Source organism: Brachyistius frenatus, unplaced genomic scaffold, assembly GCF_029030835.1.
Source record: "Brachyistius frenatus isolate BFR_SWC_R1_liver_20210118 unplaced genomic scaffold, ASM2903083v1 Contig_2, whole genome shotgun sequence".
In the NCBI taxonomy this organism is placed as follows: Eukaryota; Metazoa; Chordata; class Actinopteri; family Embiotocidae; genus Brachyistius; species Brachyistius frenatus.
Genome location: NW_027210601.1, coordinates 2,467,501 through 2,598,273, shown reverse-complemented (window position 1 = coordinate 2,598,273; position 130,773 = coordinate 2,467,501). Strand labels below are relative to the sequence as shown.

General features: G+C 40.8%; 3 protein-coding genes across 13 annotated transcripts; 1 reads left to right on the top strand and 2 right to left on the bottom strand.

Moving 5' to 3' along the window:
- The first annotated feature begins 30,364 nt into the window (after positions 1-30,364).
- On the top strand, positions 30,365-38,499 carry LOC138617677 (homocysteine-responsive endoplasmic reticulum-resident ubiquitin-like domain member 2 protein). 2 transcript variants are annotated; one of them, XM_069692861.1, is made up of 9 exons: positions 30,365-30,458; positions 30,968-31,198; positions 32,773-32,850; positions 33,975-34,088; positions 34,260-34,384; positions 35,106-35,219; positions 35,324-35,611; positions 36,586-36,700; positions 37,227-38,499. In XM_069692861.1, exons 2-9 carry the CDS (start codon positions 31,052-31,054, stop codon positions 37,476-37,478), a joined length of 1,233 nt encoding a protein of 410 aa, XP_069548962.1. In that variant the 5' UTR covers positions 30,365-30,458; positions 30,968-31,051; the 3' UTR covers positions 37,479-38,499. The 2 variants fall into 2 exon arrangements, with proteins under 2 accessions (XP_069548962.1, XP_069548971.1); XM_069692870.1 differs by having other exon boundaries at positions 30,366-30,458; positions 37,311-38,499.
- Positions 37,561-81,633, bottom strand: LOC138617615 (sodium bicarbonate cotransporter 3-like). Of its 9 annotated transcripts, none has more exons than XM_069692784.1 (26): positions 81,490-81,633; positions 68,149-68,230; positions 67,082-67,231; positions 65,000-65,138; positions 64,091-64,251; positions 63,724-63,912; positions 62,290-62,664; positions 58,393-58,508; positions 57,405-57,562; positions 56,765-56,852; positions 56,303-56,449; positions 55,836-55,942; positions 54,316-54,490; positions 53,316-53,449; positions 52,953-53,198; positions 50,745-50,850; positions 50,307-50,468; positions 49,749-49,862; positions 49,444-49,605; positions 47,955-48,206; positions 47,608-47,676; positions 47,199-47,372; positions 46,774-46,911; positions 45,959-46,059; positions 45,437-45,485; positions 37,563-37,649 (listed from the first exon to the last, which is right to left on the bottom strand). In XM_069692784.1, the coding sequence occupies exons 1-26, from the start codon at positions 81,529-81,531 to the stop codon at positions 37,563-37,565; spliced, it is 3,723 nt and encodes a 1,240-aa protein (XP_069548885.1). In that variant the 5' UTR covers positions 81,532-81,633. The 9 variants fall into 9 exon arrangements, with proteins under 9 accessions (XP_069548921.1, XP_069548885.1, XP_069548877.1 ...); XM_069692776.1 differs by lacking the exon at positions 37,563-37,649 and adding an exon at positions 43,091-43,265 and having other exon boundaries at positions 45,426-45,485; XM_069692761.1 differs by lacking the exons at positions 37,563-37,649; positions 45,437-45,485 and adding exons at positions 43,091-43,265; positions 44,797-44,913.
- A 7,710-nt stretch (positions 81,634-89,343) lies between these two features.
- On the bottom strand, positions 89,344-93,813 carry eomesa (eomesodermin homolog a). 2 transcript variants are annotated; one of them, XM_069692849.1, is made up of 7 exons: positions 92,889-93,812; positions 92,322-92,476; positions 91,387-91,508; positions 90,977-91,135; positions 90,745-90,806; positions 89,875-90,593; positions 89,348-89,747 (listed from the first exon to the last, which is right to left on the bottom strand). In XM_069692849.1, the coding sequence occupies exons 1-7, from the start codon at positions 93,596-93,598 to the stop codon at positions 89,734-89,736; spliced, it is 1,941 nt and encodes a 646-aa protein (XP_069548950.1). In that variant the 5' UTR covers positions 93,599-93,812; the 3' UTR covers positions 89,348-89,733. The 2 variants fall into 2 exon arrangements, with proteins under 2 accessions (XP_069548942.1, XP_069548950.1); XM_069692841.1 differs by having other exon boundaries at positions 89,344-90,593; positions 92,889-93,813.
- Between the last annotated feature and the right edge of the window lie 36,960 nt (positions 93,814-130,773).

Here is a 130,773-nt window from a genome sequence, read left to right as displayed (position 1 = left end):
TCTCGGCGCAGCTGGCCACGCTCTGCTTGAAATGGGAATAAATGTTTGATTGTTGATATTTTGGCATCAGGCACGTGTATGAGGAGCAGGTTTCAAATGTTCATATTATTGATTCTGACATAAACTCACTCAAATAATCGTTAGTTCATTGAGTTTAGGAGGAGTCTTGACAATATGTGCTGACTGAGCCCAGGTCAGTAATTGGCCCCTGTCTGTGTGTTCTTATAATTACCTCCATTGAATATACAGAGCATATGCTGTCTTTCAATTGTGGCACAAGACATAAGGTGCTTTTTGTGCTGTTGTCAAAGCTGTTTTACAATATACAGCAATCACATTGCAGCACTTAACATGAATCATTTCAGAGACATTGCTGTTCTACAGTATGTACACTTCAGAGTACATCTGAATCCTTTGTGTTGCGCTTGACAGGTACTCTTATTCCTTTTTATATATGAATTGGTTTTATGGACAAAAAATGAAGTCTATCTCAGGAAAACAGTGTCCAGCTGAGCGATTATGAAGTGGATCAATCAATATCTTCTGCTTTCTAATGGCACTGAGTACAACCATTTTCACCACGTGGAGCTGATAGCTGTGGAATATACTGTAATTGTTTTCTCTTTTATGAACAGCAGTTACTTAAATGCTGTATGTGAACTTGGATAAATTTCACTATTTCACCTTTCAATATTTCCCCAAGCATTTTTTTTTAATAATGCCATAATATTTCAGAGTCCTTCAAAAAAAAAATTATATGCCAAAACTAATGTGCAATTTTCTGTGAATCATACAGTAATATTGTAGCATTACAAAAGAGGTTTGTTTGCAACAGGAATTGCGTCAAACGTTCATCCTCCATTAAATTGAACCTTCTAAAGTGGCGAAGCATAGATGATTATTGCCTCCTTATCATTGCTCTTATTCACTCTGAATCCATTTAGTAGAGGAAGTGACACATCCAATGACCTTAACACTCCCCCAAAGATTCCTTCGTACACTCAGCTAGTTTGCGGATAAACCAGCATTCATTTTGTTTGTGTTCCTCCTTTCAAACCAGCACCAGCCTTTATGTCTCTGACACTCACAGCATTAGTTTACACAATTACCCCTGCAAGGGTTTTAACCATTTGGTTTTATTGCTTTAACAATAAAGGCTTTGTGTAGTTGGCACTGCTGTCGTTACTTTGTGAGAAACTAAAGTTTTTCTGAGAGGAAAGCTGTAAAACAGAAATGCTTGGTGCTCACACCTTGTAAACAAAAAGGTCTCCATCCAAATATAGAGCAATTTTTAAATGCATATCCAGAAAATCTGCAAAAGTGAATGCAATTAGTTAGTGGATCATCAGTAAACGGTGGACCACAAGCTTTAACAACGCTGTAAAGTAGAAATGAAAATGAGTTTTAAGTTCATCACACCACAGAAGTATGGGTTGTTAACTACCCATCCAAATGTGAATGAAAAAAAAAAACACAGACAAGTTTGTTAAATTAGGCTTTGAAATCGTGAGAAAATCGGCAGTCTTCTCTGCTCTGAGACTGGGGGGGGCGTGTCCTGAAGGAGCTGAAGCTCCGCCCACTCGCTGGAAGGTGTTCAGTGTTCTGTAGGACAGTCCTGTGGCTGCAGTTCTTTTCCCCACTAAGCGGTCCGTCTGACATCCAACCTCTCGGGTGACTTTATGCATGATGTCCCACTGGTACTCTGTCTCTCTGGTGGATGGAGCAGCCTGCTTTGTGAAAACAGAATCAAATTAGAATTTATTTGTCCAATGAGTGAAACATACAGATACATATAAATCCAGCTTGTCCCCCTGAGCTGTAACACAGGAGTCAAACTGGACACCAGAGACGGCAGACAGTGAGCTCTCCAACTACTTCGAATGCACCTGCATTACAATAGTGGAGATAATAAGAGCGGAGGAGTTGATTTAGTTCTGTAACGACTGTAACATGCACAACGCTGCATTACATCACATGTCAATTCATTACATCACATCACTTCAAACTTTGAACCTGCTCAGGTCAAGCCGAAAGTCTTTCTCTTCCACTGATGTCCCGCCACCCCCACCTGCTCTCTGCAGCCTCCTGTAGCAGCTAGCTGATGTACAATAATATCTGACTACAGCAGGAGTAGAATTTAAATCGAGTGGGATGACCTCTACGCAAATGATCTCCAGGCTTTTATAGCGTTTCACCGTGTGAGAGGAGGAGCCACGCAGAAGGTTATATAAACCGTCTGTGCACTAGCTCGGTGACGTACTGAGGCTACCTTTTAGCCACGCCTAAAAAAAAACCCTGAGCTGAAGACAGATGAGAAACTGTTTAACAGTCTAACTCCATATTTCAGTGTGACAAAGCTTTCAAACTTTGCACATGCTTTCAGCAACTCATTTCACACGTCTATAATGTATTGAGAAGCAAATCTTGGAATTTGCTTTACAGCATCTTTAATGAACATTTATGTCTTGTTTCCATTGCACTTTACAATTTTCGAGTTTGCTTGCAGTCACATCCATCCAGCGAGGGTTTGAGTTAACCCAAATCTAATCAGCCCTAAACAGAAAAGAACAGCCATTTATGCAGCTGTTTTTAATATGTATATCTTCCCACAGGATGTGCCAAATTCTTTTGCATTCCGCTTTCTTGTTTCACTATACAGAATACAACATGCAGACAGAGGAGACGGAGACCTTAGTGATGGAAATCTTGTTAATCACGTTAAAGAATGAGCCACAAGAGATTTGCAAGAAATTGTGGAATAGAAGTAATTATAAACATTGCTGTTTTTAGACTATGTAGGAGGAGTAATTCAACCAGTAAACACTTGGCTTGGCACTGTGTGTGCTTACGTACACAATGATGCAAATGCATATATACAGTACGGTTAAAACTGAATGTAACTCAGTCATGTGCTACATGGAGCACACACACACACACACACACACACACACACACACACACACACACACACACACACACACACACACACACACACACACACACACACACACAGACTATTTGATTATGTGCGTTAACACTTGCTTGCAAAGACAGACAGGCATGCCAGGAGACATCTACGCACAGATATAAACACATTTTTCAACCTACGCCAGCATGAACTCCCTGTCGTGCCGTAGGGTTCACGTTCCCAATGTGTGACGTATTCCCTGACGGTTTCACTGGAGGCTACCAACAGAGAAGCTCTACCATGTTCAAGGGTCAGTGTGAATCACTACCTTCCTCAGCGGTTTGTCATTATTGGCTTTGGTTTTCAAAGGTGTTAGAAAAAGCAGATAATTGCTTTTTATCTCTGCAATCATGAGGGTTTTCAGTTACATCCATTTCACCTGCTCACAGCGATTTGCTGAATTTCCTTTTTTTAATTTTTTTTTTTATTCTAGACTGGGTCTCTTGTCTCGATCCAGCTTTTGTTAAGTTGATGGCATCATGGTTACAATCACAGAGAACTAATTAAGTGAAAAATATAAATACACTCTGTATTTAAAGAATGTGTGAGAAGACATAATTCACTCAGTTGATGCTTTCATGCAAACACTTTGTTTCACCCTACACTACATAATCACACTACCCAATTGCATACTTCGTAAGTGTGATTTCGGAGGTTTCCGCTTGTGTTAATTTTTTTTATCGTTCTCACTTCTACAGTACGCACACTAACCTTTAGCAGCACAGTTTTCCAATGACGTACATTGGTATTTTTAGATGCAGTAATACTGTTAAAGTGTACTGTAATGTTTAAAACAATTTTTTTTTTGAATGACAGAAACCTAAGTTAAATTTAAATTAATTTAATTTTAACAACACAAGAAAAAAACAGGATTACCCAAACATGTCTGACTTCTTTCTAATTGCAGAAGTTTGAAAGTATCCTATAGTAAAAACTGAAAAAATATAAAAGTTCTCTTGTACAAAGATGAAATTAAAATATTATGTTTACTGAATGCTAAATATAAACAACAAAACCATCTGATTATTCTTTCGAATTACCTTTATTTGTCATTTTTATCTACTTTCATAAATGCCTTTCACCTATAAAAAAAAAATCACAGATCATATAAACACATAATAAAAATTCATTGTTAGAATTAAGAGTCCATTAAGTGCATTTCAGAACAGCTGTATTTGTGAGTCAGTGGATGGATGAAGGGTTGACAGATTGTGTTTACTGTGAGTTTAGGAGTCTAACCGCCTTGGGGGGGAGGGGGAGAGCTGTTATTACTGTTTTTACTTTATCACCGGATTGTACTACATGTGTGACGTGTGAAGCCATAAACTGAGAATTGGATAAATCTTGTTGTGTCACTGTGGTTTAATACCAGGAATTTAGATAGTGGCATTGACTCTGAATTGTCTCCAAAGTCTCTTATTTGTTTAATTCAAACAAAAAACAAAGTTTGATTCAAACAAAGGTGATGCAATGTGGTTTTGTCTTTAGTATTGTCTTTATGTGAAGCTAAGATTTTAATTTTACCATGAAATAGGCATATCTCTCAAAATGTTGAACTACTCTTTGAACTACTTACTCCAGTTTAATTTATGATGAGAAATTGAAGGAATCACAGAAAAGGAGTGTTGCATTTGCATGAAGTAATCACTTTAACATCAATATTCCTCTTACCACCGAAATGTTTATGATTCCCCTCCAACCACAACATTCACCTTTAAAGCCATTGATGGCTGCACCTAACCTTGACCAGTGACTTCAGAAACTTGTGTTGTCCTCAACAACAAGGCAACAAAAGGAATAAATCCCAAACTTTTTTGGTCTAAAGAATGCAATAAAGTGCTTTCAAAATAAAACAAAACATGTTTTTGCTTGAAATAAATGCTGAGGGCAGTGACAAGGTCAAAGCCTAGATGATAAATATCAAAATTCAGTAGTCACATCAATAAAATGTTCCACGTGAGTTGTCTAGCTGAATTATTGTTATTAAGAAAAAAAATATTTGACTACAACAACAGCAACACTCCACAGGCAATAAAAAGGCAAACATAATAAATATGCACTATGTGTCCAACTTCCACATTCACTTCATTATTGTTATGACTTGAAGTCTTGCTCGGCTCCACTTGTACTTCAATGAATTTAATAATGTTGTGTTTGACATTTTTGAAAATCTTTTATCTATTTATTTTATTTACAAAAGTGCTGCATTTTGGTTATAACTTTTCAAGATCTTTCAAAAGCAACTGCTTTGCTAACTTAGGTTTAAACATGAAACAAAAGAAATGTCTTTCCATGTTAAAAATGTTTTCTGTTATGTCATGAATTGCCAGGGATTAAGTACATAGAGATTAAAGATGTGCTTTAATGAATGTGCTTTTTTTATTTTTTATTTTAAGAGAAACTTAGTTGTGAACATGTATGAACATGGTAACAGTAAACTATGTTGTATTGATGGGAGATACTGTAGCAGTTACACTGAACCAAATTACAGCCACAAGAGCACATTATGGCAGATCGTACCCAGATTGTCGCCAAAAAAAAAAAAAAAAAAAAAATTGGGGCCATTTTTATTGGATCAAGGAAAAGTTGAAATGGTGGAAATATGTGGTTTTCCAAGGCAATAAGAAACAGACAAATAAAGCCGAGAGAGAGATCAGTCAGGTAGATCATGTCATGTTCTTACTATATATTTATATCCCTCCCCCCCGGCCCTGCTTCCTTCTCATTAAATCTTAAACCACTCAGAATTTATAATGACCTCTGTCTGTGAGGCAATCATCTTCATCAACCTATGGATTCCTCCACTGAGTTCATCAGCACTGTAGTGCTTCTTTACAGCTCAGGACATAACTACAACCTTAAACTGATGATTTCATTCCTTCTACAACCTTTAAGTGCTGGGCACATGTCAAATAAATTTATTGAATTTCTCTTTAAGCCTGATTGAAATTACGCTAGCTGGTGGGGTGCATTTGCAGCCAAACAGTTCAGGCGCATACTATATAACGGCAACATCCACAGTTCAATTTCACCTTGATCTGGGATGTGTTGTATGTCAAGATGAAATTTTGACTTGTTGGTGACACAAGATGCAGAATGACCAGTGTCATTAGGATTCGTTTTCTGAGGCAGTTACTTGGTTGAGTTGCAAATTCTGATGTATTTACAATTACAAAATGTGACAAAGTACAAAAGGATTCAATTTAGCATGTACATTAAACAATGTGAAAAAGCATCCAATTACACATCTGACAAAGTTTCCACTCCACTGAAAATATTTAAAATAGCAGCAAGCGAAGCACAGTAACATTCCTCCAATTAGTAGGCACAATGAAACAAGCAAAAAAAAAAAGAAAAGAAATATATATATATATATATTATATATATATTATTATTATTATTATTATTATTATTGTCCAGGTAAGTGCCATTAGGCCATTGCAAAAAAATATATATATATATTTATATAATATTAATTATTATTATTATTATTTTTTTGCAATGGCCTAATGGCACTTACCTGGACAATTGTCATCACTAGCTGCTTATCTCGATGCACTAAATCTTAATTTTCACACAACTGTTGTGGTTTGAAATGTGCACTAAATGACTAACTCTCTAGCACGGCCATATTATACGAAATTGAGAACTTTTCCATGACAACCAATATCCTGTTAAATGTTAAATTGCAGAGGAAGCAGAGGAAATTGGTGTCATTGACCATTGTGAAGAAAAGTGGTTATTTTCTGTCATGTCATGATGTAATCTGTAATGAAGACTGTACGGAGCCATTACAGCTCTCATTTATGGTGATGCATAGGTTGTGGTGTTCACTGTTTAAGCATGTTTTCAAAAGAGAGATCAGGCTGGTTTTAATTTTTAAATATTTACTTATTCACTGTGGATATAGATATGACCATAATGTTTCCATCACTACATCATTTACTGATATCTTTTTAAACTTTTATCTGAGCATGAAGTTGAAAAAGATTAATAGTAGTAATTATTCAGCAAATTAGTCTGTTTGATGAAAATGCACCTTTTAAAAAACATCAATTTTAATGGGCAATTATGAAACTGCTTCTCCCGCCAACCCTGCACCCAACATGTTAAAAGCACTTCTGTAATTACTAAAGTCATAAATGGCTTTTTTCTAAAAGCCATTTTCTGTCTTTTATTAATGTAGGCTTTCAACTGCAATGAAAGGCTTGTTTTAATTTGATGCCCATGACATTTATTACACTTCAAACATTAGGCAGATAGGTTGAACTTGTACAGTGGGAATTCCATTAACCTGTAATAATTAACTACTAAAATGTTCAACTGGATGTCAGATAAGTATTGTACCTCCATTCAAATGAGCCCTAATTAATAACTGACAGCAACATCGATAAAGGTATTGTGTGGTGGATATTGGCCTCTATGATAATCCACATGGCAGATCTTTATGTAAACACAATAACATAGTAACCAGCTGTCTGTTAGAGAGGTCCATTCTCAGGCAGACTAATTAGTTCAGAATCACAAAGAAGCGTGGTCCCAATACACTGTACAATTACATTGCATGCATAGACCAGAAAATACAAATAAAATAATAGTTAAAGTGAGACAGCGTCATTAAAACATAGAGAAAATACAGCTGATTTTTTTGCGTGCACTGGCTGCTGTGTGGGCACCTTCATGCTGAGACAGTTAGGGCACTAACAAATTCAATGCAGCCTGGAGAAAGCCCAGAATCTGGATGGGACTGATTTGATTGTGGATATGACGGTGGAGCTGTCCAAGGTGCTGATCTTGAGGTTGTCTGCTGCTGGGGAGCTCTGCAGGATGCTCCTTCTCTTGCCAACACTAATGGGATGTTTTCTTGTGGATGGAAGCTCCTGCTGGTGACTTACCTTGTTACAAAATGTATCTAACATTAAAGTTTTAATGTTGTTGACTTATTTCAATTTCACAATTTTATCCGCTGCCCAAAAATTCTAACGTATATCCTGCTCCCCAAAGAAATGCTAACGCAAAAAAAAATTACAATGTAGTATAGTTGGTTGAAGATAAAATAGTAAATGATGATACATATTCTTGATCCAAAAAAATATCATAAAATCTGGCCAAATTTGCTTATAACCTTTCCTGTATGAAGTTTTTTATTTTTTTTATTTTTTATTTTTACATATTTTGAGTGTTTTCTTCCTTTATTTCTCTAGAAAGCTCCAAATAATACAGCTATGGCTTGAATTGCAGGGTATGTCTCTTTCTACTGGTTTTTTTGTGTTTTTTTTACAGGGTTTCTGTGTAATTGTGTCTATTTCACTGGAAGTGAGAGCAAACAGGGAAAGTGATGACTGTCAGTGACAGATATAAGTCCACTAAACACAAATAAAAATCTAATAATCGCGTTGATGTCAATGTTTAGGTTTGGAAGGCTTCCGTTGATTCAGTCAGCAAGGTTGTTGTAAAATGAACCAAAATAGTATCTCTCTTTAGCTGTGCACTTTTTGTTGTGATAACGACTGGCTTCAGGTTGCAACTCTAACGTTGAGTAGTCGGAAGGACAATTTAAAAGCGGCAAGCTGAGTGGAGAGTTTGACTCAAAATTAGCTTGGCGATCTCCTCAAAACAAGCTGTCATGTTGTATTCTTGGGGTAACCACTTTTTATGAAGTGTTGGCATTTATTAACAGCCAATTGCAATTACAATCTGCTGTCAAGCTTTGTCAAATGAATAACTGAAATTTATTGGAGTGTGACTAAATCTTTTGTCTCAGATGCAATAATATAGAGGCATATGTTGGCATTAAGGTGTCTTAGTATTTTCTGGGTTTTTTTTCATTCAGCAGAGAAAAGAGATATTAACAGTGCACAAACCAGCAGTATCATTTCAGACTGGCTTGATTTACCAGTGTGCCCCATTTAAACCTGTCTTGCTGATTTTACTTGTTGTTTGATACTGATTGATCAAGGTTGATATTCTTGACTTTGGAAACATCAGTCGAGAAAACAATCACAGAGCCCCAGTGGTTTTATTTTCAGCCACTCAAGTTGTTATTTTAAACTATGTGAATGCAAACTCTTCCAAATTGTTAAGGTTTCTCAAAAGCTTCAACTCCGAGTAAAGGTTTGGATTGAACAAGCTTTGCTTTGTGATTTTATTTTTATTTTAAATGAAGGAAACTATTTGTGCAAAACAAACATTTCATTTATTTTACAAACCCTGAAAGATTTAGTTCCTTTGTACTTCTTATCAATAAAAGAAACAGACATTAAGAAGAAATGGACTGACAGTTTTGTGAATTTATTCTATGGCACCTAAATGAGCATGGACATGAAAGCTTTGTAAATTAGAACTTTTTTGATAATAGTAGGCTACCTATTGATAATATCTGAGCACTAAACAGCCATCATAGCCAAAGAACTAATGGTTCTATTGGTTGTAGCTCATCCAAACTGTTAGTCTCCACTTCATCGCTATTGGTTGGCCTCCTCCTCCCCCAGGTGAGACCATTTAAACTGATCCAAGGAATTTAAACTGAATAAGGAACAGGTGCCCACTAACGATACGCGTGACACGGTTCTCTCAACTGAGCGTTAGGATAATTTTCTATCGGCTTGGTTTCGATGAACAGTTAAATAAAAATCCTTCACGAATTTTTATGTTGCGTTTTGTGTATATTTTATCGCGGCGTGACCTGCCTGTGAGAATAGGAGATCACACTAAGAAGTTAGTAGCCTATTAGCAGCAGTGTTAGCAGTAGTTCAGCCCAGGCAGGTCTAAATCTCAGGCAACGTCACTGAACCGGTCTCAGTTGTTCACAAACATCGGATCGCTTCTCTGGAAGTGACGAAAGAGAAGGTAAGCAATCAAAAACTTATTCTTGCATTTGAATGTTTTGCTGTTTAAACAGTTTAAACAAACTGTTGTTGTAGTTTGTGCAGCAGTGATTTGTCTGCTAACGTTACATTTCATTTAGCTGACGCTTTTATCCAAAGCGACCTACAATAAGTGCATTTCAACCATATTTATACAAATAAACTAAGATAATGAACATGTCACACATTCGACCTGATATACATAATTCATTATCATGTCACAGTGAGCATGCTAATAGTGCTAAGTGGCTATTAAAGTGTCAAATTTTCCCCATTAATTTTATTAATAAAATATGAGCAATGAATACATTTGTATTGCAGTAAAGTGTAATAGACTTCTGAGAAGATGCTTAAACAAAAAGGATCAAATAAAATGGTGAAAACCACAATGTCTCTGTGAGGCATATAATATGAATGGATTCAGTTTCAAATGATTGAAACATTGAATGTGCACAATGGGTTGAAATTGCTCAGGGCCATGCTGTCTGCACAAAGTGGCAGGTCAATTCCTGCAGCTCTTTTTTTTTTTTTTTTTTTTTTAAAGATTTTGTAACCCGTAGAGATTGCTTACAATTCTCCGAACAAGCTGCCTTGATCTGCCTTCACCTGTCTGTTTGTGTGACCTACAGGAAGCGGCTGATGCTGTGCTGTTTAACAACTCCTGTGACTGTGCAGCTCGTTTGAACCTCTAATGGCCACTTCCGCTGCAGAAAGCCTTCGCATGATAATCTGCACGTCTCACACATTTCACCCCAGAGAGTTCCTCTGACATCTTTGCCTGAAAATCTATTAATCCAGCATTTATAACTTTAAAGATTTTAAGGCTATAACACAAAGAGGTAACAAAAGATCTCAGTTGGGCTTTTGTGTTTGCCCTGAGTTACTGGTGTTCAGTGATGCACAGCAGAAATCAATGAGCTTCTAGATAGCTTTTATTTCCTATGAAGCTCAAGGCTTTTGCTTTTCAGCTCCTGCATGACACAAAAGAACAGTTAAGAACCGGAAATACAGAATGAAAAACCATCTTTTAGATGACAAATTCAATATAGGGAAAAGTTCTGCTAATGTACAAACTTGTCCTGTAAATGTTTTATTTAATAAACAGGAAGTACATTTACCTGCAGAAAACAATACTGAATCAAAAAGAATGTTTCCCCTTAATGTTCATTTTGACTGAGATTTCTGCCCCAAGTTTCAGCTTCATACCTCAGTTTTCTTTGCTTTTGATCTCGTCATTACTTTTTTCTTCTAAGAATTCCTTTTGATAGTAAACTCCCTTTACTCACTGAAGTGTCACATGCTGACTTAGTGACAGATAAGCTAAGTAATACATCAAAATTCTTTGTTTGTTTGTGAACTGAGCAGTGAAACAGCAGCATTAAGACAGCAGTGTACTGTCTACTTTCCTTTCTCCTATTAGGTAGGTAGGTAGGTAGGTAGGTAGGTATATACTTTATTAATCCCCGAGGGGAAATTTTTTCGCCACAACAGCATACATACAGGAGCAATAATAGAAATAATAGAATAAAATAATAATAGAATAGAATAATATAATAGAAAAGCAATAAAATAAAAAATATAAATATAAAATATAAAATGCACAGTAGATACAGTATATATACAGTACATTAAATATCTATATATATTATATACAACAAACCAATAAACACAGTCAACATATATATATATATACATACGGTACAGTATATATCTATATATATAATATACATATAATATACAAGCAAGAAACCAAGAAACACAGTCAACAGTGTTATTGTACTGTGATGGATTTTGCCAGAGGTGAGTTATTGTAAAGTCTTATAGCAGTGGGCAGGAATGATCTCCTGTATCTGTCCTTGTGACAGCGGAGCTGGAGGAATCTTTTAGAGAAAGTGCTCCGCTGTCCCTGCAGCAGGTGGTTGAGAGGGTGGACAGGATTATCCAAGATGGACAATAGTTTGATCAGCGTCCTCCTCTCCACCACCTTTTCCAGACTATCTAGTTTGTAGCCAATGATGGAGCCGGCCTTCTTAACCAGCTTGTTGAGTTTGTTGGTGTCACCGGCTCCAATGCTGCTCCCCCAGCAGACCCCAGCGAAGTACAAAGCACTGGCCACAGTATTACACAGTATTACGTAATTATTATTACATATTAAACATATTACATATTAAACATAATAAACATATTATTACATAATAATTTAATAAAATGAAACTCTGTTTTTCACACTATTTATGAATTCTACAGTAGTCATTCAAGATATTTACATTCTGTAACGACCTCTGTATATTTTAGTCAGCCTTGTAGCGAAGCTTGCAACATATCTGTCATTCCATAACAGGTTCATGAACATGAAAGTAACATGAGTTCAAAGTCTTACATTCATGATCTCTCATGCGTGGACAACAGATTAATTAAAGCATTAACTAAGGTGACTACATCGTTGTAAGCAGCTGCTTAAGGAGAGTTTGCTGTGTGTTTGCCATGGGTGTCACCAAATCAACTGAAATCTTAAGGATTGCTGAGGGTGCTTTAGATACATAATATAGATCATTGTGTAAATTATACAGTTGAACTCGCTCCATGTTTTCAGTGGAAAAAGTATGATCAGTGTGTAAAAATGCTTATTGCACGTACAACGTACTTTACCATCAAGGGTTTGAGTACTGGCTCGCCGACAGGAAATCCTTTGACAAAGTGACCAAAGGCTGTGATGTCCCGAAAAGCCTTCTTACAATTACACTGGTTGAAAAGAATGTATTTTTTTTCTCCGGGTCTCTTCTAAGCACCCGACACTTCATTCTAATTGCCTTGGTAATCTGGTACTTCCAAGTTAGTGATTGCTGTAGGTGTTCATTTTCTGCAGTCGCTGGCTCCCATAAAATGTCATTGACGTCATTGGAGTAAAAAAAAAAAAAAACTAGCCTCAACAGTTTCCACTAGAGCCTTTTCATTTCTATTCAGACACAAATTAACCGGACACACATGCACTCACAAACATATACAGCACACGGAGAGAAAGTGAGTGGGCTGATTGCAGTGACTTAACACAAAAACAATATGAATGACTTCACTTCAAAAGCCTGAGAAAAAACGGACGTCAGAACACTGATGGTGAAAAAAAGAGAGATTGGAAGACGAAGACAGTGAAACGAAGTGAGAGAGAAAGATTTAATAAATTATCAGATTCAAGCATGGGTCTCCAACATTACAACATATGTACACTGAGAGGTAATCAACACAATTTGTAATATAATATAAATAAAACTGCATTTGTGAATCTTCTGGAACTTTGCATCGACATATTTTTATGCCACCCCGGTCTCCAAACGTGATTTGGTTTGATTTCAGTTGTGCCACCTCCCTGAATTGAGTGAGAGCACTCAGAGTCTGTATAGAAAATGTAGTAATGGCATTCAGTCCGTCCAGATTAATAAGGTGTCATTCTCACAAAAAGGACACCTTTTAATATCTTGATGTCTGCACCTCTGCACAGTAAATGTCTGACTGAAAGTTTACTCAAATAATACAATTTATTTGAATACTTGTTTTCTGTGTTGCCATTTCCTCTGAAACTACCTGAAGTATGAAACAAAACTAAGCACCTGGCTTTGCAATAAACTTTGATCAAGCTTTAGTGACTTTTGAAGATCTGAGAAAACAGCCAAAGAAAAATGGGATTTATTACATTGCGTGTGTGCGTGCGTGCGAGCGAATGATAGAAAAAGTCTCCGGAGGGCAAGGATGTGTAGGTGGGTCGAGGTTGTGTAATAACCAGCTTCAGGCGACCGATGGACTTTTAGTTTTCAGTTAATGGCTTGGTACCTTTGCACACGACAACCACTGACATGGGAGTCAGGGAACTTTATTTTCTCTGATAAATCCCTGTCAACACCTCAGAGTTTAAAGCAGGTGTTCCAGCATTCAGTTTCAGTTTTAGCTTAACTCTGCAAAAACCGAGATTCTTGTTATTGGTCCAGAAAGCTCGCAAGCAGAGATCAAGTCTTGCCATCACCACCAACATCAAGCCTGTGCTAAAAGACTTGTGTGTAGTTTTTGACTCGTGAGAATTTTTAAGGATCGGATGATAATGTTTGATCGTTTGAAAGATATTTTTAAGTTTGTCAACTTTAATGTTGCAGAAGTTGCTGTACATGCCTGGACTGCTGCTATGGTCTTTTAGTTGGTGTCAGAAATCAGAAATCAATGAATAGGCTCAGGCTTGCTCATATTTAACCTCTTTTAGCATCACTACACTGGCTACTTATTAGCTTTAGGATTGATTTTAGGATTTCATTGTTTACTTTCAAAGTTCAGTGTTTAGGATTTAGGGGGATTTGTTAGTAGAAATGCAATTATGATATTCCTAACTATGTTTTCATTGGTGTGTAATCCCCCTGAAATAAAGACTCGGCCATAAATCTACAACCTCACCGCTGGAGGCCACTAAATCCTACACACTGCTCTATATGACCAGGTGCAGGATATATGTAAGAGTTGAGCTCCCCAACCAACTGGTGAGCAGAATGAGGTCTTCGGACAGGAACCTGCTTCCTTTTCCTGTGTCTATAAGAATCTATAAAATAGTAGTTTCAGATTTTGTTAGACTTTGTTATTTAGCAAATCTAATTTAAGGATTTGATATTTTATGGAGAAGTAGACAGATAAATAGATCAGAAGTTTTTATAAAAAAAAAAAAACATTTATTTTGCAGGTCAATTGCTATTTTTGCTTTGCAAATCAGGCCATGTTATGTTGTAGGAGACCACGTCATTGAAATGCTAGAATAGTGAATTTTAAGAGGCTGCTTTGAATTAATCTATCAGATTGCACAACCTAAACATGCCCCTCATAAACTCATCACAACATAAAAGACACTGTATATTTAATCAAGAATGATTTTCTCTCCATTAATTGCAACTGTTGTTGGGTTCACAAATCCCCTTCTCCTTTATTACAGGTTGTTGATACCATTAGATTTTCAAATATGAATGTCTTTTCCAATAAAATGTTCAAGCCTCAGTCTGTGTTCACATTGAGATGCAGCAAGTATTTGACTTAGTCATACGAACCTGGTGACTGCACCTAATAGAGGTCGAGACGTTTCTGCAGAGAGATTAGTCTCAAACATGAATGACGCACATCCACCTTAAAAAAAAAAAGAAGAAACTTAGTCTTGTTGAGGCAAAAAGTCAGGTGAACAGCAAGAATGTGAAGTCAATGCTGCACTGGTTTAGTCGAGCTCTCTTCACTTCTGATCCATGCAGGAAAACAGAATCATGGTCTGCATGCAAAATTATCCAAGTCTGAAATGTTTTTAAGTTTCTCATGCAGCACATTTATATTCATGTATTCTGTGCATCCATGTGTTGTGTAGCAAGTTGAAAAATCTCTGCGTAAAAACCAACAAAAATCGATGCTCGTTTTTGTTCTCGGAATGACACAAATCCCCCGTCTGCTTTTGTCCAGGTCAGGGAAAAACACCGCCTGAAAGAGAGGCTTTGCGTCACTCAGTGAGCACCAACAACTCTGACATTTTAAATGGCTGCACACGCCTCTGCAGATTACGTCCTCTCATCAGCACATGCATGTGCATGCAAACACACTCTGAATGAGGCACATGTACGCTCCGTGTGACACAGTAATTCACTGCCGGAAGTTGACAGCAAATTCAGAGTAATGTTTCCCAACCAGTAAGTAATTGCTCTTTTCTTTTTCTTTTATCAATATCCCTCGTCAAGGTGCAGGGAGTTCCTCTGTGCCGGAACTTTACCACAAAATGTGTTGTCACGGTAACTGAGCCTGACATATGGAAGATCCCTGAGCCTGTGGTAGCCGTGTTGCTGTGGTGATGTCTCTTCTCGTAATAAATGAAATGAATTTGACAAGAAGCGTGTGAAAGCAGCAGGGCATGCAAACAAAAATCTATGAGCATAAAATAATCTGTACAATACAAATGCACACACATGTCCCTGAAAACAGGTTTATGATAGTTTTATGCAATGAATGTAGGTCATAATAATACAAAACTTTTAATTAATTTGATAATTACACTGTATTGCAAACGCTATGCACATGTTTAAAAACGTCCCAAAAACATTTTGCAGGATAATTTTCTATGACTGGCAAGATCAACAGAAGTTCATGCATCAGCAGGCTAAACTTCTCTATGGATGTGGTCTAACAAGAGAAGTAGTTAATAGGACAGATGCGCCCCTTTAACTGAAAGGTCAAGATAAGCAGTAGGGAAAGCGATCTACACGGAAGATACATGGGTTTAAGAGACTCAGACAAAGAGTGCTGAGGGTCTCTGCGGTGTTGTAATTACAGTGGCTTGCACTGGCCATCGGTGTCTGGTGGAGCCTCAGTTTCCGGCGGCAGCTCGGTTCAGAATACTAATTCTGCAATTAGTGTAACCCAGCAACAGGAAGTTGGCTGCCCTTGAGGGGAGACGAGAGAATGGAGCTGAATACATCGCTCTGATGCTGACAGGCTCTAGTGGCTGCTGTCAGGTGGCTCAAGCTCTCTGCTCAGACCTGAGAGGAAGTCTGGCACAGCAGTGCCCTGCAGATGGCCCCACTAACTGACATGGTCGCAAGGAGGGAGAGGGTTTAGGCCATGTCAAGGTCAAGTGCTGCAGGATTATTACAGGTTATCCTTGTGACAATAGATAAAGAAGCCACTTCCGAGTGTTCCCACTTCTGTTGAAATGCTGTCCAAAAAAGGTTCTGACCCTGTCTTTGAATTCAGAATAGGTAATCTGACAAAAAGAAAAGTGGCAAAACCATGTTGAGTAGTCTTCAAGTATTGCTGTAACTAGGAGTGTCCCTGAATTAGACTTTATTGCAACGGACTAAAGATCACCTTTCACAGACCTGCAAATAATATTTGCCTTTCTGTTAACCACAATCGTACCCAAAAAGTCACATGAAACATTATTTAGAGCTTCAGTGATGTGACACATTTCATAGCTAAGCAGAATATGTGGATGGTATTTAGTTACAGGAAGGGATTTAAATCAAATCCTTCAAATGTAACTGGATTATTCAAAAGTGGCAGTGGCTTGTTATATACATACATATAATGCATATATTTTTAGGGAGGTCCTTATTAAATTGCTCTGCCATATACATACAGCATATATCCATTCCGGTAGTCCACAAAATTCTCAACACCAGCGTCACTGGTGACGTCTGAGGTGTGGCTTTAGTAATAGATCAAAGCCCATTGACTTGCCCTGACTGACTCAAATCCCCTGTTTCAAATACAGTGACCACACCACTGCGTCATCCAAAATATAGAGTGTCAGAGCCACAATCCAGGATGAAATATGGAGCATCCATGAATACATGAGGAAGATGACCTAAAGGGATGAACCACTGCAGGAGTATCTCAGGCAACAGAGGGCTGACTGTGAGACAGAGGAAGAGAAAATATCACGGCAGACCAACCCCCTCCATGGCATGTATCATCAGCAGACAGAGAAGTGATGGACATCAAAATATCCTACCAGTTGCTGGAAAAGGCCTGTCTGATGGACAGTACAAAGGCTTTGATTATGGCATCACAAGAATAGGTCCTGAGAACCAGGTTTATAGAGGCAGTATTGTACCTCAGCAGACAGGCTCCAAGGGGAAGCCTGTGGAAAAAGACAGTTTAGCACATGGGTAGTAGTCTTGAAGTGCCAGTGGGAAACACTACAGAAAGTGAATAGGAACAGCACAGCCAAGCTCCTGCTAGACTTCAAGTGACTGATCACGGTAAAATCAAGAAAAGAAAGCATGAGAAGATCGAGAAGTATTGGGGGCTGAGGGACCAGCTGTGGAACAGATGTGGATGGTGAAGTCCAAAATGGTCCCACTGGTAATAGGAGACTGTTACACCCAAACTGAGGAAGTGGCTCCTGCAGATTCCAGGTCTGACATCTCTGTTCAGAGGAGTATAGTCCTATAAACAGCAGAGAAAACTCCCTGATGTCTGGTAGAGGAGCTGAGCTTCAGGAAAAAGACTCACATCCCACTCACACACCCCCAAAGGACCAATCAGTGTGAGACATCTTTTGTTTTGTGCACTATCATGCTGGCAGTAGCCATTAGAAGATGGAACTGTCACACAGGCTGTAGCATCTAAAATGATAATTAGTTGGTATAAAGGAGCCCAAGTTGTGCCAAGAAAATATTCTCCACATCATTACACCAGCAGCAGCAGCAGCCTAGACTGTTGATACAAGGAATAGTTTAATGTTGTTGAAGCAAAATTCTGAACCTATCATCTCCAGCCTGTGCAGGAATTAAGACTCATCAGACCGGGCTACATTTAAAAAAAATTTTTAGCATTCAGTGAGACTGTTACCTCAGATTTAGTTCAGGGCTGACAGGAGTGGAACCCGACGTCATCCGCTGCTGTTGTGTCCCACCCGCCTCAAGTTGGAGCAGTCTGCTTTCCACATTTTTAAAAAGGCATTACCATCCAGGGAGCTGCCTCTCATTGGATGATATTTGTTTTTTGCGTCCTTCTGAGTAAACTACAGACTGTAGCATGTAAAAATCCCTGGAGTTCAGGAGATCAACTCATCAAGAGATCAGCTACTTAAACAAGCATGTCTAGCACCATCAATCATTTCCCAATTCTGGTTCTTGATTTGTCATTAACTCAAGCTGACCTATATCTGCATGATTTTATGAATTGCTCTGCTGCCGCGTGACTGGCTGATTAGATATTTGCATGAATGACATTCTGCACACTAATAAACTGTTTGGTAAGTGTAAAGTATAAACACACAGATAACCTTCCTCCTTTAGTCTCCTATGTACTGCCTGACCCTAAAAAAATTAATTAGAAAGTCCTTCTTTGTTCGCGAGCCATTGAGCACGTTCCTTATTTACACTACATGGAGGATTTTGTCCAAATGTGGATAATTTTGCCTTTTAATAAAAAAAATTATAAAGAAATTTACAGGAGGAGGTGAACAACATATTATAATATGCCATTACTTTTTATATATATATTGTTTTTTTGATTGACAGTTTTTGTTTTCGCTTGAATCCCTGACAACCAACTAGTCTGATAATCAGACTGAATTGCCTTTCTATCTATTTGTATTGCTAAAACACAGAGGTCTGCAACCAGACAACCTCCAAAGGGCTAATCTCCAGGTGTGTCGGTTAAGTAGCATGTTGGCCAAGTTAACTTTCAGATATAGACAAAGTCATGCAGTGTTCTTATATGGCATAAAGGACCATTAGGAATAACTATCCAGAAAAGTTATCGGATGGATGCCCGCTAATTGAACTTAATGGTACCACTTGTGACTCTGCAAAAAGAGTGCATCAATTCAACCTGCTTGTCCCTTCTCGAACACCTCAAGTAGAGTTTGACTACACGTGCCCTGCATTTTGATGAACCCGTAGCTATGGAAACTCAATCTCGAGAGCTAACTTGTTCAATACAACACACTTTGAGCGCCACACAGCACTTTCACTTAAGTGCAGTTTTCCGTTTGACTCGCTTATTGCAGAGGCTTTGCACCCATTATTCCAAAGTTGATTGACAATGAAATGATAGACACAGTCTTTTTTTTTTTTTGTATTCTAAATGAGTAGTTAAGTCCATTGATAAGGCTGACATGTATGAGTCTGTGCCTCCATTCATGTTTTGTTTTTTGGGTTGTGAAAAGGAGGAGCAGTAAGAAAAAGAGGGAGGTTTACTAGTTGTCATGCCTCACACTACCAACGCACTTATTGCTTAATTTAAGTTTTATTTTTGCATTTCAGTGGGATGACAGTAAACATATTTATCAGCATTTTATTATTTACTAAATATAACTTGAGGAGGAGGATAACATGAATAGGATGTGTTTTGACACAGAATATAGTTATGTAAGAACTGCAGTTCATGACAACCTTGGATAATCATGACATCTTTTTAAAAGGTATATTCTATCACCTATCACCTCACATGTAAGGTGTAAATGCATCTTGCATTAAGATTTAAATTGAAGAGGGAAAATAGGTTGCGGGAAATGTGATTGGTGCAATGAAGGTAGAGCTCCAGAATTTCATTAAGATGTCTGGCCATGATCTGCAATCCTTTGCCTTCTATATGACCTTTTTTATGTTTATACACTTTATTGTTGTCCACCTGAGAATCTGTTGATATGTGTTTCCTGCTGAGGACTAATGGGGGCTGGAAAGAAAAAGCTATTTTACACTGACCATGCAAGCCGTCATGATTACAGTCAGGGAGCCTGATTTACCCAGATTGCACTCCAAGATGGACCCAAGTTTTAATTTTTTTTCCTTTATTTGAGGAAGTTGTGTTCAGAAAGGTTTGCAATGTGAATAAATGATCAGAATTTGTCACTCCTAAAAAATAACCTGTAAAACTACTTTGCAAATGCTTTATGTGCAAGATGAAGCCTAAACTCAAACATGCTGAAAAGTAAATGTCCTCATTGACCCGTGCTTTGATAAACTATGTAGGCAGTGTAGACTGATGGCATTGTCAAATTGACTGAAAAGTCAAGTTTCAAGTTAAATACATTATCATTTTTAAGAAAATTAAGTACTATAATTAAATTTGTCAAATATGGAGTCCTGCTGATGGTTTTATTCTAAAGGTGGGTGGTAAAACAAAATCTGGCAGACAAGTAGAACAGAACATGTATTGCATTGTAGTGGGCTGAGCTGTCAATGTTATTGTCTTTAAAAGTATGCCAAGCCATCATTGAGAAATCTAATAAAATCCAACATAAATAGTTTGTTGGAGGTCAGTAAAACTTTATTTTCATAGCACAGTAACAAACTGTTACATGGTTACAGAAAGTAAAAGATGTTGAACAATTGAATACATATTCAAATAAAAGACAAGCTAAATTTGTGATAGAAGTTCAGGCTCAGTCTTTTGTACTAATCTTAAACAAGAGATATCACGAGACAAAGGCCTGGATGAATTGTTTGAGTTGTTGAAAAAATAAGAAGGGCTTTAAAAAATTATTTTGGTTTATTTGCTTTATTTCGGTCTGACCTCTCTTTGCTTCAGGATATACATTTTTTTTTTTTTTTTTTTTTTTTTTGCAATATCGGCTACTGCTTCAAGTAGGACACCAACTGTACATTATGTTTTTTTTTTTTTTTAAAGAAAACATCCTGTGACGCAAAAGTTCTTTTTTTAAATTGCTGACTTCCAAAATACCTATTTCCAGCTGTAGCTGCCTCCATTTTAGATCAGTGTCCTAAAAATACATGACTTGAAAATGAGTCACTTATTGCACACCACCAGTATTTATCTTGGGAGTGGATTCAAGGAACTAATTTTAGTTGGTGCAACTAATAATTTGCGTATAATGCTTGGGCCAAGTTGTTCTTGCCTGCACTGTGCACATCCAGCATCTGCTGAGTACACTATTCCTGGATTGAATGGGACTATTATAAGCTCACCAGCAATAATTCTAACACAAAACAACAGGTGCCACATGCTTTAATGATGGACCCATTGTGGAGACATTGCACAGGGTCATCCTGCCTATGATGCAACCTAACGACCCACCACAAGATAATTCAAGAGGCAAATACCACCGCTGTGAATGAAACTTCACTGGCAATTTACCCTTTCATCTTCTTCAGTCATCACGTCCATTTTCAGGACTTGTGGGAGGGATTTCTTTAGCGAAATAGCATGCAATTGAAACTGCCAAATTTGCGCATCTTTCCGGGCAGGAAACACTTACAAACAGAGGATGGCCTGAGTCAATCTTAAGATGCTGCTTTTGTCCTCTCTCAGTTCATGCTTGCGTAAAAAGAAACCGTCTGGATGCTGCTGTGAGCACAAACAGAAAATACCTGACTTGCGTGAACTTAGTATAGGTGAGTCATTAGCACTTGAAATCACACAACAGTTTGAAGCCAGAACAAAAGTCATGAACTTTTAATATCAAGTATTTATTGCATATAGATAGTTTTGCCTAAAGGTTGCCAAACTACAATTTTGAATCTGCTCTTCTTTTCTTCTCTGTTCCTCCCCCCCTGTCTGTCAGGAAATCTGTTTATGGAGCTCCTGCAGACAGGAAACCTGTTACCATGGGGACTGCTGCTTTCAGACTGGCTAGATGTGTGAGCGTAACACAGTCATGCAGCTGAGAAAGAAAAGTTTTCAGTTTGAGATACTTGGCTGTTGATGCATGATGAACAGACAAATCTTCATATTTCACGACAAAAAAATCATCGCAAATTACAATTTAATATAAACTCTGGGACTAATTCTAGGTCTTTTTCATATTTTCAAATTACATTTTAATATGTATTTATGTTCCTTCATATCTGTTTTTATGTGAAACACTGCATGTAATTTTCTTGCTTTAAAGCACTTTAAGATGTATTTCATTTATGAAAGGTGCTATACAAAGTACAAGTTTATTATTATTAATTACAAGGGATCTGCAGAGTGGGTCAAAGCTCAAGGTTTAGTTGCTGTTGCATCATTATTTTATAATAATATTTTAGTCTTCTATGCAAGATTAAACAATGAGTCTTTTCTTTGGAAATGAGAGACGGTGCATTCAATCTTTGAGCCCATGATGTCAAGATAAGGTTTGTGCATACATGTATATTTGAAAGCAATGCTTGCACATTGTATGGATATTGTGGACACAACTTGGCACTGCTTTTCTATCTTTCAAAGGGTAGAAGAATTGTTTGCTGCCAGTCATAGTCACATTTCATACTTCTTTTCATGCACCGGTTGTAATGTTGCATGTTTCAAATGTTGTAAACATGTAGGGAGTATTTATTTGTTGTGATCATATTAGGTGCTGGAAATATGACAATGCTGTTCATGACAGGTTGATTAGATGGTTTGGTTTTAGTATATAAATGAATGCACACTGCCACCCAGTGTAAGCAACAGGTTTGTGGAAAGGTGTCAGAGGACTGACTGACAGGTAGCTGCGTTCAAAGTTATAATCAAGATTTTATGGTTATTGTGAAGTCAAAAAAGCTCTTCTTTCCTGCAGTCTATATATTTGAAATGTCTGACATCATAAGAATGTATAAATCAGGCTGCATATTATACAATTTTCAGCATTTTGTAATTGTGTTAATTAGATTCAGGTATATTTACACTCCTCTAAATACACAGCACATATAGAGTAAAATTACAGCGTATACTGTATATGTCAGGAACATGCAAAGACACAGTGAGTCATTCAGGATATGGTGATAATAGCCGCAAATAGTGAAAGCGAGCTACTTGTTAGTAAAGGCATAATTAAGGGTTAACAATCCTGACATGGATTTTTAATGTAGTCAAAACCGCAGTTAAACCTCCTCCCCCTGCATCCCCCTGCAGCCTGTGACTTTTTTCACATCAGTGAGTCACTAATTGAAGGTGTGTTGATGAGAAACACAAAGGGGGTGCAAGGGCTTCAGAATCTATTCAGTTCAATAAAACTGACAGCATTGAAAAAAACAAAACACAACAGATACAATGTTTTATTCATTCAATTTTAGTTTAAAATCCCGAGCATACAAGGTCACTTCTAGATACTAAATGCTTTACGCTTTACCACAGTAGAAAAGCAGGAATCTCATCCTTCAAAATAAACCCCACATAGTCACGTTAAATAAAACTTACCGACATCACACATTCAATTTACATTCAAGCTTTGATAATAACCTTCACAGATTTTATTAGAAAGTACTTGGATCACAGTAAGCAAGAGTAAACCTTTATGTACTGCTGTTTCCATATTGACGATAGAGGGGAGCTGCACACAGGAAGTCCTGAAGAGGCAGACATTGACATCAGCCGAACTCGAATGAACGTGACGCACAAGTGACTGACCCTGAGTGTGTCATCCGTGACACTGTCAATGTAGATTTCTGCATGTCTGCTGCCAAACGATGACTGAGATGTTTGATGTTTGCTCACACTGCAGGTAGAAAATGTAACCAAAGCTTCTGCGTAAGCAAACCTTACTTGTTTAATATTTTATGGAATGGTGTAACTGCACTGACATTATAGATAGAATAGTCAGAGTGGAGAAAGTGGAACGGCTGTGAAGCAAGTGGGACGTGGACATAGTTATTTTATTTTATTTTTTTTATCAGGTATACTATAATTAATTATAACATAGAATATAGAAATATATTTCTCATGTTCTTAATTATTCTAAATTATGTAAAATCTTCATTATCAGATGAATTAATGCAAACCAGGATCTTTCCTTACACACAAACAAGCTGTTTCTGTAACTAAGCCAAACCAAACTGCTTTGTCACGTAATAAAACAGATTTATTTTGCAGCAGTGATATCGAATGGTTTTGAAAAGCACAAATAAATAATGTCATCCGTCCTCAGGGTCAACGCATCAGAACATGTTTCCATGTGTGTTTCTGGAGTGCACGGAAAAATTATGCATTTTGTCATTTAATTTGGAGGACTTATTTTTTGGCCTTGCAAGTAACCAAATTCAAAGACTGTGTGTCCCAACAAAGATGTTTTAGCTTGAAGGCGGGTGGTACTACTACTGTACACAAAGTTGGGTGAGGTTATTGTTATTGTGTGCTAATAACAATAAAGTAAATGTCATGTGTCTCCCAAGCAGGTGCAACAATGCTGATGGGAGAGTCAGAGAGATGTTAAACACAGTCCTGAGAAGAGGTTTGATCAGATAAAAGTACTGTATTAAAATCACCAATGAGGGCTCAGCATGTTTGCGTAAGGACTGAAATCTATTCTATAGAATATCCAGCAAGTGTTTGTTTTTTTGTAAACTCACTTGAGGTTACTAAAACCCCCAAATTTCCCCTTCTTTATCCTCAGCAAACATTCGTCCCAGCGTTGTCTGTCCAGTGAAATATCTAATATATTCTGGCTTTTCTGAAACCATTAGGTAGAACCTTCTGGCTCATACAAGTTCAGGTTATAGAAAAGTCAAGGTTGTGGTCGGTTGATTTATTAAAAAAGTCTGACATGGTCACCATAGTTCTGGCCCTCAGTAAAGTCAACATTAATACACATTTTGTTGTGCAGATATTAAACAGGTCATACTGTAGTGATGCAACAGATTAATCATATGTATGGATGGATAAAGTGAAATTTGCCATTGGCCTTTCCACACAAGTGAGTCACTAATCTAGGCAGTCACTGTGAACAGAGGGAGCACAGCAGCCTCTGAATATGTTTACTTCAATAGAAAAGGAACAAACTCACTTCATTGTTGAGTGAATTGCTTTTGATTTGTTTTCACTATGGATGTGTCAACGGGCTAATTTCACCAACGCAATAACAACACAATAGTGATTTACTGTAAACTTCATCAGAATTTAGGACGATCCAAATGTTTCTCAATTTTTAATTTTAATTTAACTTTTCATTGAACATCAGGAATAAATTATCCCAGATCAATGTTATCTGTAGACATTGTCATGCCTCCTCATTATCATCAGGAGGCATTTAGACTTACTGTATAAGAATGGAAGAAAGATGATCTTCCTTGCAAAATTCCTTCAGTTACAAGATGTTTGAGGGTTTTCTTGTATAGTTTGTGCTCCCGGTTTCAAATCACCTCACAACATTTCAACAGGATTTAAGTCTGTGCTCTGACTAGGCCATTACATAAGCCTTCGTTTCCTCTTTTTGAGCTTGTCTCTGCTCAGTTTATCTCTGCTTATTGTGCTGTTGAAATGTCCATTTCCAGTTCAGCTCCAACTTTTAGACCGATGGCGTCACGTTATCTTCAAGCACTCTTTTATATGATGCAGAATTCATCGCTCAGTAACTACGTTCTTCCCACTGAGGCAGGGATTTGGCAGCACCATTACCATGTAAGGTTCTTCTACTTAAAAAGCTGCCTTTCGTCTGCACCAAACATACTTACTCTGGCCAAAAAACTTTGATTTGTCTGTATGGACCTGGGGCCTCATTTCTAAAACATTGCATATGATGTGAAATTAAATGTGCGAGAGGCTTTGTTATACTTATCAAGTTGTCTGTCACATTTAATTTCTACAATCCTCACCACCTGGCGCCTGTGTCGCCAATTTTCGTGCGTACGTGGGTCACAGTTGGGTCACGGTTTGCTTACAGGTGCGCACTATTTACCGTCAAGTTTAGTTTTTATAAATCCCAAACTTTGCACGGGGAGGGGTGTACACCTTTTCCAGGCACTGTTTGGTGCGTACGCAACAGTTATATGAGACCCCAGATCTTACTCCAAAAGATCACCTTTCCCTCTGTTCATTGGAGAACGGTAGTTTTGCTCTGTTATTTGTAGACAACAAAGGCTCTTGCCACGGCTCCTATGCACGTGGGTTTGTTTAATAGTGGACGCATGTACTTTATGACCAAAAGCTGCAGATTTACCTGCAAATACTGTGATGAAATTTTGGGTCCTTGGAGACCTCTTTTTGCTCTGTGTCTGCTCTTGCTGAATTTGCTGTGACCGCTTTTCCTGGACAAACTGTCAATCTAATAGTCACCCGCAACAGTTTTCTGAAGACCTTAAAGAGCTCTTTTGATCTTGGTATGATGACACCACACACTTCCATTGCAAAGAGAACATTAGATTCCAGATGTCATAAGTTTATTTGACAAATTCCACCTGTTACTCCCTAAAGAGGTTCCAATGATTGCCACCTATCTGGAGCCCCAGATTCCAGTGTTGTGGATTTAAGGTGTATTGAATGTAGACGTGTACTTCATTTTTCCATGTGAGCAATTTCTTTTCTTATTTTTCTTTTTTTTATTACAAATTACCTTGAGGCACTGTTTCAGGAAGGATCAAAAGTTGGCTTTTGATATCTGAAAAACCAACGATTTGTGTGTGTGTGAGGGCGGTATTCATTAAAGCCGGATGGGGATGACCTCTTCGGGACAGGTATGATGGTGGTGGCTTTGAAGCACGTGGGGACAGCAGTGACTGTGAGAAACAATATTTTGATCTCACTGTATGTCTTACATATGGTGGATTGACATTAAAGTTGAAAGTTGAATTTCCTCAGGATGTTCTGCATCTGCATCTTTAATTTGTTTTTCTGTGGTGTGTGTATAACACAGCGTAAATTAACTGTTAATTATCATTCATTAATAAATTAATGAATTATATAACCTACTTACAGGACAAAAAATGATGTTCTATTCTTTTGAACTTATTTTTCTAATAGTTTTTTGCATTTCCTCTCTGTAGAAGGAGCCCCCTCTAATAAGAGTGACATGATAAATGGGGTTACTTTCATAAAGTGGTATCCTTCAGCACCAGAATAGCCTACAGGAAGCTCTCTGAGGTCTCTAAAAGCAGGTTGACATTTTCCTCAGCGAAAACTAAAAGAAAAAATTAGTTTTCTTATCAACTCAAGAAAATATAAAGTCCTTACTCTTTTTGACATATGTCAAGAAATAACAATACGTAATCACTGTTATCGGACACCAAAAGGAAGAATTGGTTGCTGTGAATGAATATAATTCTGATCTAATATACATACTTACATACGTAACCATATTACATTTTCATCTAAAATATATGATTACAACTGTATAATAATTATACTGAGATTCATTCCCTTTCAAACTCCATCATCCATCCCTGGTCCCGACAGGTTGTGGCTGTATCTGTTGTTAAAACACAATCTGATGCCATTTTTGGAAGGTTGCAGAGCGCCACACGTTCCATGAAGTACTACTATAACTAAAATGGATGTAGCACATGTGCCTCATTTCTCTTGAGTCAAATTTAGAAGCGTTGTAGTTAAGACTTTTTTGAATATCAGTGTTCACTGAGGCTGTTATTTACTTTATAATTCACATTTTAAGAAGGCTGATGTAAAGATGTCAATTTCACTTGGGCATGGTGATGGGGAGAGGGGTATCTAAAAATTCACCCAAGTGTTTGCTATCCAGTGATCCAAGGTTGTTTGTTTTGGAAAAGATAAATAGATAGGCTCCATTTATCCAGAGTTATTTTGTTTCTAGTAAACACAATGTTCTTTCACTGGGCTTCCTCATGCAAACACACAAACAAATCCTTGAATACTTGGATGACCCTCAACATGGTTCAGTTCAGATTTTATTCAAATTCAATAAGGGTTGTGTTGCTGCTGCCTATTCAACAGCCAGAGTAGAAATACACTGGGAACAGTAGCAGCGACAGAGACATAATCAATGATGGGGGAAAAAATCAATATCTTTAAATAAGAGACCCCACCCCCCAAAAAAAGCTCCCGATGCACACCAGTGTATCAAATGATGCATGTTATCTGAGGAGAAATTTAAAAATAATTTTTTTTTTTTTTTGAATGAGATGGAAAATGGCATCAGAATTGAGGTTAATGCCGACCTAATTTCAACCCCTTCCACTTCCGAAATCAAGTCGGAAGTGTCCCATATGTTACAACATCACCCAATGCCAAATGGAGGCAGAGTGTGAAAAACAGTCTTTGTGAAGCGGGGTAATAAATGGATACACACACGGGGAGAAGGAAATGGGGGAAAAAAAGTTGGATATCTCTAATGTAGAGCTATTAAAGGAGCCATGCATCCATTTGCTGTACTGCACCACTGCATCAGTCAAAGGTGCTAACACAGAGACAAACATGATGGACATCACACGGAAAGTGCTTCACCCTCCTGATGGGAGAGGTTTTGATTGCAGGAAGTCCTTGGTTGTATAACTCAGAAAGAGTGAACAAGCATCCTTTCAACAGGAAATGATTCATATAGATATTTATTTCTAAAACTAATTCTACATAACAAGCCTTAAGAGCATTCATAAAAAAAAAAAGAGAAAAACACATTTGAAAAGGCGATTTATTTATTTTATTTATTTATTATAAGTGCTTGTTCAAGAAATCCATGCATCATCTTTACCTGCTTCAGGGTCCTCTATGGCTGGAGCCAATCACAGCGCATGCTGGGTAAGAGGTGGTGTACATCCTGGAGAGGCCAGTCTATTACAGGACTGACACACCTATTGGCAATTTTCAAATTTACCTGCATGTAATTGCCTGTTCAAGGAAACTTGAGCGAGTGGGGGAAATCTGGGTCAAGAAGGGGGCATATACTCAAAGGCCACTCTTTGAAGTCTTGTACTATGATAACAATGATGAGCTGCAGCGCACACAAACACTTGCATGAAAAGGACGTTAAAACGGGATGAACAATGTCCTGTCCTCATCTACACAGAAGAGAATAACATGACACGTCTGTGTCAGCGGTGTGCGAGGTCTCTTGAATTGTACAGTATGAGTCAGTCGGAAGTAGGCTGACCCATTCCCAGAGCACATTCATTCAGTTTTTAATTGAAGGTCAAAATCAGACAAGTTAGGTACAATTTTCTTCTTCACCTTTTTAGTTATGGAGTCATATTTGTCCATACACTCTCTGCATGCATACCTACTTTTGATGAAAGCATGTCACATCTACATGCACGACTCCGTGCATTCAGGATTTTAATGCTTTTCCACAAGATTAAATACTGTATTGATGTCTGCATCACCTGTTCAGTTAATGTTATTTTTACTACACAATAAAACAATAATGACCTGAATCAAACATTTTTGCTCTGGTTTGCATCTGCAGAAAGAAATTATGTTATACTGGTTTTATCAAGGTTAAATATCATCTCATTGTAGTTCTGTTTCCATAGTTTACAGACCAGTTTGATGTTAAGTTATAAACATCTAAATGTTTTCCCATTGTTTAATTTATTGTCTTAAATTAACAAGGATATATAGCCTTTATATATGTGTTAAGCCACATTCTTCAGCAGTCCTGGCCTTAATTCTTCATCTGTATTTTTTGGAGACAACCTATTTAAAAAAAAAAAAAAAAAAAAAAAAAGAAGAATGCAGAATAATCTTTTTGTCCACGAATGAATCAATCCCAGAATGAATGAATGAATGAATGAATGAATGAATGAATGAATGAATGAGCGGTAAGGTTGTTACACTATGCTACCAGAAGATGGCAGTCATACTAAATCCTCTCAACTGCAACAGAGTCTGGTCCCATCACGGAACATTATGCACCCCAAGCCTGATAAAATGATCAGTGAGTGGACTAGTTTAAGCTTTCTCCTGTTTCCCACATATCTTGTTCTTGGTTTATTGTGATCGTCGTGCAAATGATCAAACATGAGAAGCAGGTCACATCCCATTCACACATCTGAATAGGATATCTTTAGAAAATGACATACACAGTTTGCCAGGTAATTTGTTACAGACAGTTGATTCAATGCAGCATAAATGCAACACATATTTTAAAGAGGTGTTGATCCAAATCTATTGTCAATTTTGAAGCTTCAAATAATGGGGGGGGGGGTATGTTATGTTCAGAACTACTTTGTATTATCCAAATCTAAATTACTTACGTGTGATTTTTTTCCCCCTGCATTTATTAAAAATAATTACTCAATAACTTATTTTGTATAATAGGTTATGGCCACACTTTAAAAAAAAAAAAAAAATTAATAAATATCTACGGTGTAATAGACGCCTTTGACCGGTAGATGGCGGTAGTAAACTTCAATGTTTAAATGTCGACACCCTCCGGAGATCCAACGAAGAAGAACAACACTGGTTCAGCCTTGAGTTACAAGTAGGTAACATATCGGTGACTGGGAGTAAACAAGGTAGGTAAACCGGGTTTATCAACATCTCCGCTTTAGACGAACATGGTTACACAGCCAAGACTGGTTTGTATCGGACAGGCGAGGCGACAACTTCCGTTGCTTGTCCTGGCACACGGCGGAGACAGACAAATCTGCCGAAGCTAACGTTAGCTTAGCCAGTTGTTAAATATCCTCGGCTCGGATTTCGCTCTCGCGTTTTTTTTTTAGTAAATATAATTTCATCCCATTCGTCACGACAGCACCGAGGATGCGAGAGCTCGTTACGCCGGCTGTCATTAAACGGCCGTCGGGTCAAACGCGTCGGAGCGCGCTCCGCGTAACAAACGAGTAACGGTTCATTCTTTATTCAAATAACGTCGTGACGTCACGGCCAGCGGTATTTCTCCCGCCGTGCTTATTTTCGCAGCACAAATTCCGCGTCCGCAATGATACGAATATAATATATAACGTTGTTATTGGGTTCACGCTAACCTCCTGTTCTTATTTGGCTGGCGTGTCCAACGTTGCAGGAGAAGCTGCGCCTCCAATGGTGCCGGGAAGCCTCGTCCGGATTTCCTTTTTCTTTTCCCATTGAAGACAAATGGTTTTGAGCCATGGATCGAGCTGTTGCGGAAGGTCCTGTCACCCTCGTCATCAGGGCTCCCAACCAGAAGTACCATGACCAGACAATCAACTGTCACCAGAACTGGACCGTGGAGAAACTCAAAGCCCACCTGTCTGACGTCTACCCCAGTAAACCGGTGAGTGCCTCACTTCCGATCTCCTCCCAGCTGTCCAGATGAGAACTGCAATTGTCAGCACCTTTTTTTTTTTTAGATCATTTCCAGGCGATTCCAGTCACCTATTCATTCTTGTTGAATCAAAAAGGAGGAGATACGGCTTTGACAGCGTACGGTGGCGTGGCCACAAAGGTACTGATGAAATAAAACGTGCAACGACCGTGAAATATAAAATAAAACGCGTAAAATATACAAAACAAATATAGCCGACATGGCCGGCCCGGGTCACCAAAGTGTCCCCTGATCGTATCTTTGCTGCTTGTGGCGTTTATATTCAGGTATAAGTGGCGTAAGATCATATCAGTTATTGCTGGCTGCTGTAAAATGTCTGATTTACAGTTCCACTCGGAACCAGTCAGAAAAAAAAAAAAAGGCATTTTGTTGGTATTTTAGACGAGTGTGTGGGAGACTTCGGCGGTAAGGGGGGGGCCCCGTTCCTGCCCCCAAGAAAATGTTATGTTTTTCATCAAAACATATGTAATTTCACGTCATTTTTTTTTCAACATTACTCTATCCACATCTGTGTATAGTTTTTCTTAAAATTGGGAAAGCTAAAGCAGATGATAAATAAACCACACCAAAAAAGAGCTTAAAGACAAAACGTGCTGAAGTTCACTTGGGAACAACTGCAACATGAGATTTGGCTTTGGTGGTCCCCAAAACAGATTGGGTACCGCGCCGAATCCTCGTAATGCTGAGAAAAACCCTGTTTTAGACTTTAACTGTTCAATTTACAGCCAATATTTTCCAGCTGAATGTGTTTTGCTGTTTCATTTCTGCTAAGCTTCCCGCTGCGATTCCACGCTACTGTCGAATAATGGCGGACCAACATCGACCACAACCGTGACCGAATTTCTGAAGTGAAAGAAGTTTCCAGAGTCGCTTTATCCGAGTCTTGAAGTCTGTAGTTTAGACGTCACAATGAAGGGAAGGCGTTTGCATTCCTGTTGTATTGTGACCCTAATCTTCCCTCCGCTGCTTCTGATGCAATCATTGTAAACTCACAGGAGCAAACTGCTCCCTCGTGAAGCCGTACAGCGATCTCACTCCGGGCTAAAGTACTTTCCTTCGTGCAACTCGGTGGACGTTAGCCGTGACATATTTAACAAGGAGACGGCTTGAACCCAGACGATGTTCTCATTTCCGAGTTGGTCGGGTTTTTAAAAAAAAAAAAAGGACATTTTAATTCGTGAATGGCTGTGCAGCGAGTTTCGGCTTTATGAAGACACACTCTGACCTTGTTGTACTGGCAGCTAAATCCACTGTTAAGACCTACTTATCCTGATTGAGGTTGCTATGATCTCATCCTCATTACTTACTCACACGATGTGTGCATCTGCCTTTTGATGCTGTGATCATCTTCATTTCAGAGTTTGCCGTTTGTTGAATGTATGGTTTTATTTGTGTAATATCAAGTATTGCCATTTTTTACCAGTTTAAGAACAGCAAACACAATTAAGCGACCTACATTCTTGCCATCGCTCCTAATATAAAGTTTCCCTGACCTCATTATCATTATCTTTCTGTATTTTTAGAGCTCCAAAGACCAGAGGTTGGTGTATTCCGGAAAGCTGCTTTTGGACCACTTTACCTTAAAAGATGTGCTCAGGAAGGTAGGTTATTGTACACCTTGGCGTCGTATTCATGAGAACTATTCTAGTTTAATGCATTCACAGCCAACAAGCAGCACTTCAGCTGCCTGAGTCACTGCTTTAACTAACCGGGAGAAGACCCTCTGCTGTTCCAGCACACGTATCGTCCTGTAAACGAGGCACGGGCCACATAGAAGGTTTATAATTGAATGGTCTGCAGTACTGTTGGAGTGTAATGTTTAGCTGTCCAGGTGTTACGCTCGTGAGGTAAATAATAATACTGAGTGCATACTTTGTTGATCATGATAAAGTTTCTCCTCGTGTACTTATTATTGCATTTTTGGTCTTGTGTTTTAAGGTTGGTCTATTTTTCTTAACAAGCTTCATTATGATTCGCTTTTTTTTTGTTGTTCATTTGGACTTCACACAAGATGGTCATCCAAACAGTACATACACGTCAGCAGGCTGTTGTCAGGGCAGCAGACTTCAGCTTCATGTGCACTTTAATATAGTAGTAGCAGTAGTGTGACCAGTGGTGTCACAGCTTTAGAAAAGACCTGAGAGAAAAAAACAATGAGATTATTGCTGCCACATTTAGGTATTATAAAAAAAAATTAAAAAAAAATTCATTGAGTTTTTTAAAATGAGAATAAATTCAGGTGTAGAATTATAGCCACTAAATAACGAGTGGACAAAGACAAGATGGCACAATATCCAAAACATCAGCATACAGTTGTAATGCAGCTGTAAGGACAGCGCTTGTCCCTTATTATTATTTTTTTGTTCTTTTAAATGTTTAGATTTTTTTTTTAAAATTTTGTTTTATTCCCCAATCCTCCTTCTCGTCGACACCCGAGGGCCGCAGCGATAGTCACTATCAAAATAATGTTTTGTTTGTTTTTTTAAATGTCAGGAAGTGTGTGGTATTTTATTGAGAAAATCAATTGTGGATGTTGTATATATTTATCAGTGTAACATTTCCCAATATTTTTGCACATGTGATGAATTTAACTCTCATCTTTACCATGAGTTATCAAAGCGAATGTCCACAATATAGATTTAGAAGTGCTGCGTATTGGCGAAGAACGTCCAGGGGAACATGCAGTACTCTGTATGATAATGAGCCTTATTGGCTGCTTCTACAGCAGGATGAGTACCATATGCTCCATCTGGTGTGTGCCTCTCGAACTCCTCCCAGCTCCCCGAAGCCCCCCCGACGCAGCAGTAACAAGCCTCAGGAGAGCACCGCCAGTCCCGCGGTAGGTCGCCCGCGTACTCCTCACACCTTTCCGCTCATTTCATCACCGCCACATTTCCTTTCATCATTTGTAATCGTCACCTCCCTGAGGATTTAAAACCCTCGCTTGCCTTTCTTTCAAGATGGACATTAGGCTATTATCAATATTCAGGGTTTCATTTTCTGCTCCCAGGCCCCTCAGACCTCCGACAGTCCCGGTCAAGATGGCCAGCCAGCGACAGGGGAGAGCAGTGATGGACTCAGGCAGCGAGCTGGACCCTTCCCTCACCACCAGATGTATCCACAATTTATGCACAGGTAGGCTTTTAGTCTGGGGACACTTTAATAACTTCTGCAGTGCAGAGGTAAGGGGTATTTTAGGAAGCTGACTCACTACAGCAGCTGAAAGTTCCTGGAACATAAAAAATAAATAGGACATCAGGGGCTAGTTTTAATTTCCTAGTCCACTTTAACAAGTTAACACAGCATCCCTGGTGCTCCCAGTGGTGATAAGTTAAGGCTTTAATGGCAAATTAAGTTTTAAAATCAATCAGTGATGCAGCCTGTGAGAGAATACACAACACCTTTCCTTCTACATATGTCATAACTTAAAAAAAAAAAAAAAAACCGCTTCCTCTTGCGCACCTGCTGCCAAAAATCACCCGGGCACTGCCGCCCTCTCCTAGGAAAGTCTTGTCAAGTGTAAATGAAGCTGTCAGGAAGATTAACTTTAAAGACACCGGTGTCTGGATGAGAAACCAAGAAGCTACTCGTTGTCTAAACAGAGCTGCAGAAACACACGGCTGCTGTTGGGTTCAAGTTTAGGTCATTTAATAGTGCAAAGCTAGATTTTCTACACAGCTTGGCATCTTTACAAAGACGTGAAGTCTCACTTAAATTGCGATTAATATGGAGTTATTATTGCAACTGTCTCTCGATAAGAAAATGATCTTAAGTGACGTGATGCTATAGACATTAATAGCGGGGGGGGGGTGTGTGCAAATGTCCCTGTTTTGGTCATGCGGTGTCTCTCTTCCAGCTGGAATCAGTACTCCCCACAGTCCACGCCTCCGACACAGATGCCTGCTTATTACAACCCCATGACACTAATGTGGTGGCAGCAGCTGTACGCCAGGCAGTACTACATGCATTAGTAAGTCCATTTATGTTTGGGTCCCTCCATTTCTGTGGAATGCGTTAAGAGCGCTGTTCAAGCAGGAAACCGTGTTACCGAACTCCGTGTCTCTCCACCTCCAGTCAGTTGCTGGCCGCCTCCTCGCAGCACCTCCGGCCCGGCCAGCCCTCGACTCAGTCCAACCAATCCAATCCCCTGAGCCAACGGCCGCAGGTGGGCCGCCATGGCAACCCGGAGGTCCAGATGAACGCCCAGGGAGGGGAGATCCTGAACGAGGAGGAGCTCAACCGGGATTGGCTGGACTGGGTGTACACATTTTCACGCGCCGCCATCTTACTCAGTATAGTCTACTTCTACTCCTCCTTCAGCCGCTTTGTCATGGTGATGATGGCCATGCTGGTGCTTTACCTGTGAGTGATCCTTCTATACCTCTTTCAAACCAATGACCGGGGTTAGATTAGGGTTATTTGCAAAAATGTTCAATCCTTCTTCTGTCCATTACACGCCTGTGGTAATCCCTGCGCATGACAGCTCTGATTGGACCCGGTCCTCAACCCGGGAAATATGCATAACAATTAACCGTAGACTGTAAAAAAAAAAAAAAAACAATGGCCGTAGGCTCCTTGACGTCCCCTAAAGGAAAAATCACTACAAAGACCAAAACTGTTTTTTTTTGTTTTCGGCTGTAAAACTGGGCATTTTAACGAGACCGTCTACGGCTGCAGACTCGCCTTTGGAACCAGCCTCTGGTGGCCATTTAAGGAACTACAGCTTTTGGCAACATCCATGTTGGTTTGATTTTTTAATTTTTTTGTAGCCCCCGGGGTTGCTGCTTGCAACTTAACTGGCAGGCTGGAAATAGGCAGACAACACAGCATCCCTCTTCTGTCTCACCTCTTGAGGTGGACTACACAGTTTCACCCTTTCAAACACAAAATCATAGTGGACATAACCAGGCTGCCATGAACGGATCATCAGAGTTGCACTGCTGCATATACAGCTGGTTATTTGTCTAATAGTTGTCCACGTCCAGTGTGATTGAAAGGTTCTTCCAAGACTACATAGCTGCATCAAAACGGTCTTTATAATGTCTTTCTGTAATATATATATATTTTTTTTTGTATTCAAATATTTATATTCCTGTTGCGCAACGTGCATCGCTCTGCCGAAATAGTGTTAAGAGTCTCCTTGATTTTCTAATAACATCTCTATCTTTGGGAAAGTTTGGAAGACGCGAGGTGCCTTTTTATCGTCCTTTTCGCACATTAGAACCTGAACAGCTCGCGTATTACTCAAAAGAATAATAGATGATGAATGGACGATAAATATAATTGCCAGGACACAAAACGGCTCGTCACATCTGTTGCGTTGTTTCTTCCCGCAGGCACCAGGCCGGCTGGTTCCCCTTCAATCTGGAAAACGACCTGCAGCTTCCTGGAGACAGAGCCAACCAGGATGATCCGGAGGGAGAGCTACAAAACCAAGACCTACTAGAAATGGTAACTGTCTCTCCTCCCTCATCCATCACAGCTTTTACTCAGAACAGTAGCCGGGGCTGATGGGGTTTTTATGAGTGACATTGATTTTTCTGAGTTACCGCTCTCCAGATATGTATACGACATATACAACCTGTATTAAATAGCCACAGGGCTGCAGAGGGAAAGTGAATGGACAGCTTTGTTGATTATTGATTAATCCTTTAAAACTATTTAAAAGTGAAGGTCATTTAAAAACAGACCAAATTTTTAGCTGTCAATGTCAGCTATGGTAAATTATGATAGCTTTTTTTTTTTTTTTTTTTTTTTAAATCACTGTTTTCAGGCATTTTTATAATCTATTTCACCAATTACTTGATCAAATGAACCTATTCCTCAAATGATTTAATCAGTAATCAAAATAATTGCTCTTTACAACTCTAGTGGCAAATTGAAAACACCCACAGTGACATTTTGGCTGAAAAGAGTAACTCTTCGTCAGGCAACAAAATGCTTTCCTTTTTAAGGTACTTTGCCTTTCTGTGAACAGAATGAATTGGTCCCACACCGAAGACAACTTCATCAAGGAGTTGCTGCCGAGGTTAACGCAGTGCATGTTGACTTTCCGGTACAGGAAGACGTGATCGACGACAGCTCGGACGACGACGGGGAAAGTGGAGAGGAAGGAGCGGAGGACCCGAACAGCGCCCCCCACACGGGCTTCTTCTCGTCCACGTGGGCGTTCATCATAACCTTTTTCATGTCGCTCATCCCGGAGGGGCCGCCGAACGCTGCGAACTGAACACTGCCGAGCACCGCCAGCCGCCGCGGCTCTCCGCCGGAGCATGTTCTTTCTTAAAGAGGAGGATGAATATCCCCAACCTGCTTAGGGAAACTGATTCTGTTGCAGTGCAGTTGTTAAGAGTTTCCCAGTCGTTGACTCCACATATGAAAACACACATGATCCATTTAACTTGGAGAGAGAGAGAGAGAGAGAGAGAGAAAAAAAAAAAAAGGTCATTTCATGTGGATTTAAAAAACAAAAAGTATTTATTAATTTTTTTTTTTTAATTTTTGTCTCAACAAAAACAAAAAAATGTCAAGCAACGCCGACATTAGTTTAACTGATGTACAAGGATTGCTAGTAAAGCCTTGTAAACGTAGACAGCAGGCAGATTTATAATGAAAACTTGAGTACAGCACTAATCATGTTTGACAACCTGAGTCAGTTTGTTTTCTTTGTAAGACGCTGCGATATTTGTCAAAATAGTTCTGCTTGAATTGCCCTGATTTTTTTTTTTTTGTAATGGTCGTTACATTAAAATAAGACATTTAAAAAAAAAAAAAAAAAAAAAGGGCCACTGTAATTCAAGCGCTGAATTTCAGTGAATACGTGTGAATCACGTAGCACTTGTATACTACATGAGTAACTTAAACGTGTCACGTGTACTGTGTTGTACTGGAGTGATGCCGGCTACTGACTGAGGGGAGATTTTAGTTAGTTGTTTTTTGGTTTTTTTTTTAAACTAAAGTGAACTCGTGTAACACTAATTCTTTTAGACAGTCTGAAAGAGCATAACGAGACCGGCGAACTGACCGTTCGTCATTCGCGGAATATCGGTCGAGGCTGGAATTGAATTTGTGGCGTTGAGTCGACAATTTTAATTAATTTTTTTTTCAATTTGTATTTCCTACAGTTAAATGAAGCACTGCCATAATGCAGAGTTCATGTAGGACAAAACAATACACCTGCTGCTGTTACATGTAACATGTTGTGTACCGAGGACAATATTCATGTTTATTAAAAACAACATTCATTGTAATGGAGTCACGTGGTTTAAGATCGGTCTTGAACACAACCAACAGTGCTGACTGATTTGTTCTTTTATGACCCTTTCACAGTGAGCAGGCCTTCCGTTTACAGTAATCTGCTTCGAGATTAGAGTACGTGCTGCTCAAAACTTGTGAGAAATCAAGAGAAGTCGGAATTAATTCAACTTGTCAAGTTAAATTCCAGAACCAACTGCCGACATAACTTTTAATGGGAAATTTTGGTCCTAAAATTTTTTTTTCTCGGAAGCTCTCCAAACTGGAACCTTTTCCCTGACGTAGTGTTATTGTGTAAGACGTGAAAGCGGAGTCACATTTGTGCAGGAACAAGTATATATAAAAAGCTAAATCATTCCACTTGCCCATAACTCCCTTAAGGTACACTGTCAAAAAACAACAACAACCCCACAAGGCCTTCACACATTAATGAATAGAAAGCTCTCGGTCTTCAACCGGGGAAAAAAAACAAAACCTTAAGAGGTTCAAACCCCGCACTGTGACGTTTTATGCTATGACATTGAAAAAAAAGAAATCAAATTCTACTTCCTGTACCATTTATTTAGTGGCTGCAGTGTTATGGCATGACAATCAAAACGCACATGGAGCATGTTCATTATGGATCACGCGTCACCGCTGATCACGCTGACGCGCTTTAACGTCCCGTCAGATTCGGTTTGATGCTGAAAAAGGTCACGCGTGTTCTGAGCCAACCAAAGCAGCAAAAGATTGATCCGCTAAGTTTGTAAAGGTGTATTTTTTAACAGGGTTCCCCAAAACTAAAAGGTCATTGAGGTAAATGTCAATCAAACAAAGTCTCCACACAAAGTCCTCAGCGCAGGTTTAATTAGTCAGATAAGTGGCAACGCTTGCGTGTGAACGACAGGTGTTGTTTCCTCTAAGGAACTTCAAAATGTAACCAGTGTCCAGTTTAAAAGATGACGCAGATAAAGCCACATGTTCCAGCCACCTGCCTGCAGTGTAGCTGCAGTGGTGTCTGACATAGATCTCTGCTGCCACCTTTTGTCTTTACCATGAAGAACTCCTCTGGCTCTTTCTAAACCACATTATGGCTATCGTAACGTTTCCGTCTTGTTTTTTTTTTCCCCCCTCCTGAGGACCCAGTCGGTGTGTCTTTACAGTAGACCTTTTGCACATTTAAACTGGTCAGAGCACAAGCAGCACTGGGAAATAAATTTCATTCATGATGACGCTTATTCCAACAGGTGTCCCAGTAAGATATGGCAGTGACCATTATGCTCAATATTAGCACCCCGGAGCCCATTCGCTTAGAAATGGAGGTGCAGTTGATTTTGATATTATCAATTGCATCCGACAAAATGTCAGCTATGAAAAAGATATGTTGCTTATTTTTTTTGAGGCCAGTAATAATATAAATTTTGAGTTAAAAAAAAAAGTTCCAATGACTCACTGATACTTTTTTTCTGAACATGAACATATTTGATAAGGACACACTTAAATTTGTTAAGAACTGTGAACAAATATGTCAGTTTGAGCCCTGCATTACTCCCTCCACCCACCAGAGGTCCCCAAGTCTCTCTCTCTCCTGCAGCCACTTCGCAATCAGTCCAGTCAGTATATAATATTCTCACTACCAGCTGCTGGATCGGAGGGCTTTCTTTCTGTAAGGCTTAAGCATTACATTCCTTTCTGTTTTTTAATTTTTTTTTAAAATTTTAATTTATTTGATTTTAGGGAAGCTTATACTCCTGTTTGAACTTTGTGTTTTCCTACAAATCACTGTAAGTGAAGTTCTTTGTTTACTTCGGTCTGCCCTGGCGTTATGCGGTTCGTTAGGGCCTTCTTCCCCGTTGCTGAACTGTAACAACCAATATTTACCGAGAATGATATTTCACGTGACCTCTAAACATCTATTTGGTAATTTTGTATGCATTCTTATTACTTATAGGCTGATATACAGTATGTGTGTGGCTCAGATATCAGTCTCGCCCTGGTTTTAACTGTATAGTCTACTTTACAGCAGCAAAGATACAATATAACTTCTATAGCTCCTTTTTGTTGCTGATATTGTTTATTCAAATTCATGTATATATATATATATTTTCACAACAGTCTCAGTTAATATATATATTTGTATATGTATATATATGTGTGTATATATATATATATGTATGTGTGTGTATATATGTATATATATGTGTGTATATATATGTATATATATATATATATATGTATATATACATATATATATACATACGTATATATGTATATACATATATATACTGTATATATATATATATATACATATATATATACATACATATATGTATATATATACATATATATATATATATATATATATATATATATATATATATATATACACATATATATACACACATATATATATACAATATTATTTTGAAATTGTAAGTACTTGGTTGTATGATTTCACCGCGATGATCCCACTGATGACTCGCATTAATGTCATTATCAATTGACCGTATTGCGTCTTAAAATAACCACGTACATTTTTTTTTTTTTGGGGGGGGGGATAAATTAATATAGATGTCATTTTTATTGTTGATGCCGACAGCACGATACTTTGACATACACTGATCATTCAGAAGAGAAACGGTACCTTCAATATCGATTACAGAGCTTTGTTTTTTTAACGTCGTGAGCCAATACTAGAGCTGTGACGGTGGAACACAACACGGTTACATCTGTAAATGGAAGAGAAATGAAACTGCATCGTTTGGAGTCGGTGGCTCAGACTTTCACACAGACGCGGAGGAACACCACAGACAGACAGACAGACAGACAGACAGGCAGACAGACAGGAGCCTCCGCGAGAAGAAGAGCCGCGTACTGATTCGCTCTTGTAAAAGAACGACGGTATGTCTTTTGGGCATTCGTGTGCCCCCCCCCATCCCGTCGCGTGTACCTGTACAGCTGAACACGTTCAAATGATCAGTACAAGACGTGCACATAAAAGAGCTTCAACAAGGCACATAAGCTATTGTCCGTACAGTCACTGTAGCTACACACAGACAGCGCCGATGAGAGAGAGAGAGAGAGAGAACACAAATAAAAAATAAAAAGACACCAAAATCATTTCACAACTTCTTCTTTGCCTGAATTACGGGCTGAGTTCAGGAAGTCCATCCGTCGCACGGTACGGAATACTTATTGCTAAAAACAGGACTGCACTTAGCAAAAATAAGAACAAATTCCTAGGATGTAATAGTGCTCACGTGTATAGTAGAAATACTTTGCATAAAATGATTTGCAACGCTAAACGAATGATCTTTATACCACGCACACGCCGTTATTAACAATAATACAGACAGTATAAAAAAAAAAAAAAAACAGGTGCATCTAACTGCTCAAATATTCACTTTCTCATGTTGCACCTTTTCCTATATTTGATGATTTACAGCATTTATTAAAATAGTTGTGACGTCGGCGATGAAAGGAATACAGTGGGCAGTTAATTATCACCGCCTTGTGACAAAAATATCAAGTGACCACCGTCAGAAATCCTTCAAGATTCCTGAGTTATTTTATTTGACTTTTGAACGACGGCTCTATAATACATGGGAAGAGAAGTAACCTTTTTTTTTTTTAAATTTTTTTTTTATTAACACACTATAATCCTTTTTAGATAAGAAACTATACTCGCAAAGTGCTTACTGTACAGTACAGACTTCATATGGCCTCTGAAGTAGTTTTTTTTTTTCTATAATGTTACAAATGAAAAGACAGAACAGTTGACGTACATATATTTCTATTAGATCACATACACTATGAACAGGGAGGTTTACAGTGAAAACAACGGACCAATTTTTGAGCAGCAGTATCAACACTGATTGTCCCCCCCGGCAACAGGAGATGATGAGCAAAAGATGTGTGGCAGTGGTGCGGTGTAGAAGTACTATCCGAATGTACCTGTGTTTTGGTTCGTGTCACTTACCGTGTCAAGACTAAAATATAAAATATAACCGTCTGACACCGACGGTACCTGAATGGTTTTAATTGTGTGAGTTTTGGAGCTGGTGTAGTTAAGTGAAAGCTCTTTTATTTGACCTTAAATACATTGGGAAAAAAAAAAAACAAAAACAAAAAAACAATGCCGGACAACTTGTGGTGTTTTGAGCTGAGAACCAAAAAAAAAAAAAAACCAAAAAAAAGTACAGTACTGTAACCAGGTAAAATAACAGTAAAACTGATATTAAAAACATACAATGGTTTGAAGTAAAATACACACAGTCAAAAGATCCCCACCAGTGAGGCCCCTTCCTTCGGCATCTGTGGTTTGAACGGGTGATAATAAAGAAATTGCTAGATCGAGAAGATTCCTAAACAGCGAGCGTCGGAGGGCAGTTAACAGCGGAATTCCTCGGAGATGTTTCCTCTGCAGTACATCTCGGCAACCGGTTGTACACGTGTGCTGCACACGTAGGGCTTCGCCACATGAGTGAAGGAGGACTCGCAGGACTTTGGGTGGGAGCTCGTCTGCTGCCCTGGAAAAAGAAAAAAAAAAAAAAAAAGAAAAGAGAGCTCTGCAGACAGGTTACGCTGCTCCAGTTCAGTGTTCCCCTCCCCCCTCCCCACACTGAGATGGAGCCCGTCGGCGGGGTACAGCGCCGTGAGGGAAGAAGGTAGCGGGAGGTGAAAGTAGGGCCCCTCCCTTCATCACAGGAAGGTCTCGGCACCGGAGCATCCTCCAGGTGTGTCCAGGCCGACGTCAACTCTAACGCAGGCCACCTTTTCCTGGCTGTTCGGAGACGAAGGGAAAACGGACGAGATCAGCGCTTGTGCGGATTGACGGAGGTGATGGAGGGTGGAGGAGCAACTGTAAAAGTGTGAATTTATTTTGAATTTATTTTTTTTTTCTCGTCACGTAGAGGAGCGATCGTGCTCAATTCCCCACGCTAATAATATTTGACCACCCACAGTGCACCTTGGTGATGACAGCTCATGTGAGGAAAGTGTGTTAAAATATGCATGTCAATTTTGACAACATGCAGTCCTGTGCAAAGGGTTTAGACAGCAACATTGAAGTTGAGGATGCGTATCAATTAACTTCCTGCAAGTGGAGTTAAAAGAACGAACTAAATCCAATCAGTATTTGGTGCTTTGTCCTGTAAAGCTGCATATCATTGTTCGTGGCTCTTGGCGGGCAGGTTGCGCCGAACATCTCGGAGAACTTGACACAATTGTTCTTTGGATTTAGGGGGGGGGGGGTCTCCTACCTGTCGCTCGTGAGCTACCTAGGTAGCTCGCCACCTGTTTCTGAGTAGCTCACCGAAGGTTTGAACGATATGTACATAAGTTTGATAACACAAGAGTCACTTGGTGAATGTGATGAAATTGATATCCAATCAAAATTCACGGACATCCCGGCCCTATCAATTTGGTATTATTGGAGCTCAGCTATGTAAATAAATGTTACTAAACACGAGTAGCTCGTGGAAACTTTTATTTTGTCAAAGTAGCCCTCAGAGGAAAAAAAAAAATGTTTTACATCAGGAGACCCCTGATGTAGACCTTCTGAATTTCTTCTGTCCGTTCTGATACAAGTTATTTTTTATTGTTACCGAAAATTTGTCTGGAGGACTTTGACAGTATGTGTGGAGTCGATGTCACAAGCTGCGGATTGACTGCAGGACCAATCAGATGCCTCCCTGATTGTATTACGTGTTGGATGAGAATCTAAGACGCAATAAGACTGTACAATAACTCACCTCTGGCAAAATCCATCACATAACAATAACACTGTTGACTGTGTTTCTTGGTTGTTTGTATATAATATATATAGATATATACTGTACTGTATATACTGTGCATTTTATATTTTTTTACTGCTATTTTACTGCTTTTCTATTGTTCTATTATTATCTTATTGCTTCTGTAGCGGAAAAAAATGTCCCCTCGGGGATTAATAACGTAACTACCTAACCTAACCTAAACCTCTAAAGTACATAAAACTTTTGCACAGTGCTGTATGTTTACAATTTCAATGGTGTCAGACTAGTACGAGTAATTCCATTTTGTAATAAACATATCCCTGTAAACAGCCAAAGGAATCCTTATCTTTGCTCGTACATATTCACCGATTACCTGACACCCACGACTGCGTCCTACATGTAACAATTACATTTCAACGCTCTAAATATTTGATTGACGAGTCATAAAAACATTCTAGAGTTAACAGCAGTCTCTAACACATGATCATATAATGACAGTAAGGTAATGCAGTTGGGTGAAGGGGGGGTCTGCGAAACTCCAGGAGATGGCATAGCTACCTTTCACTACGCTTCACAGGTTGGACACAAAACTGTGCACTTGAGTTCACCGCTTTCCACACTGCGGTTTTGGCCATTTCATCAGAGATATTTACAACCGAGGGGTCACAATCAGAACTACATGCCAAAATGCAAAACACACACACACACACGCACACACACACACACACACACACACATAAAAACACAAAGAGAAGACAAGCATGTGGACGTCAAATCAGCAGGACAGGTTCAGGGCAAGACAGTTCAAAACAAAGCAGACACGTACATGCACATGAACTGGAGATTAAAACAAAAGGCTGACCAGACAGGCCACAAACAGAACGCTCCAGGTTAACGTGTAATAAGAAATGATGGCATTTTAGCGCAAAAAGGTATTTGTTCGGAGTTGATTGTGCACACAGTATTAGTGGGACAAATGTTGTTGTTTTTTTAAATTTTTATCAAAGACCATCTCCCCTCAAAATACATCAACACACGGTGTTGTTGATGTGCAAAGTGTTTTAAAGCCAGTGTTTCTGGGTTTTTTTTGTTTGTTTTTTCTATCTGCCATGCAACTAACTGTCCCAGCATCAGTGAGCAGAGTTAATATGCAGCCATGTGGGTCAGATGTTTTGCATCAGACGCACAGCTGTGCTACCTCTTCTTCCATTGGGGGGTTGTGGGCCACTAGTCCTATTCTGTATGATCTGTTCAAGATGGACATAATAACACACAGCTGACTACCAGCGTCACAATGACCATTTCAAGTTGTACATGACAACATCAGAAAATCGGTTTACAGCTGTAGTTTATTATTTACTATGAACTACAGCTGCAGCACATTTTGTCTTCAGGTTTCTGGACTGGCTATCTGGAGCAAATTGGCCGTAGAGGCGTTGATTAAGGCAGAAGGAAAGTCTTTTAGGAACTCTTTACATTCATTTGGATCCATTAAAGCATTTTAGGCCATCATAAAAATGTATTTAGCCTCCAGACCAGAAGATAATAGAATATAATCACAGTAGATTTGGATTTTTGGTGAGATATACCAAAACAGAAGAGAATTTAAAGAGAATACACTTTGTTTCACTGAGCATTTGCACACAAAAAAAGAAAAAAAACATAGTTTTTTTTATCCCAGAATTTGACATCAAAGCTCTTTATGTTGAGCAGCACTCACCTCCCTGAGAGTTCTTTTACTGGGATGTTGAGCTGGTTTGAGCTTTCAAAGCTGACCTTTAGTCCCATATTCTTCTCTTTCTGCAGTCTGGACTCTTCCTCCTGAATGAAAATAATATTAAATGCATAGATCACAAACCAGTTATTACTGCAGTGACGCACATCCTCCAGCACTTATGTCTTTTTAATATTTGGCTTTTATTTGGCTGGGTTTTAGAACATTATGCTGGTTTATGGCTTGTAACTGGTTCTTGGTCTCCTGTGGCCTTGTTTCTTTACATCTGATGTATTTGATTCGAAGACTTCCACTTATTCTTGTCATGGTAATATTTGCATGTCCATTAAACAGTCTGTGCATAGCATCCGGACCGCAATCTTTTATGGGGGTGCTGAAGGTTCGGCCTTTTCTATGTCTGTTGTTTACAATTAAATAGCAATATGATTGACATCCGCTGTTAAGGCAACCATTTGTATTGTTGCATAACTACTCTAATGTCAATTTTGAGTGTCAGAATCAGATTTACATGATTTGTGAAGCTGTCTTTGTTTTTTTGTGAGTCAGAGTCAAATGAAGAATGTTGATGAATTTTGTAATAGTAAAGTTTAAGTGCATGCAAGGGAGATAAATTAAGATAAAAGTGGTGTTGTTTTTATTATGTTTTTGAACACTTAGCAAAAAATGGTTTGCTTGGTTGTGTATTGAAGCAGTTAAAGAATAGAAAAACTAAACTTCTTTCTATTTGAATTACAATATAACTCGTGACTTTCCCCATCAAAAGATAATAAAAAAAAAAAAAAACATGAAATGAGTTTTACCAGCTTTTCACGTGCTTTCTTTTTCTTGTCGTCCTCTTTCTTCTTTTTGCTTTCCGGTATCAGGTCATCCAGCCAGCTCAGCTCCCTCTTGGTAAAGAAAAAGTCGAGAAGCTTTCGGATAAAGACCAGCGCCAGAACCTGGAGACACAGGAAATCTATGAATATATATTCCTTGCCCAACACAAAATACAAACAACAGAATAAAACATGATAAAATCACATCTGTTGCACTGAGAAATTCCCTAAAGTTATATTTTAGCAGATAACATAAATGTAAATTATTAATGATATTAGAAATTTTATGAAATGCTATTACAGCACTTCATTGTGGTGTGCCAATTGAGTGAGTGCAGCTCTATCTATTTCTACTCCTCTAATGTCTCATGTAGAGGTAGTGAAGTGCTCAAATGAGCGACAGTAATTACCATCATGGGAAATACGACAGCTGCTGCAGAAGCTTTGATCACCCAGAGCAGCACCAAACAGGTGAGCTGCACCAGGGTGAAGACGTGGACCTTCCACAGTGGCACGTAGCGCAGGTAGATGAGATCAGGCTGGTGCTTGGCAGGCATACCAAACAGTTTGATTCTGTCGAAGAACTACAGAGAAGAAGAGAGTAAAGAGTGAAAGAGTTGAAAAGTAAAAATGTAGGAAAGGAGCAATTTCACTAAATTAGAGGAAACGTATTTAACAAAAGCTTTCACGGAGTCTGAATTACGATCAAAGGTTTGGAACGGCAAGAGGCACACTTATCTTCTGTAACAGCTCATGACTGCTGCTCTGTTCAGAATAAAAGGGCACGTTATCTTCAAAGACAGAAGAGCACAGGCTTACTTGAATGCCTTTGAGGGAAGAGACACCCATGTAGAGGAAGACTCCGTACAGGACGGGCATAGGAATAAACTGGGGAGAGCAGAAGTGAAGTGGCAGAGTAAAACAACAGTATAAATTATTCAATTTACAGTGCCCGAAAGGAAAAGCTAAAAAGGCATTTGATGCAGAAAAATACATTTAACAAGACAGAAAACTGAAAAACATGCACGACATGTCTGACAGGTGAAAACACACTTTAGTCACTCGTCATGCGACTCAACAAGTCTTGGATATCTAGATTACCTTCTCGCGTACAGTGTTTTACAATGTGTTTTCCAACTGTTATTCCAGGGATCACCTCATCTCACCTTGAGTGCCGACGTCATAAAAACAGAGCAACCCATGAGGACAAAGATCATAAATCCAGTGACCCGCTGCTCCCGAATGCCAAGAAACTTGGGCTGTTCTCCTGGAGCAGAGCAGCCAGACTCCACCTTCAGGCTGTTGACATGCGAGATGGAAAGGACGGTTGCTGCCACGAACCACGGCAAGCCCATAATGGAGCACACACCCAGCATTACTGCCACCACCAGCAAGTCCAGGTGATAGCCACAGCCTTTCTGTAGGATACACGGGGAAACAAGAGACGGACGAGTAAATCCGAGAGCCATGGAGGGAGTAATAAGTGTTAGTTCCTGCGGAGCAAATTTCCTCAAGTAAAAATTAAGAAAACTTAATCCATTCATACAGGGAATCTTGAGTTTCAAATCTGTGTCTGGTTAATGCTAAAGACGCATCCAATTTATTTTCGAATGGTAAACAAAAGAATACCCCAGAAACAATATTCGAAGCATTTTTGTGAGATGAACACAGAATATGTCGGCTTCAACCGTAATTAAGAATGAAAGAAAGTGAAAGAAGAGATTGGTGAAAGATGAGAGAGCTTCAGAGAATTAGAGAGGTGTAGAAAGAGTGCACAGTAGTTGATTGTTACATCTGAAAGAAAGCAAGCTGGAGGAGGCACAAAGATAAAAACACAAACAAAAACAAAAAAAACAGGTGATCAGGCAGAAAATACAGAGTCCAGTTTGAGGTTTTGGCATATTCTGTTATTCAAAACACAGGAAGACAGTAAAATGGAATCCAGCATTTGTGACAGCCCACTCTGATTCTGCTGCATTTGAGTTTACAGCTGCAATAATTATGTATTACATTAGAAACATATTTTGCACATAAATAAACAAAAAATGTAACATGATGATGGAAAAAAAGATTTGTCTCTTCCTCTTGTTTGCATTGTGGCTCCGGAAAGTCTCTTCTGTTTTCTCTCTTATTTGCAAGTGATTCCTTTTTGATTTACTTTCCGCATCTAATTGACAACTCCCCGGTGTCCTTATCTTGTGACCTACAACCAACTCTTTATTACCATAGGAAAGCAGATACAAAGGGAATGGGGTGACTGTCAACTGTTTGTCACACTGTATAAAAGCTGCCCGACGGAAGTGTGACGTAGGGCAATGCTGGACACCTCTCTTTGAGGGTGCACGTATGTGCTCCTTCTTGCAAGAATAAATGTCCGATGTGTTTGATTTTGAACCAAGCCTCTTGAGTAATTTTTCCAACACATGACTTTTTGAGTTGTTTTGAATTAAGTTTTTAATGACTTTTAGGATCTTTCTAGCTGATAGATCAGCTAAAAATCATGAGGCAGTTTGCAACACTGGCTACGAGAGAAGGGATCAACATTGTTGGTAAAAATTAGAAAAGACATCCAGGATACTTGCTCTTCAGAACACACACGCAGAAATAAAACACCGACAAGTGTATTTTTAGGAAAAGTGTGGCGGCAGATCTGACCTTCAGCTTGTGCTCTTTGCGGTTGATGATGACTGCTGTGATCTGCTGGTCCATAAAGATGAGGATGGTGCAGAGCAGTGCGGGAAGTGCCGCCACCAGCAGCGTCCACCAGGGATTTTCTCCCAACGGGTCCATCAGCCAGCCTCTGTTCTTTGAAGTTGGCTGCAGGGGAAAGGGTAGGCTATATTTAGTATCAGGCATTAAACAACTGTTGGAGAAAAGTCCTTTTGCAGATTATTAGAATTTATGTGACGTCACCTTGAATGTCCACGCATTAGGATAGACAAAGTGGAATATCTGCGTACCTCAAAGCGGTCAGGAACATTCAGTTTAGGAGACGGGATCCCCATTAGATAGTCCACCAACACCATGACCATGATGGTTATAAACACAGCAAAGTCACTGATAGTGGAGCGCACCTACACAACACACACAAATAGAAGTTGCTTCACAACAGCCGCATTCTTAATGTCGGAAACAGTCAAGATCCCAAAAAGTAATACATAATCTTATGTCAACAGAAAGAGTGTAGCAATTTACACAATACCAAACACCTGCCTACAGAAAGTCATAACAGACTAGCTGCTACTGTGTGGGACGATGAAAGAAGATCTTTTCTTCCAGCTCATGAGACTGCTCCAGCATACTAATGACTGACACAATGTAAACATTTGCATAGTGTGAGAAGCTTTTGGCTTGATTTGCCCGCACTTGCATGCACCAAATGTACAAAATGCGATTTTCGGATGTGATGTTTCAGATGGATATCTTGTATTTAAAATACGACTCAACTTTACTGTGTGCTTTTACTGCGCTTTGACACACGGTACATTAAAAAAAAAAAATCCAGCCTAAAATCTCACCTTGGTGGGGAAGTATCTTTCCGTCTTAAATTGCTTAAGGAACGCGGACAAAAAGAAGGTGGTGAAGAAGAGGATGATGGACCAAAAGAGAACATCTGGGATATAGGGCCCCTGGTGACTACAGGCGGGACCCACAAACTCCCCATTGAGCATTTTACACGTCTAGAAGAAAAAAAAGAGCATAAAATGATCATTGTAATGTTTATTTTGTATTTGCTGTATTAGTATTGACAGTTGTAGCAGTTTTGGCAGCTTAGAAGTTGAGGTAGATGCAGTTGCTGGAGTAGTGTTTGTATTTCTAAGGAAATCGGTATAAATTAATAAATGTCAGTGAATGTCTGCATATTGGCTGATTAACTGTTTGCTCTACATAGCTGACAAATGTGACTATTGTAATTAATGTCTCTTACACTAGAGGTCACTGTGAGTTAGTCTCACCGAAACATTGAGGCTGCTCCATGGTATAGAGTCTGAGCTGTATCCTGAAAGGTTCCACTTCTGGATCAGCAGATCTGAGGCATTGGCCGGTGGAGAGCACTGACACCTGGAGACACGAGAACCAACAATGAGGAAACACTTGATGCTTTGCACAAAAAAACCAAAACCAAAACATTTTGGTTAATTTAAAGTGAACTTAAATCACAGGCTCCAGAAAAGCTGCTAAATTCAGTTGTTATGCTTGTTTGTTTGTTTGTTTGTTTGGCCGCATGATAACAGAAAAACTACCAACCTGATTTTCATAAAACTTAGTAGATGTAGCATGGGCCAAGTAAATACCCATTATATTTTGGAGCTGAATGTAGAAAAACTCCACTAATTATTTGTCACTTGGGATGGGTGGTACGTGATTGGGTTAGTTGGGAGGGATGCTCTGTCTCTTTCCCCGACTTCTGTCTGTATCACAGTAACAAAACGATGAGGTGTGTTTTCATGCGCTATCCATGCAAACATGTTATATATTGGATTACAAATTTCCCGATTAAAAACGTATCACTCAAAACGTTTAACTTGCATCCAGCACAGCGTGAAATCAAAGTGGTAAATATCGCGAGAACGTCAGGGTTCATGGGTTTATCTTAACGCGGTGAATTAGCCGAGCGGCGCTAGCTGGCTGCCTCAAAAGACAAGAGAGCTGGACAAATTAAGTTTCCCCACGTGGTTCCCGTAAACGACTGGAAAGGCCAACCCTGCTTGTCCCCGACGATGTAGTGGACAACACAGGAGGAGCGGAGCTACAGCGAGGAATCACGAACATCAAGAGCTCTAATGACTACCCGGGAAGCGGACTGGGACCTGCTCAACAACAGGTGGCCACGCCGTGCCTCCGCCGGCAGTCGGAGCAGATGGCCTCCGAGCACCTGGATCCGACACCTGCCGGTCACGGACCGAGGCGCCCCGCGCTGAGGAAAATACCCGCTCGGGACGTAAGGACAGAAAATGCAAGTCATTCAGTCGCTGATGAACATTATACTCCCTGATCGTGGAGCATAGGTCGCCTTTTTTTTATTTTTATTTTTTAAATCCACGACGGGTTTGGCGCCTATGTTGAAGCTACGCAGTCACATGATGCGAGTGGTGGACAGAAATACACCATTATACACCGTCTGAAGTCGTCGTTGTATTCATCAAATCGGCCCTTGGTGAGGAGGACATCACCGTTGCTTTGCCACGAACCACAACAACAGACATTCATTGGTAAGTAAGTTTTGCCCTTCTTCCCTCTGGTTTGTGTGTGTTTGCAGTGAGGCGGACGGGAGAAGGTTGTATAGCACAGCATACCTGGTTTACAAACAATCAACAGTTGTTCCTGTGTGTGTGTGTGTGTGTGTGCGGACTTCGGCTGTATATTGTGTTGTTGGCCTTTATTAATAGAGGCTACTGATGCTTGGCCCGTGGGTATGGTAGTTTGGTTATTTAAATTTGAACAGTGACATGTAACTCCCATGCTGTCAAGCTACTAAGATACCGCAGTGAAATCCTGGCGCTGTCCACCATAGCTTGTACCATAGATTTAATTTAAACGCGTTGTATTTTTACATATTAAAACAAAATGATCTCGAAAAGATCTAGAAAACATGTGGAATATTATTCCTAACTTTTTGTTTAAAGAGGTGGGAGGTCTTCATTTTTCTTTCAATAGGCCCTTCTGCTGTCGGTAAACATCCTTTCAAACTCTCCAGCGTTTGCTTTCATTTACAATCTCTTGTAATGGTCCCTTCTTTATAAGCACAACTATCCTCCTCCTAATTTTTTGAATATAATAATGTCAATATCTTGTACCGAAAACAACCAGTGTTGTTTAAAAACTGGTTTTGAGATATTTTACTTGTCCAACCATCATTTGAATGTCGCTGAACACTATTCATATGAATATGTGTTTGATATTGAACTGTGCGAAATGGTGACTGAAACACAAAGACTGCATACGAGCCTGCGGCTATTTGAAGTGTTATTTCACAGCCTTTAATAAATAAAATATTGCGTCTTGTGCAATTGCTACGTTTGACATGTAATCCACCGTAAAATGCTGGCGGTACAGATATCGTTTCATAATTGTGTCGGGGAGATTGTGGAGAATCAGTTAACCGTTTAAATAGGAGATTGACTAAAAAGTAATAACATGAAACTGAATGTAACGGCACTCACGAATACAGGGTAAGGTTGTCCAAGTTGTTGTGCATGTCGACAGGGTAGAATTCTCCCAGGTGAAAGAGCTTCTCTAGAGCCTCATAGATGAAGATGATGCAGATGAGTGCCGCGAAGGCCTCCTCGGTGAAGCGGGTGATGTAGCAGACCAGCGAGCTAGCATCAGTGGCCACCAGGACAAGACACAGGAAGGCTGTCCACAGACCAATGCTGGTCCGTAGTGACAGGTAGGACAGACTGTAGTCACTGGGAAAGAAAGACAGATGACGTGGTAGTGGATGAAAAGAGGTCTACACACCCCCATTAGGGCCCATTAAACTGTTGGAATCCATGGTTCAACAAAGTTAACTTGCTCGGACTCACTTGCAGAACTTGAAGAGGATCTTTTCAAACACTAAAACGGGCCCTGTGCTGCCAAGAATAGTGAGGGGCTGGCCTCCGAAGAGGGAGTATGCCACTCCTGTCATTGATGCCCCAAATAGAGACTCTATGGCACTCTGTAGAGACAGAGGAGAGGGATGGAGAGAGGGAATAAGAGAGGGAGGATTTGGGAGGAGAAACCGCACCGAGGACGACTGACAGGGAAAGGCTGAAGGAGAAAAGCGACAGATGAGGAAGAGACCCGCCACCCAGGTCACAAAAGGTTTTGATTAAAGAGACATTCTGGGCTGCATAAACTGTTCAAATTGTTTCCACCCTGCCGACTTGTCCGAAGTCATATCTTTGCGTAGCCCTCGCCTGCCGAGTTTACTTAGACACATCACACACACCAGCACACAGAGTGTGTCTGTGCCAACGGGGCCTGGCCTAGTAAGGACATCTGGATAAAAGGGAGAGAAGCAGACAGAGATAGAGGGAACAACAAGAAGAGACACTAAACTCAACAGCTCGCAGTGTGATAGACAATTAGACAGAAAAGTATTAATAGTTTGGTCAGAAGAATGAATTTGTAAAAGGCTTCTTTTTTTTTTCCTTCTATACTTCAAAGTGTTACGCAGTATTGATGAATTCATTCTTTTTGATCATCTACTCGGTCTCTTTTTCATAGAAAACATGTTTAGTATGATAACGTTCATGCTGCTAGATGTGGAAGGATGGATGTGTGTGGGTGTGTGTGGATTTGGTCCCATCTGCCATCAGAGTCTCATTCCTTTGTATTGTTATTGTTTTGTTGAAGCGAGCTGCAGTTCTGCACTGAGAAACTGTTCGTGCCATGGATTTTTAGTTAACTATATAGATAACACTATTATTGAGAAGAGAAAAGACTGACTGTTCGAGGGAAGCTTAGATTTGAAGTTGAAGCACAAAAATCACAATCTCAATTAATATACTCTCATGATAGCTGGATGGCTTTATGACTTACTATGTTGCCTTTTGTTGCCTCGCCGAGCAGACCTCCAAATGTGATGACAGGGGACATGCAGGCGCAGTAGAGGAAAAGGATAGAGGCTAGACACTGCAGACTGAATGAGTCCCTAATGTCGCTCCAGTAGAACGGTGCCTTCCGCTTTATATCCAGGACCAGACCTCCAAAAATCCTAGAAGAAGAGAGGGGTAGATGTAATTATCAAATGGAGCTGTGTATTATCATTACAGAGGAAAGAGGACGTGGGCACTTTTAAAATCTTTTAGTTATACAATATGAACATTTCAGGTTAAGGGAAAGAGAGGAGTACACAAACCTAATTCAGTGTCACAACAACTACTTTAATATTAAGCAGCTTTCTGTCTGTGGTGCAACAGAATGGTAAAAAAGGCAGTATGTGTCCAGACTTTAGCCAGACTGGGTAAACTACTGAAACTATTTATTACATCTCTGAATACTGTTACCTTGTGAATTGTTAAGTTAATTTAACGTAATCTTTCTATAGTTGATCTTAGATCTTAATGAAAGAAAAAGAAAAGTTTGTCTTTGTGCACATTCAGTACAAAACCACTGGCTGTCCACCAGCTGTTTTCTGTTTCTGCCTCTTTTTACTTTTGTCTTTGAGGGATTCTATTTTTGAAATCCATTTCTCACCTTTCATATCTGACACATGTCCAATAGCTCTGGTGCGAAGTCTTACATTTTCTTTTCCTCCACACCTCTGGAATAACCTCCATTGCCTTCCTCCACAACCCGTGCCGCCTCTTTTGCAGAAGCCATGTTTTTGATTGCTTTCTTTACATTAGCTTCCTGCATTCCCTTACACTGATCTGTCGCCCAGTAGCTCCCTCATAGCGTGGCCCTTTTATAGTAGCGGTGAAAAAGAGAGTGGATCTGTAAATAATACAGTGCCTCCCAACAGATGTGTACGTGTGCAGAGTGTGTGTGCATCTGAGGTTTTCAAATAAACACGTTCTCCTTGCTGTGTGGCCTGGGCTCCAGGGCCTCAGCATCAGGTATCTATAAATGTCAGCATCTGAGGTTCACAGAGTACAGCAGAATGTGTCTGCTCTAAAAACAGTAGCGTTAAGATATAACATTTTATATTTCATAAATATTCAGGTTCTAGTCCACTTATATGTGAAAATAATCCATACGATTTTATTGAATACTTCCTTACAGGGCAAGCAATATGGTTTTCTGCCTTTTAAGGGAGAATAGTTTGGATGATGTCTTGTCATTTATCTAATCTTAATTTTCGAGCATTTTCAGCAAGGACACCCTCATAAATCAGCTTTTGTAACTATAGAGGACAAAAAGAGGACTCTCAGGTGAGCTTTTGACTGCGACTGATACAGTAAACATCTTTACTTGTGACTAATAAAATTGTCATTCATCTAGGATATTCTTAATGATCAAATATTTATTTATCAACATGTTACATCACATAAGTGATATTAATATTACTGGAGAAAGTAAGGCCCAATAAAAATTTAAAGTCACCATACTATACTCACCTCCCAGTCCTCTGCAGCTCAGGCCCCGCCTGATGATCCTCCTCTTTTTCCAGCTCTCCAGCTGGAGACGCAGTGCCGTTGAGCTGGGATGGTCTCTTTCTCTTCAACTGCAGGTCAAAGGACATATAAATAGAATATGCTGTAGTTTCTTGCATTTAAATTCCTTTGTTGTCATAATGCTTTATATCCATAAGAGGGCACTCTCCCCTGTGATTATAATGCTTTGAAGTCAAAGTCAGTGAAGCGTACAAAAACCTTGAGAGACCAGACTGTGAGGTCTAGTAAAGGTGTACGAGTCATTGGCTGGTTATTGGTTCGTATGCACCAATAGATCCTGGCAAATTTCTCTGTGTGTGTTGCAGAGTGATAGGTCTACAAACACATTATGTATTGAATTGAAAACAAAAAATACTCTTCAATGCATCCATCATTAAGTAGAGTACACAAACTTTGACCGATTCACTGACCTGAGATGGGACATTCTTGGGGGGCTCAATTCGAATCGTGGGGTCCCATTCTCCAGGAGGCAGCACAGTCACCTGATCGAGGAACTCATCTATCCCAGAGAGTAGATCAACTCGGTCTTTGGCCTTGTACGCCACATCATGGAATATCTGCAGAATTAAGATTATCAGGAGTTATGTCTCTGCAGTAATATATCAAATTGCTCGCAGCAAAGTCAGATTGACCTTGTGCTGAAGGAGGTGTCAGTGCAGCAAATCAAATAATGACCAGTCCAGCAGCTCCATCTTCAATTGACAAAATGAGCCAAAATATTTCCTTTGGAATAGTTTGAAACCTAATCAAGCTAAAATAACAAGCTATTATTTATAATTGTAACTATTATGATGAGAATAATAGTAGATTAGTTCCCTGCGAATATTGAACAGTATTTTTCCTTAGTATTAGTAAAATAACCACTTTCTTACCTCATCTGTCATTAGAGTGGCCATGGATCTGCCAATTTCATGGTACTGTGGTCCTTTACCATGAGGACCCAATAGCAGGAAGAGAAACCTATGAATGCCAGACACATTCAATTAAATACTCCGATACCAATACTAATGACAACATTACATACTTTCTTTACTCAAAGGTGTATTGTGGAATTGTCTGATAAACTTGTTGAGGCCCTGTTCCATTTGCATTTGTAAAATGCTTTGAGGTCTAATTAGCTGTCTTATGAGTTGTTAAATATTTTGATACTTTTACATCCATGCTAGCCTGCTATTTTTGTACCCACTTGCAAAGATTTGTATTTGAAAGTATAAAAGAAAACCAAAGATGTCTCCATTTTTCAAAGCCACTATTTTGTTTAATGTTGTGTAATGACTGTTGCCGTTTCACGGGACTACTTGCACAGTTTTGAACTCTTAGTCTCGTCGCTTCATAGGTTACAGGCATTAGCAGGGTTATTGGACAAACAACGACAGTCAAAACGACTGTAAATCCCCTTGTGACTCCCTTGTGATTGGAGCTTTTACAAATTACTTTGTCAGTTTTCTTTCAACAGCTGTCAAGGTGTAATAACTTGTCAGAATGGATGACTTCGTTTTAATATTATTGTACCTTGTGGGCACAGGCACCTCAGTGAGGCCTGTGATAAGGACTGCAGGTGACAGTCGTACGAACGCAATTATGGGCTTCTCCAGGAAGTCCACTTCTCCCACCAGCACATTGGAAGCCTCCGCACCCGGAGGAATCTTTTTCATGAAATTCATGTCCACCTGAAATCAATGACGGTGTGGAATCATATATACAGCTGAATCCTAATAATAGCGGAAAAGAATAGACAAAGAAGATGACGTTGCGATAGAGAATAAGGGCACTAGGCTGGTTGAAGTACAACACAAGTACACGCATGGAAAAAGAGATGACACTACAGGAACATAAGGGATGGCAACAGGTCGTTTGGATACTATGAAAGCGAATGACAGATAAGGAAAGTTGGTGGCAACATTAGGAACTACGTAGTACTGAGCAAAGATTGTCCATTGTTGTGATCCAGTTCTTATTATCTTCAGTAAACATCCTCTCTGTGCAGTGCTAAATACAGATCTGTGTATGGCAACAGTTTCTTTGTCCTTGTGTAGAAAAGACTCGCGCCTTCATCCCTCTTTTATATGCAATGAGTCATATAAACACAACACCTTGTTTTTTGGCAGTCATAATGGATGGTTTTATAATGATAACTGCTTAAGGCAGCCTGCCATTTTATTCAATGGATGAGGAGCAACAAAATGGGAGGATGGATGGAAGCCATGCAACGGAGGAGGATTTTCAAAACTAAACAGTTACATAACTGTTGGACTTTTACTTTGATGATCAATTCTTTGTCCGTTACAGGTGGAGCAGTGACTAAAGATGCCTCTAACGGATCCCTGTAGAAACGGGATGATGAGTACGTGATGTTGGCTTAGATGTAGGCTGTTTTCAACACGGGCAACTGAAATGTCTGGAAAAGTCCAGAAACTGAAGAAAAAACACTGATGGACTCTGTCATGGGCCCCTCCAGCATGATGGACTGTTTCTGTGCTCAGTACTGTGGTTAGTTTACCTTGCTGAAGTCGACACTGCTGCTTTCCCTACTGACCCCTACTTTGGATGGCCTCCTCTCCACCGCCTTGTTGCCATCCAGATTGTTTGGGACAGAGTTTGGAGAAACCAGTGGTCCTGGGAGGGACAGGAGGAAGGACACTGTGTAAATACTCGGGAGGCAATGACAGCTGCCTGATTCACCATTGAATGCCAATTTGTGATGTATTTCATTATTACATGCCATTTGTCTTCCATTTTATCTCTATGTAAAACATTAAAAATATTCTAGGTATTTTGATCTGTTGTCTATATATCATGGGCTCAACAAATGGGTGGCAATATCACAGAATCTTAGTAAACAAAGCTGATATAAAAACCTGAAATCACACTGCTACCCTCAGATTTGTGATGCACTATTACTGGTTAATGTGTGTTTTAGTGATATTATTCGTAAATTGTTTTAGTGACATTTCTATTCTGTTTTGGTCATTTAAACAGAAAAAAACTGCATCGATAATATTCAGTCACATCTCTGTTTTAGGTAAGTGGCCTGGAGGAGTGTTTGGGTTTACATGTTTCCAATTCATTTCTCCTTTTTTTATGTTGGTTTAAGCTCTAACATATTCTACACATTGCAAATTTGCACATCTGGTATTGCTGTTTTTTCTCCTGTTCCAGATATTGAATGGCATTCTATTAAATTATTTAAATGAAAACCAGAAGTTATTGTGATTAACAGGTGGCAGAGTTAGGACCAATTTGTCTGGAACGACCTAGTACGAAAATTTAATTTGATAAGCAGGTGATTAGGCTGAAATAGTAGGAATTGTGGTTTAAATGAAATTATTTTTTCCATTAAAACAATTACTTGCTAGATGTGATGATTTGATTCATAGCTGCAACAGTGTTCTCCACAGGAAAGAGGATATATTTCCCCCAGAATTGTTCCTGATTGCTTCCCATCTGTTGAGCTCATTGCTCTGGCACTTAAGTCAGTCCTGCTTAGCTTGAATTCATGTCCGCTTTGAGCTTAAGTTGAGTGAATGTGTTTGGTATTCTGACAGTTCCTCATACTTCAGCACCTTCAAGTGTTGAAACTACGGTATTTCTGCGCATAATTGGCTGCGCACTTTGACATTGCTTATGTGATTTGAGCCATACCAGGTACAGGAAACGCTAGCACTCGAGGTGACATGAGAGGGAAATGAAATATGGGAGTAATGTAGCTGAATCAAAGGGTAGCATATGCACACTATCCTCTGAAATGCTCACGTTACACTTCTTTTACCAGGTTTTCCTTCTTTTTTCATTTGCAGAAACACATTTAGCCACCAAGGAATAATGAAGCAAACATCAAATGAAAAACATTCATAAAGGCTGAAGCAAAATGCCACATTCTCATCTAAAATTGTTCCCAAATTAAAATGTGCCATGTGCCAGCATGTGGTTTGACCATTGATCCATACCCTTGAACTGTAACCTGGAGTAACCCCAGTGGATGCTGGGTAGTTGTGACTGCTGAACAGGAGCAGGATTGCTCACATACCCGACAAAGCCGCTAGGAATATGGGAGGGATTAGTTTAGGTTGTGTCCGCCAATACACTTCATTCAGGAAGGCTAAGCCCCGGAATGCTCCCCCATACAAGCCTTTCAAACAGTGGCGTCACAGGACTACCTCATTTGTATGCAAAACTGTAATATAAATAGCTGAAATTACACCGATTTTCTGTCTCTTGGACTGATACCACTGGCAGCACCGGCTTTTCCAATGAAAGGTGAAAAGAAGACCACATTAATTTATAGTCCGTCTTTAAAGCATCTATAGAGATTTATGTACTTAGCTTGTCCAGTGCTGGTAATTCCATTATAGAGATAAAGAGATTACAAGTAGTCATACACGTTAGGGTTCTGCTTGAAAATGGGTTGCCATGAGTCTAGATGCAACCACTTAAAAATGGGCTGATTGGAAAAAAAACAGACCACTCTTAGGTCTGTTAAGGTTAAATGACGAATTAAAAATGCTTTAGACTTGAGAAAGACTCAAGTAGGACCGATAACAACATTCAGCAAGTGTAATAGATATGCCCTGCATGCCCTGTATTTCATTTATGACTTCGTACTCAATTGATGCACGGCATGTGTATGTATAAATAGCCTGTGTTCAGCTTAATGCCATTACAAAACATCTATATCATTGCACCCTCGGCGATAAGTATTTGTAACATGTAAGACAGGCATTTACTGCCATTTATTACGCCACATTAGGAGCATACTGTTGTTCAATGCATGGTTGGATGATTTGCCATTTAAAATCAACAGTGCAGTTTTTATATCCTACAGTGATCACCAGAGCACATCAATAGACCTCACACTGATGTCGAGATGCTTGCTCCCTAATGCTTTGTGTTTTCCTAGAAGATGGTACAATTACAGAAGCTTATTGGCTATAATAAGACCACCCCAACCTTTCAGATTCAGCTCGCACCATGTGAACGCTGATTCTAATGACCCATACTTTGAAATGGAACCATTCCCAGAGTGAAACAAATACGGACGCACATACACAAGCACACAGCGGCTAATAATAAACTCACACAGCTTGGTTTGGGAAGAACAAAAAGTCACTGTAAGGTGCCAATTTGATAGTACATACAGTACCAACGCACAAAGTCTGATCTCTGGCTTGTTTTTGGCTATGTGCACATGGCACATTGCTCTCAGTACACTCTTAATTGGCTAAAAGAATGTTTATTCTTAGGAATTGATGAGGAGGAAGAGAATGGGTGCCAAATGATGCAATGGAAAAAGCACATGTTGCGTGACATTCATATTTGTGAGAACTCAATATGGCCCAGTCACCTGGGGGTAAAAACGTCATGGCTGAAAGGATTTGGAATGTAATATGTCAGTATCTACATCATAAACCATACCAACAAACAGAAGGGCTTCAGAAGTAGGGATGTTGCAAGGCTTGCTCCAAGATCTGCATCTGAGACCAGTTCATAAATAATACTATTCCTAACACACTGCTGTGAGTTTGTGCACAGCAGAGCTGCACAAAAAAAATAAACAGCCAGAAGTTCCACATAATCATGTCCCCACTAAGAGAGTGAATGTACAAGTAAAACCAAAGTAGATATGGGTTAGAAAAACTAGGCAACATTTTTGAAATTGTACAAGACACTGTTAAAGGTTGTACTTTCTTGGTCAATGTATCTAGTTATTAAACCTATCTGGACTGGCTTGACGGACTTCTATGTGTGCCTCTTCAAGGTCAAGTCCATGCTGTGCAACTGTATATATAACTGTAGTTGTCATATATAGTATATAGCATGGTAGTAGCAAATACCAAAGATGTGGTGACTGACTGTGATCAGACTGATCAGTCAAAAAGTCAAGTAAGCCCGATCAGAAGGTTTCCTCTAACAGGCTTTACGTGAAATACTTTGACACGTGATGTGGGGTTAGCCGAGTGTGAAAATAAGAACATCATAAGACGTGATGCTGTAAGGGAAAAAGACCACAAAACATTTTGGGAGGCAGCCATGCAACGACAATTGAGGAGTTGTGAGGGGGGGGATGTGGCCAAACAAGGCATAGACACTGAGGAATGTGTAAGAAAATGTGAATAGGAAAAAGTATGGAGAATTTAGAGGGCAGTCAGGGATCAGAGGTAGAAGGAAAGAATGGGTCGGTGGAGAGAAATGGAGATGGGAGAGAAGCAAGAATCGTGAGGCGGAGAAGACAGAAGTGTCAAAAACTTTGAATAAATAGTGCCTTAGCGTGAGCCTTGCTGTGGGTTATTGATGAGATGGCCGCAAGGTTGGAAGTTAACACGGAGCAGAGCTTTCATGCTAGTGCTAGTGTTCTCTGTTCAAGCTGTGACTCACACTGGCAGGCTACACAGATATTTGCCTTCTAAGGGCAGCAGCTCAATGTTCTGGGATGCCGAGGATGCTCGTCGCCTGAGCGGTTGTGATAGTGCCTCTTCTTCTGCAGAGTTGGGGGGGTCATCATCCTCGGGAGGAGATACAACCACCTCAGGGATGCCGAGGCCTGTGCCGTGGCTTTGGGACGAGCTGTGTGAGGAACGTCGAAAAGATGCTGGGGTATTTTGAGGGGTGGCGTGGGGAGATAGGCCTGGGGATGACCCAGTGTTGGAGGAAGAAGAGGGCAGGAGGTGGTTGAGCAGGACGGAGACTCTGGACTCTCTCCTCTGGGACAGGTTGGAGCCAGAGGACCCTGCCCCTGGCTTGTGGAGAGAGAGACGTGAAGAGGACAGGCCCTCTCCTAACAGAGGAGACAATGACAAAAAAAAAAAAAAAAAAAAAAAAAAAAAGGAGCAGAGAAACAACAGAAAGGAGGAGGGAAAGAAGAAGGAGGAAAAGGAACAAGGGATGGAGCAGAAAGGAAAAACATATGAAGTAGAAGTACATCACAGAGATGGTATCTGAAGGAGACGGTGAAAAAGGGTGGGCAGCAGGAGCGTGGCAGAGGTGTAGTCAGGAGATTCGTGCTTGCATAAACGTGAGCGAAAAGCATGGCTGTGTGCGGAAAACGGTAAGAATGATTCAGTGAGGCATGTAGGAGGGTCTGCAAGGGCCAAACAATGCATTACATTCTCCAAACAAACTGATCACACACCGGAATTGAATAGAGGCAAAACTCTCAGTTTCAGAGACGCTCGCATGCAGGAGAGAATGAGTTAGCACGATGTCAGTGCACTGGAAGCAAACATGTGCTCTACTACAAACAGACCAGTCATAAATCCTTCACAATACATATTCGTTTGAACATCTTTCACACTGCAACTATTAGCACCACCCACCTTCAATGTGACATGTAGTATTTTGACCTTTCACATTTGCGTTTCAGGTTTAGTGATATGAAAATGCAAGCCCAGCAATAACCACAGGCACAGAAGTGGAGAATGTGATATTTCATTCATTAATTCATTCATTTAAACCTCAGGCTTCTCACCCAAGATCTTAAAATGCACACCATACATTAACACCACTGTGGCCATGCCCAGTCAAAACATACAATGCTGACTCCAGCTGCAAGTAAAGCGTTATTTCCTGGATGTCACCTTATGGAGTGAAAACAGTCATTAATTCAAACCCCAAAGCCAGGCCAGCCATACAGGTTAGCACATATATTAGCACCCAAATTTCTCTTTCACTAAGGGGACCGAGTGCTTCAGCAGATTATTCTCTAAAATTTACTCACTTTTACCTTCCACCTTCTACGCTGGCATTGAGGGATTTGAACAGTGGGTTTTTACGAACAGATCCCCAGCGGTGGAAAATATGGAGGAAAAAGAAATGTGAGTGCGTCGTAGTATCTCACCGTTTCTTTCAAGCAAGAATGGGTCAGAGTGTTTCTTGCCTATGTCAGCAATGGAGCGCACCAGAGGGATGCGATTACTGAGCTTTCTCTCGTTCTGGTGGTGGTGTTTCTTTAGCATCGCTTCCCGCACCTTGTTACGCAAATCCTCCTTCAGCTGGCCTGATGCCACCATGTTGTCGATCAACATGTCTGAGTCACACAGAGGCAGCAGCAGGGACACAAACCAAAAACAAATTACAAATTCTGGCAATTATTTGCTTTATCTATTTCATTTCTTACACAACAATGCAACTTAAAAAAATACAATAAAATGGTTTAAATATGTCCCGTATCTTTTAATGGGGTAATTTAATTGCGTAAAACTTACCTGCAATTTCCTCAATACTGTTGGCCCTCATATCCAGCATGACTGTGCCATTAAGTATGCAGCTACGCAGTTCAAATAAACTGTGTAGTGACAATGTGGCCACGTAGGGTTTACTCCACCTCTCCCCACCATCTTCCACATCCTCTTCAAACTTCAGCCATCTGCAGATGTTTGCCAAGAAAGCACACACACACAGAAAAAAATGTTTTCCCTGAAACCATGAAATATAATTGACAAAAAAAAAAAAAAAGAGCAATGTATTATAGTCAAGAATACATTGTTCTGGCTCGCATAGTTCAGCTACATTTTTCCTCGGTCAAATTCAAATCTCATTTCACTACTCAAGCACTGCAAACTGAGTGACTCACTCCAAACCTGGCCTCTTATTGAACAAGTTATGTCAGTGAGGACTCTGAGAAGCATCACAAGGTAAGTGATAAATACAACTTCAAATTCCCAAGCACTTAGCAAAATAACTTCATTAAGATTTTGTGATCTGTGGCTGAGTGTGAGGAAAGTCTGTCTCTCCAGATCTCCAGTGGAAATTGCGGTTTCAGTGCTTTTGACAATTCCCTACCGATACAGCTGTACTTCTTAAAAGAAATTACTTTCAAAGAAAGGAATTGTGAAAATTTGCCAAATTGAAGATTATAGAGCTCAAATAACATCTTGTCTTATTCACAGCTAAACTCACTTTTATTGCACTGAAAAAGTTGGGACTACTAGTCAGTAGCACAATACCTAATTAGGATGTCAACTCCTATTCAGTAATTATGCTCCAAAGCTATCACACAAGTGCATTCAAACACTTGTACAAGAGGACAACAGATCTACGTGATGGAGTTCTGCATTTGTTTTTCTTTTCGTGGTTGTCATCATTGCTGTTCAACACTTCAGTTGCTTTCTGACCTGGCAGTCTCTTTCCACTCAGTGGCACTGCCGTCTCTGAAGGAGAGCTCGTCCAGCTCCGTGAAGAGGTCATGGGGGACGTGCTCGAGGTCATCGTCCTCTGTACCCAAGATGAACTGTACCCTCTGGGACGGTGTGTCTGGACGCAGAGTGGGCAAAGGCCAATGTCATGTATACGAAGTTTATAGTGATAACAACAGCAAAAATCTCAGGGAATTATCTGCTATTAAAACAGAACGTGGAATTTTGAGACTCATAGTAAGGCTTTACACAGCCCTGCAAATGGCTTTTACACCAATAAACTTTGTTTATTGGAAAGAAAACTCCACAGGTCACTTTTAAGCAGATGCCATGAGGTAATACATATCATTGTACTACAGATCTATGTTTAGTATGAGCTTCCACTATAGCGCCACATCTTTCTCTAAGTTTAGCTACAGAGGACGATGTGGGAACATGTCCAGTAGAGGATGACATTAAATCTAAGCGTAATAGAGGGATAGGAGAATGAAAAAAAACATTTCTTTGGGGTTTGTTTAACAAAGTGTCTGGCCTGTGCAATGACACCAATGCCTTCTGACACGTGACATCATGTTTTGGGGATAGGGTACAGTGACACCATCACTGTATCTGCTTTTCTTTCTGCTACATAAGGAGGAATACATCTGCATGCTTGATGCTGTGAAATCTTTTGAGTAGTGTGCAAGAACGAATAATGAAACCTCAGATGCTTTCAGCAATTTTCTTTTCATGCCTGATTGAATTAGAGGGCAGATATTGGGACATCTGGAGGCAGAGAGAAAACGGAAATAGATATGGAGGATTACACCACAGGGAGGCAGAAATGGAATGACTGGAAGCAAAAAAAAAAAAAAGAGAGTTATTTTCTGTTAACACATGGATACATGGTGTGGTGGTCTGGTGTGTATTATGCACATGTGAATAAATAGTACATTTAACGGATGTATTTTTGGCACCAGCATTAGGTGCTGTTTTAGAGTATTAGCCTTAAATCATTATGTACTGCGTCGTCAGTAAGTGCATATAACGATAGCAGTACTGTATAACTATAATTAACTAATAGTATTTTGTTGAGTTTTGTAGTTTGTTGAAGCACAACTTAATTCTTCAAAGAGTTCAAAGCATTGTTTGGGTGGTTTTGAGTCTTGCAGCTGGGTGATGCAACAACTTCTATTACAAAATGCTTGCATACATTGCTTAAAATGTCATAGCCTTCAATTTGTCAGAGGCTGCTGCACAGTGGCCTTTAGCGCCTTTTAGAACTGAATGTTTTATTCTGAACCGTTTGAAAGGCAATATCGAGGGCTTAAGCAAAGTGGGGCTCTAATCTGGAAATCTGTATGTTGTTAAAGGGCGCTCTGATTCCAAATCACACCATAATGCCACACTGTTCTCTGAGTAACGTAATCTTTTTATGAATGTTAGAACTGGATATGTTACATGGCATTTCTTTAGTGTGCATAGTCCAGGACCATTGCAACAGAGACTGGAAAATTATATTAGTAGCTGTAAGTGTTTCTGAGAATACTGTAAAATACACGTAATTGCTGTCTATTTATAATATATAGTGCTCTGCATTTACTGGTAAATTCTACAGCGTACCCACATTTTATAGATGCCAAATGACCACCATGCAACTTAACAGCTGAAGGTCACAATGCAAAATGACAACTGTTAGTAAGTCTTTTGACCTAAAGGTCAGGTTAAGGCTCACTATTGAGTAAACTACTGAGTGTCTGCAATATGTCATGTCAGATGGAAGTGAATGAGTGAACAAGTGGGGGAATTTGGACACAGCCCCATGTCTATCTATTCCAGATCGCAAGAGCGTCTGTTTATCGTCTGAGGCGAGTCCTGGGTGCGTGTGAATAAACCAAGTTGAAGGGGCTCAAAAGTACCAAAAAAATGCAAGCTACAGTACTGCAGGATAGAATACAAGACTACAAAGTAGAATCAAGAGAGATAAATATTTAAAAAGAGTGGTGTGGAGTTTGTGCATAACTAGAGGCATTAAGACATTTACTATGGACTTGGTGTTGTGACTTAGAAACTGTGCCCAACCATAAGTGGGAGATTCCCTGCCGTCGTCTTTCCCCTCCTCCGAGTCTTTCTCTTTCTTCTTTCGGTGATGTTTGTGTCCTCGGTGGCGATGCCTCCGCTTGTTCTCCCTTCCAAGAGGAACATGGACGCCTACATACACTGCTCTGTGGCCTGGGAAAAGAAAGATGCATTACCTTTTTTTTTTAGCGAGCTTTCCATCCATTCTTTCATGTAAACTCAAAACAAATAGGAAAGAAGGAAGCTTAATTAGCTCAACTATTAACAGTAAAGAGAAGACATGCATATACATTACTAACTTAGAATGCCACTAATTAGGTGGTAAAGAGGAAAATAAGTGCATTAGTAAAAGATACAGCAACTCAACTCAGTCCCCTCAAAACATGTTAAATGAAGTCCAGCAGATTTCAACCTCAAATAACAACTAAATGTAATCTTTTTTGAAAAAGTGACAATTTAAAATAATAAAACCAGTTCCACAGTTGGAACAGACACTAACATACTAACATTTGAGACACAAGAAAAATGATTTCCCTCCGTTTCTTTTGAGTGCTCTACATAACCTACTTGAGGGAAACCAGAGTACAACATTTAACTTTTTCACCGCTCAGTTTTCCCCCTCTGTGTTTCATCTACTTCCGCTGACTATTGTTACTGCCACAAAGGAGCCGTGTTATGCAATGAAAACGCCCTATTTTCACCCTAGATTTTCTGCCCATTCCCATTTCTCAGAAATGAGTCATCTTTCTTTGATTTGAGGGGAAACCCAGGAGGAATGAAACCAAGATGCAGGACTCTTGAGTAAGGCATAAAGGACATACAGCACAAGTTTAACAGATGGAGTGAGCAGTGAGAGAGTTAAGAAGAAGAGAGGGAACACAAGAGATGAAGCAGGAGAAAAGGGAGAAAACTGACAGCTGGACAGACTACACGGGGCTCCAGGGGTCGTATTATTGGAAGGAGGATATGACACGGTAGACCCTCAAAAAGATGAAGCAGTTTCCTTTTAAATCTTAGTATTTGTCACTCAAAGGCACAACAAAGTCATTTCAGTGTGGGTTGAAACTTACTTTCCAAGTCTTCCCTTTCATAGTTTGTGAGGGTAGCGAAGCTGATCTTTCCATGGTCAACTAGTGCCTCCTCATCTAGACCCTGAGAACAGTGACAGGCGAGAGAGAAGCAAAGAAGAGGGCAGGATTAACACGTTTCATATACAAAGTGAATTGTTTTATTGCAATTTACATAGAGATTATGTAGTTTGTCCGCTTTTGTGTGTGTGTGTGTGTGTGTGTGTGTGTGTGTGTGTGTGTGTGTGTGTGTGTGTGTGTATTACACACATTTGATACAATACACATTTTATTTTTATTTAATTTATTATAATGAGATTTATGTGTACTACTCGTTGGACACTAACAGCTGCTCCCCATTATGAGTTGAAGGAAGAGTTATCAAACTTGACAATTTAGCTACATAGGCTGGAGTCTCAGAAATGGCAGGTGCTGTAAAATCACCTGCAGCTTTGGTGAACCATATAAAGTTCTGCTATTGTTTTTATTTGTATTTGTAGCTCGTACTAAATATCACTCCATAGATTTCTGTTTCAGCACAAGTGATTGGTTTTGCACATGGCTAGCAGCCTATTTCCACACCGCTTTAACCATGGCAGTCAAGAGAAATAGCTCATCCCATACTCTGGGCAAAAATACAATCAGATGCACTTCATGATTAGTGAAGAGTGTGAAAATTCCTATCATATTTTAAATATAGCACAGAACAAATGACACACTCCAACAGGTTTGACAGGTTAAATATGAGAGAGAAAGTCTTTAACAACCTTGTGTTGTAAAATGCAGTCGGGTGTCGCTGGGAATTTTATGAGGGTTTATACATGTGCTATGTTCCACAAACTAATTAGCCTGTATTGGAAAATATATTCAGTGTTATGGTTCATCCGATAAAGGTCAAGTTTCATTGCAACATGAAGAGGCTGGCTTCACTCATAAAAAAAATTTAAAAAAAGGCTTATGACCTTAGGGAAAATAATTTGCCTGATATTAATGTCATAGAAACATCAAGAGATCAGATTAGAGGAGACAGTAAAGTTGTTAGGATACTTGGCAACAAAGCTACATATCATTAATATTCTGTATCAAGTTATAGTGCCCTGACATAACGATTGTACTACTCAAACACACACACACACACATGCTATACCTGCCCTCCAGCCCTGATTGTAGCCATAACCATTTACCTTTAGTGTGCTATATTGTATCATTCATGATAATATCGTAACCTTGTTAATGTTTAAAAAAAAAAATTACATTGTGATAATGACAACAGTCCAATTTATCTATAGCAACAAGCACAGCTGAAAGCAGCAAAAACATGTTCTCCCTCTGAGTTCCTGTTGTTGTTACAAACTAAAGAACTCGGAGATCATTTTTATTGCAACTGGTTTTAATATAATCTGGACAAACAGATCAAACTCGAGTGTGCAGAGATATGAAAATACAGCCCACTGAAGTGAACACAGAGATAAGTACAAAGGCGCAGTACTAATACGAATATGTACAACAATAATATTGATGACAAAAACAGCAACTGCAAAGGAAGATTTACGGAATGAAAAATTAAGTAAAAGAAAATGAAGGGGAGGGCAAAGGCTTTATTCAGTCAGACTGACACTAAAAAGGCTGTTAAATTGAGATACATTTTATTTTGCGTTTTTGAATATCTGAAGGCAAACTGTTATAATATAATCATTGCAGAAACATATACTAAAATATTTGTATATTATTCTAGGGCCATCTCACGTACCCCCACTATTTACCAGTTAAACCAAAAAAATCCACTGAAAAATGTAAAAAAAAAAAAAACAACAACAACATGGAACTTAGAATCTCACAAATACAGATGTGTAAAACAATAAAAATACATAAAAACACTTATAGACAAGAACCATAAACCTCCTTAATCCAAACCCAGTTTGTTCCGATTTACGGAGCTTGGTAGAACCCTGATGTCTCTTAAGGGCAGGTCATTTTAAGAACATAAGACTGACACATAAATACAGTGCGTGTGTGGTCGAAACACAACTGTTGTGCAGGAGGAAGTCGCTGTGTCTATCAATAGAATATAGCAACTGACTCGAGGTCTATGCTACTCGATGCTACTCGAGGCCTTGACCTCAAACATAATCACAACTAGAATTACTGCCTCGCAGTTGCATGTATCCGCCAACCCATCAAGTTGCAGTTTCTGCTCATGTTTGTTCACTCATAACATACAAGTGATGATTTTGAAAAGGTTTTTAAATGCATTTTTTTTAAGTCAGAGACCTTTGACTGCCGAAATCCAAATCGGTTCATTCCTTCTTTCCAAAGATGTCAAAGAGAGACAGCACAGAGAGGATCAATAAAAGTTGGACAGGCTTGTGTGTATTTTAACATCACTTAATGTATTGTGACCAGGAAGGGAAAGCTTATTTTAGACAGACATTCATAGCGTGTAAAAAAAACTGAAATAGGACAGTGAGCTAATCCTGACTCTTGACTGCTCGGCTGATACAAACAGGCTGAATAAGCGATATATAGGAGTAAGGCTCAAACAGCTGAATGCTGAAAGTTGGGATTAGATTTGAATTTTCTTTTAGGTGCAGTGACAACTATGGCCAAAGGTATTATGGGTTTTTGGGTTGTCCATCTGTCCATCCCCCTGTCTGTCCCATTGACGTGATATCTCAGGAAAGTCTTCAGTGAATTTCTTTAAATTTGGCACAAACGTTCATTTGGACTCGAGATGGACTGATTAGAATTTGCTGGTCAAAGATTAAGTGACCTCACAACACACTTAGTTGGCATAATTCAAGAATTCATGTGCTTATCATGACAAAATTTCACACATAGGAAAAAAAAATTTGAGTTGATGACATTTTATATCTTAAAAGGTCAATGGTCAACTTTACTGACATCAGAAGGGTTTTTGCACAAACAAACACATTTCTGGACATTATTCAACACCTTAACTCGGGAACAGAGGGGGAGATTTTGACCATATTTTACATTTGGCCCGTGACTGAATTGGTGCCACTATTCTCGGGTGTCCACCTTGAAACACTGTATAGTTCTGTGTTGTCGGGTTAAAAATGTGTGTGAAGCGTTCACATTTTTCAATTGGGAGCTCGTTTGCAGCAACATCCATATTTGAAGCATCGTCTTCAGACATGGCCATAACTTTGTGTTCAATCAAAATAAGCTTCATTGGACAAGCATCATCATTTAGGTCGAGTTTGGACAGACATGGATGTAAATTGCAATTTGATTAGTTACATAGTATATGAAACTAAAGATTTAATTGAGCTAAATTTGTATTTCCTTGTATAATGGGTCTATATGATTACTTCGTAATGAATTTGTAATTACCGTTTAATCTCTTGCATAAGTCATTTATATTACACACCATTTCAACAAACACAAATCTGTTCTCCTGCCTCATTGACAAACACTTTGATGCAACACAATCCCCAATTGGAGGATCCTTTCAATCCCCTCAACCAATCACAGAGGGGCACTGCTGCCAAGCAGGAATAGTGGAAACAAAAGGTGATGATGTTGGCCACACGCTGGAAGGACACATGATCGGTGAATGATATCAGGGTGCTGTGTGCACGTGCCAATCACCTCCACTGACCACACTTGACTTTCATTTTGATTGAAAGCCTGCACTATGTGTTCATCTTCTGCTCCCCCTGTTCCATTACTGACTAAGACTATGATTATGTCTCAATGACATTTAGGTTTCCACATGTACATTACCATAATCATTCATCGGGTATAAACACACCTACGATGAATGATGCCATCTGTGATCGTGTGTGTGTGTGTGTGTGTGTGTGTGTGTGTGTGTGTGTGTGTGTGTGTGTGTGTGTGTGTGTGTGTGTGTGTGTGTGTGTGTGTACGTAGAGGAGGGGGGCTCAGTTGCGGGTGTATTTACATGATAATGAGCTGCACTGCTCTTTGACAGTGCCTTCATGAGTAGCAGTAATAATTCAGCTCAGGGAGAAGAGCAGCAAGAAATTAATCTGTCTCTAGTAGCTGGAGTTCTTCCCTCCAATGCACAGCACCAAGGCTGATGACAAGGGAACTGGTTCCTGATGGTCATTTGTGATCAAGAAGCACTAGAGGTGTAACTGCAATCAAGCAGAGGCTGAAAGCTTTAGGTCTACCGCTCACGCTGGCTAATAAATCTAAAGATTACCACGTTGTAAAATGAATATCCACCTTAAAGGTCATTATTCGCTTTTTAGAAATGAATGTTGAAGCACAGCGCAATTAATTTCAACTGTGTGCTAGGATTGAGAATCCAAATCTTTAATTACACTCAAAATAAAGACCACCACTCCAATGTGTATTACTGGGGGGGGGGGGGCATTTGATCTAAAACTTAAAACAAAAGTTTCATCAAGGTCAACATGAAATTTTAATAACAGGAAGGGAAGATATTTCTTTAGGAAACAGGATCTCTCAGATTATTTCAAATAATTATTGTAGCAATTTTCTTTTAACATACTAGTGGCCATAGTCCTTATGTCTCTATTCTGCAGTAATCACATTAACCAATGTCTCCCAGCAAGGCAAACAAAGCTGGTGTGAAACAACTATTCCTGCTTCAAGAGTATAGCCTTAATAATAAGCTTCTTAAAATACCACTTCACAAAATCTGTTGATTTAAGTGTTTATACACCTGTTTGCGTACAAAAATCCCTGATCCTGCATTTTAGGCACGGTGTCGTCATGCTCGTTTAATGAAGTATTCGCACGTGTTAAAGTCTGTTATGGCCTCGACCCGGTGTCGGTACAATTTAAGAACACATGATGCAACCTGTCACATAGCTTTGTCAAAAATAAACTGCAGTCTTGTCAACCACAGTCTCCAAGCCGGCGGGGGAGGGGGGACTGATTTACTCCTGTAAAACCACAGCTGTGCTTTGTGGGCATATTGTCTGGTGTCAGTGGGGATGGTTTGGAGGGCAGAATTGCCAGCTGAGTAAGAAAAGCTGCCATATAATGACATCAATAGAGGACTGTTGACAGAGGGCAGATGTGTCTCTGGCTGCATGGACTCATTGAAGGAACACAGACTATATTTGCATAGCCTTGTGTTCTTTCCTGTGTGCGTCCAGTGAGTACATATGTGCCTCGAGGTGACAAATGTGGTTCTACAAGGTTCGTTTTAAATATGCTACCAAGCCCGTCTAAAACTAATGAGCGAGCTAAGCAGCCAGTCAAATGACCTAAGTATAATTGGATTAGTAGAACGGTGTCTGAACTGTCAACAAACGACAAATGCCAGCTCGGGACCAGGGCTCAAAAATAAATGGAAACATTTCCCCCTGAATTTAAACGTAACCGTGGTATGAGCCTTGACGCAGAAACGAAGATGAAAATAGTGCTTGTTGGCCTGTCAGTGTCCATTGAGGGGAAAAAAATGTGTGCTGCAACATGACAGAAATATTACTCATGGGATAACACATTCCTCCTTCTCAACTACTAAAAAAGGCATGTTAAGCATAGTGAGGAATTCAGATCAGAAGTCTCGCAGTGTCACCAGGAAACAAAATGCCACCTCTAGTGTCAGCTCAGAAGATAAAAAAAAAAAACATCCACGAAGGCTGATGCAGGAAACAGTTTAAATTTGTTTAATTTGGGAGAATATTTAGCCGAGAGCCCATGAAGTGGTTGCTGGTCTATAAAACCCCAAAACATCATCAGGTTGATCTGCTGCAGTTTTAATAGTCGGACATAAATCAGCGGAGAGAAAGCCTACCTGAACAATTAATAAAAGACAAACTAACTCAGTGTGAACTTTTCAAATAGTATAAAAGGGACCACATCACAGACATGTCAGCTTAAACATAGCAATAACAACTATTCCACCATCTACCTGTATGACAAAATACAAGGCTCGTGCAGGTATTACTGTAAGCGTATCTGCCGGTGAGGATTTCCTCAGCAGCTTAGATGGTAAAATTAGCAACATCTGGGGTTTTACACACAGGTGAGGATTTAGAGTTCACATGAATCTTTAAGAGTAAACACAAGCCTTACCATGTGTTCGTTCTCTAAGCAAAGAAAACAAAATTGTGACAATTTCCAGAGTCAAGTGGCGTATTCACATTGCCTGTTTGAACTCAAAGATATTCATTTCAGTCTCATACGTGACAAATAAAAGGAGCAGGTCGTCACATTAAGAGGCGCCGAGACTCGCAAATATTTGGCAGTTTTGCGTGACAAAACAATAAAAAAGTAATTTTAGGATTCATTAACAAGATGTACATTAACCTCACTTCTGTTGATATGTTTGCATGGGAGTGTAACAACGACACAGCAGCCAAACACCTCTTCCGCCAACCAGACAGTGAATGAAACAACCAGCCACCCAACACGCCAACAGGCCTGGTTCCTTCTAATCTCAGTTCTTTGCCAGCCTTGCTGTGCTGGGACCTGGTCCAATCAACGGGGAATGACGTAAGAGAGGTGTTACATAGTGAGAGACCTGTCCCATGAGATTACCGAGTATCTCTCCATTTTATACTGCCAAAAACACTATCGCACACTACACGAGAATATAAACAAATATCCATGATAATTAATGTCAGATTATGAGACCAATTAAATTATGTCTGAAAACAAAAAATGGAAACAAAAACCTAGATTATGAATGGCTTCTAACCAACTGATGTCCATTAGACTGTGATGAGCTAAAACATTATGATCGCTCCTGCCTAACTGGACTGTACAGTGTGAGCATATCATATCATATGTCGCTGATGTTTACTCCGTGATTTAAATGGTTGACCGGCCAAAATAAAACTTGGCTTTGGATTTGCGAGCTCTCCTCAAGCCGGTGTCAGAAAAGACTTCAACCCAACACGCCGTCTGCACTCAGCAACACATTGTTCATAAAGTAAATGCTACACAACTGCTTTATAATCCAAATCAACTGTTTCTAGTTCCAGCAGTTCAACTCCAACAGAGTGAGGAATCTTCTCTAGTAACACCATCCTGTCCTGTTAAATTCAGCTGTCAGAATTTACCAGTTAGGTTTCTGTTCATATCGTACCAATAAGTGAATCAACTTTTAGTTGATGGGAAATAGTCATGACCTTCAGTATTTGGAGCAAGCAGCTACTGGAAAAATGAGATGTGCCAAAAGCAGTAGACTGTTATTTCAATCTGTAAACACATACAAATTGTTTTAGGTTTAATTAAATTCTCTTTTTAATCTAATTTCAGGTTGTAAGTGCAGGTCAAGAACATCAATTAGGCTGCCACTCTAAACAGTCCATCTTCTGAACTGAAAGATTTTATGTGTTTTACGTACTTATTCATAATTTGATCAATAAACAAAAATAAATAGGGTCACTGAGAGAATTAAAACGATTCTGATTAAATAAGCACATTTAAAACTGGATCCAGATTGCCTAAAATGCTAAAATCCCAGGCTTGAATTCAAAAGTGTAACATGAATTCATAGACTTTTGGTTTTGAGAAGGGATCCATTAATGAAACACAACTCATTTGTGTCCTTTGTTAGGTCCCAACACCTCAGGGTCAAACTTCTTTAATCTTCTAGTCAAGTCAGTTTCCCTCTGTGCCTTATATACTACAGTACTGTACGTTTCCACGCTTTTTTCAGTATAAATAAACCGAAGCATAAAGCCCTGAATAACGTTGCTTCTTTGTGGGTAACCAACCCTGATCTAGCCAGGTGCCGACTCTGCAAGACCGCTGAGGGTTCCCCGTGGTATCTGGCACCTGACTATGTAAACCAACTGGTCACTTAACATATACTACATCCATTACGGTAGAGCAGGTCCTGTGGAACAGACATGCACAAGACCGAATAATTATAATTTGATCAGGCAGCTATATATTGCTGACTTTTGCTGACAATCCATTAAATGATTTACCGTCCTAGAGCTTCTGTACATTTGAACCGGGCACAACTAAGAAGGCAAGCAGGAACGCGTGTCCTGTATCTAACATTTCCTGAGACCGGTAGTTGAATTGTCTAATTGAAAGAGCTGGGAAGATATTTCACCAGGTAGAAACTCTCAAAAACAATCCGATATCAATCGTGGATGTAATCAATATTCCAAAGAGACCCACAGACACAAAAATGGTAAACATATCCTCGCTCTCTGTCTCAGATGTTTTCCTCTACACCCAATTTTGCATCTACTCTGGGCATTGCAATGTTTGCCTTTTGCTAGACTGAACGGAAACAAACATATTAATTAATTTCTACTCGGTAAATAAACACCATCTCTGACAGCATGCTCCTTGTTTGGATCCTACTACCTCAGCGGACCCATTTTCCACCCCTCCTTTCCCTGTCGGTCCTTTCCTCCTCTCTCCTCCTTCCTTTTCTCCTTGTCCCACTCCTTCAAGCAGCCATAACTGTGTCCGACGGTCTCCTCTCGTTCGTGCAGCTTGAGGCCATTAAAGAGTTGAAAGAAAACATTTCCATTTCAAGAGGCATGTCCAGTGAGATAACAGCTCCATGCCCCCTCTTTCACCTTAACCCGCTCATCCTCACACCTCTGCCTTTATCGTTCTGGTAAAATGCACAGACCACCTGCCCCACACATTAGCACGGACTGCTACTCCACTCTACGGGAGAAGAAAACCAGCGGACGTGCCAATGTAAACACAAATAATGCATAATTAATGCTGTGCAGACCACGACAGTTAGACACACACACACACACACACACACACACGTACCGTGAGCACATGTTCCCCTTCGCTCTGTTCATCCATTTAGACTAAAACATCCGCAAAGCAAAGGCAGGAGGGACGTTAACCAGCTCCTTCTGTCGGTTGGGTGTTGCAGAAGGTGGGTGTGTGTATGTGTGTGTGTGTGTGTGTGTGTGTGCGCGCGCGCGCGCTGAACGCTAACAGACACAGTGTCGCACTCGTCTGTTCCCTCTTCCTCTGCTCATCTCTTTATACAGAGGGAGGAAGAGAGAGAGGGAGCGAGCTGCTTCAGAACACAGTGCTCTGCTGTCAGCCCGCTCTTTGCACAGCAGCCAATCCCACCAGGCCACCATGAATATTTTATTCGCCCCAGCCAAGAGCTTAAAAACACACGCCACCACACGGAGGACACACACACACACACACACACACACACACACACACACACACACACACACACACACACACACACACACACACACACACACACATTTGGAGGACGTACAAATGTTCACCCGCTGAGGTATTCAGGTCACAAATGAAGACCCCCCAACACAGATAAATAGATACAAGCACACGTGTGGGCTCGGCATTCCTCACAGGGTGCAACGAATAGAAAAAGGGACAGATTGCTGTGTATTCGTATTCATTAAGATTCCAAATGCCTCTGCGCCTTTGACTTTGACATTCACCGTCCTTATCATAGCTTCAAGGTTGGACATGTCTTTCAACAACCTGTACTTTTCTCAGAAAACTGGCTCTTTTGTTTTCGGTCGGCAACAGGGGCGCTCACATGAGTGGGGCAAAAGAACATATTTCTGAAACCGGGGCAGTAATTAAAGAGTCTATTTTTTAATTCAAGAAAACACTCTCTGGACCCCTGTTCAGGCCAGATATAACCTGTGGACACAGCATCCATAACGGCGCCAGTCAGATCAAAGTTAACTAACCACAAGACCGTGAAGGCAAAGGTGAAACCAAATCTGAAATTAAGATAGGCATCATAATGAGGGACATAAAGTGAGCAGGAGATTAAACAGAAAGAGTGACATTTAATGGCTGAACTGACCGAGTTGAAGCATCAAGTACATTTCACTGAGCAAACAGTGATCTTTTAAAATGACTAAAAGAAATATCCACTAGTATCATGCAGTTAAATAAAAAAATATATATATATTTTTTTTTAAACGAACTACAATAAATAGGAATTTGCACAGGAAATTGTCGCTTGAACAAGGGCTATAACTAATCCTTATTCTTATATTTGATTGACAATAGTTTTCTATATTCATCAATTCATTTTAAAAGTAAAAAATACCCATAATAAGTTCTCAGAGTCCAGGTTGATATCTACAAATTGCTTAGTTTAAAGACGAAAAATAAGAATATTGTATTGATCAAGGAGGTTGTTTGGTCTAAAGAAATGGAAATATAAACCCCGTATATTTCACTCCTCTCAACAAAACCAAGCTCCCATTATACGCAATCATCAAGACTCAGGCCACAATTACCACCATAATGGGGTTGATGAGTTTAATAAGTTTCCTATGGTTGGATGAGCTGTCAGTTCCTGTTAAACACTGGCAGTACACTATTAACATAAGCGTTATCTTTGGCAATTTGATCTGACTTTCCGTCATTTACCACAATGTTCTGCACACACACGCACACACACACACACGCTTTAAAATAGGCAGTTTAAGTCTGCTGCCTCTAGTGGAAGGCTGTGGCTTTACAGAGCAGCTTCCATGCACTGTGAATATAAGTTAAAGGAAAAACTGAATATAAAAGATGAATTCTTAAAATTAAATCAATTTTTTTCTTGGAAAAACAAACTTGAAGGGCATTAGAAGTCACAACCAAGTCATTTTCTAATTTATGAAGTGGATTTGGGTCGTTTCCCAATAAAAGCACTTAAAAATCATGTGGTGTATGGTACTGTTTAATTGCAACATACTTGCAGAAAAGTACATGTTATTCTCACTCAATGCTAATTGGGTGCAATATAAACAAAGAGACTCTCTGTTGTGTACGCCAATGAGCCTATAGCTGGGTACTGTTTAATGTGTTTAATCGTATTATCATAATAGTATGACAGAAGAGAACAGAGCCTATTAGAAAGGCCCATTCTGTAATTACCATTCAAAACACTCAATAACACAGCAGTAAGTACTGAGCCTATAAAAGGTTCAGGTTATAGAGCCCACTGGACTAAAATCGTGTCTCACAAGTGGGACAGCTGGATGCCCAAATCCCCGTCACCATGGCGAGCTGGCAAACACCCGAGGTAAAATTCAATGACAGCTCACACTGTAGAGCCAAGCTGATGTAGTCGATAATTAGAAATCAGAGTGTCAATGATAGAGCGTGTGCATATAGACCAAATATGACATGCGACAAACGCAAAGGAAAACCTGGAGGTTTCTATTTGTGTTCTTGCAATGGTCTTTGAGAGCTTTTAATGCGATTATTACTTTATGATGTTTTGTTGTAGACAAATGACAATGATCCCCATATTATCATTTTTAAATCTACAATAAAGTTTACTGTTTCAGTGCACTGATATCAGTGTTGACAAATTTTTATTTTTTATTTTTGCACTATTTAATCTTGGTATCAACCCCCAAAAATCCATATCGTCCAAATTCTATCCTACATGCTTTGAAAATAAATGTTTTGACTGTTTTTAAATAGCAAACTAAAACCATTATCCTAATGTTGCTGGTATAGCTCGAACATTTCTACCACAAGCTTGAAACCAGATCACCCTCTGGATTGTGGTCCCTGTTGGCCTAATCTTTTGGCACTGAGCGCTCGTAGGTCTAACATGCAAAACATGGAGAAGGAATTGCCAGCCCATTAAAATCACTCTGTAAGAAAATCACAATAAACTCATCTCTACTGAGTGAAGTTGATACATGACATTTAAACATCTAGTCAAGGGACCTCCCTATAAATCCCTCAAACATTGCCTGAGCTCAGATGATCATCGGCGGCATAAAGTCATCAGAACAATGACAACTCATTGTGCCATTACATACCATGTGTGCATTCTTTGTAGGACTCTAAAACACACTTGTTTGAAATGAACAGAAGTTGCAGCCAAGCTAAACAACGGTTAACTATTTAGCCACAATTTAAATGGAGATTCTTACTGTTTAAGCACATTTCGGAAGCCAAATGACGGCAACATTTCACTTTGAAAGAAACTCCCTGCTAAACAATAGCACTGGTCAACCAGCAAGCCTGTTAATAAACAAACGTATCTTGTTCAAACCACATTCATGTTTTTTTTTAAAACATGCACACACTAGCTGGAAGTCCCACTCAAAGATTAACAGTGGTATGTTGTATGGGATTTCCATTTAGCTGGGTAAACACAAAATAAGTCTTGAGACTTTATTAGGCACACAGCTGAATCACTGCCTGGAGGGTCCCGTGTCACGGTGAGCGTATTGACTTCCATGTCTGGGGAAGGTACTCCAACCAACCGGAAACTTCCTTTTGATTGGGCAGCCTGGGATCGAGTTTCCTCACCAGCATGTGCATATTCATAAATGCACACGCACAAGCAATAGTAGTGGGCAACCCAACACCGGCACTGATGTCAGGCAGCTTGCATTTTAAACTTGGCTCTGCAAACCAGTTTCTTTTTTTGGGGGGGTGCTTGTTAATACTGCTGTGCGCTTGATGCTCATCATCCCATCTGTGACGATAAACTCAACAAGACAGGATGTGGGACTTTTTAAAGTTCACTTTAAAAACGTCACGGTTGTGCAGCTTATCTCACGTGACTTGACAGCGTACACACTGCGTCGTCTTATGAGTTGCATGCGTGTGTTTGCCTCCGTACTTGTGCGAGCTTTTCACAGTAAAATTAGCCGCATTTCCTGACATGGAAATGTCACGCTAGAAAGCGGCTCTATTTTGGGCGCATTTGATATGCAAATGAGGCCTTTATTCCTGTAAATGTACCAGCAGATCTTATCCACGGATTTACTGGGACACATTTTTATTTTCCAAGTAACGAACGGGTAAACCTGTTGAACGTCAGGGTACAAATCCGTGTAAAGTCACCGGTAATCGATTACGTGCATTATAAACGACTGTACGACTTACTCCGGCAGTACCAAAGGTTTACGTGCACGTTTTTTGTTTTTTTTTTAGTTTGTGAAAGTTCTTGGTCAAACACAAATGTTCGGACTTGAGAAGTAACGGGGTATCTTCCAGTTGAACTATTTACAGTTGATAACGGGAGCACGGGAAAGAAAACAAAACCAAAAAAAAAAAAAAAAAAAAAAGCTCTTGCTCGCGCTCGGCTAATTCATTAGCAACTGCTATTAGAAAACAAAAAAATAATGATCAGCACGGTAACTTAAAAAAAAAAACTAGGTCCGGAAACACGTTTCTGCGAGGTTCATATCTGAATTAGCAGCTCGGCAGACTTTTAACAAGAGACTTGAAAGCAACTTGTACGTCTGCCACGTGTCAGGAGTAGAAAGCCGGCTAACAATAGCGGTGGCCGGATGGTGCCTCACCGAATCTGACTCCCAAGCATCCCTCTTGTACTTGTGCTCGGCAGACACGGACAAAGAGCCGTACAGTTATAACGGTGGGCTGACGGCAAAACTGTGCTGTGCGGGTACTCACTGTTCTTAAGAGGGGTCTCATTTGTTCCGACGGTTCGTCCATTTCACCTGCCAACCGTTAATGTTTTGTTTTTGTTTGTTTTTGTTTTCCGCCAGTTGAGACCCGGTACCGACCCGGGACGGGTGACACTTGTGTTAACAGTGTGGACTGGCTGTGTGCTTTTTTTTTTTTCCCCTAACAACACGGTGAGACCACGCCTCTAAAATGATTGACAGTGATTGATTACCAATTCGCTTCAACACCCGGTGTTTGTAGCCAATCAGATTCAGCAACGTAACGACGAGGGTGGGAGCTATTTCACTGTCGCCTAAAAAAAAACCAGGGGGCTTTTTGTGTTGTTGTTGTTGTTGTTGTTTTAACTCATTAACAGTGCTGGCATATGAAGAATGATTTTATCTGTAATTAAAATCAAATAGAAGATTGAAAATTAAATAGAAAATGCCAATTTAATCACTACTGTTTTATTAGTCAGACTAATCAGCCCATAATTAATTGTTCAAAAGAATTGTTTTTATTTACTATTGACATGACAACTGTGAAATGGCAATTTCAATATTTGGCATTTAGCATTTTCCAATATGCCTATTACATCACTCCAAGTGTAAAATGGACAGACAAAAGCTATTTAAATAGCCCGCATGAGATTCTAGTTTCAATTCTTGTCTAAATCTCCAAATATTCTATGAATATTGGCTGGAGAAATTATGCAATGCCAAAACAAGTGGTGTTTTTTTTTTTAAACATTCTTTTTTTTAACATAAAACACTGTGAATGGAGCTACCGTAGATAAAAGTGACCATTGTGATGGAATACCACTTAGTTTAAACCTTAAAGCTACTTAGAGGCAAAGTCTGTGATGGAACTGTTAACCAGAAAGCCCATGCCATAATTAAAACACACGGATACAAAGCTGCAACTGTTCCCAAACTGACTGATGGAAGTGAAGGTCAATTCATTTAGAAAGTGTTTTTGAAGCCTGTCACTCACCTGTCCCAGTGAGCTGATGTGTCAATCTACCTTGATTCAAAGGATCCCTGTGAACCTTATTTTTTATGCCCCTAGTCAGATTTTTCCTCTCTGTAGCACTTAGTGAAGCATGTTGTGTTGTATATTGAACTTTTTAATGTTATGTTCAATAACTGATGAGGCAATTAATGATGGGAAATTGATAAGGCCAATGCAAAATACTTTCTGCTGAGGCCACATGCAAACTGCGTTCATCCAGACAATTTCAGCTGTCTGTCGACCTGGCAAAGACGGTTTGTCGGGCCAACAATAATAACAATAACATATATTTCGGCTATTTGACGCTAGCAATATTTAACACGGTAGTAAAATAACACATGCATAATAATTACCAACACCAAATTTAATGTAGTCCCATAAAAATCTATTAGAAATATAGGTCATCTATTTTATGGTCAAAAATGACTATATGGTTGAGCTCTTAATGTAAAATTAGGTTTAAACTGGATGAGAGAAACAGTTTAAGGCAGTCAGTGGTAATTATGTGACTTAAAGTTGTTTTACTTCTAAATGTAGCCCAATAAAATCACAAATACTATGACAGGAGAGAGGAGAACATATTTTTTATTTGATCATAGCCATGTATATGATCTGAACCTGGTAGCTATGTCAACTAAAAGCCTGTAAATGTCAATGTTTCTCCTTTTATAAGGTTTAATTTGAAGTTCAGTTTAAAGGCAGATGTATATCAGTCATATTGTTTTTTTGTTTTTAGATGTCAGAATTATGATACACATATAACAGTTGTTGATTAATGTCCCATCACAAGTCACAATGCCTGCAAGAAGGACATATAGTCTGTTTGTATTGTCAGACCAGTTCCAAAGCTTGTAGGGAACAACTGTAGTTTAATCCCTCCAAGCCAGTTAAGCTATATCCACTTTAAACCATGGCTAAGCTTGTCATATGCTAAGTGATAGAGTAACAACCCCTCACGGATTTCCAGTGCACGCTAATAGGGATAGATATAGGCCTAAGATATTAGCCTATGCCTCCTCATATAGTATTATATATTGCATCACAGTTCAATAACATCAATTTAGGCAGTTTCAAATGTTCTACATTTTCTAAAAAAAATGACTGAAATCGAAACTTTTGATTTGAAAGTGGATCATAAACAATTATTTCCTTTTACCTTCTCTGTGTGTATCGGGTTGCTTCAGTTAGCCTAATTGATTAGTAATATAAAGTTTTTGCATAAACTTGAAATCAAATCCTTCTTTTTTTTCTTACAACGTCTTAACACAAGCTTATTAAAGTCCTTCATAATAATGCTTGCAGTATCATGTTAATGTGTAATGATTCATTTTCACCAGCAGATGGCAATGCTGTATCAAACAATTCTCTCTGATCATAGACGACAGCATTTGGCTGACAGAAATGAAGAATTGAATTCACTCTTTGGCGGTAATACTTTAGATTCTCTCTTGTTTTATTCTTCTCCTTTACCTGGTCATTTAACCTACACGTTGTTTTTAAAAGTGAACGCACCTATAATAAAATAATTCAACTTAACCACCAAAAATGCTTGATACAAATAAAGCTTTAGATGGAAGACAACATTTTGAGACTTGATTTAAAATATAATTTGAAATATTGGTGTGGATACATAATGGAATAATCTTATACAACTTCCCTGTGAGCCAGCCTACAAAGTCATTTTAGGATAGCAGTTCTTCCAGAGCAATATAGAAGCTGAAACATTTAAAAGATTTAATTAATGTCATAACTGCAGTGAACACCCTCAGTCATGTGCATTATGACATCATCATTTGATGATCGTGTCAAACTTAACAGCAGTGGAATACAATACAGATAGAATAGAAATCAGACGGGTGCAAACAGCCAAAGAAGTCTGTTTCTTCAGAGGAGTTCATGGGTGTCTTCGTCTAAATAGAGCCCATTCCTCACCCACTCATCAACCTCCGGCATTAATCACGCAGCAGCTCAGAAATAGAACTGTGAGGTGGGAGATCAAACTATCACCTCTTAATTGTACCCGGAGTCTTAAAGATGCTGAGAGCCCATTAGCGCACAAAGAAGTGTGCTGTGTACTGCTCCTGAAACATGCATCCGTATAATGCAGCAGGGAGATGAGTCAGAAGTTAGACAAGTGGAAGAAGCACCACACTGGCATCCACCTGTGCTGGGACTCGCGTACAGAGATGCAGACCCCAAGGTGTGGTGATGATGAGAAAGAAAGTTTTCTCTTTCAAAGGTTTAGAAAAGAAAAAGGGGGAAGAGTGAGGCTGTACTAAACTTAGTGCAGTGGGAACAAATTTAATCTTCTCTTTTTGTCAGTTTAACTATTTAATAAATTTTTTTTAAAAAAAAGACATTGTTGAATTTTGAACATGTACAATCTATACAGAGGTTACTTGGATATTTTTTTTATTTATTTATGAGCTGCAAGAGGTGATAGATTGTAGAGTGTAACATGTTAGGTGCAAGCCACAAAATGAATATTGACCGTGTCATGTTTTGTCCCAGAAATTGTAGAAATTAAGAGTCCCTCTTTCCCAGAAGGGTTAGTGGATGTTGTTTTTCTCCAGTGGTGAGGCCCTCCGGGGGTGCCAGGAGAGAAGGAAGAGAATGTGAAATTCCCAAATCTGTGGGAGCGCTCCATCAAAGTGCCAATGCATTGATTTTGACCACGGATCTTTTCCGCCCAGCTGCCTCTGCATGCCCTACCCCAAAACATTGCTCTCAAGACGGGGGACTTGCGGGAGCCTTAGTGCCCCTGAATCCTTTTCCGCTCCACTGGGACACCGGGAGGTGGAGTGGGGTGTAGAGGCCAGTGACCAGCAAGGTGTACCCAAATCGACACAGGGATGGGTGGATAGAGGGAGGGGTAGGTTGTGGAGATGGTAAATGGTACTGGTGATCAGAAGGAGGGAAGGTGGGAAGAGGGAAAGAAGGGGAGGTGTGTGTGTGTGTGTGTGTGTGTGTGTGTGTGTGTGTGTGTGTGTGTGTGTGTGTGTGTGTGTGTGTGTGTGTGTGTGTGTGTGTGTGTGTGTGTGTGTGTGTGTGTGTGTGTGTAGGGGGCTCCAGCTTGTTGAGGTGCGTTCCACTGCCCTCCAGAGGGAACACAGGGGTTTGAAATCAATGTGCTGTTAAGTGCAGCTTAGCCGCGGGATACTCTCTCCAACATTATCCATGCACCAGTGAGTCAAGGCCCTGCCTGCGTGCTGCACACGCCGTCTGAGGGCACCGACGCGAGGCCCCGCTCCGCCTCCAGTTCCTTTCGCCTCCGCGCTCTCTGCCAACACCAGACGCCCTTCTCCAGACAGTTCTGGCCCCGCTAACATGAGACTCGGCTCACACCAGGGTCTCACTCCGACAGACCTGTGAGCATTACAGCCTACTGTAGTCGACCCCACCCACCACATCTTCTGCTGACGAACCAGGTCCAAAGGAGGCAGTGAACTAAATAAAGCATCGTGTTGTCTTCATAAACACCTGGGGTGATCTAAAAGGAGAGCCTTTGTCAGCATCATTAGGACGTTGATGTGTGACCTCCACTAAATAATACAAAGACCAGAAAATCACATGACGTGCACTGGTGCCTGGAACTTTGTATAGGTATTATTGTGTTGGGCTAAATGGTGGAACAATATAAGATAGCACACAAGGCTTGGTTCCTGTCAGAAGTGTGGACCTTAATATTCACGCAGTCATCAGAAAGAAAGCTGTGGCATCATTTCAGAAACAATTATAAGGACTGGATCTGACTCGTGTCGACTACTGACATTAACCTCAAGATATTTCAACCGAAACCCTTCACGAGTGAATGCATCACAAAACAGCAGAGTGGCCATATAAGACTCAAACAGTCCCTGAGGAACTATTGTACAGTAATTCTAACTGGCTTGATAACCATTTAACAGAGGTGACATTTATCAACACATCAAAATAGGAAATATAGTGTGAAGAGGAAACATAATTGCTAATGTCTCAGTCGTGCCCGACTGTTACTTTTTAAAAGGGTCGTATAAAAAAAAATGTTGACCCAGACACACATCTGCAGCCTGTGGCTGCATTTAGTCAGTGAGAGCAGTAATAGTGTGTGACTGAAGGTGAGGAAACAGCCTTAGGCCTTCATCTGTGTTTAGATGTCAGCCCTCCTTGGGTACAATATCTCCCCGGCCTCCTTGGTCTTTCTTACATGAACTCTCAACATGGTCACCAAAGGACAGCCTGAGGGAAGGACACAGAGACAAGACCATTCACACACACACACACACACACACACACACACACACACACACACACACACACACACACACACACACACACACACACACACACACACACACACACACACACACACACACACACACACACACACACACACATGAAATAAGAAAGAGAAAGGGAGTTAAGTTTTATAAGTACACTACATATTCTGCAAACCACCGGGTTTATCCTCCAAGGCCTTGTATTACTGACACAACAACAAAACTCAGTCAATTACTCAGAGTGTTGCCAGCAATGTTAACAGCAGTAGAGCACAGTAGTCAATTCTTCAGGTCTTATCCCAATGCGTGTATCTCCTTTAAGTTAACATGGGCTGAATTCTGGAAGCATGCTTTAGAGGTGTCTATTGATTGCTGTACTTCTTGCATGAATGGTTGAGAAAGACACAATCTATCGACTTGTTGCTGGGTTTTTGGAGTTGTCGGGAGCTCCCAAGAAGCCCCTGTTATTAAAGATGTGAATCAATCAAATAGATTATGAGAAAATTTAAAAGTGCTTCAGTTGAGACTGAGGATTATATTGTTAGTTTAAATACAAGATAGATGCCTGTGTTAAAGTGTGTGTTAGCGAAGCTCCCACTGTGTATGTCACCTCATGGACAGGAGGTTTTATTAAAGAGGGACGATGGCAGATATTACAAGAGCACTGCCCAATATCGATGCCAACATGCCTTTGACATATCATTCAAACAGGATTGGAGACAATAGTTGTACCTTTTAAGATATACTTTCCTAAAGTATTGGGAATTTTAGATGTTTTGGTTCCCATCCATCACAAAATACCCAGAGCCCCAAATTTATTCTGCAGCATGACAACACCCCCTAAACATGCAGACAGTCATAAAGAACTATCTTGCAGCAAGAGGAACAATGAATTCTTTTGAAATCATCCTAACTTCACTTTAAGTGTCACTAAAAGCATACGCACAGTATTTATACTGTATGTGCATAGGTTTGCTCCCAGCCATCATCTGATTATTGTGAGTTAAACTGCAATATTTTCCATGTGATTCTCTTCAATTGTCAGTGTATCAGTGACTCGCATACCTCAGACGGGTTGTTGCGGTTGCCCATTTATAGTCTCGACAGCTATTCTGCACATCAGAATAACTGATGAACAGAGGTCAAGACAACATGAAAAGGAGAAGAAAAACATCATCAGATGCTCTGAAATACAATTTGCTGACACGCACTTGTGCAAACATTTTTACTCTACAGGCCCGACCCCCCTCCCCCCACCACCCTCCGCCCCTACCCCTAGAGCCTTTTTCTTACAGCTTTCCTGAGAGGCCGGGGCAATCAAGCACTCTACCTTGTTAGGAGGTGTTAATTGGAGTTAGTCAGACTCCTCACTTTGTCAAGGAGTCTGACAACAGAATTAATTAGAATTTGAGTATGTAAATCAATTCAAATTGGGGTCCTTATGGATGAGGATATGAAGAATTTTCACTGAAGAAAAACAGGTGCTGAGAACATGAGCCAAACTGTCTGTGTGAATATTATGACTTCTCTTTTCAGGGATTTTTATCTTCACTAATCCACTTTCGGAGAGGCCATAGATGTACAGTATAAATAGAGGTGTTGAGCTGAACGTTGCCCCGAGAAGGATGGTTGATGGGCCACTTTCCATTTTGCCTGTTTTCACGTTTTCTAAGTATACGTGCCTCACATGCACTTGCGTTACTTAAGTAAATTATAAAATGTGTGAAAACGCCATGGCAACAACAGAAGGAATAGTAGGACTCTGCTTTTGTGTGCTTTTCACCTAATTGAGTCCATGTTGTGAATCATGTCATGAAAGACTTGTAAATCTCATATTTAAATCACACTTTGCTCACTTGAATTGTGAGCTGTGGTGTTACCTTGTAACACTTACAGGATTTGGAGCATGAAACAGATTGCTCAGCGCTTTTATGAATATCGTTATGGAGAATTTTACCTGTGAATTTACAGGAGCAAGGAACATGAAAAGGTTTTCTTACTGTAGCCCTAAAACAATGTTGACTATGCCTTCTCAAGTCTTTTTGTGATGTTGTTTACAATAGTTAATTGCCCTGATTATAAGTAGTTATATATGAAATGCATTTTTTTTTTTATCACAATGTATATGGTTTATCAGTAAGATGGTACATTTAAAGTTGAATAGTTTGTAATGAGAAGTATTGTTGCAGGAAAAAAAAAATTCTAAAATCATTTGCACTTAGTCTCACATTGCTTACAAGAGTAATATTTATAGCGCATCCCACATCATTCCATATTACAAAATAAGATTTAATAATATTTTATGACCCCCATCTGTTAGAAAGCATCTCATTATTTAGGTGCAGGGAGAATTTTAAACATTATACTTGTTGCAATGTCAACTTGTTGGAAACAACCACTCAATAGATCCTTTATTTTACAGGCCATAATTTATGGCTTCCATCATCTATTAAGTACAGTGGAATTTATATACATTCACAGCTTAATGAAAAATGGACACTTATATTTAGATTGAACTAAAATGTATCAAATGCAGTCGTTTCAGTTCTTGAAGCAGTCGTTATTTTTTGAAAATGCATGTACATATTTTTTATTTGCGAGTGATTGACATCGAAGAGCTGCATCCAGTGGCCATAAGAGAGAAATAAAACATACTCAAAAATATTCAGACAATGCTTTATGAAAAGCTGTTTTATTATCCATTTAACAACTCCATGAAGACAAATTTGTACAAGATACATCACATTCTAAAGTGCACGAATACTGTACAACGAAAATGACTTAAATACGCAGGTGGGGGGGGATATCACATTCGTTTTTTTAAAATAAAAAGAAGTTTAAAAAATAAATGAATTAAATGGGACATGCTTTCTTTTTTTCTTTTTTTTTTAAACAACAATCACTATGCATGTTTCTGCTCAGGTATGTGAGAGGGGCTGGCCTGGGAAAATAACCTTGTGCAGCTTGCTTGGGGGGAACACTAAGCTTTGGCACCTTTAGAGAAAAGAGAAAAAAGACATTAACAAGGAATGGAGAGCACTCAATAATAAACAAAAGATTTAGATTTAGCTTAAATAAATACAGTCTTAGGGGCTTGTGTAGAATGCATAATAACCCATGCCTTTTGGGTTGTCCTTGTTGTACTCCTCCGTAGTCAAGTCCTCACACTTGATGGTTGGGGAGTTCTCTGTGCTTGAGCCCCCAGGGGACATCCTGCGCCTCTTACACACCATGGAGTACACGCCTGAATCGGTAGAGTCCACCGATTTCAGAGAGTGGGACGTCTCGATCCAGGTTGAGGCCGGCGGTGCATTCTCCTCGGGTAGCTTTTCTTTAGTGGCCCCCAGCTGGTCCTCCGGGAAGGCTGGGGGGCTCGGGCGAGGGGACCAGGGCAGGCCCGTGGTCATTTTGCGTTGATAAGTGCTTCTAGTGCCCCAACCTGCAGCCATGGAGGCAAAGGCAGAGTCTGGGTAGTAGCTGAGGGCATGGGATGTCTGCAGGGACAGGGGCTTGATGCCGTACGACAGTAGGCTACTGGTGGAATAGTCGTTCTCGTATGACAGATCCAGCTTGTTGGAGCCCGGCTGCTGGACTGGGGGGATGTACCAGCGCTGAGCAGAGGCCGCTGCACTGGCATCCTCACTCTGCGGGGAGAGAAGGCTGTTGGTCTGCGGAACTGCCCGCTCGCTGGTGTAGAATCGGTTCTGAGGCAGGTTGTTGACAAACTGGTCCTGAAAGAAAGGCTGCATGGCGTAGCGGGCTCCGGGCACGATTTGGGTAGAGCGAGGGGAGTCTGTTGGGGACGGAGTCAGCCTGTCACTCTCTGGAGCGGTGTACATCCTGTTCATCACGTGGAGGAAAAAAAACACAGGAACAAAAAACAAAAAAAATCAATTGCAATTGAAAAGTCAGGGTCGAGGACATGTAACAAATATTGCATCGCACAAAAAACAAAACAACAACCACACTGTTTGAGGAGAAAGATACGTACGAGTCATAATTATCCCGGAAGCCTTTTGCAAATGGGTTGTGGTCTATCTTCAGCTGTGTGATCTGAAACAAAAAGAAATCCTCCATGAACAATGTGCATCTTAAAAGACACGCTGTGGCCGATGAGCAATAAGAAAGAATTCTGTTTTTAATAAGTAAAATTTAAGAGAAAATCATTTTAATTTAGTATATCTAAAAAGCATAAATAAAACAAAAATCATTCAAACGCTTACATCTGTGTTCTGATAAGCTGTGACGGCTATAAACTGGTTCTCTGGGAAGGTGAAGGTTTGAGTTCTGGCCTCGTTGCTCATGTCTTCCACACCATCTTCTGTCACCTCCACAATGTGCAACCGCGGTTGGTATTTGTGAAGCGACTGCAAGACTATCATCTGAAAACGAGAAGTGGGTGATGAGCCCGACACTGTACATTTCAAAATGTAAGATGATCAGAATGCATGTCTTTTTTTTTGATTGATTTAAAATAGAAACTTGTTTATAAATATCATTAAAAAGATGGTAATCATTATTGAAAATTACATTTAAGTGATTGTATTCAATGATCCAAACTAGAGGTAGTCATCAAAATCCTGGTCCATTTGGCAAAAATTTAATTCAAGCATGTCAGAAATCAATATCTAACCTGTGTGTTGTTGTTGTTGGCCCCTTTATTGTTGGTCAGCTTCAACTTGCCGAAGGAGATTTCTTGCCTCATCCAGTGAGCACCAGTGTTCGGAGATTCAGGATGAACATACATTTTGTTACCTAAAAGCAAAGTAAGTTATAGTAATGTAACCATCAAAAAAGAGCGAGCCTGCAACTGTGTAATTTGTGTCATCTAAACATGCATGAAATTAATCATATTCTGCTTTTTGATATTTCCTTTTTAATCCAGATTTTCTTTTAATCTTATGTTATAATCAAATCAATCCGATTGAAAATATATTGTTAAACTAAAAGAAAGGACAATAAAACATATTCCAATGATTTTATATTTGATAAAACATCAATTGGTAGTTTAGAAAATATTTGATGGAGTGTTTCTCCCATTTAATGAGATAAAATTAAAAACTAATTTATATATTGAAAGACAAAATGTTTGTCATTTTCTTCTTATTTTTCTTTAAACTTAAAAATATCAAATGAAGAATTTGATTTTATTTTTTTTAAATGTATTCTTATTTAAAGCTGCAACTCTTTAAAGTAGCAGTCATTCATAAGTAACTTCACACTTAAGTTGACTCCCCGAGAAGATTTAGCACTTCAAATTAAACTGAAAACCTGAATTATGGCATTTAAACACACAAAATCACAACCTGTCAAAAAAAATTTAAGGTCCACTAAAAACAGAAGAAAAAAACGGTCTTTAGTTTGAAAACAACAAAAAAGCTCGAATTAAAAAGCTTTTTTTTTTTTTTTTTTTTTTTTGCACTCGTTGTCCTGACTAAATGCAGTATGTACTGCCTCAGTTCTAAACGCGTTTATATTCAAATCTTTTTCGATATCTTTTTAAGAATTTTTAAACACAAAATACTAATTTGATAGTGCCAAAAAAAATGTGTTACTTCTGTAACCCACCTTGCATATTATTGTCTGCTTTTCCACAAGTGACCCACTTTCCTCCCTGAAAGCGCCAGTGATTCGGGTCAGCCAAAATAACTTCTACAAAGACGTTGTAATGGGCCGTGAGGTTGAGTCCAGTGATGTTGAAACTGAGGAATGGGAACATCCGTCTGGGAAAGAAAAAAAAAAAAAAAAGACAACAATAACTCATTAGCTGTAAATAAAGCAGACGTCATTATAAAAACAATACTGTAGCAAAACATACGTCTGGCAATGAATATCTTCATGTGTTCAGTTTGGCAGAATACTTTATTAAATTTGAAATACAAGTGCCATGATTATCCTGCTGCGTAATTGCGCATTTACCAAAAACATAAACAAGTCCTTTTCAGCCTCCCGATGAGCAAAAAAAAAAGAAAAAAAGTGCTTCCCCTGCGTAAAATTTGGATGTGCTGAAAAGTTGCAAAAAATCTCCTGTATCTTGACAAATAAATGGGCCAAATGTAGAAACATGAGTTTTATTTTCAGCCTGTTGTGTGTGTAAATTGGGCCTTCAAAGCCTCCAGCAGCGCATCTGCTTACCTGCCCTGTTTGGTGATGATCATCTCGGTTTGGTGCCGGTGGAATTTCAGCCATAGAGGTCGGTTGCACAGGTATACCTGCGCTCTGGCTCCAGCGGCAGACCCCGGCAGAGACATGGAGCCGATACCCGTCCCCGTCCCCGGATAGGAGGGGTACAAACATCCCGGACCCTGGCTAAACTGGTACCCTCCGCTGCTAAACTGGCTCCGACCGGTGCACACGGGGGATGTGGAGAAGCCTGTGGGCGGCAGGACGGATCCGTAATGTAGGGAAGCCGGATACCTGGAGCTGCTTGACCCGGTGTACACCGAACCGGTCTGTCCTGCATAGGGAAAGAGGGAACAGGGGCTTGCCATGTCGGAACTCGCCTGGGACGACGAGATGAAGTATCTGTCAGACCCAAGTTCGTCTATGTTGTACCGCCGACCGCTCGTCAGCTCGTCCTCACCCAGCACCGGGGAGCCTTTCCTCCCATCGGGCCCGCCTTTAGTGAAAGTGTCCCCCTCTCCCTCGCCAAGCATCCCGTTTCCCACCGCGCTCAGATATTTCTTAGGCGCGCTGCTCGACTCTGATTCCGTCCGGTCGACTTCTTGATATTCAAGCTGCGACGATGCCCTCGGGCTGTTGTTGGCGCTGCCCGACGAGGACAGGTTGTAAAAGGTCTTGGGTAAATTGATGCTAGTGCTGGGAAGAATGTTCTCTAGCTGCATTGTTTTTTAGATCTTGCAATAAATAAAAGAGTTTCAAGGAGTCCAGAGAGTGAATCTCAGCCGAGGAGGTGCCACCGGCGCCCTGGTTCTTTTTGTCTCTGCAGCCTTCCCTCCCTGACGAATGATGGGAGGTTAGAGCCTCTCCTCACCTACAGATTTTCAGATCAGATTATGGGCTGGACATGGGATGTTCGGCGGCTCTTATAAGATGTAGTTCTCCGTACACCAAACGGATTGTAAGCGTTAGGGGAGGAGCTTTAGGAGAAGCATGCGGGGGCACCAGCCCTCTCCATAGCCAATGGCTGCACTACTCTAATTCAATTAGAAAGTCTGTGGTAGGAATAATGCCTATCAAGAGTTTATTATTATTATTATTTATATATATATCACAGGTCTACTTATATTTCATGCCGGCTTAGAGGTGATGAATATTTCCAGGCAGACTTAGATACATACATTTATGGCGTTTTGCATTAAATTAACGCTGCAAATATTATTCAGGTCGTTGTAGAAATTAAGAGGGACGTCATCGTAAAACGACAAGCAGAATATCTGAACACACACTCAAAACGAATTTGCCTAAACTGGTCGCATTCCACAAGTTCCAGCATTTCTCACCGCACACAGCCTCCTCTAATCGTTCAGCTCCGGCTTCAAACTCATCTCCAGCCATCACGGGAGCGAACTATTCATCCAGATAGAGCCCACTTCTCCACCTAAAGTCACCCCAAAAGACTTATCCGCGATGAACAGCAAACACCGAGACCACTTGTCCCCGTGCAAACACTCCGCCAAGTTTAAAAAAAGAAAAAAAAAAAAAAAAGAAAGCAAGCACACGTGCGTCTAATTTAATTGGACTCCGTCGCCTCTTCATTCGTGGCGTTAATAACAAAACAATCGACGGTCTAAACCGGCAGAAAAATATAATATAATTTAACAAGACTGTTGTTTAAATGTTGACCTTTGTCTTCGTAAAAAAAAAAAAGATGTAGTCGAGTAAAGTCATTGGACTTTTATTTCAGACAATCATCTCTTTTTCTAAGGCTGTGACGGATAACATTTTGCTGCTGGGACTTTATTCCCCTTTTACAACCGGGAAAAAAAACAAAAAAATACAGCCTACATTTGGATATTTTTTTTCTCTCTACGGAGGTTTTTTTTTTTGTTCTCCATACAATTAAAAATGATTGTTTAATTACTGACTGACCCGCAACAAAAACGTGCTTTAGGTAATCAATTGCTTTATGGTTAAATCAAAATCTGTCTAAATATATTAGAATATCAGGAAAGATAAATATTAAGGACAATTTAGATCGACTCCCTAATTTGATTTACCGATTATAAAAACATGAAACGGTTAAAATTATAGGCTTGATTTGGGATATTCAAATTTTATGTCATGTTGATGGACTACTTGATGGGTTGAGCTTTCTGAAATCATAATAGAAATGTATTTCTTTCATCTGATGTCAGAGTTAAAAAAAAAAAAAAAGAAAGAGGTGAAGCCGTTTTTAAATGGTGGTACATCTCTGATAATTCGAATGCTTCAAATAACGTACAAGACGGTGAGAGTTGGGGAAGCCCACATCAGTGAAAGGACACAATAACACTGCAAAGGTGTGCATGCATAAAACTGGCATAGATCAAATTAATTAAATAAAACTAAAGAAACAGGCTGTAATCACATTTGCTTTGGTAATAAGTTACAACATAGGCAACATTAAAAAACAAAACACATTAACTGAATGCAAAGTGGTTGAGAATTGCCCCTGTGACACGCAAACAAACACCCACCCACACACACACACACACACACACACACACACACACACGCACACACACACACACACACAGACGCACGAAGAATCAGAGATAATCAAAGAAAAATGTGGACATGAAACGTTGCACTGTGTCCAGGCCTAATGATAAAGTGGTTTCTCCGCAGTAACACGGGGACAGCGCTCTCTAGTGACTGATCAGGACACTGGGTAACGTCCCCATCGCTGCTTCTATTAAAGTAACTTAACACTGCAAGTGATCAGCATGCAGGCCGTTATCTCTCACTTTTCCCCCTTTTTTCTCACTTTACATCATCCTCAACTCAGTTCAGTGTTTGTATGTGTGTGTGTGTGTGTGTGTGTGTGTGTGTGTGTGTGTGTGTGTGTGTGTGTGTGTGTGTGTGTGTGTGTGTGTGTGTGTGTGTGTGTGTGTGTGTGTGTGTGTGTGTGTGTGTGTGTGTGTGTGCGGGCAGTTCGTGCATGTCTGAGTCTTAAAGAAAGCTTGAGGGGGGGATGGGGGGTGAGATGAATTTGGGGAAAATGGGGATACAAATCTGTGAAAAGCTAAGGGAGAATCTCGGCTGGAGGCAGATTGGCTCGTGTCATAAATGGGACAGTGGAGCTGGCTACCGGGCCATCAGGGGACCAGGGCTACATGCATACAGCGCGCAATCTGTCAATCAAGATTGAGACCCTTCCCAGACTCCAGAAACACCAAACATTTGACAAGTGAGATCAAACGTGTTTCAAATGATTCAAAACCAGTTCTGTTATTTATTCTGACCTATTTCTCAGCAGAGAATTGCACTTATCTGCGACATAATAAATCCAGATTTTCACCAATCACCTTGTTTTGTTTTTTTTCTGCGCTTTACAACAAATAGGATTCCTCTGGGAAAACTGTAAAATGAAGCCAGTGTAGCTTTTTGGGTTTTGTGAAATAGGGTGTCATTCATTTATTTAAATTCTTTTTTTAGCAAAATCAGGAGGAACTAGTTGCGAATGCTCATTTCCATGAATCCCAAAGGATTGGAATGAACATAGCTGCGATGCAAAAGGCAAAATTTGACAACATTAAAAATATGCATTGTGAAGATCATCATTGGCCTGTGAAGTTGAGCCAAAATTAAACACAACATCAAGCTGCTTCTTTCCTCTCTGTTTTTTTTTTTTTTTCCTCAAACACACAGTAGAGGTGTGCTACTCTGTTAACTCAGTGTTGCTACAGGCTCATTCTATAGTAAGGAGGTAAATCTATAGTTCAAAGGAAGCTGCATTTAGTCGAACCAAAGTTGAGCATTTCACACCTAAGCTGTCATCACTTCATAAGTGCAATCAAGCAGTATAGCTTTTCTTATATAAAGGGCCTTTGCATTATCAGCAAATTACTGATTCATGGTGTCAAAGGAAGTTCTGTTTTTCAGGCACATTTTTTGGTTTGTTTTTGCTTTCATGGCACCTGCACAGGCCCGGACTCTTGATCCTTTACAATCTGTCAGAAAGATGTGAAATTTCCTTTGTATGAATTGTTTCACAGCTGATCATTGTTTTACAGCTTTATTTCACAGATGAGTACAAGCCCATTGAGAGAAATTCCTGGTAAAACAGCCACAATGTCAATGTTTTAATGGCCGTGGTCTAAAGCCTGTTGGTTTTCCTCAGTGACCCCAAAGACTTGGTCGCCATTTGAAAGTGAGAAAACAAAATAAACGTGATTTATTGGCCACCAATAAATAAACTAATTCCAAATGAGGTGGATGTTTAGGTCCTACTCATAAAGGAGCTCCCACTTGTGACCTGTCAGCATGTTTCTTGACCACCTATAAAAGTCCAAGTGTGTCTGAGATGACCCTCTTTGGCCCCGGGCCAGGGCCTGCGCGACAGGGGAAGGGAAGTCTTACCATATTGTTGTCAGAGTAGATCATCAACACAGCACATGAAAGGAAGGCATTCCAGGTTTTATGGGCAGAGGTGGCTGCTGAAGCCTTTGCTCAGGAGTGAATTCATGTACCCCATTGCAAGGATTAATAACGCAAGTCTCATTAGAGATCCTCGCCACAGAGACCCCTGGAGGGAGGGGTGCTGGGAAAAGAACCGAGTGCAATGTGCGCCGTGCCAGCGCTGCGCTCCTCCGCAAATCATCATCCTCAAGAACATTTTTATTGGAAAGAATTTATTTCACAAGTTTATCAAAGATGTCCCCCAGTATATTTTCCAGTGCGCCGGGATTGCTAACATTTAATCAAAGCAGTAGTCTTTACACAAGGAAAGCTTATGTTACAGACATGCTGCTATCTTCAAAGATACAAAGGTGACAGCTTCATGAATTTCCATTTGGGTACATATTGCTTTCATCAATTACTTTTTCTTCTTTCCTTGTCCCCACCAGTTTCTACATGATTTAAACAGCACTGTGTTTCCCCCTTTAGATTGGGAAACATATATTTGTTTAACATTTTTTTTTTGTCTCAATGCCATTTTTGCCCCTACTCAAAGAACATTAGATGTAATATGTAAAGTATATTCATGTTTGATGTTATGTAGGCTATTTCATATGTCATTCCAGCTGAGCAAATTATCATGAAATGGGAATTTTCTCCATCTGCAACCAGTCAGTGAGTGAGTGAGACCCGCGGGAGTTGTCTCTCTGTATGTGCAGCATGTTTGAATTCCTCAAAATACATTAAAATCCACTAGATTGCATAAAACCATCAGATGCTGCTTTGCGTCATATCAACAGATAAGTCTCAATGTCAGCATGTTGCTGCATACACGCCTGTGTGTGTGTGTGTGTGTGTGTGTGTGTGTGTGTGTGTGTGTGTGTGTGTGTGTGTGTGTGTGTGTGTGTGTGTGTGTGTGTGTGTGTGTGTGTGTGTGTGTGTGTGTGTGTTATCCTGTGTTGTGTGTGTGTGTGTGGCCTGTTGGATGGAGCGGTGGATTACAACAGAAACGTATCTGGGGATATGTGGGCCCAATATTTTTGCGATGCGCAGGTTTTCAGGGGGCAATGATAATCCACTGTGTTAAGACAAATCTTAGAAGAATAAGGTGTACCGGTTGCATTCAGGGAAATAGGATTGAAGCTGCTCTGCTATATTTGATTCCCCAAGGCATGATAACATGATTTTTGGATTACTGCATTATAGGAAGTGTCACCAAGGGCCGGTGGGAAAAGCAGCAGGTACAATTATGGAAACAGGGTGAGGTTTAAGAGTCTGTGCTCTCCATATCTGTCTTTTTTTTTATTTATCTGGTCTCACAAATAAATACTGCCATACTTGTCGTAGTTCCGAAACAGTGAAGAAGTCTAGTATAAAAGTATTCAACTCTAGTTATGTTTCTAGATTTAGAAAAAAAAAATCTACTGAAAGAAATGCATATTTGTTTATTAAATCTTTCCCTAATGCCACTAAAGTAATTCCCTGCAACAGCAGCTTGACTACAAATCGCTGAACTGAGTTTGACACATCCACCCTTTTACTTTCGCTCACCGTGTTGTAACGCGCGGAACATTAGCCAACCGAAGTGGATGCCAGTCCATTGGCCCGAGTCTCACCCTCATCCCCATTTTAGCATCAACCTTTGTTGACCCACTTCTTCCGAGCCCATCCTCCTGAAACACCAGAGGAATTGACATAAGGGACCAAAGCAAAATAGCAGGTGCTAAAAGTTTGACAGCGTAGACTGGATATATGTGTTCCCTGGAACGTGAGGTGTAAGGGAGGGTGGTGGAGTTGTATCGACTCGGCATTAAGCCTCCAAGATAACATGCCCTCTCTAACAGACGCACTCTCTCGGCCGAGGAGAGTTAGGGTGTGCCTGGGTGGTGAGGTGGAGGGGTAGGGGTGTGTGTGGGGGGGGGGGGAGGGGGTGGACGATGATTGTCCCGCACTCTTCAACCAACCAACCAGCCGAGGCCGCCACCAAGACTCAGCTACCCTACCCAGCTCACCCCTGGTTCTCTCTCCTTTCCCCTAGCACTATTACTGGGCTTTTATCACATTGCTAACCCTGACTCAGAAACTGCATTTCAGGAGGACCCTGTATTTTTTTTTTTCTTGTCTTGCCTTTTTTTTTTTTTGGACAGGGAACACAAACAGATTTACACCACAGGAGTATTCTGCTGCTGCTCCTGCCTCAATGTGGTTAAATCAGTGAGTCAGAAGTGAGAATGTAGAGTTTTAACACTTCTCTCTCCCGGTATGAAAGCTTCTAGAGCAACACAGAGGAAAGCCCTAACTGACTTACTGTCTACCAACCAGAGGCATATGCTAGCGGGAGGGAGGTTATGTAGACATGAATAATGGTTTAAGGTTGACCCCCCCAGTGAAACGGGGATGTTGCCTCGGCATCTTCAGCCCTCTCCGGGGAGTCGGGCTACATTCACAGTGCTAGAAGGCCCTCAGATCCCCCTTACTCTCAAACAAAAAACATCATGCCAGACCCCTTTAAGTCCTATTTATATGAATACAAAACAGGTCAAAGTCAGTATTGTATTTTATTTGTATTACTTATTTGTGCTTTATTATATATTAAACTAATTGATAAAATGCCAAATTATTCACTGAAAAGGCTTTTATTTTTTCTCTAGAGAAATGCATCCAGCAGCCATTAGATATAATTAGAGACCACAGAATGGTTTTGTATTAAAACATTTGCAGCAATTTGGCAGCTGTATAATTTAGATGTACTGGATCATGCCATGCACATACATGAGCTCTCTCTCTCTCTCTCTCTCTCTCTCTCTCTCTCTCTCTCTCTCTCTCTCTCTCTCTCTCTCTGTGTGTGTGTGTGTGTGTGTGTGTGTGTGTGTGTGTGTGTGTGTGTGTGAAACACACAAGCGTGCGCGCTCACACACAATCATATACACTCGCCTGCGCGTATGCACACACGCTCATATATGCACACACAGAGGGACCTCAGTGCAGCGGACACCTTCAATATTGAACCCAGACCCAGGCCTGGTCTCTGTATTTACATGTAAATGGTCTACAACAATCTGCGGCCCCTTTCGTCTGCTCTGTCCCTCCAGCCGTCTGGGCCTGGGGAAGAGAGCTGCTAGTCAGATGGGGGGAGGGAGGGGGCCACATCAGATGGGCTCCCGTGGTTACGGAGCCAAACGCTCCGAAGAGAGAGGGAAGAGGCTGCCTGCCTGGCAGCAACGGAAACAGCAGGGACTCCCACATAGCATGGAAGTGGTCCATGGACCGGTCTTCTTCTCTGACTGGAAAGCAGCGGAGAGATGTAAAGGACCAAGCGAAAGGCCTTCCTGTCTCTGAACTGAAGACCTAAGCAGACGTCTTTCACATTTAATGGGTGGCCCACTCGTTTGTGTGGTTTAAAAAAAGAAAAAAAGAGAAAAGAACGACTTGGGACAGTTTAGACAGGTTTCCTAGAAGTGGACTGAGAACCCCGTCTCTTCCTTGTGGGTAGAGGTGTCATATTTGACAAGTGTATATGTGGATGTGGAGGGGTGGGTGTCAATGATAAGAAATTACGAACAGCAGTGAGCATGCATATCCAAGTCACATGGTGGTGGGAAGGAGCCTGCCTGTATTTGTTCCTTATGATCGTCTGTCGAGTGTTTGTGTGTCCTTCTGTGCTGGCGGGTCAGATATGGTGGAGGTCTAGACACAAGGACCAAACATTCTGTCTGACAGGGAGCGCTTGTTTCGAGGTTCATCTTGATGGTTGTAGACCTTGATAGAACAGAACAGCCGAGACAGGCTGGATCCGTACCCAGTGTTAATGGTCCAGACTTCGCTTTGAAAATCTGGTGTCTGCCGAGCCAACGAAGCACCCCCAAAGAAAATTCGGACTTTTAGCTGTTCTTTCTTTCATGTGCACAGTCTGCAGTGGATAGCGGTGAAGTGTGTGGAGGAGTAACCCTCACGTTGGAACAATGTTTTTCACTCGGTTTGCAAATACAGTGACCCCTCGCTATAACGCGGTTCACCTTTCACGGTCTCGCTGCTTCACGGATTTGCATCGTGCATTGTGTTCTGCATTCTGATTGGCTAAACAGTCTCTCCGCTTCTTCTCTACCTGTTTGTCAATAACGTTGCGGTTTAATATGTACACGTACGTAAAACAGCTTGCCAAATTAAAAATAATCGATGGTGGCATGTCGGTTTATAAGAATCTTTTTGCCCAGAAGAAAAAAGAGCGACAACAACTACCGATAACTATGTTCTTCTCTCGAAAAACCACACCTGCACCGCCGGCTTTAGAAGAAAGAACCGCTGCAGAGCGGAGTCAGGATGCAGCGGCTCAGTCAGAAGAGCAGTGAAATACACGAGTCACTATTTGTCCGACTGTACTTTGTATTTGTTTTCATAATCATTTTTCATTTCCTCCCGTTCTAATCCAATGACTCGGGTCGCAGTGGGGCGGTGCCGATCTCAGCAATTTGAAGCCTTCAGTTCGTATTGATGATTAAAATTATTATTTTACAGTACAGTAGTTATTTGTAAAAAAAAACATTTATACAGTACTTTTATTTGTTAAACAAATGCTTGGGCCTGTAAAAAGGTTTTGTTCTTTGGTTTCAATGTATTATGGAGTATTTCATTGTATAATAATTGTAAAAAAAAAAAGGTTACTACTTCACGGATTTCACCTATCACGGTTTCTATTTGGAACGTAACCCCCGCGATAAACGAGGGTTCACTGTATTTGATGATTTAACGCGGGACCCAGTCAGTCAGAGGCAAGCCTTGATTATCAAGGCGACAGAAAACAGATGCTGACAATCATTTATGGTGAAAAAAGGAATAACCGTCCTGTCAAACTGGTACACATTAAATAAACAGTTAGACATTTTGGGAAATCCCTTAATTTGTTTTTCTTGCCGAGAGTTAGATGAGAACACCGGTACCCTTCTTATGCTGCGTATATACCGTATATATGCAGTGTGTATGCAAGTGTTGTTTTTTTGTTGCCACGAGTAGATATTTGTATGCATCCATTAGAATATAACTGTTAACTGGTTTGCTTTAGAGGGGCGAGCAGCTAGATGCCTGACGCGTCAGTCCAGCGTTTGCACTTTCCTCTTGACTGATTTTTTTTTTTTAACCTTGAAGCCATTTCAAACTTCTCCTTTATTCTACTTGATCAAATTAACAACTGTGGAGCCCAAAATCTGACTGCGTAAAGTAATATATTGAAATCAGATGACGGTTTTAATTTAGCCATTAGGAGTGTTTGCCTCTTGCTATGGCTAACATGATGTCACCCTATGTAACTTAGCGTTTCTATTTCTAAAATACTTCAATGATTAAAAACTAGTTTTTACATCATTGTCATGTGATGGGTACATAACAAGTGTTGTCTGTAATATATTGAAATCAGATGACGGTTTTAATTTAGCCATTAGGAGTGTTTGGCCTTTCAGCAAGGCTCTTGTGGACCACCGGGCAGAGCCTCGCGTACCTCCAGTGGTACTCGCACCACATTTTGGGGATCATTTTGCTAAGCTAACTGGCTGCCAGCTACATATTTTTCATACAGACTTAAGACTTGTATTGATCTCCTCAGCAAGAGAGCAAAAAAAACAAACATATATCCCAAAATACTGAACTACTTCAAAAAAAACTTTCTTTACACGGAAAACAAAGTCAAAATGTTCAAAGCATTTTTGCTTAGTTTTAAAGTCTTTATCTTTTTTTTTTTTTTAATTATTGGATGATGGTGCCACAACTGTGATGAACCTGTGACAAAGCAGGTTCATCACGTTTGCTTGGTTTAACCCTTCACAGCTTCGATGGATGCATGTCGGGGATCCCCGATGATGGCTGACCTTCGATTCAAAATATGATTTGGCAGAGGAAGACACATCACGCTCTAATACCTTCCATCTCTGGTTGTCCCCCCACCTCCTCAACAGAACAACGAACGATTGCACCTTCAGTGCAGAGGCAGACAGAAGGGGAGCCCCACATTCATGTGGTCTTCACATATATATATATGTGTGAGTGAGTGAGCGTGCATGTGGGTTTCTATGCATTTCTGCTGTTTGTCCATGTGTGTGTACGTGAATAGCTGTGTGGGGGACAATGCAACACGTTAAAGCAATGTGGGAGGTGTGAAGACAGGGGATCTGCTGCAGTCAAAATGAACAAAGAAGAGAACTGCTTTTGCTTTGTTTTCACGTCTTGTGAAATTGCAATTAATCATGTGCATTGTTTGGCTTTTTGGTTTTGCCATTTGCCTATAGAGCTGTTAATAGTCAAGTTTCAGAAATACGAAGGAGCCCACCACAGAAAGAACAGTCACAACTGCATGAAGGTGAATTGAGGCCTGGTGTGCAACCTTTGTACAGATGCAACAACAAACAGGTTTGTTGCTTGTAAAAGGAGAGAATAGTGATAGAAGAACATAGGGGAAGGTGCAGAAATCAGTGTTGAACTCGTAAGAACTTTGGCATTTTGGATTTATCTTTTGAAGCGAATTGCGTAGGTCTATGGTTTATCTCACCTGTGTGGTTAACGGTAGTTGGCAGTGACTCACCCAGAGCAGCAGAGGAGTGAGTGAGTGGGTGGGTGGTCTTCAGACCACAGTAGAGCTATTTTCTCTTTCACTTTCTCAAATGGATTTCACTGAATCTAATTCAGTTGTATTAAAAAAAAAAAAATTGCAGTCACAGTAGACACTTGCAGCAGCAGGTGTGTTTCAGATATATCAGATAATAAGTGTAAACACTGTAAAAAGGCCGCCGTCGTGCTATTGGACTGCCTGGGGTCAAGAGTCACTTCTGGACAACTATCTATGTAAAGCAAAAAGCCTCAGAAAGTCAGCTATGATTAACAGCTTAACATTCACTCATGTCCACAAGCTCTCCCTTGGATAAAATTACCTTGTGTGTATATACACCCATCATCTCTTGTATGATGAACACAATTGTTTTGTGTGTAAACCTACATGAATATGCATACGTTTATCACACTGACGTCCCACAGTCGCATGTTATCTTGGTCATAAATGTTGCTATGCAGATTTTTTTTTGTCACGTGTGAGATAGGCTAATCTTGTCAATGGTGTGAGAAAAGGTAATGATACGCTCTATAATATGATAATATAACTACAATATGACTTTATCTTTGTGTGGGTGTGCGTGTACAGCAGCAAGTTGTGTAGTCTTCAGAAAATATCCATCTATCCATCCATCCATCTATTGTCGCTTATCTAGGATGGGTCGTTGTGGCCCCAGGTTGAGCAAGTTAGTCCAGACCTCCTTTTCCATTTTACAGCTTCTCCTGGGGGATCCCAAGTTTTCCAGGCCAGATTAGATATATCATCCCTCTAGTGTTTTCTGGGGTCTCCTAGTAGTTCAATAGGTCCAAAAACCTCCAATGGAAGGTACTCAGGAAGCCCGATGCCCGGACCACCTGAAACGGCTCCTTTCGACACAAAGAAACAGCGGCTCGACTCTGAGCTCCCTCCAAATGTCGGAGCTCCATATCCTATCTCCAAGGCTGAGTCAGCCGCCCTACAGAAGAAACTTTCAGCTGCCTGTCATCTCAATCTTTCGGTCACTAACCAAAGCTCAGGACCATAGGTGAGGGTCGGAGCGCAGATCAACTGGCAAATCAAAAGCTCCCTCTTCACCAAAATGGTCTGGTACAATGCCTACTTGTCAGCTGACGCTCCCACTCCATCTTTACCCTCAATCATGAATACGACCCCAAGAAATGTAGACTCCTTCACTTACGGCAGAAACGCCGTCCCAAGCCAGAGCAAGGGAGCAATCCATCGTTTTCCGGCCGAGCACCATGGCCTCAGAGTTGGAGGTGCTAATTCTCATCCCAGCCGCTTCACACTTGGCTACAAATCACCCCGGCACATGTCGAGGGTCACGGTCTGATGAGGCCAACAGAACCACATCATCCTGCAAATATGAAGCAATCCCGAGACCCCCAAATCGGACATTCTTCTCCCTCTGCCTGTGCCTTGAAATCATATCCATGAAAATACACAAACAGAATTGGTGATAAGAGACGACCCTGGCGGAGGCCAACACCTACTGTAATATCAATTATCAAATCGTATTTTTGCCTCAATGGCCATCCCTACTATCAAGTGAATTGCCTTCCTGTTTTATCTAGTATTGGATAGACAGATAGGACCAGGTGCATCATTTAAATAAATCTGGCATGGTTTAGAGCTGAAGCCCATTTCTCGTTAGCATCATGACATTCTGCCACTCTTGGCAGGGCTGACATGAGCCATGGTTCAACACATAAGATCAACTCTTGCCAGTTAAAAACGTTCCACTCTCTGTTCTTTTTAGCTTTGTGATTCCTACCATAAACAGGGTCACTAGTTTGCTACCTTCCACCTCTAACCCTGCCTGCATGTGAACTACGGTAGGAAGTGTGTGTCTGTAGAGTATGTGTGTGATGCTGCAGCCTGCTGGCCTTCCTCCCTGCCGAGGCCAGAAGGCATGCTCCCTAAGTCCTGCCAGCTTCTCCGCAGTCTGGGGCCACTGATGTCAGAATGGCAGGAGCTTGTAGGCGGCTGCTATTAGTGAGTCCTCTTCACGCCGGATTCTGGAGTTCCATCAGCTGGTTGTGTAACTTGTTTCTTGTGGGACAGGGAGGGGGGGGGGGGGCAGGCACATGTCTGCGTTGCGCTGTGTGTTTAGGAGGAGGGGAGGTGTGAGGAGTTGGGGGGCTAACTTTTGGCTCCAAACAGGGCAGTGTGAGTGGACAATTCATCCGCAGAACAGACTTGATTTAAAGCTCATCTGAATGAGTAATTTTGTGATTTCTGAGCTAGATGTTCACCAAAATGAGAATTTTTAAATAGTACACAGTGTTGGTTTTGATTAGAACACCTCTGAACAGCTGTCCTCCCCATGCCTGTGTTTATGGTTCAGTCCTGTCTCCTGTACAGAGCAGCAGCAGGGGCGAACCATCACATTTGGTGCCCAGCGTGGGGGCGGTTGGTGAGCTGTCGAGCTCCAACTATCCCATGGAGCTTTTCTTCTGTCTTTTCAGTACAATTTTGACTAACCTCATTTGCATCTGCTAATTAGATCCTGTTAGCATAATTCATACACATGACACCCTTTTGAAGCTAATGAATAGATACATCTCCAGACAACTCACAAAGAGCATTTAATGAGACTCAACTTACTCAAGAATGCCTGTTACTGTGAAGAAGAAAGTCGAGGAAGAAAATCAGAGATATTACATTTTGTACCTAAAGGTCAGGTGGGAGTTGGATATTAATACTTTAAGTATAATTTATAAAATAATAAATTCAATGCCTTGCTGTGAAAGGGGTTCATATACATATTTAGAATTGCCTCTACCTACATTTAATTATAATGTGTGCTTTTCTGTTCACACTGAATACAAAGTTTTCAAAAATTGTTCATCCATCTGTAATAATATAAGAGGATATAAATCATAACTGTGATTTTTTTTTTAACGTCTTCAACCATCCATTGCTATGTCAATAAGCTATATGCAAAACATTCAATTATGAATATTCATTAGTTTAAATGGAAAATATGATTCATCCTATACAACTGGGCATTATTCAAAGAGGCAACGATAGAGCAGAGCCTTCCTGTCGGGTTGTGAAAACAAGAAAAAATAACCTCAGTGCACGTACATATTTGAGGTGCTGATCTCTCCATTATGAGGATGTATGGCTGATAGGAGTTCACAGCTCTCACAGTGATCCCCTTCATAGCCGGGTCTCCACAGAACGTCATGCATTTGACGCACACCACGCTTGTTATTCCAAACATCTCTGCTAGGAACAAATTGTATTAAGAGGCACAGCATTTCTTTTATTAGAATATTCAAGCTTAAGGGCAGTTTGCTTTTAATAATGACACAAACCCCAACAGAAAAGTCTGCTGTACGACCCTGCTGCTATCACAGCACGTTTATAGCATGTGGAAGGTTAAGATTAAGATCAAGATAAGGTTGTGAAAAAAAAAAAACAAGGATGCAATCACTGAACTGCTGGCATTTAGATTTGTGAAACGCAGAGTGTAGTTGTTTCATATGGTTTTATAATTTGTTTGCGTACTTTTTAGCTAACAAGTCACTCGGTAGGTCACTTTTTCAAATGAATGGTCACCTAAATTTCACTTCCACATATGGCAGATATATTGTGCATCGTATATTCTTTCTGTCACTACTAAAAAAAAATTTGTACTCTGTTACAAAGTTGCAGAAATGTGGAAATATCAAATCGGTCAGGTTGTGGAAGAGGTTTGTATTTGTGTTTCTGAAATTCTGAAACGTCCCCAGAATTAAGCAGTAACTTCAGCGACCTTTATTTATTACCCTTTAATACCAAACAGAATTCATTTTTCTTAGTTATTTTTCTGTTTTGGATGGTGGATATTGAAAATATTCTACAGTGTAGAATCTACAGGATTACTTTTAATAGAGAGTCTAATAAAGTGAACATTTGCATTCAGGCAAGAAACAAATTAGACTATTAAATAAACAATAAATAAGTCATAAATAGTTGAAGACACTTTCTCCAACATTGCCTGATATGAAATATTGTGAAGATAACAGGCTACAAAAATGTGTAACTTAGAACTTAAAATTACATTCCTCTCTTGTACTTTCATTAGCACAAAATTTAGTTCCACATTTAACGAGTGTAGCGTGGAGTGTTGGAGTTGTGCTGTCACTCTGCTGTGGAGCTCCACCTGGCTGATTGAGTGAGGACCCAGCGGGGAGCCTTGAATCATCTCAGCTGAGGCCTCATGGCTTGGCCTGGCTGGAGCCCTCATGATGTGATACCACAGTGAGCCAGGCCTCAGTGTGTTTGTGTCGGCGTGTGTGTGTGTGTGTGTGTGTGTGTGTGTGTGTGTGTGTGTGTGTGTGTGTGTGTGTGTGTGTGTGTGTGTGTGTGTGTGTGTGTGTGTGTGTGTGTGTGAGCGAGCCGCTGTGGGCATGGATTCGGTCTGTGTGAGTCTTGTGTGTGTGCTCCGGGATGCGTGTGCACACGCACACTTGTGTGTGAGTGTGTACAGTGTGTGCGCACTCGAGTGTGTGTGTGTGTGTGTGTGTGTGTGTGTTTGCTCCCGTCTGCTCCCTCCAACCGGTTGATCTTTCACATTTTGCACGGGCAGGAGGGACAGGAGGCTGCCAGGCTGCGCCCGGAGCCTGGGTACAGTACAGTTAGCAATGCCCGGCATTCATTAGCACCTCCCAAGCTGTCTGCACTTTTACCAAACGCTCTAGCTAGCTAACATGCACTGGCTCCCTGCACCCTGCTCTTGTCACCCCAGCAAAGGCCTTCACCATGCGTTGGCTCAACTCATCCACAGCTGAGGCCTCCAGTCTTGGCTTGGGCCATCTCAACTTTGTTACAGTTCAACACAGCGACACAATGGGAAGCCAGGCAGCTTTGTCACAGATCGGAAAACTTCATAGAGATGTATGTAAATTCCTCTTTTACTCCTTTACTCTGAGCTACTTGATTCTATGTTTCTTCCCGGGACAGTTTGCACAATACACATACCAGATAGTGCCGGTGGTTTAAGTTGTCTTGTGACAACGGATTGCAGAAACAGTTTCTTAATGCTGATTAGATCCCTTCACATCCCGCCATGCTTAAACTTTTGCATGCTCAAAGTCCCGAGTAGGCTCCTGCCCCGCTTTACCCATAATAAATATTATTTCTAATTGTGTAACTGGCTACCAACTACCATTTCTGTTAGCTGCTATCATGGGTAGCTATGGATGTGCCACATGAAATATTAACGTAAATGGACACTAAATAGGACACGTGGGTGGGAAAAAAATTGCTATCCACCACCTGCCAAGGGCCAGGTTCAGGTCCTGCTAGTGGTACCTTTAACTCGGCCGTGCATGCCGAAGAACACAATTGGCAGTGTTTGTGGAGGGAAGCCAGTGAGGGATCATTGCCTTGTCCCTACACCTAAGTGCTAGTTTGAAGGAAATAATAATCACAGTATGAAAACATCTTCAAAATATATTTATCCATGCATCCATGACTAGCAGGAAAGGCCTTTTACACACACTCAGACACACACACACACACACACACACACACACACACACACACACACACACACACACACACACACACACACACACACACACACACACACACACACACACACACACACACACACACACACATCGTTGGCACTCTGCTGAGTGGGTCACTTGTTTTTTTTTTACACTTTACACGATCATATGACTTAATGACAGTTCTCAGGGAAGGAGAGAAAGGGCATAGCGGGAGGAGGGAACTGACGAAAAAAAAAAAAAAAAATCAGACCTAAGGGCTAAAGCTGCAACGAGTAACATACAAGGTGTGTCTCACCCCATCACTCATCTCTTTGTTTTACACTTCCCTTCCTCCCTTTTCTCTCTCTTACCCACTCTCTTTCCCGTATCATATGTTCTCTCTCTCCTCCTTCTTCTCTCATGCGGTCCTCTCTCTTTCCCTCACAAGCTCAACAGGCTGGGAATACCTCTGAGAGCTGCGACCGGGGTGCAAAGAACACAGCAGGAGTGGTATTTGCCAGTCTTGGCACTTTCCCAGCCAACTCCATTAAAGCCTGAATATAGTCATTCTGAAGAGCCTCTGAAAACCCCTTTGAAGCAAACTTCTAAAACTCTTTCTTGGTTCCTGAAAGGTGCACACATATAAAAAGATGTTGAATGTTTTGATATTATTGAAAGGAATCAATAGGCTGTACTGGTCACGCAACATCCTCCCGATTTAATAGATAAATTGCAAAAGGCTCTTAGTTTGAAGGGAGCGTTAACAACTTCAGAAAAAAAATACAGAACACACTCTTCCCTTCGACAGAAAAAAAGCTGAGTTAATTGGCTGAAAATGTCATTCAGAGTTGATTCAAAGTTGAGAGTTGCCCTTTAGACTGCTTGTCCCTCAGTCTGAGGGGTGAATACCTGACCACGCAAAAGAAGACCTAATCATAATAATAATAAATAATAATAAAAGAGCTGATAATAAGGCTAAAAACAAATAGCATAAATTTACAAGAGAGATATCAAACGTCTCTGGTTTCCAAAAATCCGTTGTTGGTTACATTATAAAAACATCTGTGCGCGCACAAAAAAAAAAAAGAAAAAAAAGGCAAACGACCTGTTTTGGGCCGGGTACCGAACTTCGATACTTTTATGGCACCGACCGAATGGATTCCATCGTATCTAGTAATGACACCTTTTCTTGTAGTAAAAAAAAAAAAGTGATAACCAGGCTTCATCCACACACCATTTTTTTTTTTTTTTTTTAACTCATAACCTGCTCGTGCAGCAATAAATCTATTTTGGTTAGAAAAACTTATATTAGAACACCTTATTTCACCAGACCCATTTTTTTTTTGGCCACACATCTGTCTGAATTGCGTATGTTGCAGGAACTGAAGGCTTCTGTGTGGACTGGGCAAGCAAGCGTCGACCGATAGCCTGCACGTAGAGCATTTAGGGAACATGGGTAAATTGTAACATCTACTGATAGCCAGCATGTGAGTCATTTACAGAATATCTGTGAACTGTAGTGTCTAGTGATAGCCTGCATGTGAGGCGTTTAGGGGACACTTGTAAATTGCAACAACTGAAAAAGACCTCAGTTACACTGCCAGTAACGCTGCTTAGTTACACAACAGAGTTTGAAAGAAGATTTAAATAATATAAGAATGTTTGAAAAAAAAAAAGAAAGGTAAACTAAGCTTTGCAGTCTAAAATTCTTGTTGAATACATAGTAGTTGCTCATCGTCATGTCACCTGGTTGTCGTTTCTGTCACTGCAGGTAAAAATCCATCAGTGTCGAAGGGTGAAGTCAGAACATCTGTCAATCATTCAGGGGGGGGGGGGGGGGGGGGGGGGGGGGGGGGGGGGGGGGGGGGGGGGGGGGGGGGGGGGGGGGGGGGGGGGGGGGGGGGGGGGGGGGGGGGGGGGGGGGGGGGGGGGGGGGGGGGGGGGGGGGGGGGGGGGGGGGGGGGGGGGGGCCGTCAGAACATCTGTCAATCATTCAGCCGTCAGTACATCTGTCAATCATTCAGACATTTGATTTCATCTGTTCAGAAGACGGTGATTCGTGGAAGGGTCTTTGAACTTTGAATGATTTTAGTTTGATGGCGATGCTTCTATAAAGTACTTCTTTGAGTGCAAAGTGACAATGTGTTTGTGTGATTTGTGAAGCATCTGGTATATTTCTTTTGGTGTTTTTTTTGTGTGTGCATACATTTGTTGAGCTTTTTAGGAATGAAAGAAGCGTTTTGCTTTTAATTCCCCCCCCCCCCCCCCACTGGCTAATAGAAATTAGCAAGTGTTAAAGGCACTTTAGATAGTTTATATGATTTTATAGGGTGTGTTAATTTTTTGTTTCAGTGCTAACGAGCTTCATCTTCCGTCTAACAACCCACCAGCATAAAAAAAAACTATCCAACGAGACATTTAGAAGGACTTAGAGTTATCCAATTAATGTCTGCTCAACCATAACCCTTGTAATTCACTCTCACTGCCAGTTGTCAGTCTCATTTTCTCTCGCTGCAGAGAAGGCACCATAATGCATGTCTGCAGGCTACCATAAACACCGTTGTTTTTTTTGTTTTTTTAAAAGAGTACGGTAATATGGACTGAAGGTTTAAACCACGGTTTCAGGGTGATCGTTTAAGGCACACCATGATCAGCCTGTTCTTCAATGACCAAATCCATCTGTTACTCAGATTGGCTGCAGCTTGCTAGTCACCCTGACAAACACTTTTGAAATGTAGTTTCAGGCTAATCATCTCAGTGGAAGACAACCCGAGAAAAGCTGCTCCAGCACATCCTGCAGTGGGAGGGGGCTAATGACATGCGATAGGGAATGTATTTAACTACCGATGCCGTCATTCTCGATATACTCATGATGAGCATAGATGGGGAGCGAGCAGAGAATCTGAAAACTAATTAACACTTAAGCGCATGACAAGGCTGTCTTATCTGTTATGTTGTGGAGTTTAACAGTTCAGTTCTGACTTCATTTCCTCGTTTGTATTTTCTTTGACGTGTATATGCTCTATGTGGTGATTGACTTTTTAACATTTTTGATTTATCCGTAACTGTGGCTATAAGTATTGTAATATTTGTGACACTTCAAGATCTTTTTTTTTTTAAATTTTTTTTTTTAAATTTGCACAGTTTCATTTAATATTTTTGCACGAAGAAAAAAAAAACCAACAAAAGAAAGCAAGGCTTGTCTCAAACGTGAAAAGCGAGTGAGCCGAGGCTGTTTTTTTTGGATCGGCAAACATCCGCAGTGGCAAAGCTGCAAAAAGGCCACCGCTGACTTGAACTAATTTTAGGTGATACCATGCGCGCAGGACAACCTGCTGGGCCCAAAATGGGCCTTCGCCATGCCATGACAAACAAGAAGTGGGCGAAAAGAGAAAGGGAAAATTGATAAATGCAGCAGCCCACGCCAGTTTTCTTCTCCAAGTGAACAATACCAACATTGTTCAGCAGGGGCTCTGGCATAGCTTCCATGGTGGCGGTTGATTGTTTTGTAAAATCAACAACTTAGAAAATAGATTTCAGAGATTTCTGGCTCTGCTTTCCATTGTGGGTAGACTACGTACATCTTTTTAGTACAATGCCACCTCACCACGCAAGCGGAACGAAACAGAAAAATAACAGTTGTTTGCATTAAGGTTATAAGTTTTCATTATATATATATATATTTTTTTTTTTTCTTCTTCTACACCCCTTTATTCTTCATTGCTCCTGATGGGCCTTGTGCAATCTGTGGCTGCACAGTGCATCTGCAGGCTGCATCAAGTCAGTTCCTTTTCTCTCTTTCAGCTCCCCATGAGCTGTTTAGGCAGATGCTAAACAGCGTACCCTGTCCCGGCTCCCCGGATCCACCCCTCACTCCACATTCAGCACGTTGGCCTTTGTCTGCTTCATCTGAGCCCCCCCGCTCCATTTAACGGCCTGTTTAATACTTATTGAAACAGAGCTGGAGGTTAAATACATCTTAATGCACTGCTTTAATCCTTTCATTAAAAGAAATGTAAGGCCGCTTGAAAGCTGCAAGATTGCCTCCATTAATTAGGGGGTCTCTCTGCCCCATAGCGCTGCCCGCCAAGCCGTGTGTCACCGCTTTAAACGGTGGGAGAGGGCCGCCGGTCGTACAAACTGCTAATACAACTGGCAGAAATGGATAAAAGAGGAGCCAGTTTTATTTAGCGAGGCATCAAAAGAAATCGTGCTTGTACAAGCTTTAGTGCACTCCGCTCTTTGGTAAAATCGCACAGTTGTTGGTAGGAATGGAGATGAGGACAAGGTGTTTTTGGTTTAAAGAAAAAAGAAAAAAAAATAGGAAAGCACAAGTTCTTTTGAAAGGAAAACATTTTCACATCACACTCATTTTTTTTCTTGTTTTATATCAATAGTTTAATTTAGGGCCACTGACTTAAAATAATTGCAAGATCTGTAACCACATGCTTTGATCCTTTCCCCCAGTTATTTGTCAAATCATTTTTGCCCTAAAATTCACCCGCGCTTCCACTTGTACAACATTATCTACCTTGAGACTCATTAATGCAAACCGCTAGTCCGAGGAATTCACCAGCAAGGATCATTTGTTTGTTTTTCACAGGGTGGAGAGTTGGCAGTGCGGCATTTTGATCCCCACGCTGCTGTTCCTGACTCCTGTACAGAATGGCCCCTCTCTCCGTAGCGAGGCAGGCAGGCCTTGTCTGGGCTCCAAGCCATGCTCTACGGGTGAGGGCGTGTGGTCACAACACTCCTACACCCCGCATCTCCACCCTCTTCCACCCACTCTGTTGCCCTCACCCAAATCCAAAACCCAAAACCCATCTCCTTCAACCTCCCATCCTGATCATTTCCTCTTCCGCTGTATTTCAGACTGCTCTTCCTCCTGTTCTATTTAAAAAAAAAAAAAAAAAAAAAAAAAAAAAAAGCTACGAACTTGCAGGGCCACGTCAGGCGACAGCAAAACGCTTTTTTCCTCCCTGCCAAAAAAAAAGTTGCCGCTTGCGTCAGTATGCTCTACGTAGTCGTAGTCTGTTCATCTCGGAAGCAATTTTTAACCTGCATATTTATTGACCAGACGATGTGATGTCACGAACGCAGGAGAAGTCTGAGGCCTCTGAGGACAACTCCTCTTTGGAGTCAGATAAGCAGATTGCAGTCATCTTGAACACTGCTCCACCACCACCCACCGACAACCAACCCCCCACCCGCGTCCCCCGCCCTGCTGCTGCACTCCGCTTTAATTTCCCGACACTTTGAAAGCTTTTCTCACTGTATATTTTATCACTTTTTCTTAAGACTTGCGCTCAGCTACGCCTCAGCTCCTTTTAAAATACAGAGCCAAAAAACAAGACAACTCGCTTCTCGGATTCTCTCTCTCCCTCTCTCTCTTCCTCTCTCTCTCTTCCTCTCTCTCATCCCATTGTGAACAGGCTTATTGGAAAGAGCGCACTTAACAGAAGAATTTCACACTGTATTAGAAAAATGCATCTTTTCACACCTGTAAATATCTTGTCTAATCTGCTTGGTAACCAGACCCTCTGAAGGAGGGCCACATGCTGTACAGCAGAGGGGCGATGGTGGAATTTGCTTCCTCTGCCAGAATGAGAAACAGAACAGACAATACTGTTATACATAGTAATTCTTAATTTTTTGAAAAAGACATGCAGATGAACATATACGGAAACTCTGCTACTTTGTCTTTGTGTTCTTTGTCTTCTTCGTGCGAGCGTGTTCATTCATCCTTTCCTAAAAAAAGAAAAAGTCAAATAAATAGCAGCAAACACCGTCTATTAATTCCTAACATGCGGTTGGGTAATGTTATGTGATTGAAGTGTGACAAAAAGTTGTGAGGTTTATTTATTTATTTTTTTTGTTGCTGTTGCAACGGAGCTGGTAGATCTGTGGGCGTGTAATCGCACCGAGGTAGAGACACTCGAAGAGAGACACACATTACATCTCGCCGTGCCAACAAGTTCAGGAGTGAAATCCTGTGGATGCGAGCACATGTAAAGTCATCATAACATTGGAACAAGGTTATCTGAGAAATGGCAGTTTATGTGGCAGTTTATGTTTTACCTTCATGAATAGAAAATATGCTGACTGATTGGGATGATTTTACACGTGCGCACTTACACACACACACACACACACACACACACACACACACACACACACACACACACACACACACACACACACACACACACACACACACACACACACACACACACACACACGTGTGCAAGTGAACAAGACACACTCTCGTATGAGCACATGCCTGGAAGTATAACCTGACACGCCCCCGTGCACAACCCGTCCCAGATCCCTCTTGTATTTATTACAAATGTCACAATATCACACTTTCTTGCAAATGCTGACAACACCAGATTCACGGTTTCAGGGTTGCCCGTGAGTGCTGAGCTTCTTATTGTTCGTCAACATGAGTCCAGACATGTCTCTATCGATCACTGCTCTGATCAATCCATCAATTGGCATGCTGTTGATGAACAGGTGAAATATCCGGTGGGCAAGTGTCAGCACGCCCGGGACAGAGCTCTCGAGCTCCACCCCTGCCTCTTCGTTAACCCCCCTCCTGCAGCTCTCTGATATCTCTAATTGCCTACAGAACACACACACACACAACCTTCCACCTTGCCCCCGGCCAGAGCGGGGCAAAGAATGGCGGTTGGTGGACCTTGGGAGAGAGTGGACTCGGCTGGGGCCCCCTCACTAACACTCAGTCCAATGTGTTAATAGATCCAATGCCATCTTATTTTCGCACTTCTGCAAGACGGCAAGGGGCGGCCAGGCGGGATCAGCAATCTGCCTCACTGAAAGGGCTGCAACAAGGGGAGGAGGAAGAGGAGGAGGAAGAAGGGACGGAGGGAAAGGGGGAAGGGGCAGTGATGGGTTCATAGCACTCTACTGGGGAGGTCAACAAGAAGGCAGGGGGCACAAGTTCATGTGCAACACAGAATGATGGGATCAGGAAGGAAAGGGGTGCAGATGTATGAATGAGTGCAAGAAAGTGTGGATGGATGGACAGAGGAGGACCGTCATTCTACTGTATTTTGTTGTATATTGGACTACAAACTATTTTCGAATCTTTTCTCCTGACAAAGCACGCAGCAGAATTAGCCAAGGTGTTTGATCAAATGCTGAAAAAAGAAGAATTTCCATACTTTCCTGGAGACCGTCCTCCGCAGAAAATCCGTTGTTTCAGCAAATGCCCCATCCAAAAGTTCAGAGACGGCTCCTGTTGCGCATTGAATGGTGCACAGCACTGTGATGTACACGGAGCACGGGGAAGCTGTCAACCACGCGAGTGTGTCTTCCAAGTTTGGTCGCTTGATCAGCATCAGCGCCCGAGTCACACATGTTTTTGTGACCACCGGTCCGGGTGCATCGGTCATTTCTCCATGCACCCAGAAACTTAAGCAGCGAGCACACGTCAAAGATTGGCTTCCATTTTTTGGGAACAGAAAGAAGTGTCGGAGAGCCTCCGGTGAAACTTGTGCGTTTTCAACACACGTGTGTTGTCATGTTGGACAACCAAAAGTGCCATCGCACCAAAGTTTAGGCTGTTCGGTCCGGATTGCTTTCCTGACGAGATGCCCCGGAACGTCACGGTTTAACTTGACAGTCTGACGGGAACGTCAAAGAAAACCCACTTCTTTTAAGGCTCGTTACTTCACTGCTCTAGATTGTTAATCATGTGGAACACTTAAAATACTTGCTCACGAAGGTTTTAGACCCCCCCCCCCCCCAACATGTAACGGGAGCTGTCTCAGCATTTTTGGATGCACTCTTGTATCTTTACATTGAAGTTTAAGTGACAAAGCTCTCTCTAGCAGCAGAGGAGGATTGTTCCAGACCCCCCCCCCCCCATCCCCCCGAGTCCACATGGGGACGGGGACTTTACTGTGGGAGACTGTAGTTGGTGTTTCTGTTTCCGACTGACAATTGGTGTGAGTTTCTTTTCAGCAGCGATGGCAGAACATAACCGTAGAGGTGACGCAATAGTAAATGCCCTTATAAGTCATTCTTAGTGACTCATAAAGGCAGTCATATGGGTATGTGGTGCATGCAACGAAGATAGATTGCTGGTACTTACAAAAGGATGTATGTAATCAGTTCAGAATGAAGACATGTTGGGGGGAGATCACTGATCACTGATGGCTCATTTTCACATCAAATAGTTCACAATATTTGTTGGTTTAATAGTAAGGATTTTTAAGCAGTTAAGCTTAAATTCATAAATAATGATACATCTGCAACATCACACCAAATTCAGCCGCAACACTTTTTTTTTTAATGGTATTATTATTCTTTGCTTCAAAACATTAACTTGTAATGTTGCATTTCATCTCATTTCTTAGTTATCTTCTCTCTTAAAACGGTTATATTTATTTCAACAATGGCAAGTAACAAAGAGCCCAGTCATAATTTAGCAAACTTCACTGCAGGTGAACTGTAGGTGCAACATAAAGCAGGGAAAGTTTTGTGAGGAATTAAAGAAAACAAAACGCCACTTGTTTCCGGATTTTAGCCCTGTAGATCATGACAGGACTTAACGTATTTTTTGGGGGGGAATTGACGACGGTAGGTTTCATGTATCGTAAATGTTGTTTTCGTCTCATAATTGAAATGCAAAGCTACTATTCTTTCCATTTCAAATCAAACAATACCAAGAATAGTCATTAAATGCTCTACAACATTACCCCGAATTGACCAAAACTCTATGAGGGGCTGGAACAAGTGAATTTTTCTTGATCTGACTGTGGTGCCATTTTTTTCCGTTGGCTTTCCCTCATAAAACCACAAGTGAAATGAACAAGTTTGAGCTGGTTCTCCGGAAGGTATCAAAAAGTGTTGTGGAGCATGAAAGGTGACTAATGTGTGAGAGAAAACGATGTAGAAAATATAACAAATATCACATAAACGGCCTCAGTTCATATTGTTCACCTAAAATGCGCCGAAGAGACCAAACCAATAATCACTAACAGCATAACAAAGTGTTGATTTTTGCCTAAAATTTGGATACCGCAGTCGGCCTACTTTGAAGACCTGCGACAGTTTTGCTTTTTTCTCATATATTGAACTTTGTTCACAGATGAGCCAGTCATGTGCCAGAAAGAAATTGCATTCATTCAAAAACTTTTTTTTTTTAAAGAATAAGAAACAAGCTTATACAATGCGCACTAATTGTCATGCTGTTTTTTTTTTTATGCTAATTATACCAACTGATCCCCGAGGGGCTGCCATCAAACTTTCCCCTGCAAATAAAGGCAGAGCAGAAATAAACAGCAAGCAATTGGTGACAGTTAAACTGATGCTCTATTTTCCTCCACATATAAATATCCTGCTTGTCATTTAAGGTTATTTGTTGCCCATCACTCGCCAGTAGCTGCTTATGGAGAATACAGAGGGAAAAAAGTTTTGCCGCTACAAAATACAAAATTAGATCAGGCTTATTACGCTCGATTTTAGATGACAGTTGTCATTATATTGGGTTATGATTGTCACATGCAGATGAACTGTTGTCGATCGAGCACCCAAGATTTTCACTTACCTGCTAAAACTAGTAATTCCCAAACTGTGGGACACGAAGCTGCATCTGGTGGTAATAAAACGTTTTTGGCCCAAGTCCAAGAAATTTGCCATTTCATTTTATTACAGACAACATTTATGACACATCGCGTTACATTGATGTAAAAACTAGTTAGCACTTCAATATTTGAGAAATAAAATTAGCCTGGGCTTATCCACAGAGAGTGATGGTCAAGTCCAACATAGCGAGTATCTGAAGTGAAAAGTGATACTTTTTTGGTCGATTTAGCAATCCCGTGTTTGGGCTCTCTGTCAATTGCCATCTTTTATTTATTTTTATTTTTATATCAATCCTTTCCCTGAAAAATGAGGGGTTTTTTTAAATTATTTATTTTTTATCAAGGGCATTCACTCTAGAAACCTTACTTGGATTCTTATTAGATATTTCTTACCACTCTCAGCTGCTGCAGTACTCCTCTATTTCACAGCAGTTACAACTATTCCTTCTCCCTCCTTCTTTCAACTCTGGTAAAACAATCACTGCTGGGTGACATTAAACACATCACTACCAGTGAGCCAGTGTGGTCATGTCTCACCTAACACCAAATTTAAAAACTGTACACTGTGACATAGAGAGAGATGTTTCTGGCAGTGGTTGGCTTAATCAGCAACGTCGTCTGAAAATACATCAATGTATCAGACATTAACTGATATGTAAAAGTACTGCACTGCAGCTTTAAAGCACAATTGAGTGAAATGTTATGTATCCTTTTTCATTTCATTGTAAAACATTCTATAGCTGAACAACGCCAAAAGTGTGATCAGTACTTTAAGATTTTTTTTTACCTCAACCAAGAAGACTACCGAAACCTTTTGCAAAACAATCTCAGTCTGTGGGTGCCACAGCACTCAGATTGCTTTGCGGAAAATGTGGAATCCCTTGTTCACTTCGCAACGCCCACACGGCATCAACAGATTAGTCATTGTCACGTCAGTCAGTCCTGAGGGGTTGCTCCAAAGTGGGTTTTCGTTGTGATTTTGTTTCTCACTGCATTGCTTTTTTTTCATGTAATTTCTGGTAAAGCACATGTTGCCAATCATGCATTTTTTTGTGTAATGACTGTGGGGTTTTGTCGTGGGCTTGGCACAGGAATTATCCTTTAATCTAGTGCAGTTTTAATAGGAGGTAAATGTCTATAATGTATATGGGAGTTTATTTAAAGGTCCTACATCGTACTTTTTTCTGGTGTTTTATTTGATAGCCATAGAAAAATATTTTTGTGGTTTTAAGTACGACAAAATCATTTCAAAATAGTTTTACATTTACTCTCTCTGAAGCTCTACCAAGAACAGGCTGTTTATGACTGTGCCTTGAAGGTGCATTGATATGAGTGACCCTCTTCTTTCTGAGTGACACATGTCCGTGCAACCACAGGTTTTATTTAGTCTTTAAGTTAGGTAATAACCACTCTGTTGTGATTTTTTTTTTCACTTGAAAGATTGGACATTAGGCTGTGCTTAGGGAAATGACTTGAGCATGAGTTTGTGACATCACAAAGTTACGGAAGTCCAAACGGCACATTTGCTGAATTAGAGCTGATTGTATTTCCCTGTGGACTGAGTGTTTTAACACTTTCACAATATTTACATGGCACCTTGACCTGCTTTACAAATAAAAAAAATTTTTTTAAAAAAGAATTAGAAATCTGAATGTGTACAATACGGGACCTTGATATGAAAATGTTTGTCGTTTCAAAGCAGGCATTATTTAATTATCTTGCTTGTCGTGGTGTCAAAAAGCCTGATTAGCTCTCAGGAAGGAAACTAATCGGTCTTTCAGATCCTTTCAGAATTTAATCCCAAGATGTAAAGGTTAGAAAGATCATAAAGTATAAAAGTTCACATAGACACTGTGAGGTGTCAGGAGGAAACGGGGGAGGTGGGAGGGGAGGGAGGGAGGGGGAGGGGGGGCAGTTGAAAGTGAAGGAGGAGCAGATTTTGGCTCTGAGCCAAGTGTGTCTCAAGCATTTTGGGTCCTCACCTTCCGCTGCCCCTGTCAGGCTGGTCATGGTCTCCCTCTCTAGGCGTCAGAGATGCAAAGTGACAGCCAGGGTGGCTTCCATGTCACTGAGGTGAGACTAGGCTCTCCGGCTAGATGCCCTGACCAGGACCACCCCTTTGGGTCTGCCTCGTGTGAAGAATAAAAAAAAAAATAATAAAAAAAAAATTCCTCACGCTGCAGTGTCTCACCATGATTATATTGTCAGTGCCCCCCTCCTAACCTGTAAGATATCCCCACCTCTCCCCTTCCCCCTCCCCTCCACCTCCTCCCACTCCCTCCCTTCAGCTTCTCAGTGATCCAACAGTGGCAGATTAGAATGCTGTCATCAAAAGTGGCAGAGTGCTAAAACATCCATTAAGCTTTTAATTGAAGAGACGGTAGGATGGGGGGGGGGGGGAAAGGAGCATGTGATGTTGTGTGCATTGGTATGACAGAGCTTGTCTTGCAGAGGTGAGAAGTGACAGAGACTTGTCAAAGGTCACAGTCGGCCAGAGGCCAGCCCCACTACGCTGTCAATCCGTGCTGCTCTTTCGTGGCGGGCGCTCATTGATGCAAAACACATCAACACACGGATATGATGCGTTCATGCCTTTATTACACCCGTCTAGTTTCACCAGTTCTTATGTACCTTTGACACATTGGTGGTTAAAATAATCATGTATGCCCACGTACACATGTGCAAGTGTTTCTCGGCTTTTTTGTCATCTGGTAGATGTCTTGCCTTTTGCCATTTAATGGCCCACAGCGCCAATGAGCTTTGTGATGGTGCACACTCAGACGAGCTCACATAGCCGTTTAAAAGACAAAAAAAAAATTGTACAAGAACTAAAACAAATAAGTATGTTCAATGTGTATGAGTGGGCAGTTTCATCTGGCGTTCTCCCAAAAGTGATCTTTGAAGACATCGAGGTCCTCTTTAATGACTGTTTGTTGGATAAACTGTGATTTTTGTCTATTTGTAGGCATGTAACCAGTGACTCGAGGGATTGCATCAGATTTCAGCAGACGTTTATGGTCCACAGAGAATAAATCTGGACGACTTTGGTGAGCCTCTGACCTTTCCTCCAGTGCCGCCATTAAATTTACATTTGTTGTCCAGCTATTGGATGGACTGCTATGAAATTCGACTCGCACATTCTTGTCGTCCTCGGAACGAATTGTTGTGACTTTGGTGATACCGTGACTCTTTATCCGATCAAAATGACAAATTTGTCCATTACTTTGGTTTATGATTAAATGAATGACACAGAAAATGTCAGTAAATGTTATGCTCACATTGAATTCAAATGGTGAACATGGAAAACATGAATCCCTTTAAAGCTCATGGTTTTTGTCATTTTGAGCATTTTCGGATGCTGACCCTAGCATTTCACTCCAAGCAAAGCCAGGTGCAGCCCCATAGAGGTGCTGGCATAGTTGTAGACATTTAAGCTTCTTTTTCCACTGCTGGTACCGGCTCGGCTCGGCTCGACTCATATTTTTTTTGTTTTCCATAAGTAAAAAGTTGTGGGTAGTCCCTGCTAGGTGGTACTATTTTTGGAATCACCTTTGTATAGGTTCCAATTGACGCTCATGTGCTTCCTTGCCAGGGAAAGAATTCAGCTTGTGTGAACGTCGCGTTGAAGATGAAGTCCGGAGGTTTCATGCACCGTTGCTATTGTAATGACGCTGCATTGAGAGGGTGCTATCAGCAGTGGAAACGTTTTTTTTCATTTTTATTTTTTAATCTTTTTTATGGTGGCAGCCACCAGATACTCATATAAAAAAATATATAATCCCTATGATTTGAGTTTTGTTTGTCTTAAGTACACCTGAGGTTAATGCGGCATGTGTGTTTTACTTCATAAAGCTTCCTGTGATCGGTCATGCCTTGAGCAGCTACTCTTGTCAAATTGCACAGAAGAAGAGTGACTTGTCCATTTGTTCACAACACACTGAGTTACTTCATGTCGGGAATAGTTTCTTTGTGTTGCTACCTCACGTGAAATCAACTTTTTTTCTTTTGCATCATGTGAAGTTCAGACATACCTCGTTTCCTAAGAATTCCTGGTGGCAATTTGAACCCCCCCATTTAGGAAAGTAATATTCATATTCATATTGCAATTACATTAAATATCACTGCAAAATATGAAGGGCAAGAAAAGTGGTTGATATAATGAAAGTCTTTTAACGGTAAACAGTCAAAGTAAGTAAGTGATGTACTGCCGGCTCTGGAAGTGCATGTATTGATGTCCTGATTCTTTTTTTTTTTCTGACGCGTGTACACATGTGTGACTCAAACAAGCCCACACACTGCTCTTCAGAGTTTTGTTTCCCTGCTGAGAGGCAGTAATGTCACTGTTTGTGTTGGTCAGCAGGGTCTCTGTACACACAGTCAGTGAGGTCAGCGGCCCCACAGCAGGACCTGGACACTGGGAGAAACACAGGGAGAGTGTTCGGGTTCTGAGTGGTCCACTCATCTTCTCATCCAAGCCAAGGTCTCTGATGCCAAGCCAGTCTGTCAAGCCCCCCTCTCGCTGTAGTTGTGGCCTCGACACCCTGCAGTTATGGAGGCATAAACTGGCATAGGCCAGCATAAGCTTCCTCGTGGCGCTGCATATGATTAACTGGACCATTGGGCAACTTGGCCTAGGAGAGGCCCCGGTCCTGGGCATGAGTCCACAGGACATGGGCAAGGACAAGCGAGGTTTTGCCAGAGTGGAAGCAGATCCTTCCTCTTGTTTACATCTCGTAGAAGATTTTGTGCTGACTTTGAGCAAAAAGCAGTTTTATTCTCAATTGCATCAGATGGATCCTTCTGCCAATATCAGTGTCTCACACTTTCTGAGGCTTATGTATGTATGTGTAAAATTCTTCAGATGCTAGCTAGTCAGGTTTTTACAAGTAGAGAAGGTGCAAGTGAGTCAGAAAAATGTGTCTTGAATGATGGTTAAGGTGTCTCGTGTTTAGTGTGTACACACTATTAACATTTGCTAAAATAATATCAAAAATGGGCCATGGATTTTAAATGTTTTTGAAGCTGATATTGGTCACGGGTTTTAACCTGCATAATACTTATTTTCTCCAATAAAATTTAAACATTTGTAAAATTTTGTAATAGTTGCTCCAAAATGTATCAGTAAAAATTCACTGTTTTAGAGCAGAAAGTGTTAACCAACACATTGATGGGTTTTAATAAGCTGCCGTTAAACATGATCGGGTCTTTTTCCCTCACACCTTCAACTTAACAAGTGTGACTTCCGTCTGTTGCATCTCTCTCCCTCACCATCTTTTTTTTCTGCGTTCCTCCTCCTCCTCGTCCTCTTCTTCTCATTCCACCAATGTGTTTTTCTCTTTCAGCCCAACACTCGCTATGCAAGAAAATCATGTCCTCTTCATCATCACGGCGCCCGTCAAAGACCTCTTCCAGATTCAGACCATGTTTACATTAACACAGGTTGTAATGATAAACATTAATTCCTTCATCTGGACCCCACACCGGGACAATTTATACAGTATTATTCCTTAAAAGTGAGAAACCTCATATCCAGCAGGATCAATTTTAAAAGTGCTGACCACAGGTTGTAGTGTGAACAGGGGAAGAATGAAGGTTTCTGTTTCACCATGACACATCGCTGACTTTGTCTGCAATCACTCATTTTGTGTATCAATATAACAGATCACATGTGATGGAAAAAAAAAAAAGGATTAGTCTCTTCCTCTTGTTTGCATTGTGGCTCCGGAAAGTCTCTTTGTCAAGAAGGCTCCGAAAAGTTTCCTTTGTTTTCTGTCTTATTTGCAAGTGATTCTTTCTTTCATCTAATTGACGACTCCCCTGTGTCCTTATCTTGTGACCTACAACCAACTCTGTATTACCATACGAAATCAGATACAGAGGGAATGGGGGTGATGGTCTACTGTTTGTCAACTGTATAAAAGCTGCCCTAAGGAAGAGGACTGAAGAGAGGAAAGACGAGGACTGCGGAGGACAGGACTGCTGGGGGAAGCCAGGCTGGGTAGAGCCCGGTTGGGGCGAGGACTGTTGGGCAGGACTGCTGGAGAAACATGCTGAGAACTGCTGGAGCCCTGCTACAGAGGACTGCTGGGGGGAACACTGCTGGACACCTCTCTTTGAGGGTGCATGTAGTTGCTCCTTCTTGCAAGAATAAAATGTCCGACGTGTTTGATTTTGAACCAAGCCTCTTGAGTAATTCAGCTGTACAGAAAAAGAGGAAGGCAACAGATTAGAGTGTGTTCTGTCCTGTCAAAAACCAAAAATCCACTCGCCCTCAGTAATTAATTAATTCATTACACTGCAAAAGTGATGCACTGTTTTGATGTTTGCCATCAAAAAAGTGACGCAAGCGATTTACTTTTTTGGCCAGGAGAATGCAAACTTTTGTAAAATTACCAGACAACTTGCAGACAGAACCTACAGCATTTTTAGATATGTCTGCATCGTGCAGTTCTGGACCCAGACCCCTTCAACCCCCCCCCCCACACACACACACACACACACTTGTACACCTACCCCCCCTCCCCCCTCTAAACCCCTCTAGACCCTCACCCTTCTCGCCCTTCCTCCTCCACCTCCCTCTCCTCCTCTCCCCGAGGGCGATGTGGCATCTCTTCCCTCGGCCGGCCGCCTCCCTGGTCCTGCGCTGTCACTCTGGATGGCTCCTAGCATGCCGTGCCCCGCTGTGATTGAGCATTACGAGGTGTTTCACGCCTCCGTGCATTAGGCCAGACAGCAGGGAGGGCAGTGGGTAAATGATACGTATGGATCGCGAGGGCAGCAGAGTTCACGGCCGGGTCAGGTCGGAGGGTGCAACGTGACAGTCCGTGCATACACACCTGTGTGCATCCACCTACACCCGGTGTACACGCGTGCTGTACTAAATGCACACGTACGCCAACGTGTGTGCATACACGCGTGTGCACATGAAGGAGGGAGCAACACCATGGATGGATTATTATTAGAAAAACTCACTGACATTTTCTTTCACTCACAGCAGCCACAACACTGGTATTTATGGAGTTAATGCAAAAAAAGGAAAAAAAAGAAAAAGAAAGGCAAATACAACCAGATTGTACACTCTCTCCAGCCCACTCATCGAGAACCGTCACAGGGTCCACTGAATCTGAACCACTTTTCCCATTTTAAAATAGTGACTGCTCACTTCCCTTTGTTACCGTTGCCGCTGCATGTCCTCAACAAAATCCGCCACAGCAACACGGGAGCAAATTCTGAATTTTGAAAAACAACGCTCTGTTCTTAATCTGTCTCATGCATGAATAGGCGAGGCTTGTTTGCGCTGGAGAGAGTGTGTAATTAATGTGCTGTGACGAGGGGCTTCTGCCCAGTGACAGTGAAAGACCACCTACTGGCTTTTAATACTGCCTGTCAATGTGGCCACAGGACACTCGATACAGGCCTGCTCAGCTCAGGGGGCTGAGAGGGTGAACGCTAAGCAGAGAGCGACAGGCAGAAAAATGGAAAACAACAGTGAATTAGGGCAAAATAGAAATGACACATTTAAAAACTAAGTTCAATTATTACTTCAACGTTTACATTTTTTTTTTTTTTGTGCAATTGAAAATCTGCTTTTCCAATCTTTAATTTGTCAGACATGATCTGTGATGCACAGTGTGGCATTACTTATCAGACCTATCAAAATAAAAATACAAAATCAATTAAAAAAAAAAGATGAATAAAACGACTATTTTTGATTAAGGCAAATGCTTTACATTAGATTTTTTTCACCCAGTAAAATGTTATTACAGCGACAAAATGACGGTCCTGGAACTGGAAAGTGTCCATTTATATTGCCGTTATCACCAGCAAACGCCCTTTTTAACACACGCATGACTATGTGGTTGCCCAGTACACAAGCATGCACGCACCAAAAAAATACGACCTCAAACATTCATACACAACACACAAAATTACATGTGAACGAGCTAACAGCCATTTGACCTGCACACCAGCTCCCATCATGAATTGCTAGAGAACAGTAAAAAAAAAACTAAAAAAAAACGTGACCATAAACAATTCAAAATCTTCATTGACAACATCCAAAAATGTGTTTTTGTAGCTTGTTACGATGCTGCCAAAGAAATTCAAAAATGAAAAGAGTTATTAAAACGCTGCAGCATCGCTCACGTGACATGACGGTACCCAGATGCCCAGCAGTGTATACAGTGTTCCTGTCACTAAGTGCCTGTTCTGGTCTGTCCCTGACATGCTCTTCGCCGGCTCTGCCTTTTGTTTATGGGTCTCAACGTACTTCTAACACGACTATTTCAGCCTGAGTAAGCAAACACACACACACACACACACAGCTCCAGGTTACATTCTACCCCTGCACATGTGATCTAAAGGAGCCCGCAGCAGCAGCCCTGATGCTGGAGGCGAGTACAGCTCCTCGTACGCATCCGCCTGGCAGAGCCGGAGAGAGAAATGATTCCTCGCTTCCCCTGTCATCTCCCCTGTTCTGGGAATGAGTGTATGTGCTCGCCAGATCGATACAGCCCATCTAGGAGCTCTGCCTGCCTGCCAGTCCGCCTGATGGCTTGTCACCGTCTCTCCGGCGTGTCTGGAGGATTTTAAGTCTCCTGCTTGTCACTTCTCATTTTCCTCCCTCTCTCTTTTCTGCTAATTTCCTTTTCTTGTCACATACGTGGTCTTTCTTTTGCACACACTCTCCTTGCCATATCCTTTCAATCTCTGCTCCTACTGTTCTTTCTTCTTTTCTTTTTTTTTTTTTTTTCATTCACTCCCTTCCTCTGTCACTCTGTCCCACTCTCCCTAGCTGCCTGCAACCCCGGGGCTTGACAAGCTGGCCAGTCCACCGCATCTGCCAGCACATCTTTAGCGGCTTGGCAGTGAGGAACGTCCGTCACAGGTTGTAATCAAACCTGCCTGGAAACTGAGCAGGAGGAGAGAGGAGGAGGAGGAGGAGGGGGAGGAGGAGGAGGAGGAGAGGGAGTGCAAGTGAGGGGGAGGGCCCCTCCTTCTGCCTGATTAATCATAATGTAATTTTAATTAAAAAGCACAGTGTCAAAGGGTTTAGCTGCCTGAGAAGTGAGCCCAGATTGCCACGCAGCAGCAGCCCCCTCAGTCTGCGGGCAGGAAATGCGTCCTGACAAATCCAGGCGCCCGGGCCAAGAAAAACAAAGGCCACCATTACCAGGATATTGTCACTGAGAGAAGAGCAGGGGTGTGGGTGAGAGTGGAGGGGGAAGAGGGAGGGCGAGGGGGGGTGACATGGATGATGAGGGGACAAGGAAAAGAAGGAGATGGGAGGGGATGGGATGTGGGGACAAGCAGCAAAAAAGGTTGGGGGTCACGCTGTCATGCCAATTGGTGCTCGGTGCAAACGCCCCATGTCACGCAAAAGAAAGAGAAGAGGCAGAAGTGAGGTGCGAGAGATTCTGGCATCGTCTTTTGTCAAGGGTGGATATTGTAAGCTTTTGTGAGCGATGCTGTAGGCTGGGGCTTAAGTTTGTTTACATCTCAGGTGCACGTATTGTCCACTCCGAGTGTCAGGCTGGACTATATTTACGCCACCTGAACCCGGGCCGCTGTGCGTACTACGATGTCGGCTCGGGGCCAAACTGTGCCTGAGACGATGTAGCTGCTCGAGACAGGGCAGAAGGAGCCGCGGTGTCGCCGAGGGGAGGCCAGAGGGCTGCAGCCGGGGTCAGCCGGAGTTTCTGAGGAGACGTGGGGTGTCAACATGGCTGAGTTGAAAGCGAAGCCAAACACTTGTGGTGACATTGCATTACCCTGGGTCATGGTGACAGATTAGGAGGATTACAGACATGGGTGAATTGGGTCTGTGCAGGGGTGCCCATAAGGTGTGTTGTTTTGGATGCATGTGCGTGTGAGCGTGAGGGCATGTTTGTGTTTGTGTGCAGTGGTGGATAAAGTGCTCATCTTTTGTTTGCATAAAAGGAGAAATATCCTGCAAGTACTGTATTCGAATCCTTCGGGGTCTGTGTAAAAAAAAAAAATATTGTGAGGAAACGTAAGAAAGGTTGCGTATGTTTTTGGACGTTTTTCTATCATCTTCTTCAGAGGTGACGTTAACACTGCATAAGGACAAGGTCCCCATAAATGATAGATGGAAATTGGAGGTGTAGTATACATTGCTCAAGTGAGACAACAAAGGAGGTAGATGCACCCCTGGAGAGGAAGAGGGGCTAAAAGCTCAGTGTTCATACCCTTCATTCGGTTTCTTCGGGGGTGGAGAGGGGCGTCGGCCAGCGCTGGATGACCTTTGAAGAGCCAAGAGGGGAGGCAGATATAGAAGTGAGGGGAGTGGGGTGGTGGTGGTGGGGGGGGGTGGGTGGGGGGGGGGTTACCAGCATCCGGGTGGGGTTGAGGGGGGTCCTGAGGTTTTTGGAGGTGAGAGACCATGAAGGGCCCTTCCACCCACCCAGTCCTAACAAGTATTTGATTTCTCCCTCCAGGTGTCGTGTGCTTTACACTCTTCAGATGAGTGGTCTCTAAGCAGCATAAGATCCTCCGGGGTGTGGAGGGTAGAGGAGGAGGGGGGGGGGGGGGGGGGCGTCCCTCTGAGTGTGGCTTGAGCATGGAGGAGCAATCCCAAAATCTGTTGATAGTGCAATGTTATTTCTCAATAAATCAAGAAAGAATTTGAAATGCCAAATTAAAATGAGGATGTAAATAACCTTTTGTTCAGCAATTTCAAGTAGCAAAATGCTGCAAGAAATAAATATAATAAAGGGTTAAAAAAAATAATTAGAGCATTAATATTTTTCTGCAATTCAGGGAATGATTAAAAAAAAAAAAAAAAAAAAAAAAATTTGAACGATAGAACTGTACAATTTTATTATTGATGACAAATCAAAAGAAACATTAGAATCAAAGAAAATTCAAAGTGGCTGTTATCAGAGAGATGCACCACAAAAACAAACCTGCATGCGTTAAGGCGCCTGAACACAATGCAAAAAAATAAAGTTTACATTCAATATAAACGGTTGTCATAATCTAGTTGTCCATCCTATGCACTTTATTCACTGTACAAATTAATGTCAGAGTTACAGGTAAAATGTTTTAATTTGAATAGTTTATTTAACACTAATAATCAACTACATTTCATACAAAGAAAACCTCTGATCTTCTCGTAATGTGGTAATTAGAGGCTAATTTACAAATTTCCTTCCCATTGATGGATGAATCCCTTCAAATTGGCTCAGTTAATGTCCCACTTTTTGCCTTTTATTTGCTTAACCAACTCTATTGAGCCCCGTTGACCATCAAAAGCTAACAAGTGTTGGAGAGACCGAGAAGAGGAAAGAGAATAATGAGGTCTGCGAATGATCTGATGTGGTCCATATTGTCGTGTGATCTAGAAAGGCATGCTCTAGCAGCGTGCGCGCGCACACACACACACACACACACACACACACACACACACACACACACACACACACACACACACACACACACACACACACACACACACACACACACACACACACACACACACACACACACACACACACACACTCCGAGACACTAACGAGGGTTTGAAGAACCTCCTTCGACACCTGGGGCTGGAGACACAAAGCGTGCCGCTGAATGGGGAGGCAGAAGGAGACAGATGACATCTTAAACAAGCATTAACACGCAGGTACCTAACAAAGCCAGCTCCATCTCATTTACATGTCAAAAGGCGTGCACATGCATCGGTGGGGGCGGGCGAGGGGGGAGAGAGGGGTGGGAGGGGGGGGGACATATGTACCGAAATGTACAAATGC

Excerpts from the sequence above, each read along its gene's own strand:
- LOC138617677 (XM_069692861.1), top strand. The coding sequence starts at position 31,052 with ATGGATCGAGCTGTTGCGGAAGGTCCTGTCACCCTCGTCATCAGGGCT. Across the intron at positions 31,199-32,772 it reads ACGTCTACCCCAGTAAACCG|AGCTCCAAAGACCAGAGGTT; the intron begins GTGAGTGCCTCA and ends CTGTATTTTTAG. Across the intron at positions 32,851-33,974 it reads TAAAAGATGTGCTCAGGAAG|CAGGATGAGTACCATATGCT; the intron begins GTAGGTTATTGT and ends CTGCTTCTACAG.
- LOC138617615 (XM_069692761.1), bottom strand. The coding sequence starts at position 81,531 with ATGGACGAACCGTCGGAACAAATGAGACCCCTCTTAAGAACA. Across the intron at positions 58,509-62,289 it reads TGAGCTGCTGCCCTTAGAAG|GACCACTGGTTTCTCCAAAC; the intron begins GCAAATATCTGT and ends TGTCCCTCCCAG. Across the intron at positions 56,450-56,764 it reads CCACTCTAATGACAGATGAG|ATATTCCATGATGTGGCGTA; the intron begins GTAAGAAAGTGG and ends TTAATTCTGCAG.
- eomesa (XM_069692841.1), bottom strand. The coding sequence starts at position 93,598 with ATGCAGCTAGAGAACATTCTTCCCAGCACTAGCATCAATTTACCCAAG. Across the intron at positions 91,509-92,321 it reads AGCAGACAATAATATGCAAG|GTAACAAAATGTATGTTCAT; the intron begins GTGGGTTACAGA and ends CTTTGCTTTTAG. Across the intron at positions 91,136-91,386 it reads CCAACAACAACAACACACAG|ATGATAGTCTTGCAGTCGCT; the intron begins GTTAGATATTGA and ends TCTCGTTTTCAG.